General features: G+C 45.9%; 12 protein-coding genes and 1 long non-coding RNA gene across 25 annotated transcripts in view; 9 read left to right on the top strand and 4 right to left on the bottom strand.

The window, feature by feature from the left end:
- The window catches only part of rbm39a (RNA binding motif protein 39a), an 11,972-nt gene extending 7,199 nt beyond the window's left edge, over nt 1-4,773 (top strand). For both annotated transcript variants that reach the window (XM_026166599.2, XM_026166597.2), the window contains 8 exons: nt 634-783; nt 862-927; nt 1,063-1,267; nt 1,350-1,436; nt 3,651-3,762; nt 3,846-3,951; nt 4,168-4,246; nt 4,331-4,773. In XM_026166599.2, coding sequence (XP_026022384.2) covers nt 634-783; nt 862-927; nt 1,063-1,267; nt 1,350-1,436; nt 3,651-3,762; nt 3,846-3,951; nt 4,168-4,246; nt 4,331-4,434 — 909 coding nt within the window. In that variant the 3' untranslated portion in view covers nt 4,435-4,773. The remainder of the gene's footprint in view (nt 1-633; nt 784-861; nt 928-1,062; nt 1,268-1,349; nt 1,437-3,650; nt 3,763-3,845; nt 3,952-4,167; nt 4,247-4,330) is intronic.
- Nucleotides 4,774-6,012: 1,239 nt separating this feature from the next.
- LOC113021833 (pyruvate dehydrogenase [acetyl-transferring]-phosphatase 1, mitochondrial-like) lies at nt 6,013-15,692 on the bottom strand. The gene is made up of 6 exons (XM_080301097.1): nt 14,850-15,692; nt 13,796-14,000; nt 13,313-13,726; nt 13,005-13,105; nt 12,357-12,922; nt 6,013-8,869 (listed from the first exon to the last, which is right to left on the bottom strand). The coding sequence occupies exons 2-6, from the start codon at nt 13,982-13,984 to the stop codon at nt 8,601-8,603; spliced, it is 1,539 nt and encodes a 512-aa protein (XP_080157223.1). The 5' UTR covers nt 13,985-14,000; nt 14,850-15,692; the 3' UTR covers nt 6,013-8,600.
- Nucleotides 15,693-15,897: 205 nt separating this feature from the next.
- Nucleotides 15,898-19,901, top strand: cnbpb (CCHC-type zinc finger, nucleic acid binding protein b). Of its 3 annotated transcripts, none has more exons than XM_026166605.2 (5): nt 15,898-16,050; nt 18,488-18,604; nt 18,791-18,856; nt 18,926-19,124; nt 19,198-19,901. In XM_026166605.2, exons 2-5 carry the CDS (start codon nt 18,502-18,504, stop codon nt 19,313-19,315), a joined length of 486 nt encoding a protein of 161 aa, XP_026022390.1. In that variant the 5' UTR covers nt 15,898-16,050; nt 18,488-18,501; the 3' UTR covers nt 19,316-19,901. The 3 variants fall into 3 exon arrangements, with proteins under 3 accessions (XP_026022390.1, XP_080157224.1, XP_026022393.1); XM_080301098.1 differs by lacking the exon at nt 15,898-16,050 and adding an exon at nt 16,167-16,359; XM_026166608.2 differs by lacking the exon at nt 15,898-16,050 and adding an exon at nt 16,167-16,688.
- Nucleotides 19,902-22,257: 2,356 nt separating this feature from the next.
- Nucleotides 22,258-33,954, top strand: isy1 (ISY1 spliceosome associated protein). The gene is made up of 11 exons (XM_026166611.2): nt 22,258-22,405; nt 26,693-26,715; nt 27,603-27,654; nt 28,120-28,185; nt 28,271-28,313; nt 30,184-30,296; nt 30,579-30,696; nt 30,773-30,895; nt 31,078-31,190; nt 32,060-32,149; nt 33,777-33,954. Exons 1-11 carry the CDS (start codon nt 22,403-22,405, stop codon nt 33,882-33,884), a joined length of 852 nt encoding a protein of 283 aa, XP_026022396.1. The 5' UTR covers nt 22,258-22,402; the 3' UTR covers nt 33,885-33,954.
- Nucleotides 33,955-34,107: 153 nt separating this feature from the next.
- On the top strand, nt 34,108-47,069 carry LOC113021837 (haloacid dehalogenase-like hydrolase domain-containing 5). The gene is made up of 10 exons (XM_026166612.2): nt 34,108-34,986; nt 35,184-35,375; nt 35,531-35,722; nt 36,951-37,063; nt 38,763-38,856; nt 39,082-39,115; nt 39,192-39,366; nt 39,446-39,622; nt 40,824-40,989; nt 46,709-47,069. The coding sequence occupies exons 2-10, from the start codon at nt 35,322-35,324 to the stop codon at nt 46,895-46,897; spliced, it is 1,194 nt and encodes a 397-aa protein (XP_026022397.2). The 5' UTR covers nt 34,108-34,986; nt 35,184-35,321; the 3' UTR covers nt 46,898-47,069.
- A 14,645-nt stretch (nt 47,070-61,714) lies between these two features.
- Nucleotides 61,715-67,965, top strand: pcif1 (phosphorylated CTD interacting factor 1). The gene is made up of 16 exons (XM_026166615.2): nt 61,715-61,854; nt 63,319-63,472; nt 63,552-63,676; nt 63,756-63,881; nt 64,082-64,215; nt 64,282-64,439; nt 64,637-64,784; nt 64,967-65,050; nt 65,141-65,240; nt 65,336-65,495; nt 65,575-65,744; nt 65,967-66,053; nt 66,132-66,316; nt 66,399-66,492; nt 66,571-66,746; nt 66,855-67,965. Exons 2-16 carry the CDS (start codon nt 63,346-63,348, stop codon nt 67,183-67,185), a joined length of 2,205 nt encoding a protein of 734 aa, XP_026022400.1. The 5' UTR covers nt 61,715-61,854; nt 63,319-63,345; the 3' UTR covers nt 67,186-67,965.
- Nucleotides 67,966-76,765: 8,800 nt separating this feature from the next.
- LOC113021839 (deoxynucleotidyltransferase terminal-interacting protein 1) lies at nt 76,766-83,268 on the top strand. Its single transcript, XM_026166616.2, has 13 exons — nt 76,766-77,093; nt 77,519-77,589; nt 78,750-78,846; nt 78,932-79,030; nt 79,149-79,208; nt 79,276-79,332; nt 79,407-79,462; nt 79,542-79,584; nt 79,785-79,843; nt 79,979-80,039; nt 80,182-80,253; nt 80,827-80,882; nt 83,015-83,268. Exons 1-13 carry the CDS (start codon nt 77,010-77,012, stop codon nt 83,121-83,123), a joined length of 924 nt encoding a protein of 307 aa, XP_026022401.1. The 5' UTR covers nt 76,766-77,009; the 3' UTR covers nt 83,124-83,268.
- Nucleotides 83,269-90,960: 7,692 nt separating this feature from the next.
- Nucleotides 90,961-93,093, bottom strand: polr2j (RNA polymerase II subunit J). The gene is made up of 3 exons (XM_026166621.2): nt 92,554-93,093; nt 91,927-92,035; nt 90,961-91,145 (listed from the first exon to the last, which is right to left on the bottom strand). The coding sequence occupies exons 1-3, from the start codon at nt 92,694-92,696 to the stop codon at nt 91,044-91,046; spliced, it is 354 nt and encodes a 117-aa protein (XP_026022406.1). The 5' UTR covers nt 92,697-93,093; the 3' UTR covers nt 90,961-91,043.
- A 1,739-nt stretch (nt 93,094-94,832) lies between these two features.
- On the top strand, nt 94,833-97,093 carry LOC113021841 (ubiquitin-conjugating enzyme E2C). Of its 5 annotated transcripts, none has more exons than XM_026166618.2 (7): nt 94,833-95,016; nt 95,353-95,477; nt 96,247-96,274; nt 96,382-96,468; nt 96,544-96,748; nt 96,822-96,881; nt 96,978-97,093. In XM_026166618.2, the coding sequence occupies exons 2-7, from the start codon at nt 95,371-95,373 to the stop codon at nt 97,013-97,015; spliced, it is 525 nt and encodes a 174-aa protein (XP_026022403.1). In that variant the 5' UTR covers nt 94,833-95,016; nt 95,353-95,370; the 3' UTR covers nt 97,016-97,093. The 5 variants fall into 5 exon arrangements, with proteins under 5 accessions (XP_026022403.1, XP_026022405.1, XP_026022404.1 ...); XM_026166620.2 differs by having other exon boundaries at nt 94,891-95,016; nt 95,350-95,477; XM_026166619.2 differs by having other exon boundaries at nt 94,902-95,153.
- Nucleotides 97,094-98,355: 1,262 nt separating this feature from the next.
- On the bottom strand, nt 98,356-107,631 carry LOC113021844 (regulator of G-protein signaling 9-binding protein). 3 transcript variants are annotated; one of them, XM_080301094.1, is made up of 5 exons: nt 107,499-107,631; nt 107,134-107,344; nt 106,829-107,032; nt 98,803-98,945; nt 98,356-98,651 (listed from the first exon to the last, which is right to left on the bottom strand). In XM_080301094.1, exons 2-5 carry the CDS (start codon nt 107,330-107,332, stop codon nt 98,490-98,492), a joined length of 708 nt encoding a protein of 235 aa, XP_080157220.1. In that variant the 5' UTR covers nt 107,333-107,344; nt 107,499-107,631; the 3' UTR covers nt 98,356-98,489. The 3 variants fall into 3 exon arrangements, with proteins under 3 accessions (XP_080157220.1, XP_026022412.2, XP_026022414.2); XM_026166627.2 differs by having other exon boundaries at nt 107,454-107,589; XM_026166629.2 differs by having other exon boundaries at nt 106,829-106,978; nt 107,454-107,589.
- Nucleotides 107,632-107,715: 84 nt separating this feature from the next.
- On the bottom strand, nt 107,716-110,861 carry LOC113021843 (E3 ubiquitin-protein ligase RNF182). 4 transcript variants are annotated; one of them, XM_026166626.2, is made up of 8 exons: nt 110,720-110,861; nt 110,022-110,095; nt 109,801-109,924; nt 109,500-109,653; nt 109,324-109,391; nt 109,118-109,244; nt 108,556-108,794; nt 107,716-108,466 (listed from the first exon to the last, which is right to left on the bottom strand). In XM_026166626.2, exons 3-8 carry the CDS (start codon nt 109,846-109,848, stop codon nt 108,284-108,286), a joined length of 819 nt encoding a protein of 272 aa, XP_026022411.1. In that variant the 5' UTR covers nt 109,849-109,924; nt 110,022-110,095; nt 110,720-110,861; the 3' UTR covers nt 107,716-108,283. The 4 variants fall into 4 exon arrangements, with proteins under 4 accessions (XP_026022411.1, XP_026022408.1, XP_080157218.1 ...); XM_026166623.2 differs by having other exon boundaries at nt 109,801-109,920; XM_080301092.1 differs by lacking the exon at nt 110,720-110,861 and adding an exon at nt 110,179-110,280 and having other exon boundaries at nt 109,801-109,920.
- LOC145428634 (uncharacterized) lies at nt 109,534-111,155 on the top strand. Its single transcript, XR_013908935.1, has 4 exons — nt 109,534-109,674; nt 109,778-109,885; nt 110,010-110,915; nt 111,013-111,155. It is a non-coding gene; the product is annotated as an uncharacterized LOC145428634 (long non-coding RNA).
- Nucleotides 111,156-114,274: 3,119 nt separating this feature from the next.
- Nucleotides 114,275-120,960, top strand: snrpb (small nuclear ribonucleoprotein polypeptides B and B1). Its single transcript, XM_026166630.2, has 7 exons — nt 114,275-114,558; nt 118,041-118,192; nt 119,452-119,563; nt 119,648-119,800; nt 119,882-120,011; nt 120,611-120,742; nt 120,826-120,960. Exons 1-7 carry the CDS (start codon nt 114,556-114,558, stop codon nt 120,864-120,866), a joined length of 723 nt encoding a protein of 240 aa, XP_026022415.1. The 5' UTR covers nt 114,275-114,555; the 3' UTR covers nt 120,867-120,960.
- Nucleotides 120,961-137,046: the final 16,086 nt, after the last annotated feature.

Raw genomic sequence — 137,046 nt, 5'->3', positions numbered from 1 at the left:
AAAAATGTAATAAAAACTTGAATTCAGTGAGGGTGAGATTCCCCCCATAGAGGTGAGGGAGGATCGGCTCACCTGTTGGAGATAAGACCTTTTTTATTGTTTTGTTACATATTAAGTATTTCAGACTGTTTCCCTACTGGTTGCATTATTAGAAAATGGGGACCAAAAGCTCTGTATTCCCCTTATATTGCTCACATATTAAGACTGTAGGATCAGATGGCTAAGGCTGACACAGCAGGACGCAGGAAGCAAACAAAGGAGGAACATATAAACCACACTGGGACATTGAAGGGAGAGTAAGGGTCCAGTCGGCCGCTAGGACCGTGCACCTAAGCTTAAAACAAGTACAACTAAGCCACAATTCCCTAAACCTAATTGTAACCCTGACACTAAAACCACATTTTGAGCCTCAAAAATGTCTTCAAACTTGTGAGGACCGTGAGTGTGTCCTCACAAGACTGTTGGTTCTCACAAGTATAGTAGAATGCAGATTTTGGTCCTCACAAAGATAGCTAGACAGGAACACACACACAGACAGGCTCAAGTTCAGGTACATCAAAGTATTCTAAATGTTCGAAGTTTAGTGTGTGTGTGTGTGTGTGTGTGTGTGTGTGTGTGTCTGTCTGTCTTCAGGCAGAGAAGAACCGAGCTGCTGCTGCTGCTGCTGCTGCAGCCAACAATCTGCAAAAAGGGACATCTGGACCGATGAGGCTGTACGTCGGCTCGCTGCACTTCAACATCACCGAGGAGATGCTGCGAGGGATCTTTGAGCCATTTGGACGGGTGAGACGAACACACACACACACACACACACTCTCAGCTGTTCTCAGGTGACCCTCTGATGCCGTGTGTGTGTCTCAGATTGAGAGCATCCAGTTGATGATGGACAGCGAGACGGAGCGCTCCAAAGGATACGGCTTCATCACCGTGAGTTTGATTCCAGTGACAGAGACTGTGAGCAGAACCACCAACCTCTGATTGGTGAACCTGTGGGTCACCTGGTCACATTCAGGTGAGCCCGTTATGACGTGTCGGGCGTCACACGATGTGCTCTGATGTCAGTTTGCAGATGCAGAGTGCGCCAAGAACGCTCTGGAGCAGCTGAATGGCTTCGAGTTAGCTGGGAGACCCATGAAAGTGGGTCACGTGACCGAGCGGACCGACATCTCCATGGCGTCGTCCCTCCTTGACAGCGATGAGCTGGAACACACCGGCATCGACCTGGGAACCACCGGGAGGCTGCAGCTCATGGCCCGCCTGGCTGAGGGTGAGCCTGAGGTCACACCTGAAATCACACCTGTAACCCCGACTGTTTGTGTGACCTCTGACTTCTGTGTGTGCGTGTGCAGGTACTGGTCTGCAGATCCCTCCTGCTGCTCAGCAGGCTCTGCAGATGAGTGGGGCTATTGCCATCGGAGCCATGGCTGCAGTGACAGGTAACGACAACGTGGGCTTTAGGAGAGACGGCATCCATCCCACTTTGGAGATGAGCAGCTCTCATTTCCAGAAATCTGGCCAAATTTATTAAACCCCCCAAAATGTGACAGAGTCAGGACAGGAAGCAGAGCTGCAGTCTGACACACCTCTCTCCCAAACCCCCCTGAAACCCCATCTCCATAGAGACTGTCAGCTCCAAAGAGTAAAACAGTGAAATGTGGATTATTAAATATTAGGTCTCTCTCCTCCAAGTCTCTGTTAGTACGCGATAGAGATGGCACAATACCACTTTTTTATGTCCGATACCGACGTCATAAATTTGGATATCTGCCGATACCGATATGAATCCGATATAGTGTGTTTTTTTTGTTTTGTTTTTTAAATCAATAAAACAGTTTTTTTTTTTATATCTTGCTGCATTTTGTATAAGTTCATACTCAAGTTTAAAAAACTAAACTAAAGCTATTCTGTTAAACCTGTATGCAAGAAATACACTGCAGCCAAAATATGTCACAGATCAGCAAAACTGATCAATCTAACAAACGTAAACCTGCAGCATCCTCCCTATTCTGGTGTTTTACTTAGTGGAAATATTAAGCAACCTAACCAACAGGCTTGCACACTCTGAGCAAAAAAAATAAATAGGGAACCACCCCCCACCCCCCACCTCGTGATGCTTAATCGACGTAATCAACCTTAATTTAATGCACATGTTAAAAAAATGCACAGAAATCAATTATTTTTCTACAGTAATTAAATAGATTCAACATCTTCCTTCAGCAGAACTGCAGACTGCACAGACGGTTCCCAAAGGAAAAAGTACTACAGCTTACTGGGGTATATTATATATACAGTAATGGACTTCTATACATTTTACATCAGATTCAAACTGGTTGTAAGATTCAGATAATTATTTGTTAAAAGCTCGACATTTTAAATGAGAATAAGAAAGAAAAGTATGTCTTTGTGCCCCCTTTTCCCTGTTCATGCCCTATCGGCCCCCCTGGCTAAACCCTGCACAGTTACCAGCCGTCAGCTGTAGAAAAAGATCCTCGAGTAGAAAGTAATATTAAATAAATTCTAACAACAGCTTATCAAGCTTAAACGTGCTGCTGTTGTTCAGCCGCTGGTTTCCTCTTTCTGGTGCAAAGTGGGCCAAAAACAAACAAGAGAGACGGACTCGCGACAGAAAAGCCGATCAGCTGATCATTGATCAGTTTCACATTGAAGTAGCAGCAGGAGAGGCAGTCGCTCCATATATCGGTTGTTAAGCTTAAAGCTGGAACGCTTTACAAACATTCAGAGATGAACTTACACACTTGCTTTACTTCTCTGGGATAACTTCCTCGGAGATGAAATGCCGGTTTGGTAGCGAGGCTACAAATACTCAACCAGAGCGCCAACAGGTCTCGCACGCCACAGCCGCTCTATCACGTGAGGCACACTGCTCCGACGTGCTGAGGTTATGAGCTGAGTTACGCCATGTCGCAAGTTTTGTGAGGTGCTTTTGTGATATTTAATGGATCGGATTACATTTTTTGTTTCTTTCCAATATCCAATCCAGTAATTTAGGTCAGTATGGGACTGATACGTAATATGTGATCGGTCATCCCTATTACATGACTTAATAATTGATCGACAAATCGATTTACTCTGCCTCACAGAAACCTGGTTGCAGCAGGATGATTATGTTAGTTTAAATGAATCAACACCCCCGAGTCATTCTAACTACCAGAAACCTCGAAGCACAGGCCGAGGGGGTGGTGTGGCAGCAATCTTTCACACCAGCCTGTTAATTAATGAAAGACCCAGACAGACTTTTAATTCATTTGAAAGCCTGATGCTTCGCCTCGTCCACCCCAGCTGTGAAACTCAGAAACCAGTCTGACTTGTTATCATCTATCGTCCACCTGGGCCTTACACAGTTTGTCTGATTTCTCAGACTTTTATCTGATTTAGTTGATTTCAGATAAAATAATTCTTGTGGGTGATTTTAACATCCACGTAGATGCTAAAAACGTGCCTGGAGTTTCCTTCCTCATAGTAACATGCTCATAGGGTCTCGTATGATTATTGGGGTTTGTCTGTATTATTTACATCTAAAGCTCCTTGAGATGACTGACGTGATTTGGAGCAACACGAGAAACTCGTGTCACACCTGTTGGCTGCTGGTTGGTTCCTGTTCACTGATGTGAAGTGTCGGATTCTTTCAGCGGCCATGAACCCGACTCTCAACATGAACATGAACTCTCCTGCTCTGAACCTCCCGTCTCAGCCGCTGGCGACGCACTGCTTCCAGCTGTCCAACATGTTTAACCCCAGCAGGTAAATACCTCGGCCCACGTGTGTCCACAGGTGAGGAGGAGGACCTGTAGGCCTCACCTGACCTGTGTGTGTGTGTGTTTCAGTGAGGAGGCTCCTGGGTGGGAGCTGGACATCCAGCATGACGTCATAGAGGAGTGTAACAAACATGGCGGCATTGTTCACATTTACGTTGACAAAAACTCCACTGAGGTAAGAACCTGACCTCTTACCTCTGACCTTATCGACTCAGCCGGTAGTCGTGAGCTCCTTGCTGCGGCCGCGGTGGAGAGAGTGAAGTTTGTTGGGGCAAAGCTTTTATTTTCCTGACTCTGACCTTCGTTTGTTCCTAAAGTCTGACTTTTGTTTCTTTCACTTTTGGTTTTGTTTACTTTCACTGCGATGACCTTTGACCTCTGCTGTTTCCAGGGAAACGTCTATGTCAAGTGTCCTTCGATCCCAGCCGCCATGGCTGCCGTCAATGCCCTGCACGGGAGATTCTTTGCTGGTAAGATTCCACGTCACATGACCTGTGTGTCGTTGGTCAGCCAATCAGAGAGCACCTCTGACACACTCTTACCTGTCCTTCCAGGTAAAATGATCACCGCGGCGTACGTGCCCCTGCCCACCTACCACAACCTGTTCCCGGAGTCTGTCACTGCGACGCAGCTGCTGGCCCCACCCCCACGCCGGTGACTCGTTGTCAATGCTGCCCTCTGATTGGACACTGTAATTCAGAGCCCAGCCCTGTCCTGCTGGTCGTCACACATGCTCAGTGTGGTTCCCGAGGTCAGAGGTCGGCAGCCGTTTGTTTGATACAAATATGTTGCCCGGTCTCGATTGGCTGGTTCCCCACGCCACCGTTTCTTCCTGTTGTAGAGTCTCTGTGCGGCCACGCACCCAAGTATCGTCCAGTGATTGAGCTCTGTGAGCTGCGAGGGTGTGGCCTGATGACATGATTGGTTTGCAGTTTAAATGTTTTTGTAAACGAGTTTCATTTTGTAAAAATTGTTGATTAAATTTTATTTTCTGTCACTCTGAGCTGTGGCGTCTGATTCTGACGGGCACACGCCCGATCTGATTGGCTGTGAGCAGAGCAGGTCATTCAGGAGCAGGTCACAGTATTCAGATTACAGTGTGTCAGTGATGATGGTCTGTATTTACCTAGATATCAGAATTTGCAGTGTCACCATAACTAACACGGGTCTCTCATTGGACACTGGACTTTAGGTCCTCTCCTGCTGGTTCAATAAAACATTGATGTCTAAGCTTCTCCACAAAGTCCAGAACATGATCTCCATCAGCCAGGAGGGAGCATCCACACCTGTCCGCTCTGGGTGGAAGGATTATTCCGGACTGCGCGGCAAGCTGGGCAGCTCCACCCCTCCTCTTCCTCAGGGAGTTGCACTGTTTAAATGTAACCCGAGCTTCCTGCTGCGAGCACCTGAAATCAAAAGAGCTGCCATGGAGGGATTTTTATCTTTTCACTCAGTGAGACTGAGGAAGGAAGTAGAAAATTAATGGTTATTTCATGGCTTCTCCACTAATGAAGAAGCTTCTTTTGGCAGATACACTGAGCAAAAATATAAATGCATCACTTTTGTTTTTGCTCCCATTTTTCATGAGCTGAACTCTAAGTTCTGAAACATCTTCTACAAACACAAAAGACTCATTACTCTCATATCGTTCGCTGAGATAACCCATTCCACCGCACACGTGTGCCTTAGACCCCCCACACTAAAAGGCTGACATGTGCAGTTTGGATCTGTACACAATGGAAGCTGCAAACTTCCAAGTTCTTGCACGGCCAGCAGACTCACCGGACACGTCACCCATCGAGCATGGACACTGCTAGCATCATGGACAGGTTTTTTACGGGGCTCCCACACAAACGCAAAGCAGGAGAGGAAGCATCGCCAAATATGTTTCCAAACCAAACTTTTTCTTGTAAAACAAAGGGGGGCCCAGCAAAAAAAGTTTGGGAACCACTGGTTTAATCTCTGGGACAATCTGTGAAGTTTGTCCTGTGAACAACATTTTAGAATAGTTGTGATCAGGGTTACACTCTGGGCATCAATTCATCCCACTCTGAAGGGAAGCCACATGTTTGTGTTCAGCCTGTAGATGGCGCTGGTTAACCCCCCTCCTCTGCTACAGGCAGGTAAGTTCTCGCATCCTGTTTCAATGCTGCTTTATCATTTACAAGCCGGCATTAACACGCTGAAGGATAAGCAGGACGTGAAACTCTGGCGAAAAAAACAGGCCGGACCTACAGGAAGTCAAACAGGAACTTTATTAACGAGTAAAAACAGCAACAGTCTGAGAAGCACAGAGAGAAGCCACCATCACCTCCTCACAGGAAGTCCTGCTGTGTCTCCGATTGGTGATTCTCACACGTACGCGGGTATTTTTGAAAACGGAGATTTTCCATTTTCGTTTTAAAAAATAATCCCGTCCACACATAAACGCAGAAATGAAGGAAAACGCTGCTATGAACATGCCAAAGCAACAGGTGGCGCTATATTCCTAACCGTGTAGAAATGTTGGCCAATCAGAAGTCTAGAAACCTCGGTGGGAAAAAGTAAACAAGGATGGGGCATAGAAGCAGTGTCTTTTTTTTTTTTTTTACTTTACATAGAAGCAGTGTCGCTACCCGATCTGTACCGGAAACCCGATTGGTACCAGCCAGATGAAGTGTTTACTAACAATTGACAGTGATAGCGGACGTCATCATCACTATTCCAACAATCCTCTCCACACAGACAAGCATAAACACACTCGACCAGGGGCAGAGCGGGGGGGTGGCTTACGGGGCTTAAGCCCGGGTTGTTTTGTCAGAAGCCCGGGGTATTTTGGAGTGTAATTTTTTCATAGTTAGATGCCTGGCTGACAACTGTATAAAACAAAAAGTACACACAATATTCGAAGCACATAGTGCACACTGTGGGAATTTACGACTGTGCGTGAATCCCCCCCTGATATTGGTATGATCCAAGCTCAGGCACTAAGCGACTGAGCGAGGGGGCGGGGCAGCTGCTGCCCGTGAGTGCGCTGTTGGAGAAACGGAGCCAGCCATACTAAGGAGAGCTTAAGTTCGACCAGGTACCAAAGCAAATCATTCGTACCGTACAAATAATGTAAATATGACGGTGCATCACGAAAGATATGAAACTGATCACTTGACCAATATTACCTTACTTGCTCTTCAAGTGAATCAACAAATGGCGAAATGAAAAGCCGAACAAATGCTATTTTTTTTAGAGTCTTAGCTTACGTGTGTTTATTTCATATTTTCAGTTCTTACCCTCCCCGACTAAATCGGTTTCAGTTATGTACTGAAATATAAGAATGGACATTTGAGGGTTCTTTCAAAGAAAAACTCAGGTAAATGTTATTTTATATATTATGCTTTGTATGTTGTTCAGTATATTTCTATGCAAAACAAGAGGGATTTCAGTACACAGCAGGATATTCACATTTGTAACCAGACATTTACACTTTAGGGAGAAAACATAAAACATTTTTACTGTACAACATCAATTTAGAGTAAACTTTTGTTTTAGATAAATATTGAAATATCTTTTGAATTAGTTAAATTTCAGAATAAAGAGAGACAGAGCTATTTTTATCACTTTCATCAAATTTAGGAGTACATGTACACTAAATTTATTGTTAATTAATAAGAAAACTCCAGACGATTCCATTCTGAGCTGAAGAAGCTTCTGATAGGTTAGTAGAGTCCATGTGAGTAAACTGGTGGCACAGCTGTGGATGCATATAAGGCAAAACACAGAGTCTGTTTCTGTGACATGGGAACATCAAGAGATGTCAACAAAACACCAGGAAAAGAACTGTGGAGCTCCATAAGTGTGGCTCAAGTTTGAATACAATTTGGTGCCATTTGCAATTAAGAAATACAGACAGTTTCTCTCTTTACTCTTAAAGTTAACAAATATGTTTTTATATTTATCAATCTAAAGAAATAAACATTTAGTCTGATTTGATGTTACAATTAAAAAAGTGTTTTTATCTGAAGAGTTTGTAAATATCTGGTTTCAACTGTATATTTGATGATTGTCAGCACAAAGAGGGAGAGAGAGGAGCAGAGATTGAGATGGAGAATGAGGACAGAACAGATGAACAAGAGCAGGTGAGACACACATGTTAGTCAAATGGTTGTTTACCAGAAGTATCACCGTATCATAGGTACTCATGTATCTCGTACCTAGTGTTTCTTTTTAGGTTTGTTATTTTTCAAATTCTGTATTTATTAAGTTATGCAGGCTTGTTTGCACAACAAGGCTAAATAATTATATAAACTTTTCTCAATCTAAATAGTGGACTTTGGTAGAATTAAAAAAATAAGTGTAGTGCAGGTCTATGATGATTTTTAGTGCTATCATCTAGTTCTGATTCTGGTTCTGTCTTGGTTAAGTCCTCAGTAGTCCTGATTTTGAACTGTTGTAGTCCTGTTTTAATTCTGGATCAGTTCTGGGTCTGGTTGAATTGGGGTTTAGTCCTCATGTCTTGATACAGCCCTGACCTTGTTCTGCCTCGCTGCTTAATTAAAAAACTAGTTTAAGGTGTCCTGCACATGTGATATATATTTTTCCCTATATGAAGTCATTCTTTTTTGAACAGAGCCTATTAATCTTTCAGTCATTTCTACACCCCCCCCCAAAAAAAAAAAAAAAAAATCCCACATGCATACTACTCTTTGGGCTAAGCCCCGGGTGTTTCAAATGTCTGGCTCCGCCTCTGGATACGGTTAAGGAAAAGGATGAAGATCAGCGCTGGAATGAGCACGCCTGCTGCTGATTGGTCAGCGGGGTGACTACCAAGCAGGTAATCACCTGCAGGTGTTAGATCTCATTCAGGTGAATGATGGTGATAGTGATGTCATCACGGTACCTTCGGGCCAGATCCACAGGCAGACTCAGCATCTTGGCGAGACGATTTGGAGCTACCGCTCCATACCCGTCGTCGCCAAGGGTGTGGCGGATCAGGTGGGTGGCGATATTCTGGTCCTCAAGCGCCGACAGGACCCGCCCCCTCCTCTCCAGCAAGAGGCGCTGCAGGTCGCCCAGCGTTGTGCCCTCGCAGGGAATTATAGGTCTCTGCTGCTGGAGGGCTGTGCAACGACAAACCACACACAGAGTCAGGACGATGACAGGAAGTAAAGACAGGTGGACACATCTGAGCACGCTCACACCTCATGTGCACTTTTTGGAGCACTGTGAGTGATTATCTGTGACCTCAGTCTTCAAAAGAATCTCAAACTCCAACACCGAAAACATAAACAGGTGAAGACTGGCATGTGATGAGATGCTGGGACGGCTTAATGTAAAAACAAGGTGACCAAGAGGTGGCAATGGGACAGTTTCAGAATAAGGTCGTGGTTCAGGGTAAAATATGAACTCACCTTCTGGTGTGTAAACATATGGAGCATAGGGCTGTGCGATATGACCAAAATCTCATATCCCGATATAAGACAGCTATCGTCCCGATAACGATATAAATCACAAAAATGTAACATTTTCTGTAAATTCTGTGAATCTCGGGCAGCTCAACTTGACGATGCATGAAACGATACATTTTTAGACATAAGTTGTAACGGCCGCCGTTTCCTTTGTGAGTATTTATTACACGGCGTGCTGCGGGGAAAAGCCTGTTCTAATGTTTGAGTCTAAGGTTTATTTTTTAGCACCTGGCGGCTCTTTTTTACTTCTCATCCGTAAATAATCTGCTCTTTCACGTGATTCAGTTTATTTTGAAAAGTCTCAACAGGATCTTGAGCTTTATTGTGAAAGGTTTATGAGGAACATAAACAAGCGGACACGCGATGGTGTTACCGTCATTGTTGCTAACAACAACTCATAAAAACAGGTGCTTGTCCGTCCATAGTGTTGTTATATTAAATATAAGAGAAAGAGAGAACTTTAAGAAATTCATACAGCCACTACAGTGACCATCAAAACAATGAACAAATATTGCCGTAAACAGTTTATTTTGCGGCACCACGAAACAAACGATAGCGTAAAATGAAACGACAGACGTTTTTATATCGTCATCCGATATATATATCGTTATATCGAACAGCCCTAATGGAGCATGAAAAAAAGTGAGTGGAGAAGAAACACGAGTAGGACTTCCTGATAATAATGAATTACAGTCGTCCAGCCTGGAAGTAATAAATGCATGAACTAGTTTTTCAGTGTATGCTATGTCTTCTAATGATGCTGCCTAAGGGAAGCATGTATAATGTAAACAGAATTGGTCCTAGCACTGAACCCTGTGGAACTCCATAATTAACCTCAGTGTGTGAAGAGGACTCTCCATTTACATGCACAAACTGGAGTCTATTAGATATGATCAGAATACAGTCGCTCCAAGACAACAACAGTAACAGACTGAAGTAAATTAAATAAAACCAAATATTACAAAGTTTGCAAAATGTATGTAATAGCGCTAACATATACAAATAGCTGTCAGACTCCTGAACTCTGCCTCCTGACATCTGACCCACGTTAACACATGGACTGAACATACACACACACACAATCGACAACCGTCAGTGTTGGGGAGTAACAGAATACATGCACCGCCGTTACGTATTTAAAATACAAAATATGAGTAACTGTATTCCGTTACAGTTACCGTTTAAAAAGGTGGTATTCAGAATACAGTTACTTTGTTGAAATAAATGGATTACACTGCGGTACTTTCCTGTTTCATATTGTCGCGGGTCAGGACTGTTTGGGTTTTGTTTGACAGCTACGTTCTGTTGTTCCAGGCGGCAGCGCTACGGTTGCCATGGTTACAGGGTGACCCCCTCTCTCTCTCTCTCTGCGACTGTGTGTTTCCTGGGTGAGAGAGCGCTTTTCGTTGTTGTTGTTGTTGTTGTTGTTGTGCTAAGCTAACAGGCAGAATGCTACAAGCATAGCTCTAAAGAATGTAGCATCATGGGTAGTGTAGTCCGTGCTGCTGGGAGAATGGACTGCCATACACGTTATGGGTCTGTGAGCGAGGAGGGAGAAAAAGGGGAGTGGAAAGGTACGAGTTGTCATCGAGGAAAAACGGGAGCTGGAAGCATGTAAATATAATAATAACCACTGCAGCCAAGAAGAGAGCCTGACGAGCCCAGCTGTAAGTAAGCTATTAAGACTCGACTGTACACCGTGTTCGTGTTTTCCTCCGAAACAATAAGTTCCGTTGGAGCCTTTCAACGCCTCTCTCTGTCTCTCGCAAGAAAAGTTGACCCACACAACAAAGTAAAGCTATTTTTCGGCTACGAGCCGACAGGGACCCCGCCGTATTAGTCAGAGGTCCCTTTACTACAGTTCGGAGTCGCGGACCTTCAGTAATAGTAATAAATCACACAGCAATAGTACATTCACGTTGTTGTAAAAAGCATGATAATATATTAAGTAATCCAAAGTATTCAGAATACGTTACTGTCATTGAGTAACGTAACGGAATACGTTACAGAATACATTTTGGGGCATGTATTCTGTATTCTGTATTCTGTAATGGAATACATTTTAAAAGTAACTTTCCCAACACTGACAACTGTACCCTCAAACACACAATAATAACATGGACTGAACCACCACTCACAACCACTAGCACTTTATATAGCCTCTGTAGGAATTATATCTCACTTATCTTAACTGCACTACTGTATAGCTCTGTGTAAATAATCATTCTGTACATTTGATAATTTTTAACCCTACAACTGTTTACAACTTGCATAGTTCCCATTTCTGTATAACTGTATATCTCAGATTCTGTAAAGTTATTTATTTCATATTCTGTATAGTTTTTCATATTTATATCCTGTTCATATCCTGTACATAGCTTGTACTCACTACAGCCTGTACATACTTATAGTTATAGAATATTCACAACATACTTCATACCGTGTACATTATAACATACCATAATAGACCCATTTCTGTAATATACTCACATATCTATATTATTGCTAATATATATTGTAATATATCTATATCACTAAAGCACTTCTGGATGGATGCAAACTGCATTTCGTTGCCCTGTACCTGTGCATGTGCAATGACAATAAAGTTGAATTCTATTCTAATTCTATTCTAAATAGTTCAGTTATAAATAACCAGAATATTACAGAGGTGAAATATATATATATATTAATAGTTACAAGCTTTACTGTGTCTGTGAAGGTTCTCAGTCATCGTAGTCAGAGGAGCTTGCAAAGAAAAGCGTCTGGACTTCTTTAAGTTGCTTGAAGACGTTTCACCTCTCATCCGAGAAGCTTCTTCAGTTCTAAGGTCAAATGGTGGAGAGTCCCAGATATAAACCTAGTGGGAGTTTTCCCCCACAGAGGGACAAAAGGACCCCCTGATGATCCTCTAATCGCCTGAGCCAAGGTGTGAAACTGGGTCCCTCTTTGGGGGGAAACTCCCACTAGGTTTATATCTGGGACTCTCCACCATTTGACCTTAGAACTGAAGAAGCTTCTCGGATGAGAGGTGAAACGTCTTCAAGCAACTTAAAGAAGTCCAGACGCTTTTCTTTGCAAGCTCCTTTGACAAGCTTTACTGTGTTGCTATTTAAAGGATCAGTAACTGATTGGCACTGACCTGTCAGATGATCCCCCACGAGCTGGATGACCGTCTGTCGATGCATCAGCTCCCAGAGTCCATCAGTAGCGAGGACCAGGAACTTGTCTGCAGGTCCAACACAGTGTCGGGTGATTTCTGGCTCAGTGCTCAGATAGGGTGGGGTCAGGTAGTGCGGCGGCATCGTCCGGACCGCCTCACTGACCGCAGACAGGACGTCCGGTCGAGTTTCATAGACCCGACTCAGCATATCTGCGCTCCATTTGAAGCGGACGTCGCCGAACGCCCGGAAGGGCAGCAACAGGCCCAGTAGGCGGTCGTGGCGGATCACCGTCCTCTGCTCCGCTGGATGCTCTCCCAGAATCCTTTGCAGCTCTTCGGGATTCTGCGCATTGTGGTCATTGGTGAGGTTGATCGCAGACCAGCTTCCGTCTGCCTCCTGGACGCCCAGGACTGCCCGACTGTCCCCCAGGTTGGCCACATGTAGAACGCCGTTGGAGATGTGGACGACACAGGCTGTGCAACCAGAGAGCGCCACCCGGAGGGGGGAGGTCAGAGACAACCCCTCACCAGGGAAAGACACCTGCCTGTGGGCACAAAGAGAGGCTTAACCTGCTGAAACAGACTCACCTGCAGGTTCTGCTGAAGAAAACACAACTTTGTTCTTACCTGGGGGAGGTCAGGGACAGATGCACCTGGGCTTCTACAGACAGGTCGTAGTCAAGGCGATGGAACGCATTGACCAGAGCTGATGTCGTTCTGTTGTCATCCTGCAGCCAATCAGAGAGAACAGATAATGATGTCACCACAGGTGAACTTTCTGCTGAAACCAAAACAGGAAAATCGGTTTCTGAAAAGTCCACCTGCACCTGGTTGAGACCAGGTAAAGGCTTTGACATTCAGGCATGTTTTGGGGTTTTTTTGGACCTGCACTGTCCGTGAATGTGATTCTGTGATGTGTCAGGACACCTGGTTACCTCCTCCTCATCCTCCTCCTCGGTCTCCAGCCTCTCCTGCCAGTAGTTCCGGAGGCTATGGAAGGACGTCACCTCTCCATTGGGGTAGCTCAGGTCTTGGGGGTATTTATGCCATTCCAGCAGTGGTGTTACGGCCCGTTCCTCCTCCACCGCCCGTTCCAGCTCCGCCAGTGTCCTCAGCGGCAGCGCTGCCACGGCAATGTAGTAAAAGAGCCTCTGACTGACAGCGTGGGCGCAGGCCGGCCCTGTGTGACCGTCGAACACGCCAAACAACACGCCTCCACGGCCCGCTAGGCAGGTGGCGCTGCTCTGACGGTCCTCGCAGGGGAGGTTGGATGGCAACATGTTGCTATGAAAACCCAGAACGCCATGGGAGGCGGGGCCTCTGGGGAGGGTAAGGCTGTATTCATTGGCCTGGAAACAAACAGTCATTAAGATGTGTGACATCACCAGTTAACGCTTTCAGAGTCTGATTTTTGTCACCTTTAAGATCCGGTCGACCTGAGCGGAATTTATCTGCCCCGCCTCCTGTCCCGCCCTCAGCTTCCGGCTCCCACTGCTTGCTGAGTAATGGAGTCTGTGCAGCTCAGGTGGATGGGGAGGAGGCAAGGACAGGAAGCAGCACTGCTGCAACCTGCAGCATCCAGTATGGAAGGCGGTTCGCCCCAACATGGCATGAAGGCTGGACCTGCAGAAGGATCAGAGCATTTTGGTTTTCAGGTATCTAAAGTTTGACATCCCTACATGACCACTGGTGAAGGCCATTAGTGACTTCCTGTTCCACAGGAGGCGCCCTTGAGCTCATGCAGAATGAATGGGACTCAGTGGAGCTGTTCATGACTCTGATGGAAAGGCTCGGGACATTAGCTACTGTTCTATTCTTTGATGTTTCTACTGAAGTTTCTACTTTTTGTGCATATCAAGGATGTTAGAGCATCACCAGTCACTTTACTGCATCCTCCATGTTGATTTGGGGCATGAAGCCACCAGTGGCCTCACGATAGCTTCACATTCAACCACCACAACCAGCTGCTTCTTCTGCTGCACTTTGGCTACACTCCTGGCATCTGCCAGAGGTATCGTTTAGAAACAGGCGCCATCGAGGGACACCGACGTCCTGCCCTAACTGACCAATCAGCAGGCAGCAGAACGCTGAACTGATTCAGCTTCACGGAGAAATAAAATAAATACAATTCTAGAAGCAGCTGGAAATCCTCAGCTCAGAGTGCCCCCTGCTGCACCACCAGCTGAACTGCGGCCAGTTTTTTGGAATAGACAGGAAGTAACAGCAGCTCTGTTCAGCAGCTTTTTCAGGTGAATTTTGGTTTTCAGAGAGTGACATCAAAGGATCAGCAGAAGAATCAGAACAGTGACCAACAAACAGATTCATTTATCACACTGAAAATAAATAAATCACTGTCCTGTGACTCTGAGGTTTGGCTCTAACCCAGAAACCAGGTTTAGTTAAACAGGATCAGCTGACGGTCAGCTGTGGTTCCGGTGGAAAGTTTTGACTAAGCACGACGCTGAAACTCACCCTGTCTGCCTGACGTCTCGTCTTCCTGATCACTCCTCCCGCAGCTGCGTCTTTGTTCCTGTGACCTTTGACCCTGCTGGTGACGCGCTCATCGATCAGTTACCTGTAAACCATCCTCTCACTTTCAGCCTGCTCAGTGTGGCACAGGCTTCATTCTTCACCATATTAAACATGCGAGAAAGCAGCCAATGTGTTTAATTACCTGAGGGGGAGGAGGCGGGGTCGCCAGCAGCTCTCAGGTCTGTCTGTGTGCAGGTGTTTTGTGCAGATCAGACACTGTTGTGCGTTTCATTCTTCATAATCGTGTCAGACAGCAGGCTGTTCCCACTGACCGTACACAAAACCTGCTCAGGTTCTCCTGTATCGGCGCACAGGTGAGTTCAGCACAGGTGAGCCAGAACATCAGCTTTAGGCTAAAGGTGAGTAAACAAGGTGTGTGTGTGTGTCTGTGTATCTGTGTGTGTTTATCAGTGTGTTTGTGTGTGTGTGAGATTATCAGTGTGTGTGTGTATCAGTGTGTGTCTGTGTGTGTGTATCAGTGTGTGTCTGTGTGTGTTTATCAGTGTGTGTGTATCAGTGTGTGTGTATCAGTGTGTGTTTATCAGTGTGTGTGTGTCTGTGTGTGTTTATCAGTGTGTGTGTGTGTGTCTGTGTATCAGTGTGTGTTTATCAGTGAGTGTGTGAGATTATCAGTGTGTGTGTGTGTGTGTGTCTGTGTATCAGTGTGTGTTTATCAGTGTGTGTGTGTCTGTGTGTGTTTATCAGTGTGTGTGTGTGTGTCTGTGTATCAGTGTGTGTGTATATCAGTGTGTGTATGTCTGTGTGTGTTTATCAGTGTGTCTGCGTGTGTGTGTGTGTGTCTGTGTATCAGTGTGTGTTTATCAGTGTGTGTGTGTGTGTGTCTGTGTATCAGTGTGTGTTTATCAGTGTGTGTGTGTGTGTGTGTGTGTGTGTCTGTGTATCAGTGTGTGTTTATCAGTGAGTGTGTGAGATTATCAGTGTGTGTGTGTGTGTGTGTCTGTGTATCAGTGTGTGTTTATCAGTGTGTGTGTGTGTCTGTGTATCAGTGTGTGTTTATCAGTGTGTTTGCGTGTGTGTGAGATTATCAGTGTGTGTCTGCGTGTGTGTGTGTCGGACCGTGTGCAGACCGCGTGTGGCGCAGACCAGCATCCAAACAAACCTCCACAGTTTCGGGTCTGAGGTGAGTCGGAGCTCCGGCGGCTTGATCCGCTCTTTTTTGCCTGCAGAGGGCTCACTGCAGCCGGCCGGCGCGCCGCTCCGCCCCGGGGAAGAGGCGCTGCGGAGCGGACAGTGTCGGTGTTTCCTCCGCTGCGGAGCGTATGCTAAGCTGCTAGCAGGCTAGCTGCCATGACGGGCTGTTTACAGGCTTACAGGCCGGAGCGGGGAGCCGGTATAAAGGACCTCATCGGCCGGGGAGCCTTTGGCTGGTGGCCGCACAGAGTGGCCTGTTAACGGCGTCGGGCTGCCATGAGCCGCGGGGGCGGTGCAGGTTAGCACAGTTGGTGGGACGGGAGGACCGGAGAGGATCGATACACGATTGATCTGCTGTTGCTCTGTGAAGAGGCATCTTATTACATGATGAACAAGAGGAAAAAGTCTGATCATGGTGAAGACCTGAGACAATCAGAACCTGTCCTCACCTGTCTTCCTGTGGTCCCCTATGTGTCCACATTAAAATCAGCTCTACAGCTTCCCCAGGTGTCTCACATGAGGGGGTCAGAGTGAATCTGATGGGACCCTGCTGCTCCATTCAATTCAGTTTATGTATATTACACCAAATCACAACAACAGTGGCCCCAAGGCTCTTTGTGTTGTAAGGTAAAGACACTACAATAATAGAACAGAAAAAAAGACCCCAACAATCATTTGACCCCTATGAGCAAGTTTGAAGCCTAATGTTAAAAATAGAAACGGTACTATGAGGTCATTAAGATAAGATGGGGCCTGATTATTTAAGACCTTGTATGTGAGGAGCAGGATTTTGAATTCTGGATTTAACAGGAAGCCAAAACAGGAGAAATCTGCTCTCTTTCTAGTCCCTGTCAGGACTCTTGCTGCAGCATTTTGGATCAGCTGAAGGCTTTTCAGGGAGTTTTTAGGACTTCCTGATAATAATGAATTACAGTCGTCCAGCCTGGAAGTAATAAATGCATGAACTAGTTTTTCAGCGTCACTCTGAGACAGGATGTTTCTAACTTTAGAGATGTTGCACAAATGGAAGAAAGCAGTCTTACATATTTGTTTAATATGTGCATTGAAGGACATGTCCTGGTCAAACATGACTCCAAGGTTCCTCACAGCGTTACTGGAGGCCAAGGTAATGCCATCCAGAGTAAGAGTCTGCTTAGATACCATATTTCTAAGATTTTCAGGGCCGAGTACAATAACCTCAGTTTGATCTGAATTAAGAAGCAGAAAGTTAGCGGCCATCCAGGTCTTTATGTCTTTAAGACATTCCTGCAGTTTAACTCATTGGTGTGTGTTATCTGGCTTCATGGACAGATAGAGCTGGGTGTCATCTGCATAGCAGTGTAAATGTATGCTATGTCTTCTAATGATGCTGCCTAAGGGAAGCATGTATAATGTAAACAGAATTGGTCCTAGCACTGAACCCTGTGGAACTCCATAATTAACCTCAGTGTGTGAAGAGGACTCTCCATTTACATGCACAAACTGGAGTCTATTAGATAGATATGATACAAACCACTGCAGTGCAGTACCTGTAATACCTACAGCATGTTCTAATCGCTCTAATAGGATATTATGGTCGACAGTATCGAACGCTGCACTGAGGTCTAGCAGGACAAGCACAGAGATGAGTCCACTGTCAGAGGCCATAAGAAGATCATTTGTAACCTTCACTAAAGCTGTTTCTGTGCTGTGATGAGCTCTGAAACCTGACTGAAACTCTTCAAATAAACCTCTGCAGATGATCTGTTAGCTGTTTGACAACTACTCTTTCAAGGATGTTTGATATAAAGGAAGGTTGGAGATTGGCCTATAATTAGCTAAGACTGCTGGGTCTAGAGATGCTTTTTGAGTAAAGGTTTAACTACAGCCAGCTTGAAGGCCTGTGGTACATAGCTGATTATTAGAGATAGGTTGATCATATTTAAGATCGAAGAATTAATTAATGGCAGGACTTCTTTGAGCAGTTTTGTAGGAATGGGGTCTAAAAGACACGTTGATGGTTTGGAGGAAGTAATTATTGAAGTTAACTCAGAAAGATCAATTGGAGAAAAAGAGTCTAACTTAACATCAATGGTACTAAGAGTAGCTGCAGATAATATTACATCTGTGGGATGATTATGAGTCTTTTTTTCTCTCTAATGCCTAAAATGTTATTCATGAAGTCATTACTAGTTAACATTAAACAGTCCTGGAATTAAATCCTTAATCTAGTTACAGCACTTTCAGAAAGACACCTGCTGTGTTCAAATTTATTCCTCACTGCTGTGTGATCAATTATTGTAAACTCTACCTGTGTGGGTGGGCCCAGGACTGAGGAGAATCATCTCAGGTGTTCCTGGTGTGTTTTTCCTTTTCCTCCGTGGTTTTTATTCTGCACCTTCATGAAGGTAAAGTTTCACATCTGAATCTCCTGTCTGTGGTTCCAGCCGTGGTCGTGGCGATGAGCAGTAACGAGTGTTTTGGTTGCGGCCGCTCAGGCCACTGGGTGAAGAACTGTCCGAGTGGCGGCCGAGGGCGAGGGAAAGGACGCAGCAGAGGCAAAGGTGACACCCATCATCAAACCTCCATGAGTTTATTTTAAAGTTTATTAAAAAGCCTGTAGTTTTTACAGATGTCGCCATGGAGACGTGGAAACCTGTTTCCATTTCCAGCTTCTGCATTGGTGCTGTTATTGTGAACAGCTGACTATGTGACACACCCGGCGGTTCACCCCTGTCGTGTCGTTGCAGACCTGTTCTGTTACCGATGTGGCGAACTTGGGCACGTGGCCAGAGACTGCGAGCGCACAGAGGACGGTGAGGACACACGCTTACAGATCACAACAGTTTAAAGACAGGTGAGCACAGGTGTGATCTTTCCTGCAGCCTGCTACAACTGCGGCAGAGGAGGTCACATCTCCAGAGACTGCAAGGAGCCCAAGAAGGAGCGCGAGCAGCTGTGCTATAACTGCGGCAAGGCCGGTCACATGGCGCGCGATTGTAACCACGCCCACGAGCAAAAGTGCTACTCCTGCGGCAGCTTCGGACACATCCAGAAGTGCTGTGAGAAGGTCAAGTGCTACAGGTAAACTAATACTAAAGCTGAGCCTACAAACACAGGTGAACGGTCCAGCGTAACCTGTCCGTGTGCTCTGCAGGTGCGGGGAGATCGGCCATGTTGCGGTGCACTGCAGCAAGGCGTCCGAGTTGAACTGCTATAACTGTGGGAAGTCAGGTCACCTGGCGAAAGAGTGCACCATTGAAGCCACCCCCTAGCTGGCCTCTGACCCCTGACCCTACGCTCCCAAACCTCTTCTTTTATTCTCTGTTCGTGCCCTCTGATCCTCCTCTTGTCATTGGTCTAGAGGCCTGTCGGTCAGCCTCGTAACAGCCAGTCAGAGCAGACGGAGGGAGGAGGAGGGGGCGGGCTACAAAACCCATTTGTTCTTCTGTGTTTTAGTTTGGTAGCTGTGTTACGATGTACAGAGCTTTTTTAGACCTGAGAGAGTGATGTATGAAGGCCAAATTAGGCCCCTCCCCTCTGCCCTTTGGGTGGGGCTAACAGAGCCATGGAAGTTTGTATCTTGCCAACTTCATTTTTGTTTTTGGACCATATAAAATGATTGTCCCCACCTCCAGCAATCACCCAATAATATCGCAGGATGAACGAGCCAATCAGGACAGGTCGCAGCAGATGTTTTACAGGTGCGTTTTTGTGCAGGTCGAGGAATCGTACGCCAAGAAAAAAAGCCGCAGGAAGTCTGGACAAAACCCCCAGAAAAATCTTATTTTTGTACATTTTACCTGTGAGCTGTTGTAAAGGTGTATGTTCTACCTGACAATAAAAAGGTAAGAAGGATGAGGGCGGAGCCTGCGGTGGCTGTCTTATTTCTTCAGACAGGCACCACTGACCCACAGGAGACGAACCGACCAATCAGATCAGAGGAAACGAGCTCCAGAGCTCACCTGAAAGCCTCATGGTTTAATTAACATCTGCAGCAGCTGGACAGAGCGATCCCTGACGACCTGCTCAGTTCCTCGCTGTCAGACACCTCCAGAATCTCCTCCTCTCATCATCATAATAATAATGGATTACATTTAAATAGCGCTTTTACAATGCCACTATTCATTCACTCTCACAGTCACACACTGGTGGAGGCAGCTACAGGTGTAGCCACAGCTGCCCTGGGGCAGACTGACAGAAGCGAGGCTGCCGTATCACGCCATCGGCCCCTCTGGCCATCACCAGTAGGCGAAGTGTCCTGCCCAAGGACACAATGACCGAGACTGTCCGAGCCGGGGTTCAAACCAGTACAAGACAAACTGCCAACTCTTGAGCCACGATCGCCCCAGTGTAGTAACAGTCATCATTGTTACTACTCTGATTACATCGAATGAACGACTGACTCAGTTTTATTAAGGACACAGGAAGTTTGATCTGCGTACAGTGAAAGAATAAAGTCGCTGTGGAAATAAAACATAAATAAACACAATGAATCTTTAAAAGTTCAATACAGGTCGTACATGAACATGTCATTCACTGCTGATGTACAACAATACATCCCAGCGTTAACCTCTGACCTCTGTGGTGTTCATGATCAGACTTCTCACTTACCTGGGCCAGGGGTGTCAAACTCGTGGCCACTTGTGGCCCATGTCACCCCTACTTATATAGGCAAGGCAAGGCAAGTTTATTTGTATAGCACAATTCAACAACAAGGTGATTCAAAGTGCTTTACAGAGACATTAGAAACAAGAACAAATAAAAAGCATGATTTAAAATTGATTAAAACAAGCAAACAAACAAACTAATTAACAAACAAACAAAACAGTATATAAAATCAAAACAGATAAAATCAGATATATTATATATTGATATGAGGAAATCTAATGTAATTCTTCTTAGGCAGAATTTGTTTGTTGTTGAGCTAAATGTTAAAATAAGTTCTTTCTGAGCAGAGAGCACAAACATGCTGAGGCTGTGCAGAGTCACACTGCAGTTGTTACATACCAACACACTGATGGCAGCAGTGCTCTGACGTGTGTGCAGACAGAGGACCAGTGTGTTTGTTTGCTCGTTCAGTGAAAGGCTTCAGTTTTGTCTTCTTATACAATGTTTGACATTTAAAACAACAAACAAAACATTTTAGGAAATATTTGTTGGCGTTTGTGGCCGTCCAATCAGATCTCACACAGCTCATATAAGTTTGAGAGTTCAGCGTGCACGTCCGTCATACAGCAGATGAATATTGGTTGTAACAAGTGTCACCTGGCAGTTTGTTGCTCTCTGCCAGGTGATTGGCTGAAGAGCTGTGAAAAGGTAGTGGGTGTGTGGGGTGAAGTCAGCGCTCTTCTGTGGAAAAAACCAGAGGCAATTAATTCACTCAGGTGCGAGTGGGTACACTGTCGGTAAGAGACTTTTGCCATTTTTTGTTTGGATCTTTTGCTATTGCATGTGCCTATTTTTTTAATGTGTCATTGGACTTTTTTAGTGTGACCACGAATTTTAATAGAAGAATTGATCAAGCCCTAGATCGACTGCGCGCAGGGAAACTGATCAATATTGTAGGTATATTGAGTGTTTGTTTTAGTTTCATGATTTTGAATGGTTTTATAAAATTGCTATTTTATTGGGTAATATTTTAATTGATAATGTTGTTTGTTTTTCAGCTGTGCTGTCTCTGCTGTCCTTTTTTTGTTCTTTTGATTGATTTGTAATTTTGTTTTGGTTAGTCCGTCCAGCCGTAGAGGCGGTTATTGATTGAGAGTAAGTTTTGTAAGGGCGGACTAACCTCTCTTTTGTTTTTTATTTTAATTGTTTGTGCCACTTCCCTTTATCTCTCAGATCACAGGCCATACATAGCACTGATTCCCAGCTGCGCTGAGACCCGAATTGTTTGCAGTGTGTGCCACGATTGCAGTGTCGCTAAGCGGGGTGTGACGGGTTGTAGTGTTATTTCGCACAGTTTGTGTGGTAAGTCTCATGTGCAGCTGGGATATCGGCAGGATGTGTTGTAAGTCCTGTCTGGAAACGACTGGGAATTTGTATGTTTAACTTATGTAATAAATAAATGATCAGTTATTTCTTTGCCCCGTTTACTCATCCCTTGTCCTCGGTTACATAATTTTCTACGCTTTCACATTAACTATTTTATTTCCTACATTTGTGTGTACATTTTTATTTTATCTTACATGTCGTTGTAGGCGGGCCGCTCGTCCTGCAGGGGGCAGTAATGCAGAGATAAAACCGGATGCAGTGGGGGAGCCGGTGACGTGTTTCCTGTTAGTGTGCGTGCTGTGTTCGTGTGTGTTCGTATGGTTTCTGCTCGGTTGTTGGATTAACGGCTAAACTCCGCAGCAGACATGGTGAGAATCAGCATTTTAATCTGTTGTGTTCACTGACGTCACAGCCGTGTGCACGTTAATCAATATTCATTATTAATCAGTGATCAGGAAGCGCTCAGCGGCTCTGTGAGGAGCCGCTCCTCCGACTCCAAACCGTGTTAAAACACTCTGAGTTAAAAATAACAGATTTTTGAATGGAGTCTGGTGGAGCAGCTGAAACATGGAGAAGACTGAGCAACCAAAGCAGACCGTGATCACCTGGTGTATCGATCAGGTGGCTGTATTGAACATTAATGCTCACGTCACCTACCGCCTACTGGTGATGGCCAGAGGGGCCGATGGTGCGATATGGCAGCCTCGCTTCTGTCAGTCTGCCCCAGGGCAGCTGTGGCTACGACTGTAGCTGCTCCACCAGTGTGTGAATTCAAATTCAAATTTTATTTGTCACGTACACAGTCATACACAGTACGATATGTAGTGAAATGCTTAGACAACTGCTCGTGACCTAAAGAGAACAAAAAAGGAAAAGGCTATGAATAAGATAGGAAATAAATATGAAAAATTAAAAAGGGTAAATTTAACTAGGAAGGAATAAAATATAAATTAAGATTAAAAATGAAATAACTGTACAACAAAATACACAATATAGAACTATATAAGAATGTATGAAGAAATATAAATAAATATATACACAATAACAGCAGCGTGATTTAAGTAATGAAGTGAAAACAATGTCCAGAAAGTCCAGTGTGTGTGTGTAAGAACTGTATGTGTGGGTCAGGACTGTGTGGTGGTGTGATTGAGAGACCGTATCGCCTGCGGGAAGAAGCTCCTCCTCAGTCTCTTTGTGTTGGTCTTCAGGGAGCGGAATCGCTTTCCTGACCTCAACAGAGAGAACAGTCTGTTGTTGGGATGGCTGAGGTCCTTCACCATCTTCCTGGCCTTGGTCCAGCACCGCCTGCTGTAGATTGAGTGCAGGTCAGGGAGCTCGGAGCGGATGGTGCGCTCAGCTGACCGCACAACCCTCTGTAGAGCTCGTCTGTCCTGCATGGTGCTGTTCCCGAACCAGGTTAAGATGTTTCCCGTCAGGATGCTCTCTATGGTGCACGAGTAAAAGTTCCTGAGCACCTTGGAGGGCAGTTGGAAGTCTCTCAAGCGTCTGAGGTGGTAGAGACGCTGTCGGGCCTTTTTCACCACAGTGTTGATGTGACAGGACCATGACAGGTCCTGCGTGATGTGAACTCCGAGGTATTTGAAGCTGTCCACTCTCTCCACTGGGCACTCGTTGATGACGGGGGTCTGGTAGTTCCTCTCCTGCTTAGTGCTGAAGTCCACTATCAGCTCCTTTGTCTTACTGACGTTTAGAAGGAGGTTGTTCCTCTGGCACCAGTTCTCCAGATTCCTAATCTCCTTCAGGTAGGCCGTCTCGTTGTTATCAGAGATCAGGCCCACCACGTCAGCAAACTTGATGATGGTGGTGGAGCTGGTAGTGGCCACACAGTCATATGTGTACAGAGAGTACAGCAGGGGGCTCAGAACACACCCCTGGGGGGCTCCAGTGCTGAGAGTGGTGGAGGCTGAGACATGTCCGCCCATCCTTACTGCCTGTGGTCTGCCAGTTAGGAAGTTGGAGATCCACTGACACATAGATGAGCTGAGTCCCAGATGCTCCAGCTTGGTGGTGAGTGTGGAGGGAATTATGGTGTTAAATGCAGAGCTGTAGTCTATGAAGAGCATTTTAACATAATTCCCCCTTCTAGTGTCCAAGTGAGTGAGTGATGTGTGGAGGAGATGAGAGATGGCATCGTCTGTGGAACAATTTGGACGGTAAGCGAACTGTAGTGGGTCCAGTGTGTCTGGTAGTGAAGAAATGATGAAGTCTCTGACCAGGCGTTCAAAGCACTTCATCACTACTGAGGTGAGGGCTACAGGGCGATAGTCATTGAGAGAAGCAGGGTGGGGTTTCTTCGGGACAGGAACAATGATGGACTCTTTGAAGCATGTGGGGATCACCGACTGAGATAAAGAGATGTTGAATATCTCAGTGAACACAGGAGCTAGCTGGTATGCGCAGTCTCTGAGGATACGACCTGGGATGCCGTTAACACTAGCATCATTGGAGTCCTTAGCTGCAGCCTCGAAGCGAGCATAGAAAGTGTTCAGCTCGTCTGCCAGAGCCACGGCCGCGTTCGTCATACCGGTTGTTGGTGCTTTATAGTCCGTTATTGTCCTCAGTCCCCGCCACAGGCTCCTAGAGTCACTCTGTTGGAGTTGTGACTCTAGTTTCCTCCCGTAGCGCTGCTTCGCCTCTTTCGCCTCTTTCACCGCCCTCCGCACGTTATATGACGCGGCTTTGTACGGGTCCATGTCCCCCGTCATGAGTCCCGTGTTGTAGGCAGCGGTGCGGGATCTCAGAGCGTCGCGGATGGTTTTATCCACCCACGGCTTCTGGTTGGGAAACGTTGTGATAGTCTTTGTCTCCACGGTATCATCCGCTAGTTTCCCGATGAATCCCACAACCGCTTCCGTAAACTCGTTGACATCATCGGAGCTGTTTCTGAACATGCCCCAGTCTGCGTCATCGAGTGCGTCCTGTAACGCGGCCACCGATTGATCCGTCCAGCGCGCGACCTTCCTCTGAACCGGAACTTCCTGTTTCAGCCTTTGTTTGTATTTTGGGATGAGGAAGATGGCGGCGTGATCAGATTTGCCAAACGGGGGGCGGGATTGTGCCTTGTAGCCGTCCTTGACCGTAGTGTAGCAGTGGTCCAGTGTCCTTTCACCTCTGGTGGGGCAGGTGATGTGTTGATAAAAGTTCGGCGCTGCGCGTTTGAGGTTGGCGCTATTAAAGTCCCCCGTCACAATAAGCGCAGCGTCCCGGTGTTGTGTCTGGTGCTGTGTGAGTGCCTCATGCAGCTCGCATAAGGCGGTGACCGTGTCCGCTTGTGGTGGAATATAAACGGCACTTACAATGACCGATGTAAATTCCCGAGGTAGATAAAAAGGACGACACATGATGGACAGTAGTTCCAGATTTGGTGTGCAGGAGCGTGTGAGAGGAACAACGTTCGCACTGTTGCACCAGTTGTTGTTCACCATTAAACACACGCCGCCTCCCCTTGACTTCCCCGAGTCCCGTGTCCTGTCCATGCGGTGAACCGAGAAGAACTCGGCCGGCTGGATGGCGTGGTCCGGCACCGCTGGGTTCAGCCATGTCTCGGTGAAGCAGAGGAGATTGCAGTCCCGAATGTCTCTCTGGAACTTTATCCTGGCCCTGAGGTCGTCAAGCTTGTTCTCCAGTGACTGGACGTTGGCGAGCAGGATGCTAGGCAGTAGAGGTGGGAATCACCATACATCCCACGATACGATATTATCACAATATTTAAAAATATTTTGCGATATTCAGATTCTGTACATAAAGGTTTATCAATATTCATTTTATCTAATATCAAAGTCTCGCACTCAGTCTTTCTCTTATTTCAGTTTTATTGTTGACAAACTGAACGGTTTGTATTACAGTCTAGTCCAACTGAACTGAATGCAACCATCTGGTACAATTACAGCTATTTATAAAAACTATGCAGCCCATTCAGCAACTGAAGAATTTGAAAGTAAATTAAAACAAAATATAATTTTACATTAAATACAAAAGTTTTAAACTTCATTAAAATAAAACATGTCTTAAATTAAAATAAGTAAACTGCCAAAAAAAAGTTAAACACATTTGGACAGTGTCAGGATTCTTGCTCAGAAAAAGGAACTGATCAACATGCTCTGAAGTCAGAGTTCCAGTCCACAAAAACCTTTTTTGTAACAAAGTATCGATTTCTGCTGTCCCTGTATCGATACATTATTAGCAAACAAAATATCACGATACTACACAGTATCGATTTTTTTCCCCCACCCCTACTAGGCAGAGGTGTGCACGAGCTCTCAGCCTGTTCCTGACGCCGGCTCGCTTCCCTCTAGGCCGCCGCCGCTTCCCTTTGTTCTCCCTCAAGATCTCACTGAATGTGAATGTGAGAGTGAATGAATAGTGGAATTGTAAAGTGCTATATAAATGCAATCCATTATCAGCTTGATTAAACTGCTGATTTTAATGGAGTCTGGCGGCAGTCTGGGTCTCAGCTCTTGCCCAGGTGTCAACTTTACCTGGATAACACCTCCAGGCCCAGCTGCAGGCCAACAAGGAGAGGTTCAGAGGAGGTGCTTGGTGACCTCACGTGCTATTGGTTACCATGAAATTACCTCCTCTTTGAGCTCCACATGTTTCCAGATGTTTCTCACTCCGATCTTCTCTCTGTGCAGGCGAGGAACGCCGAGAAGGCCATGTAAGTACTTCCTGTCAGAGATGTGCTGTATGACACCCCCCCCCCCCCCCCACACACACACACACACCTGTCCTCCTCTTTCTGTGGTCCTCCTCCACCTGTCCACCTCTTCCTGTTGTCCTCCTCTTCCTGTTGTCCTCCTCTTCCTGTTGTCCTCCTCTTCCTGTTGTCCTCCTCTTCCTGTTGTCTTTCTCTTCCTGTTGTCTTTCTCTTCCTGTTGTCTTTCTCTTCCTGTTGTCTTTCTCTTCCTGTTGTCTTTCTCTTCCTGTTGTCCTCCTCTTCCTGTTGTCCTCCTCTTCCTGTTGTCCTCCTCTTCCTGTTGTCCTCCTCTTCCTGTTGTCCTCCTCTTCCTGTTGTCCTCCTCTTCCTGTTGTCCTCCTCTTCCTGCTGTCCTCCTCCTCCTCTTCCTGTTGTCCTCCTCTTCCTGCTGTCCTCCTCCTCCTCTTCCTGCTGTCCTCCTCCTCCACCTGTCCTCCTCCTCCTCTTCCTGCTGTCCTCCTCCTCCACCTGTCCTCCTCCTCCACCTGTCCTCCTCTTCCTGTTGTCCTCCACCTGTCCTCCTCTTCCTGTTGTCCTCCTCTTCCTCTTCCTGTTGTCCTCCTCTTCCTCTTCCTGTTGTCCTCCTCTTCCTCTTCCTGTTGTCCTCCACCTGTCCTTCTCTACCTGCTGTCTTCCTCTTCCTGCTGTCCTCCTCCACCTGACCTCCTCCACCTGACCTCCTCCTCCTGTCCTCCTCTTCCTCTTGTCCTCCTCTTCCTCTTGTCCTCCTCCTCCACCTGTCCTCCTCCTCCACCTGTCCTCCTCCTCCACCTGTCCTCCTCTTCCTGCTGTCCTCCTCCACCTGTCCTCCTCTTTGGGTAAATGTGTCCCTCTGCTTTGTCTGTCAGGACGGCCCTGGCTCGGTTCAGGCAGGCTCAGCTGGAGGAAGGAAAAGTCAAGGTGAGTTTCGAGATCCAAAGCGTTTATCGTCATGTGTACAAAGAAAAGCATTTCTCTGTACAATGAAATTCTTTCTCTGCTGTCCACACACAGATGCCGGTTAATATCTGCAAATAGAACTAGAACAAATAAAATACATGTGCAAAAATTATTATTACTGTTAAAATAGGTCAGCTGTTCAAGAGTCTGATAGCTGTGGGGAAGGAGTTGTTGATGTTCTGGATTTCGCACTTCTAAACCTTGGTCCTAAGCAGAAGTTTGAGGAGTCCGTGTTGGGGGTGTGTGGGGTCTTTGAGGATGGAGGCAGCTCTCTTCTGGACTCTGTGATGGTAGATGCTCTGCAGAGAGGGCAGCGGGGTCCTGATGATCTTCTCCGCAATTGTTATCACTCTGCAGGCGGTTGCGGTCTATAGCAGTAGTGCTGCCGTCAGATAAACACCTGTCTGCCTGATCTCTCATCTGTAGGAAAGAAGACCCTTTCTGGCCTCAGAGTGCAGTGAACTTCCTAAAGCTGAAAAATGGAGACGACAGGTAGTCACACTGCAGCACTAGTATCAGTAGTGGTGATGGTACCTGCAGTCAGGTGTACTGAGTGTGTCCTGTGTGCCTGTTTCAGATTATCAGTGAAATCTCAAAGAAAGTCGCACAGATCCAGAACGGTGAGTCCAAGTCTCTTCCTCACTTGTCCCACTCCCCTTCTCTCACCTGTGTCTCTCTGTGGCTCAACAGTTGGGAGTTCGTCTTGCAATCGGAAGGTTGCCGGTTCGAGCCCCGACTCGGTCGTTGTGTCCTTGGGCGAGACACTTCACCCGTTGCCTACTGGTGGTGGTCAGAGGGCCGGGTGGCGCCAGTGTCCGGCAGCCTCGCCTCTGTCAGTGCGCCCCAGGGCGGCTGTGGCTACAATGTAGCTTGTGTGTAAAGTGCTTTGGGGTCCTTAGGGACTAGTAAAGCGCTATACAAATTAGAGATGGCACGATACCACTTTTTTATGTCCGATACCGATATCATAAATTTGGATATCTGCCGATACCGATATGAATCTGATATAGTGTTTTTTTAATCAACAAAACTGTTTTTTAAATATCTTGCTGCATTTTGTATAAGTTCATACTCAAGTTTAAAACAACAACTACACTAAAGCTATTCTGTTATACCTGTATGCAAAAAAAATATTTCATAGTTCAGCAATACTGATCAATCTAATAAACTTAAACCTACACCATCCTCCCTATTCTGGTATTTTAAAGAGTACTTAGCATAAATATTAAGCAACCTAACTAATAGGGTTCCAACTCCCAGCAACAACAAAAATAAATAAATAAAAAATAGGGAACCACCCCTCACGCTCCACCTCATGATGCTTAATCGACATAATCAACCTTAATTTGATGCAGTGTGGAAAAAAATGCACAGAAATCAATTATTTTTCAAGAAATATTAAATAGATTCAACATCTTTCTTCAACAAAATTGCAGACTGCACAGATGGTACCTTCCCAAAGGAAAAAGTACTATAGCTTACTAGGGTATATATATTAGACTTAATAGTCACTATATACAGTAATGGACTTCTATACATTTTACATCAAATTAAAACTTTGGGTGTCAGATAATTATTTATTAAAAGCTAGACATTTTAAATGAGAATAAGAAAGAAAAGTATGTCTTTGTGCCCCCTTTTCCCTGTTCATGCCCTATCGGCCCCCCTGGCTAAACTTTGCTAGATCCGCCCCTGCACAGTTACCAGCGTCAGCTACGTAGAAAAAGATCCTCGAGTAGAAAGTAATATTAAATACATTCTAACAACAGCTTATCAAGCTTAAACGTGCTGCTGTTGTTCAGCCGCTGGTTTCCTCTTTCTGGTGCAAAGTGGGCCAAAAACAAAGACGGACTCGCGACAGAAAAGCCGATCAGCTGATCATTTAAGCAGTTTCACGATTGAAGTAGCAGCAAGAAGAGGCAGTCGCTCATTAAGCTTAACACAGGAATGCTTTACAAACATTCAGAGATGGACTTACACACTTGCTTTACTTCTCTCGGGATAACTTTGTCGGAGATGAAATGCCGGGTTGCTAGCGAAGCTCCAAATGCTATCCAGACCACCGACAGGTCCCGCATGCCACAGCCGCTCTATCACGTGATGCATACTGCTCCGACGTGCTAACGTTCTGAGGTGAGTTACGGCGTGTTGCAAGTTTTGTGAGGTGCTTTCGTGATATTTAATGGATCGGATTACATTTTTTATTTTTCTCCGATATCCGATCCAGTAATTTAGGTCAGTATCGGACCGATACCGATACGTAATATCGGATCGGTCCATCTCTAATACAAATACAGACCATTTACCTGTGCCTCACCTGTGCCTCACCTGTGCCTCACCTGTGCCTCACCTGTGCCTCACCTGTGCCTCACCTGTGCCTCACCTGTGCCTCACCTGTGCCTCACCTGTGCCTCACCTGTGCCTCACCTGTGCCTCACCTGTGCCTCACCTGTGCCTCACCTGTGCCTCACCTGTGCCTCACCTGTGCAGCTGGTCTGGGTGAGTTCAGGATTCGGGATCTGAACGATGAGATCAACAAGCTGCTGAGAGAGAAAGGTCACTGGGAGGTCCGCATCAAAGAGCTCGGAGGACCCGACTATGCAGTAAGAGACATACACAGGAGTTCACGTTTAATCTGAGCCATCAAAGGGTCAGATTAATAGAACTGTTACCATAGTAACCACTGATTTAAAGCCTGCTGTGATGAGTCACGTGACCCTGAATGTTGTAATCTGTGTAACATCGTGCTGCGAGACTTTCATCAAATCCTGACTTGATATTGATAATCTTGATTTATTATCAGTAATCATGGCAAGTTATTGAAAATTCCAATTTATTTATCAATCGGCGCAATCGAAGCAGCTGACCGCGTGTTTGTGTCGCAGCGCATTGGGCCAAGGATGTTGGACCACGAGGGAAAGGAGGTGCCTGGAAACCGCGGCTATAAATACTTTGGAGCTGCCAGAGACCTGCCGGGAGTCCGGGAGCTGTTCGAGAAGGAGCGTACGTATTTGCATCACTTCCTGTTTGATGTCACACTGTCACACCATCGGTCCTCACCAAGTATGTAATCTCCCAGCTGCCCCAGCGCCGAGGAAGACAAGGGGGGAGCTGATGAAGGATGTGGATGCAGAGTATTACGGCTACAGAGACGAAGACGACGGCGTCCTTCTTCCTCTGGAGGCGCAGTACGAGAAACAAGGTTCATAATCCCCAGATTATAAAATAATCCAGAGAATATGTGAAAATCCTGGATGATGGAATTATTGGATTATAGTTCAGCAGATTTGAAGCGTCTGTTCATGCGTGTGACACTTCAGGTAACCTCACGTGTGTCTGTGTCTGTGTCTGTGTCTGTGTGTGTTTGTGTGTGTGTGTGTGTAGCTGTGCTGGAGGCGGTCCACAGGTGGAAAACAGAGAGAGAGTCTCGAGTGTCTGGAGAGAAACAGCAGGAGGAGGAAGAGGAGGAGAGCATCTACACCGTCTACAACGAAGAGGTGAACTGTCTCTTTACCTGCTCAGCCAATCAGCTTCTGTCAGGTGACCTCGGCACACCTGAGAGCGGTTCACTCGTAGAAACACACCGTCTGGTGTGAACGTGTGACTCTGACATGTAATCCAGATAAAATGATCTGGGTTTTTCTTCCATGGATCATGTAATCCAGATCACTTTTGTCCTGGTCAGTAAGAACTGAATAGGATCACTTTAATCCGGGTACAGGTTTAAGGTTATCAGTACTTGTAGTGTGCTGAGATCGTTACCAAATACGATAAATTTGATGTTAACAGCTGGATTATTGCATTAGCCATGTTTACCTCGTCTGCTTTATCGTGATACGAGGACGAGCTGAAGACACTGAAACATTTTTCAAACGTTGAGGTAGACGTCATCCAGGTGAGGAAGTCCCAGAAGGTCGACCCTGTTCATCGGTTTCAGTGAAACATTTCAGTGTCAGCTGGTCTTCGATCGATAGTTACAACAATTTGCATATCAATGATGATGAAACTGACCTCACAGCCCATTGTTAGTCAGTGCTGCTTGTTCATAGGGTCGGAAACCTGCAGTCAGCTGAGACTGAAGAAGTCACCTGATGACGATGTTTCACTGAAGATGTGCAGCTGAACAGAGTCAGCCTTCTGGGTCTGACAGACGGGGTTCACGTGATTTTTATTTCATTTTATTTAACATTCAATCCAGTGACCCAACGTCAACAACATGTGGGTTATTTACTGAAACATGGTGGACATTTCGAATCATCCTTAAATCATCCAAGTTAAATAAGTTTAGAGAAGAGAAAAATAAAGACTAATTTACTGACACACACAGATGTGCTTGAATATGAACAATCTTTTTTTATTTCTGCAGCCTGATGACCAGGAGGAGCAGGAGGAGCAGGAGGGAGAGGATGGAGGACTCGCCTTCATCGCACACGTACCTGTTCCATCTCAGAAAGAGGTGAGACACACAAACACGCTTGCCTGCAACGTGAGGACCCTCACTGCCAAGGATGACGCCTGATTCTAACCAGAGCCTTGAAAGCAGCTCTGACTGTGTCCGCTTCATTTAGATCTCCAACCTACATAGAGCCAACAACGTGGCCTACCTGAGTGGGCGTCACCTTTGGCACACCTGTGCAGGCGGTGTTATCTTTACATTTCCCAGGAGGTGCAGGTCAGCCTACCGTGCAGGGTTTCAGGAGAGTTTGGTCTGTTCAATTCACTTTTATTTACACAGCGCCAAATCACAACAACAGTCGCCTCAAGGCGCTTTATACTGTAAGGTCGACCCTGCAATAACACATACAGAGAAAAACCCAACAATCATATGACCCCCTATGAGCAGCACTTTGGTGACAGTGGGAAGGAAAAACTCCCTTTTAACAGGAAGAAACCTCCCACAGAACCAGGCTCAGGGAGGGGCGGGGCCATCTGCTGTGAGAGAAGGAGGACATGATAAAGACACAGGTCGTGCCCAAATTCATGGGCTGCATCCTCCTGAGGACGGGTTTGTAGACCGATTACATCACAGCGACGCGCCGAAGGCTGTCCAAATTCGTAGACTCCTCCGAATGCAGCCGACAAATGCGTCCTCCTTTTCACCGAATTTGAAGGATGGGTCGGGTGTGTCCTTCGTGGCCCACCATATCCAAGAATTCAAACCAGCCAAACTCCAGTTTCCAGCAATGGCGGCCGCTGCTAAGTTTTTAAATTACTCTTACTAATCTTTCTGGGTCACAAAATAAACTTTTAACATATTGTCAGGCGAGAAAGCAGCTGTGTAAACATCAAATATCTGCTCGGTTTATCAAGATATCGCATATTTACAAAAGTGCTTCGACGTTTTCAGAGACGTCTGCTCCCCACCAGCTCGACAGCTAGCCGGGAGCTCGAGGGTTACTGATGCGGCCGAGAGCGGCACAACTCCCGGCACATCATTTTCAGATCACCGCGGACTTTCGCTGCTCGGGTTAAACGTAATATATAAGTCACTTAGACAACCTAAAAATGTTATTGTTGGGCTTTTTTCAGTGTTTTGTTTGTTCGTGAGTAAATCAGTTTGGCTGAGATTAAAGTTCTTAGATTAGATTAGATAAAGTAAAACTTTATTAATCCCCCGGGTGGTTTTCACACAGCTGAATAAACGTCAAACAGAAAACTGATTAAACAGACGTGTGAGGCAGTCGAGAATTTCCGCCAGTGTCCTGTTATATTTTAGACAGCAAGGAGCAGACGGCCGAGTTTATTAAACTCCACCGAGACAGCGGTGACGCAGATCTGAAGGCAAGACCGTCCAATTTCACTGCCGTTTACTTCCGGCCTACCCGACCTTCTGAGGACCCGGCCCACGTAGACCGCCAAGGCTGGGTCCTCAGGAGGATGCAGCCCATGAATTTGGACACGACCATGCTGTGGAAGAGAGACAGAGATTAATAACGGATATGATTCAGTAGAGAGGTCTGTTAACACATAGCGAGTGAAGAAGAAACACCCAGTGCATCATGGGAATCCTCCAGAATGGTCTAGTGATGAAGTACCTGTGGTACGTAGTTCAGGAGTAACCTCCCTGTCTGTCTGTCTCTCAGGTGGAGGAGGCTTTGGTCAGGAGGAAGAAGATGGAGTTGCTGCAGCGTTACGCCAGCGAGACTCTTCAGGCTCAGAGTCAGGAGGCCCGAGCTCTACTGGGGCTCTGACCCATCTGTCTGCTGCTGTAAATACAGGCGTGTTTTTTACCTTTTCTTAATAAAAACTTTCTGCTCTTCAGTTTCTTCTCGTCTACTTTTCTTGCTTATAGTGAACCTCAGGTCTGCCCCCTGCTGGACAGTGAAGTGAACAAATTTCATTGAGGGGAAAGAAATGTTGACTTTTAAGAGAATATCGGCACCAAACCACAGCAGCAGTCTCCTCCGGGCGCTTTTAACGTAGAGACTCGACAGCAATTTAGTGCAACTGATCTCAAAACTGGGAAAAAGAATCACAAACGTCATGATTTTTAGGAAAAAGTTCATTGTGACAGACTGGCGTGCATCCTCTCACCTGTGACAGCTAAAATAGGCTCCACCCCCCATGACCGTGACATGGATAAGCAGAAGAAAATGGCTGGAACATGTTTGTGCAGCTAAATTTGTTTTATTCTTTTGTTTTGTTTTGTTTTTACACGTTTTCATTTCCTTTCCAGCTGGATATCACAAAGGTTTTCCATCGCTATGGTAACGATGCTCTGCTTCTTCTTCTGTGTTGGCCCTCATATTCACACTACCTTTAACCTCAGCAGCAGCAGGGGTCAAAGGTTCATCAGCAGTACCTCGCTGTACTGTCAACACTGAGGTTACTGCAGTACTTCAGTCTGTGTCATCATGTGGCTTCAATCTGCCTGTTGATTGGTGGCAGCATTCTGCAGCATGTGGCTGATTAATGACCTGACGCTTCATGTGATGTCATGTGAGGAGGAAACGGCTGTGTGTGTGTGTCTCTCTGTTTGTGTGTGCGTCTGTTTGTCTGTGTGTGTGTCTGTGTGTGTGTGCATCTGTGTGTGTGAGTCTGTCTGTCTCTCTGTGCGTCTGTGTGTATCTCTGTCTGTGTGTGTGTGTGCGTGTGTGTGTGTGTCTGTCTGTCTGTCTGTCTGTCTGTCTCTCTGTGCCTGTGTGTGTGTGTGTGTGTGTGTGTGTGTGTGTGTGCGCGCGCGCGTCTGCTTCAGCGTCCTTATCTCCAGTGAACCAATCGTGACCCTGAACCTCAACTTGAAGCTGAACCTGAGGTGCTGTTGGATCCAGGTGACTCCTCCCACCTGTACAGGTACAGTTTACACTTCATTTATAGATCACATGTCTGAGACTTAAAGCTGAGTGTTTAGCTCAGGTAACAGGATCTATTTTTCAATTCCTGTTATCAGCTTAATATAGGAGCTAATCAACTAATGACCAAACTAACATGACCAGGTTATCTCGAGGCCACGCCTTCTTCTCCTCCACTCATCTCTGTCTGTGTCACAGGAAAATACCGTACCGTCAGCTGAGCAGAAGCTTTTTTTGTGGTGACAACGCAAGTGTGCTGCATCAGGCTCCTCCCACTGGTGACATCGCAGCTGTGTGGATATAAAGAGCGATGAGCGGCAGAGGGACCTGCGCGTCATGTGGTGTCGAGGTTTCCTGCAGCAGACGGTCAGACATTTTTCCAGCAGGCAGGTCAGTGTGTGTGTTATGACATCCTATGAACCCAGACTGATAACTATTGATAATCTATTGATCGTGTCTTACTGTTTGTCGGACAACAGCAGGCTTCTTCACATGATGGAGGAAAAGTGAATAACTTGTCTTTCTCTCTCGTACCTGTCCGTCAGGCGGGCGTCATCTTCGATGTGGATGGCGTCCTGGTGCGTGGGTCCGCCGTGATCCCAGCTGCTCAGCGAGCTTTCAGGAAGCTCCTGGACAGTAACAACAACTTCCTTTTTCCCACTGTCTTCGTCACCAATGCAGGAAGCTGCCAGAGACACCACAAAGCCCAGCAGCTGTCTCACCTGCTGGACGTCCAGGTAGGAGGCTGCAGAACTTCCTGTTTTGATTCCAGCTGTGTAGGCGCCGTTTATCGATCGATTATTTAAGCTTTTTTGGACTCTTACGTATAATTTAACACAGTCAGCCTGTTTCCTCACCTCTCAGTGAGCCTCCTCCCTACCTGTGTGTGTGTCTCAGGTGATTCTGGTAAAGTTAATCTGTGCTCACCGTGTTCTCGCTGTGGAAGCTGTGACACGGCTGCATAAACACACTGAGGGCTTCTCCGTGTTCACGGGACTCTGTTGGGCTTTAATGTCATTAATTTATAACTTTAAGAGGTCCCATGACTCTAAATTCAACTCAGGAGGTGATGAAGAGGAGAGGAGGAAGATAGCCCTAACATCACATGACTGTCACATGGTGCGAGGGGTTGGCTCTGGTTGGTAGAGCTGCTGATACAAGTACCGATACTTTTACTCTTTAAAGGCAGCTGATGCAGGAGAGCAGAATCATCTATCTGCTAATTCTGAACACTTTTTACTGACCATTAAATTACTGTGACTTTGACTTTACACAGTAATGAGTTAACACAATAAAACACACCTTTCAGCTCTTATTTTGAAGAGCTGGATGTAACTGTTCCTGTCTCTGAGCAGCTCAGCTGACCCGTGTCACGACTGATGTGTGTTATTCTTGTTGTGAATGTTATGAATTTAACACCTTTAACCTCCGTTACAAATGAGCCCGTGTGGCTCAACACTGTGTAACATGATGTCAGACAGTGACATTTATTCAAATTAGTTCATTGTTTTGCCATGAACATTTTTAAGGCTGTTAGTGTTCACGTGCTAACATTAATGCGATTAACATTCATGTGGATCGCAGAACGGACAGACTTTGGATAAACTGACAGAGACATTTCAGGGACTTCGAGTCATTCTGCGCTCCAGATGGGTTACTTGTGTTAAAAATTTTAATTGCATTATGTTAACATTGACAGCCCTAAAATGTTTTAATTCATTGTGTTGTTGCTCATATCTGTGCTGTGATTGGACGCCAGGATTCATCCTGAATCCTCCTGACTTGAATGTAGAATCATGGGACCACTTCAAGTCTACAGCGCATCTGAGGGTCCATTTTTAAAGCATGGCTCACACTAAAGAACATCAGCGCGTCACTTTGTCTCGTGGAGGCGCCGTCAGTGGCTGGGTCCATCTTTTATCTACAGCTGTTCTTCGGACCACTCATGTCTCTCTCTGTCTGTAGATCACGCCGGAGCAGGTGGTCCTTTCCCACAGTCCTTTGCAGATGATGAAGAGTTTCCACGATAAATGCGTCCTTGTGTCTGGACAGGGGCCGGTGACACACATCGCCAACACGTATCCTCCTCAAAGTTCATCAGGGTCAGAAAACTGCAGACAGGACCTCATCCTGGTGCTCACAGAAAGATCACGAGGAGTTCCAGGAAGCAGGTTTAGCTGCAGCTCTGATTGCGCTAACCCTGAGATGAAGGAAACTTTTCTGTCCCAGAAATACTGTTAACCTCTACTCTGAGTCAGTTACCATGGTAACAGACTCCAAACTAACCTGCTGGCTGCCATGGTTTCTCTCTGACTCCTCCCCTCTGCTGCACCTGAACCAGCCAACTGACTCATTTCCTCATTCAAGTCAATTCTGTCCAAGCTCAGAGCAAACAATTAATCTGCAGATGTTTTTACAAAAACTATGATAATCAATCACACTGATGGATAAATGGATCTTATTTGAGTGAAGTTCAGGCTGAGATGACTTTAAAACTAAAGCTGAACTAAATGTGTTTAAAGTCACTGCAGACAGTCTGACTGTAATCGTGAAATGTAACCACTGAAAATCACCTGAGTCGGCCTCGGCAGGTCGACCCAGAACCAGATCAGCCAGAACATGGGCTCCGTGACGGATCAGCAAACAGAGTCCACTTGCACAGCAGGACGGATCGAAACAGATTTTTGATCAGGGATTCAGATCGGATTCGTCCCAGATGTTTTTTTTAACTTTTTTTTAGCTTGAAGCTGATATTAGAGCGACATTATCAGCATTTTTATCCAGTTATGACAGAACTCAGGGAATTCTTTATTTTTACTGGAATTTTTGAAATAATGAAATGGTCGTTAACTGTAGCAAACAGTTTTTAATTAAAAACAGACTCGAGTGCAGATCCCTCTTGGACTTCAGATGAATAATTAGATTTAAAATCAGATCTAAAATTAGGATTCATGAGCACGGTGGCACGGTGGTTAGCACTGTTGCCGCACAGCAAGAAGGTCCTGAGTTCAATTCCACCATCAGCCCGGGGTCTTTCTGTGTGGAGTTTGCATGTTCTCCTCGTGTTTGCGTGGATTCTCCCCGGGTACTCCGGCTTCCTCCCACAGTCCACAGACATGCAGTTAGGTTAATTGATCAATCTCCACTATCTAAATTGCCCATAGGTGTGAATGTGAGTGCGAATGGTTGTCTGTCTCTGTGTGTTAGCCCTGCGACAGACTGGCGACCTGTCCAGGGTGTACCCCACCTCTCGCCCTATGACAACTGGGATTGGCTCCAGCGCCCCCACAACACTGAAAAGGATAAGCGAATGGATGGATTCAAGTTGTGATAGCTGACATTATTAAAAATTACATCATTTCTGTCTGCATTGATGAAATCGGTGGTGCAAAGTGATTAAACTGATAAATGTCTTTGCATTCTTCGGTTCCCTGGATTAAAATCAAAGCGCTTTCTTGGCTTTCTTTCTCTACTTGCGCACATGCTTAACTCAGGCTCAACATGCTCAGAGTTGGCTGAACTAACTCTGATCAGCTGATCACCTCAGTTTGTTTTTAAACTCGGAGTTTGATGAACACAGTTCCTGGAATACCCCCCAGGTTAACCTTAATCCTGCTTGTTAATCTGATTTTAACAAATGTTTCCAAATATTTGTCTGGATGATGAGACACTGTGAGGTGTTTTTCACTCAGACAGATTTTTTTGATTGCGGGACTTTAATTGTCGGAACGTCTGAATGAAAAATCTGGGTGTTGCAATCCTGAATGGCTCTTCCAGTTTGGGTTTTCAGAGGGTGATGACCATGGAGCAGCTCTCAGAACACCACCCCCTGCTGGACATGGTGGACCACAGCAGGAATCCCACACTTCCTGTGAGTCCTGCAGACATTAAACTCAGAGCCATTTGTGCAAACAGTTTCTGATTGGTGAGAATGAGACTTCGTTCTACCTGGTAAATAGTGCTGATTTTTTTTTTTTTTTTAAAAGCAAAAATGGCAGTAATCAGTAAGTTAAATTGCACTCCACATGCTCATTAGTGTTTCTTCTTCCAGAGTTATGTTTGTTCATTCCATCATCACTTTGTTTGTTTGTTTCAGTCATCTCCACCACAGAGTCTCCCCCAGATACAAGGTAAGACAGCCAACACACAGGAAGTGGAATGGCTTTTCTTCATCAGCTCCTTTTCTGACTTTCGGTGTTTCCATAGCGATCATCCTGTTTGGGGAGCCAGTCAGATGGGAGACCAATTTGCAGCTGCTGATTGACGTGCTTCTGACCAATGGCAGGCCAGAGTGTGGGTATGACACCCAGCTTTCACCACAGCTGCCAGTCTTAGCCTGCAACACGGACTTGCTGTGGATGGCTGAGGCCCCATCACCACGGTAACAACCACAGACTTACCACAGGTGCTAAAGTGGAGGCGTCCTGCTGATGGCTCTGACTGCTGCTGTGTTGCTGTAGGTTTGGCCATGGGATGTTCTTACTGTGTCTGGAGTCAGTCTACAGGAAGCTGACGGGTCGGGAACTGGAGTACAAGGCACTGCTGGGAAAACCCAGTCTGGTAACCTACCAGTATGCTGAGCAGGTGTTGCAACAGCAGAACTGCAACCGCAGGCTGAACACCATCTATGCCGTGGGGTAACCAATATCATCCATATCGAAATCTGTAACAAATAACAACAACACTGTAACCCCATCTGTAACAACATCACTATCTGTAACAACATCACTATCTGTAACAACATCACTATCTGTAACAACTCCATCTGTAACAACTCCATCTTTAACGACATTGGTAACGACTCCATCTGTAACACCATCTGTAACAACATCACCATCTGTAACAACATCACCATCTGTAACAACATCACCATCTGTAACAACATCACCATCTGTAACAACATCACTATCTGTAACAACATCACTATCTGTAACAACATCACTATCTGTAACAACATCACTATCTGTAACAACATCACTATCTGTAACAACATCACCATCTGTAACAACATCACCATCTGTAACAACATCACCATCTGTAACAACATCACCATCTGTAACAACATCACCATCTGTAACAACATCACCATCTGTAACAACATCACCATCTGTAACAACATCACCATCTGTAACAACATCACCATCTGTAACAACATCTAGAACAACATCTGTATCAACACCATCTGTATCAACACCATCTGTAACAACTCCATCTTTAACGACATTGGTAACGACTCCATCTGTAACACCATCTGCAACAACACCATCTATAACAACACCGTCTCTAGCCACACATCTGTAACTCCATCTATAACAACACCGTCTGTGACATCATCAGTAAAACATCATCTATAACAACATCTGCTGATAGCTCCTCCTCTATTTGATTGTCCTGTTATTGTGGCAGTTTCACTTTTCCAACTGAGAAATAAAGCAGTTCCTAATTGGGAATTGGTCAGATAAATAAAAAATAAAGTATAATTTAATCATGGCTTTGTTTGTAGTTGTGCTGGAAATTTCGTTTGATGTGTCAATCACATATTTTAATCATGTCATATTAGTAATAGTAACATCACTTTCTCACTTTAGTATAGCAAGCTCTTTCCTGACACCAGTTGTATGCATGCATGTAGAATGTTATCACTCACATGGTGGTGCAATTTAATTTAAGATTTTCCACAACAAAGTTTTGAATGCTTTTGAGTTTAATTAATTAATTATAGATTTTACACTGCATCTTGCAGCCCACCAGCAATCACTTGATGGTGTGACCCAGCGTCACACTTTGGGAACCAGTATCTACTTTATTGGCTAATCCAACTGTCTTCTTGTTTCCTAGTGACAACCTAATGACGGACATCTATGGTGCTAACTTGTACAACCGTTACCTGGGTCAGCGGCATGCTGCTGTGACAACCACCACCAGGCTGGTTGCCCGGGGAATGGGAAGTGAGGTGATGGCAGAGGAGGAGCCAATGTCTGCAATTCAGTGCCACTCTATCCTGGTACGTACATCACCTTTGAGGTTTACATCTTTCTTTTTTTGAATGGTGGATGGTCATTAAAAAATGAATTTAAATAATGAGGTTGGAGTGCAAAGGCTGTGATTCTAGCATCTACATGGATGTTAAAAACATCCACAGTAATTATTTTATCTGAGCTGAGCACTAAATCAAATAAAAAGTCTGAGAAATCAGACAGAAACTCTGTGTAAGGTCCAGATGGAGGATAGATGATAATCAATAAGACTGGTTTCTGAGTTTTACAGCTGCGGTGGACAAGGCTAAGCATCAGGCTTTCAAATGAATTAAAAGTCTAAAGTTACACACCGATTCGATATTGATTTTAGGGACCTCAGATTGGCGTAACCGGGTGTCATTACTGCCGACATGAATTACGATTTTACTGAATTTACGTTTACCCTTAGCCAGCAGTTTTAAATTTCCTTCAATGTCGCCTGCTCTGGCCCCTGGAAGACAATTGACTATGGTTGCCGGTGTCTCTAGCTTCACATGTCTGAGAACAGAATCACCAATTACCAGAGTTTGACCCCCCGGCGGGTGTGTCACCGAGTGGGGAAAAACGGTTAGACACATGAACAGGTTGGTGGTGTACCTGGGGCTTCTGTTTAGGACTATGCTTCCTCCTCACCGTGACCCAGCCGCCCTCTTTCCCCAGCTGCTTGGGGTCTGCCGGGGAACAGCTAGCGGGGCCTACGCTATCTTCGGCTGCACCAGCTACAGGGGCCTGGCTAGCTACGGGTGAATGAAGGGTGCGAAGCCGAGTCTCCAATTTAGCAGAGGTGACAAAAGTACAGACATTCTGCTTCCGGTGGCTCGTAGCACCGCATGGCCGCATAGAGAGTGACCTCCGGCACCAACCGTGTGTTTCCCCGGACTCGAGAGCTGTATTAGGGCTACATTGCCATTTTTCGACGCAAGAATGAGTGGGGATAAATCTAAAAAGGGAGGATACGGGCTACGAAACATTCTTGACTGTGAAATGGAGAAGGACGCCGCGGCTAGTGAGGCAAGCCTCTCATCGGGACAAGATGGCGACCGAGGTGAAGGTCTGGTTTGGCTTCGGGATGCTGTGAGTAGCGTACTGGTGGCTGAAATGGCTACATTGCGAACCAAATTGAAAAGTGACTTCAAAGCATTCGGTACGGAATTTCGGGAGGATATAAAGAAGCAAATGGCCGAACTCTCTAAGGAATTGAATCAAAGACTACACGAGATGGCGGATCAGGTAGAGGAGATGACTGGTCGGCTAAAGCACGTCGAGGACAACATGGCTGACTCGGAACGCTGGGACACTGTCAAAGGAGCTTGCAAAGAAAAGCGTCTGGACTTCTTTAAGTTGCTTGAAGACGTTTCACCTCTCATCCGAGAAGCTTCTTCAGTTCTAAGGTCAAATGGTGGAGAGTCCCAGATATAAACCTAGTGGGAGTTTCCCCCCACAGAGGGACAAAAGGACCCACTGATGATCCTCTAATCGCCTGAGCCAAGGTGGGAAACTGGGTGTGGGTCCCAATCAGCCAGAGTTTCGGGTGTGTTCATTGTGAAACCTGGCCCCACCTTATCATGTGATTTCCTGAGGTCAGATGGCCCAGGATGTGAGTGGGCGTTAAGGTGTCTGGGAAGGATCTCAAAACTGGATTATAGATGGCAGAGAGTTGGTGTCGTAAACCCCGCCTCTGTTCAAAGATGGTCGCTCACAGTGGACATAGATGTTTCTTTCACTCCTCTTTCTGTCCTCTCTGTCCAAAATGTGAACATTGGCATCCTCAAAGAGTGTCCTTTATCCTTAAGATGCAGATGGACTGCTGAGTCTTGTCCTGTGGAGGTGGCTCTTCTGTGTTGTGCCATACGCTTGTGAAGTGGCTGTTTGGTCTCTCCGATGTAGAGGTCTGGGCATTCCTCGCTGCACTGTACAGCATACACCACATTGTTAAGTTTGTGTTTTGGAGTTTTGTCTTTCGGGTGAACCAGTTTGTGTCTGAGCGTGTTGCTGGGTCTGAAATACACTGGGATGTCATGCTTGGAGAAAACTCTCCTGAGTTTCTCTGATACACCGGCTACATAGGGGATGACAATGTTGTTGCGTCTGTCCTTCTTATCCTCCCTCGCTGGTGTCTGGTCTTCTTTTCTGTGCCTCTTTGCTGACTTTAAGAACGCCCATTTAGGATAGCCGCACGTTTTGAGTGCTTCCTTTACATGTATGTGTTCCTTCTTTTTTCCTTCAGGCTTAGAGGGAACATGTTCTGCCCGGTGGTGTAGGGTCCTGATTACTCCAAGTTTGTGTTCCAAAGGGTGATGGGAGTCAAAGAGGAGGTACTGGTCCGTGTGTGTGGGCTTCCCGTAAACTTCGATGTTGAGTTTGCCGTTCTCTTCAATGTGCACGGCGCAGTCCAGGAAAGGCAAACAGTCGTCCTTTGTGTCTTCCCTGGTGAACTTGATGTTTTTATCCACAGCGTTGATGTGCGCAGTGAAGGATTCCACTTCTTGTGTCTTGATGTTGACCCAGGTGTCGTCCACATATCTGTACCAGTGGCTGGGTACTCTTCCTTTGAAAGAGCCAAGAGCCTTCCTTTCCACTTCCTCCATGTAAAGGTTGGCTACAATAGGTGACACGGGGGAGCCCATGGCACAGCCATGTTTTTGTCTGTAAAAGCCTTCGTTGTACTTGAAATATGTAGTGGTGAGGCAGAGGTCTAACAGTGTGCAGATCTGATCGGGTGTGAAGTTGGTCCTGTCCTCCAAGGAGCTGTCTTCTTGTAGTCGTTTTCTGACAGTCTCCACGGCCTCTTTGGTGGGTATGCAAGTGAAGAGAGAGACTACATCAAAGGACACCATGGTGTCATCTGGATCCAGGGTAAGTTTCTGGACCTTGTCGGTGAAGTCGGTGGAGTTCTTGATGTGGTGTGGGGTGTTCCCCACGAGAGGAGCAAGGATGGTAGCAAGGTGTTTAGCAATGTTGTAAGTGGCTGAGTTTATGCTACTGACTATGGGTCTGAGTGGGACAGCTTCCTTGTGGATTTTAGGAAGTCCGTAAATGCAGGGTATGGCATCCCCTGGGTAAAGGCGGTGATATGCAAGGCGGTCAGTGATTTTGTCCTTTTCAAGGTCCTGAATGCAAGCTATAACTTTCTTTTTGTAGCTGCTCTGTGGGGGGAAACTCCCACTAGGTTTATATCTGGGACTCTCCACCATTTGACATTAGAACTGAAGAAGCTTCTCGGATGAGAGGTGAAACGTCTTCAAGCAACTTAAAGAAGTCCAGACGCTTTTCTTTGCAAGCTCCTTTGACTACGATGACCTGGATGACTGAGAACCTTCACAGACAACGCTGGGACATTGGTGTTAGGGATACACTTGTGCAGCTGTTGGAAAATCAACAGGCGCTTCAGGAAAAGGTGTCCGATATGGAGGGCCGCGCTAGGCGCAAAAACATCCGGATCTACGGTGTACCGGAAAACTCGGAGGGCTCGTCGGTGACTACCTTTGTTGAAAATCTGATCAAAGAACACCTAGGCGAAGATTTCGGCCCGGACCGTGCTCTCGGCATTGAGCGCGCACACCGCGGTTTGGTACCAAAACCACCCCCGAACGCCCCACCACACTCAATAATAGTGCGCTTCCTCCGGTTCTCCGTTAAAGAAGAGATTCTCCGCACGGCATGGAACAAAGGGGTACATATCCAAAACAAACGGGTGTATTTCGATCATGACTACTCTCTGGAAGTGCAGAAAAGGAGACTGGTATATATCCCAGTTAAGAAGGCTTTGAAGGACAACGGGATCCGTTTCCAGACACCACTAAGTAAGATGCGAGTGTTTTATGCGTCAGGCAATGTCCTATATAATACCGCGACCCAAGCTGCCGAGGATTTAAGAAAGCGGGGAATAGCCGTGGGTAAGATCACTTTGGGGAACCAAACCAACAGGATGACAGAGGACACTTCCTACTTCCTTGGGAAACGCAGACAGCACACTGCGGGGGCGGCTTCCAGCAGCACGTGCGGGAAAAACTCCAAGCATTCCGGAGGGAGCAAGAAAAAGTGCCAGCAGACGAGTGAACAGCTGATGGCGGGACAACGGTGAGATAGCTGGCGGTAGAGTTTTGATAATCTAACCGCAGGAACACTGACTTTCGTATCCTTCAGAATTCATATTTCTTTAGGTTGGTGCCTACGGACATGGTTAGAGAACCACCACGTTATGTCTAGTAGCGATAAGAGACTGTTTTTGCTTATTCTTTGCCCTTTTTTGGCTTTTTTGTCGGTCACTCCCCTCTTGTCGGATGAGGAGCCCCACCCTGTGGCCAGTCCCCTCAATGTCAAAGGATACTCTTATATCCTTTGTATTGGAAGCTCTTGTTAATGTTTGGTGTGTTTGCTGTTCAGTGAGTTCTGGTTGTGATGTTCTGAGGTCTGGGTTGATTATGTTGTATTCCACATCTCCACTTGATGGCTTATAATTTCTATAAAATGCTGTCACTAAATGTAAATGGCATGAATAGCCCTATTAAAAGAAGCAAATTAATTTGCCAAATTGAAAAAGGAGACAGACTTGGCATATTGGCAAGAAACTCATCTAGACAATGCAGAACATGAGAAATTAAAAAAGATGGGTTTCAGACATACATTCTATTCATCGTATAGGGCCGGGAAAAAACGAGGAGTAGCTATCCTTATCTCAAATAAAATAAAATTTGAACATATATCTACTATAAGTGATAAGGAAGGTCGGTTTGTTTTAGTAAAAGGTAGAATAGAGAATAAGGCGGTCACACTATTAAATGTCTATGCAACCCCCGGGAAGCAACGCAAGCTTCTTTAAGAAGATATTTGATTTGATCTCTAAGGAAACGGTGGGAACTCTTATTTGTGCAGGAGATTTTAATTTACTGTTAAATCCCAGATTAGACTCAAATAATAGGGACAGGAAAAGCACGTCTGGAGGGAAACGGGTTAAAGGAATGTTAATGGAATTAGGACTTATTGATGTGTGGCGATCTATCCATGGGTCAGCGTCAGGATTCACTTTTTACTCTGCTCGACACTCAGTGTATTCGAGGATAGATTACTGTTTTATGTTTAATAGGGATTTACACAGGATAAAAGATTGCAGAATAGGTCCAAGAGATGTCTCTGACCACAGTGGACTTTATATAACGTTACTTCCCACCTCCCCAATTCAGTAATCCTGGCCTCCAGAGCTTTAAACAGGCTACATTTATGACATGTATTGTTATTAGTAAAGGAGGCCAAGGAGTGATTAAATGTCTGACACAAGGAGCAGGAAAGTGCAGGATGAACAGGTGAAGAGGCCCTGCTGCTAGCGACTCGGCTGCAAGCTAAGCGTAGCTAAGCTAAGTTAGTGAATCCCTAAAGACAGTGAGTGAATACTGTGACTGTAATTAGTGGGTGAATCAACACAGAGTGCTCTTTGGATAAAGCATGTGACGATCACACCATAAGATAAGTCATTATCTAAAACTAAACAGGCTAAACAAAAACATCTGTGAACTGTAACAGGAACAGGAAGTGATACTGTATTGCAGAGAGAGCCAACACCAAGTCAGTAAATCAGGGCTATTAAGCCTAATTTTGATTTTGAGCATCAGCGATTTAGTCCTTCAAAATAAAAGCACATCTGAGGACATCTGAGTTCAAAATAATAAGAGTGCAAAAATGCTTATCTTCCCATGTACCTGTCCTCAGGTGTGCACAGGTGTCTACAATCCTCGTTTCCCACTGCCTAGTGACCAGAATAGCAGCATCATGGAGACGGCGTTTCACGGTCACAGAGACCTGGTACCGGAGCCTGACCTGATGGAGCCGAGTTACATGGTGGAGGACGTGGAGGCTGCTGTGGACCTGCTGCTGCAGCAGGAGGGCTCTGACCTCTGACCTTCACAACGGGAAACCTGCACCTGGTTCTCATCAACATACTCCTCTGCCTTTAATCAGAGCTGGTGCTAAATTAGATTGCCTGGAGGGACACACTCTCTCCTACTCTGATTGGTTGTTTCGTTGGAAAAAGTCCTGATCATCAGTGTGTTGAATAAAGTTTAGAAATCTCTGAATTGTGTTTTTATTTGGATATTTTTTGGCAGATATCATCACGTATCCTGAGGGGAGAATGACAGAAAGAGAGCAGCTTTATCTACATTTGTATCCGAGTACAGACACAGACAGGCTTCTGCTCTCACTGGCAGCCTGTCACGGTCAGCCACCAAAAGCTGCGAGGAGCAGATCACAGACACATGCTTCATCCACAAACATTCCAGACATACATAAGTACTAATAACTTTCTACATTCATGGGTCAGAATAAAGCTTTTATAATAACGTGAGATGTCTATTAGTCTTTGAATCTGTAAATGTAGAGCTGTGGAGCTTAGAGACGTGTTTGTTTCATTTAAACTCAGTCTTATCGAGTTTGAATGTTGTTGATAATCTCTCTGTGCTCCGTAGGAAAGACAAGATGATCTTGTAAATATGAAGATTCGTGTTCTGCAGTTTGGTGTGAAGGCCAACAAACTGTGTGGTTCCACTGTAACCTTGGTTCTCTGAGTGACAGTCAGTCTCTCCACTCCGTTACATATTGCACCTGTACAGATAGCTTTTGTGCCTTTTGGCAGCAAAGCAGGGTTGGAGCTCACTAAGCACACATATGCACTACCAAGTGGACATCAATCGCTGGTTTCACTTCTGCACAGAGGTTTTATATGCAAGCTGTGGGGCATGGCCGGGCTACCCATAGCGTGTTAAAGAAGTATCCACACGTGTGTGTCAATACTGCAAATTTTGTTATTGGTCGGATACCAAGTAAATACAGGACCAGTGTTACCTATAGAAACGCTTTTAATCCTTCAGGAAGCCTGTCGGAGAGAACAGTGTGTCCTGGCTGTAAATAAAACAGGCACCACAGAAAGGTTCAGACATGTTTCACAGCATGTTTGACAGATATTTGTTCTTTAAAAAAAGATTTCACACAGTTCAGAGGGCGCTGATTAACAATAACGTGAAATTACAATCTGATATTGTAGCAGAAAGACTGAAGTCGTGTTTGGATACCATTAGAGATGACCGTCAGTCTTTATGCAAGGAACACATGTAAGTACCAAAGTCAGGTTGATTCTGGATGTGACGGATCAGAACTGAAAACAGGTTTATGTTCTTTATTGATATATTTGAAGCCTTTGATTCTGTAAACCACAAATTCTTAATCAATGTTTTGGACTACATTTTGGTCAGTACTTCAAAAAAGCATTAAAACATTTTATAATAATGGTAATATTTGGGTTAAACTTTGGTGGAAACCACTCGGAGAGTTCCCATTTCTCAGGCGTTAAACACGGAGGTCCTGCTGAACGTACGGTTACGGTGTAACCTTGGTTCTCTTAACCCTCTGGGGTCCAGGGTCAGGCACGTGCAGAGGGGGGGGGGAAGGGGCTTGAGCACCCGCCCCTTTAAACGTCTCTGCACGGCCCTGTCCAGGGTATACAGTGGGGCAAAAAAGTATTTAGTCAGCCACCGATTGTGCAAGTTCCCCCACTTAAAATGATGACAGAGGTCAGTAATTTGCACCAGAGGTACACTTCAACTGTGAGAGACAGAATGTGAAAAAAAAATCCATGAATCCACATGGTAGGATTTGTAAAGAATTTATTCGTAAATCAGGGTGGAAAATAAGTATTTGGTCACCTCAAACATGGAAAATCTCTGGCTCTCACAGACCTGTAACGTCTTCTGTAAGAAGCTTTTCTGTCCCCCACTCGTTACCTGTATGAATGGCACCTGTTTGAACTCATCATCTGTATAAAAGACACCTGTCCACAGCCTCAAACAGTCAGACTCCAAACGCCGCCATGGCCAAGACCAAAGAGCTTTCGAAGGACACCAGGAAAAGTATTGTAGACCTGCACCAGACTGGGAAGAGTGAATCTACAATAGGCAAGCAGCTTGGTGTGAAAAAATCAACTGTGGGAGCAATCATCAGAAAATGGAAGACATACAAGACCACTGATAATCTCCCTCGATCTGGGGCTCCACGCAAGATCTCATCCCGTGGGGTCAAAATGATCATGAGAACGGTGAGCAAAGATCCCAGAACCACACGGGGGGACCTGGTGAATGACCTGCAGAGAGCTGGGACCAAAGTAACAAAGGTCACCATCAGTAACACACTACAACGGCAGGGAATCAAATCCCGCAGTGCCAGACGTGTTCCGCTGCTGAAGCCAGTGCATGTCCAGGCCCGTCTGAAGTTTGCCAGAGAGCACATGGATGATACAGCAGAGGATTGGGAGAATGTCATGTGGTCAGATGAAACCAAAGTAGAACTTTTTGGTATAAACTCAACTCGTCGTGTTTGGAGGAAGAAGAATACTGAGTTGCATCCCAAGAACACCATACCTACTGTGAAGCATGGGGGTGGAAACATCATGCTATGGGGCTGTTTTTCTGCCAAGGGGACAGGACGACTGATCCGTGTTAAGGACAGAATGAATGGGGCCATGTATCGTGAGATTTTGAGCCAAAACCTCCTTCCATCAGTGAGAACTTTGAAGATGAAACGAGGCTGGGTCTTCCAACATGACAATGATCCAAAACACACCGCCCGGGCAACAAAGGAGTGGCTCCGTAAGAAGCATTTGAAAGTCCTGGAGTGGCCTAGCCAGTCTCCAGACCTCAACCCCATAGAAAATCTGTGGCGGGAGTTGAAAGTCCGTGTTGCTCGGCGACAGCCCCAAAACATCACTGCTCTCGAGAAGATCTGCATGGAGGAATGGGCCAAAATACCAGCTACTGTGTGTGCAAACCTGGTAAAGACCTATAGTAAACGTTTGACCTCTGTTATTGCCAACAAAGGTTATGTTACAAAGTACTGAGTTGTATTTTTGTTATTGACCAAATACTTATTTTCCACCCTGATTTACGAATAAATTCTTTACAAATCCTACCATGTGGATTCATGGATTTTTTTTTCACATTCTGTCTCTCACAGTTGAAGTGTACCTCTGGTGCAAATTACTGACCTCTGTCATCATTTTAGGTGGGGGAACTTGCACAATCGCTGGCTGACTAAATACTTTTTTGCCCCACTGTATGTGGAGTCGGAGCCGCCGGCTGGGGAAGCCAAGTAGGCAGTGAGACAGTGCCAGGGAGAGAGACCCTTTTGCAGCAGCTCGGCCACTCAGTGGATGGCCGAGGTAGGACGAGACCCAGGGCCTGTCCCAGGAGCTGAGCAGCCGACCTGCACCATCCACGACAGGGGAGGGGCTGGTGGCTCAGGCCACTGAGGGCCCAAGTGAGGAGTGACCCAAGAATTGTCACCAGGGCATAGCAGCCACTCTGCGCCGTCAGGCGGCCAGCAAGAGTAGGCCTGATGAGACACTGGCGGACAGTCGGGAAGTTTCAGCTCACTGCGCGGGCACTTGCAAGCCATGTGACCCGTGACACAGGGGCAACGCACTAGACAGAGAGCCAGCGCTGCATGCTGGAGAACACTCACTCCCTGGCTGACCTATCAGACACACCGAGGTCGGACTGGCGTGTGAGCCAGCGAACCGCGGGCTATACGCCAGGGGAACACAGGCCGCAGCAGCAGTACAGCTGCAAAGACGAAGGGCCAAGGCAGGGATGCGACCTGAAGGGTCCATCCACACAGCCACGGAGCCACCCAGCCGTCCACAGACGGTCTAGCCCGTCAGACGCAGCGAGGTCCGACTGGCGTATAAAACCGACGAAGTGCGGGCAATATGCCAGGGGAAGCAGCAGTGCTGGCCACTAGGCCCAACTCAAAGGATGTCAGGAGAGAGGAGGGCGGTTGGAGGACAGCTGAGCCTAGACTCCGAGTCCTCCCCGCCTTCACTGGCCCAGGCCTCACAGAGGCGGGGCCATGTGAGGGAACGCTGCAGCCATCATCCCCTCCCCATTTTAGCCTGAGAGACACAGGATGGTGGAGGGCTCACCATGTCCCCACCCCGCCTGCAGCTGTCGTGTCAAGCTCCATCCCTATAGAGGGAGCGACAAAATGGCCGCCAGCAGGGCAGCAGTTATCCTCATGCCCCCGTTAGGGCATGCCGCCCTCCCTCATCCGGATGGGCCAGGGGCGCGGCTTTCAGGGGAGGGGCCAAAGGCTACTACTCCCACCATGAATGGCAGCAACCAAGTGCGGGCAGGGGACCATAAATGCTGGGAGGCAGGACACTCAACTGCTTACAACCAGACCAATCAGGCAGCAGCGGCACCTTAGACAGGAGGCGCTGTGGCTGCGTGAGAGCATCAACCTTGAGGTCCGCTCTAGTAGACAGGACCTCAGGAGGGGCTAATTCCCACACTCGGCATGCTCCAATCAAGAGCTGAAGGGACACATCTCGCCCAACACTGGGCCTGGAGACCAACTGGGGGCAGCGCAGGGACAGGTGGGCAACACCGGAGGAGAGGATGGAAGCTTCTTCAACATCCGCCACCTGATGTCTACCTCCACCGGCCCAGGCCTCACATAGGCGGAGCCATGGGAGGCCTGCTGTGGGAGGGGAGGGAGCCCATGGCCTGCCTAACTGGTGTCACAGCAGCGGCAGCCATGTTCCCCATAGTAGCCTGCTCTCTCATTTTTGGAGGCAGGAGAAGGGGGAGGGACGGCCATTTAATGCTTTCAAAAAACCAAGCACGGTCTGCCTAGTTCGTGCTGGCAACAAAGCAGTGCATGCAAGCGTCAGCTTCTTTAGCCAGCACAGCATGCTCTAGCTGCTTTGATGTAGTTGTTTATTTTCCCTTTTTCGCCCAGGCACAGCCACACTGCTCGTGCCTATCGTCAAAAGGCAAAAATGAGGAAATGAAAGGTAAGTGACGGAAGTGACGGACAAGGTAAGCCACTCATGTTGTAACTGACGTCAGACGCCGGAGATTTTGGCGTAAAATGAAAGCGAATAGTAGTTTAGATTTGAACAAATTCATTTAAGCTTCAGTATTACCAAATACACTTATCAATTGTCTTATAACTAACAACATTTGTCTAAATCATCTCCAACACCCTGGAGAACAATGGGGAGAGTTTAGAGGCTCTCAAAGATTACATTGATCAGTGCTTCCAGGATCTCGTGATGAAGAAGGCCCAGAGCGCAGCTTCCCCGGCCAAATCTGAAACGCCGTCGTCGAAAAGACAACGCCCGGCAGATTCCCCCGGCACAACATCGCCAGCCGGCAAAGATATTGTCGACATACTGGAGTCAATCGACCAACGATTGTCCAGTTTCGACGCAAGGCTGTCCTTGGTGGAGATTCTTCACCGGGAATTTAAATGCTTGCGAGAATCCCTGGAGTTCAGCCAGCAGCAGGTGGAAACGCTCGCTGCTGAAAATGCCACGCTGAGGGAGTCGGTGAGTTGTGAGTTGAAGTATTGATGTAATAAAGGTGTGTTAAAGGTCAAAGGTCTCTGCTCCTCTCTCTCTGTTCCTCTCTCTCTCTCTCTCTCTCTCTCTCTCTCTCTCTCTCTCTCTCTCTCTCCCTCTCCCTTCCTCCCTCTCTCTCTCCCTTCCTACCTCTCTCTCCCTCTCTGTTCCTCTCTCTCTCCCTCTCTGTTCCTCTCTCCCTCTCTCTCTCTCCCTCTCTCTCTCTCCCTCTCTGTTCTTCCCTCTCTCCCTCTCTCTCTCTCTGTTCCTCTCTCCCCCCCTCTCTCTCCCTCTCTCTCTCTCTGTTCCTCTCTCCCCCTCTCTCTCTCCCTCTCTGTTCCTCTCTCTCCCTCTCTGTTCCTCCCTCTCTCCCTCTCTGTTCCTCTCTCTCTCTCCCTCTCCCTCTGTTCCTCCCTCTCTCTCTCCCTCTCTGCTCCCCTCTCCCTCTCTCTCTCTCCCTCTCCCTCTGTTCCTCTCTCTCTCCCTCTCTCTCTCTCCCTCTCTCTCTCTCTGTTCCTCTCTCCCCCTCTCTCTCTCCCTCTCTGTTCCTCTCTCTCCCTCTCTGTTCCTCCCTCTCTCCCTCTCTGTTCTTCTCTCTCTCTCCCTCTCTCTCTGTTCCTCTCTCTCTCTCTCTCTCTCCCTCTCCCTTCCTCCCTCTCTCTCTCCCTTCCTACCTCTCTCTCCCTCTCTGTTCCTCTCTCTCTCCCTCTCTGTTCCTCTCTCTCTCCCTCTCTGTTCCTCTCTCCCTCTCTCTCTCTCCCTCTCTCTCTCTCCCTCTCTGTTCCTCCCTCTCTCCCTCTCTCTCTCTGTTCCTCTCTCCCCCTCTGTTCCTCCCTCTCTCCCTCTCTCTCTCTCTGTTCCTCTCTCCCCCTCTCTCTCTCCCTCTCTGTTCCTCTCTGCCTCTCTACCTGTCTGTTCCTCCCTCTCTCTCTCCCTCTTTGTTCCTCTCTGTTCCTCTCTCTCTCTCTCCCTCTCTGTTCCTCTCTCCCTCTCTCTCTCTCCCTCTCTGTTCCTCACTCTCTCCCTCTCTCTCCCTCTCTCTCTCTCTCTGTTCCTCTCTCCCCCTCTCTCTCTCCCTCTCTGTTCCTCTCTCCCTCTCCCTCTCTCCCTGTCTGTTCCTCCCTCTCTCTCTCCCTCTTTGTTCCTCTCTGTTCCTCTCTCCCTCTCTGTTCCTCTCTCTCTGTTCCTCTCTCCCTCTCTCTCTCTCCCTCTCCCTCTCTGTTCCTCTCTCTCTCCCTCTCTCCCTCTCTGTTCCTCTCTCCCTCTCTCTCTCTCTGTTCCCCTCTCCCTCTCTGTTCCTCTCTCCCTCTCTCTCTCTCCCTCTCCCTCTGTTCCTCCCTCTCTCTCTCTCTCTCCCTCTCTGTTCCCCTCTCCCTCTCTCTCTCTCCCTCTCCCTCTGTTCCTCCCTCTCTCTCTCTCTCTCTCCCTCTCTGCTCCCCTCTCCCTCTCTCTCTCTCCCTCTCCCTCTGTTCCTCCCTCTCTCTCTCTCTCTCCCTCTCTGTTCCTCTCTCCCTCTCTCTCTCTCTGTTCCTCTCTCCCTCTCTGTTCCTCTCTCCCTCTCTCTCTCTCCCTCTCTGTTCCTCCCTCTCTCCCTTTCTCTCCCTCTCTCTCTCTCTCTGTTCCTCTCTCCCCCTCTCTCTCTCCCTCTCTGTTCCTCTCTCCCTCTCCCTCCCTCCCTCTCTCTCTCCCTCTTTGTTCCTCTCTCTCTGTTCCTCTCTCCCTCTCTCTCTCTCTCTCCCTCTCCCTCTCTGTTCCTCTCTCTCTCTCCCTCTCTGTTCCCCTCTCCCTCTCTCTCTCTCCCTCTCCCTCTGTTCCTCCCTCTCTCTCTCTCTCTCCCTCTCTGTTCCTCTCTCTCTCTCTCCCTCTCTGTTCCTCTCTCCCTCTCTCCCTCTCTGTTCCTCTCTCTCCCTCTCTGTTCCTCTCTCTCTCCCCCTCTCTGTTCCTCCCTCTCTCTCTCTCTGTTCCTCTCCCTCTCCCTTCCTCCCTCTTTCTCTCTCTCTCTCTCTCTCTCTGTTCCTCTCCCCCCCTCTCTCTCTCTCTCTCTCTCTCTGTTCCTCTCTCCCTCTCTCTCTGTTCCTCTCTCTCTCTCTCTCTGTTCCTCTCTCCCCCTCTCTCTCTCCCTCTCTGTTCCTCTCTCCCTCTCCCTCTGTTCCTCTCTCTCTCTCTCTCTGTTCCTCTCTCTCTCTGTTCCTCTCTCTCTCTCTGTTCCTCTCTCCCCCTCTCTGTTCCTCTCTCCCCCTCTCTGTTCCTCTCTCTCTCTCTGTTCCTCTCTCTCTCTCTGTTCCTCTCTCTCTCTCTGTTCCTCTCTCCCCCTCTCTGTTCCTCTCTCTCTCTCTCTCTCTGTTCCTCTCTCCCCCTCTCTCTCTCTCTGTTCCTCTCTCTCTCCCTCTCGCTGTTCCTCTCTCTCTCCCTCTCTGTTCCTCTCTCTCTCTCTGTTCCTCTCTCTCTGTTCCTCTCTCTCTCCCTCTCTCTGTTCCTCTCTCTCCCCCTCTCCGTTCCTCTCTCTCTCTCTGTTCCTCTCTCTCTGTCTGTTCCTCTCTCCCCCTCTCTGTTCCTCTCTCTCCCCCTCTCTGTTCCTCTCTCTCTCTTTGTTCCTCTCTCTCTCTCTCTGTTCCTCTCTCCCCCTCTCTGTTCCTCTCTCTCTCTCTTTCTCTCTCCCCCTCTCTGTTCCTCTCTCTCTCTCTGTTCCTCTCTCTCTCTCTCTGTTCCTCTCCCCCTCTCTGTTCCTCTCTCTCTCTGTTCCTCTCTCTCCCTCTCTGTTCCTCTCTATGTCTCTCTCTGTTCCTCTCTCTGTCTCTCTCTGTTCCTCTCTCCCCCTCTCTGTTCCTCTCTCTCTCTCTGTTCCTCTCTCTCTGTCTGTTCCTCTCTCCCCCTCTCTGTTCCTCTCTCTCCCCCTCTCTCTTCCTCTCTCTCTCTCTCTGTTCCTCTCTCTCTCTCTGTTCCTCTCTCTCCCTCTCTGTTCCTCTCTATGTCTCTCTCTGTTCCTCTCTCTGTCTCTCTCTGTTCCTCTCTCCCCCTCTCTGTTCCTCTCTCTCTCTCTGTTCCTCTCTCTCTGTCTGTTCCTCTCTCCCCCTCTCTGTTCCTCTCTCTCCCCCTCTCTCTTCCTCTCTCCCCCTCTCTGTTCCTCTCTCTCCCCCTCTCTGTTCCTCTCTCTCTCTCTGTTCCTCTCCCTCTCTGTTCCTCTCCCTCTCTCTGTTCCTCTCTCTCCCTCTCTGTTCCTCTCTCTGTCTCTCTCTGTTCCTCTCTCCCTCTCTGTTCCTCTCTCTCTCTGTTCCTCTCTCTGTCTCTCTCTGTTCCTCTCCCTCTCTGTTCCTCTCCCTCTCTCTGTTCCTCTCTCTCCCTCTCTGTTCCTCTCTCTGTCTCTCTCTGTTCCTCTCTCTGTCTCTCTCTGTTCCTCTCTCTCTCTGTTCCTCTCTCCCTCTCTGTTCCTCTCTCTCCCTCTCTGTTCCTCTCTCTCTCCCTCTCTGTTCCTCTCTCTGTCTCTCTCTGTTCCTCTCTCTGTCTCTCTCTGTTCCTCTCTCTCTCTCTGTTCCTCTCTCTCTCTGTTCCTCTCTCCCTCTCTGTTCCTCTCCCTCTCTGTTCCTCTCCCTCTCTCTGTTCCTCTCTCTCTCTTTCTGTTCCTCTCTCTCTCTGTTCCTCTCCCTCTCTGTTCCTCTCTCTCTCTCTGTTCCTCTCTCCCTCTCTGTTCCTCTCTCTCTCTCTCTCTGTTCCTCTCTCCCCCTCTCTGTTCCTCTCTCTCTCTCTCTCTCTGTTCCTCTCTCTCTCTCTGTTCCTCTCTCTCTCTCTCTGTTCCTCTCTCTCTCTCTCTGTTCCTCTCTCTCTCTGTTCCTCTCTCCCTCTCTGTTCCTCTCTCCCTCTCTGTTCCTCTCCCTCTCTGTTCCTCTCCCTCTCTGTTCCTCTCTCTCTCTCTGTTCCTCTCTCTCTCTGTTCCTCTCTCTCTCTCTGTTCCTCTCTCTCTCTGTTCCTCTCTCCCTCTCTGTTCCTCTCCCTCTCTGTTCCTCTCCCTCTCTCTGTTCCTCTCTCTCTCTTTCTGTTCCTCTCTCTCTCTGTTCCTCTCCCTCTCTGTTCCTCTCTCTCTCTCTGTTCCTCTCTCCCTCTCTGTTCCTCTCTCTCTCTCTCTCTGTTCCTCTCTCCCCCTCTCTGTTCCTCTCTCTCTCTCTCTCTCTGTTCCTCTCTCTCTCTCTGTTCCTCTCTCTCTCTCTCTGTTCCTCTCTCTCTCTCTCTGTTCCTCTCTCTCTCTGTTCCTCTCTCCCTCTCTGTTCCTCTCTCCCTCTCTGTTCCTCTCCCTCTCTGTTCCTCTCCCTCTCTGTTCCTCTCTCTCTCTCTGTTCCTCTCTCTCTCTGTTCCTCTCTCCCCCTCTCTGTTCCTCTCCCTCTCTGTTCCTCTCTCTGTCTCTCTCTGTTCCTCTCTCTCTCTCTCTGTTCCTCTCTCCCTCTCTGTTCCTCTCTCTCTGTTCCTCTCTCTCTCTGTTCCTCTCTCCCTCTCTGTTCCTCTCCCTCTCTGTTCCTCTCTCTCTCTTTCTGTTCCTCTCTCTCTCTGTTCCTCTCTCTCTCTGTTCCTCTCTCCCCCTCTCTGTTCCTCTCTCTCTCTGTTCCTCTCTCCCCCTCTCTGTTCCTCTCTCTCTCTGTTCCTCTCTCTGTCTCTCTCTGTTCCTCTCTCTCTCTCTCTGTTCCTCTCTCTCTCTGTTCCTCTCTCCCCCTCTCTGTTCCTCTCTCTCTCTGTTCCTCTCTCTGTCTCTCTCTGTTCCTCTCTCTGTCTCTCTCTGTTCCTCTCTCTCTCTGTTCCTCTCTCCCCCTCTCTGTTCCTCTCCCTCTCTGTTCCTCTCTCTGTCTCTCTCTGTTCCTCTCTCTCTCTCTCTGTTCCTCTCTCTCTCTGTTCCTCTCTCCCTCTCTGTTCCTCTCCCTCTCTGTTCCTCTCCCTCTCTGTTCCTCTCCCTCTCTCTCTGTTCCTCTCCCCCTCTCTGTTCCTCTCCCTCTCTCTCTGTTCCTCTCTCCCTCTCTGTTCCTCTCCCTCTCTGTTCCTCTCTCTCTCTTTCTGTTCCTCTCTCTCTCTTTCTGTTCCTCTCTCTCTCTTTCTGTTCCTCTCTCTTTCTGTTCCTCTCTCTCTCTCTCTGTTCCTCTCCCTCTCTCTGTTCCTCTCCCCCTCTCTGTTCCTCTCTCCCCCTCTCTGTTCCTCTCCCCCTCTCTGTTCCTCTCTCTCTCTGTTCCTCTCTCTCTCTTTCTGTTCCTCTCTCTCTCTGTTCCTCTCTCCCCCTCTCTGTTCCTCTCCCTCTCTTTTCCTCTCTCCCCCTCTCTGTTCCTCTCTCTCTCTGTTCCTCTCTCTCTCTGTTCCTCTCTCCCCCTCTCTGTTCCTCTCTCTCCCTCTCTGCTCTGACAATCATCAGATATACAGTTGAAACCAGATATTTACCCTTCAGATAAAAACACTTTTTTAATTGTAACATCAAATCAGACTAAATGTTTATTTTTTAGATAAATATAAAAACACATTTGTTAACTTTAAGAGTAAAGAGAGAAACTGTCTGTGTTTCTTAATTGCAAATGGCACCAAATTGTATTCAAACTGAGCCACACTTATGGAGCTCCACAGCTCTGTTCCTGGTGTTTTGTTGACATCTCTTGATGTTCCCATGTCACAGAAACAGGCTCTGTGTTTTGCTCTCCTGCATTTGATGAAAGTGATAAAAATAGAAGCTCTGTCTCTCTTTATTCTGACATTTAGCTAATTCAAAAGATTTTAAATATTTATTTATCCAAAACAAAACAAGTTTACTCTAAAATGATGTTGTACAGTAAAAAATGTTCTTGTGTTTTCCATAAAGTGTAAATATCTGGTTTCAACTGTGAATATACTGCTGTGTATAGAAGTTCCTCTTGTTTTGCATAGAAATATACTGAACAACATACAAAGCATAATATATAAAATAACATCTACCAGAGTTTTTCCTTTGAAAGAAGCTCCTTATGTCCATTCTTGTATATCAGTGCATTACTGAAACAGATTTATTTAGCCGTGGAGGGAAACAACTGAAAATATAAAATAAACACACATGTAAGCTGAGACTCTCAGAAACAGCATTGTTGTTGTTCGGCTTTTCATTTCACCATTTGCTGATTCACTTGAAGAACGAGTAACGTAAACGTATCAGTTTGATATCAGTCTTTTGTGATACACCGTCATATTTACATTATTTGTACAGCTTTGGTACCTGGTCGAACTTCAGTTCTCTGCCTGGCTGCGCTTCTCTAACAGCGCACTCGCAGGCAGCAGCTGCCCCGCCCCTCACTCAGTGTCTGAGCTCAGATCATACCAATATTAGGGGGGATTTACGCACAGTCGTAAATTCCCACAGTGTGCGCTATGTGCTTCGAATATTGTGTGTAGTTTTTGTTTTATACAGTTATCAGCCAGGCATGTAACTATGAAAAAATTACACTCCAAAAGACCCCGGGCTTAAGCCCAGTAAGCCACCCCCCGCCCCGCCACTGGTTATTATAAGAGATAAGTCATGAGATTTAAAGGCTTGACAAATGAAGTGGCCAGCTGGATCACACTTGCTGAGCATAAGTGACCATCTTCCAATTTTTACAATCTATGATAGGAATTACAAGATCAATAAAATGGACAGTAAAAAAGAGTACAGACGAGTAAGAACAGAAGAAAGAATGAATGCATTTAAAAAAGATTTATTGAAGGAAAACTGGGGTGAAGTATATCAGGAACAGGACGTTAATAGTGCTTATAATAAATTCCTTAGAATATTTACATTACTGTACAATACCAACTGTCCAATAAAGCAATATAGTAGGAAACAGAAATATATGGACTGTCCATGGATAACAAAAGGTCTGCAAAATGCATGTATAAAGAAAAATGCTCTATACAGAGAGTTCTTAAGAACGAGAACTAAAGATGCTGAAATCAGATACAAAAGATATAAAAATAGGTTAACTAATATACTTAGATTTAGTAAAAAGGAATACTATAAGAAGCAATTAGATATAAATAGAAATAATAATAAAAGATTATGGGAAATCCTGAACAGTGTTATAAAATGTGGGACTGGACAAAAGAACTACAAGTATTTCATTTGTAATGACCATGAAGAATACAATATGGATGTTGTGGCAAATAGTCTCAATGAATTCTTTGTAACTGCTGGACCAAATTTAGCAAGAACAATCACTCATCCTGGGAAAGCACAGGAAAAACCGGAGACACTGATTGACAGAAATCCATATTCTATGTTTCTCACAGCCGTTGATGAAAATGAAGTTCTTGAAATTGTCAAAAAATGTAAAAATCACAAATCTTTGGATTGTAATGATATTGATATGATAGTGGTTAAAAGAGTCATTGAGGCTATTATAAAACCATTTACATACATCTGTAATTTATCATTTCAAACTGGTCGATTTCCAGACAGAATGAAAATAGCAAAAGTTATACCTCTATACAAATCTGGAAACAAACACCATTTCACAAACTACAGGCCTGTCTCTTTACTACCTCAATTCTCAAAAGTTCTTGAAAAACTGTTTAAAAACAGACTGGAAAAATTTATAGATAAACATAAACTACTCACTGAGAGTCAGTACGGATTCAGATCAAGCAGATCAACATCATCGGCACTATTAGATTCAATAGAATGCATCACAAATTCCATAGACAAAAAGCAATATGTGGCTGGGTTATTCATAGACTTGACAAAGGCATTTGACACTATAGATCCTGATATATTAATAAGAAAACTGGAACGTTATGGTGTCAGAGGGGTAGTTTTAGATTGGGTCCGGAGTTATTTAAGTGACAGAAAGCAGTTTGTGAAAATAAATGGTGGTTGCTCCTTATGTATGGACATTGCTTGTGGTGTACCCCAAGGGTCAGTTTTGGGTCCAAAATTCTTCAACTTGTACATTAACGACATCTGTAAAGTGTCCAAAGTATTAAAAATGGTTCTCTTTGCTGACGATACAAACATTTTTGCTCTGGTGATGATCTGCAGAATTTATTGGAGGATATGACTAATGAAATAAGTAAAGTGAAGTTCTGGCTTGATAAAAACAAATTATCATTAAATTTGAATAAATCTAAACTTATGTTATTTGGAAATAGTAGTTTAAATACAAATGCAAAGATTCAAATAAATGGTGTTGATATTGAAAGAGTCAGTGAAAATAAATTTCTGGGGGTAATAATAGATGAAAAACTTAACTGGAGAGCTCACGTAAGATATATTCATTCCAAAGTATCACGAAGCATTGCAGTACTAAACAAGGCAAAGCAGGTATTCGACAGAACATTACTTCATATTCTCTACTGTTCACTGGTTTCACCATACTTAAGCTATTGTGCAGAGGTCTGGGGCAATAACTATAAAACCACATTACATTCACTTTTTACTCTTCAAAAAAAAGCAATTCGAATCATCCACAATGCAGGTTATAGGGAACATACAAACTCACTATTTTTGCAGTCTGAAATATTGAAAATTGACGATATAGTGAAATTCCAAACAGCACAAATTCTATTCAAAGCAAAAAATAAAGAACTGCCAGGTAATATTCAGAGTATGTTTTTTTTGAAAGAAGGATGTTATAATTTAAGGGGTTTTTGTAACTTCAAAACAATGAAGGTACGTACTACAAGAAAAGGCTTTTGTGTTTCTGTTCAAGGAGTGAAACTATGGAACAAACTGAATATGGAATTAAAGCAATGTCCAAACATAAAACTGTTCAAAAAGAGTTATAAAAATATGATCTTCTCGATCTATAAAGAAAAGGAAAATATTTAAATTAAGTGAATGTCTCTATTTAAAAACAAACAAACAAAAAATTCATGATGTGATATTATAGTATATAGTATATCAGAAATCTGTTCACTATTTTTATTACAAATTATATCAGTAAGGAAGCTGACTAAATATTCACTGATAATTTATGGGACAGGGGTGGGATTAAATAAGTGTATACTTCTTCCCACTCCCTTTCAACATGTAAATTAATCAGAATGTTTTTTTGTATGTAATTTGTATAGTATATTTTTTTTCTCTCATTTCTTTTCTAAATGTACTTGTATATTGTTCACATGTTGAAATAAATTACCAATCAATAAATTACCAATCAAATGCTCAAATCTATGTTTTAAGTTTTGAGTTCTGTGCATTATTAAAGAAATTAGAGCTGAAATGTGCCTTTAAGGGCAACACCCTCACGTTCATTGATGTGTGTGTGTTAAAACTCTTTGATGTTTTTGGTCACATCTCTCAGCTTTCAGCCTCTTTGACCTCTTCAACATGGCGCCCGCAGTGGAACACCTCGGGACAGGAAGGAGGTCGGGCGCTGCGCCTGCGCAGTTGCTCTGTCCGGGTCCCTGTAAAGATGTCTGAGCAGGCGGGGAGGGAGCGGAGCGGAGGACCCGAAACAACGCGCAGAACCCGCAACTGTCCGCGACTTAACCGGCCAAGGTAAGCGCCGACGGTCCCGCGGGCCGGCTCCGGGCGCACCGACACGCGGCGGAAGGTGTCAGCTCCCGGTGGGGGCTGGACAGTGGCGCGCGGGGCGGCCCAGCTCGGAGCACAGAACAGAAATGTTAGTGAGGGCGCGCGACGCTGTGGCAGGGGCGTGTCCGCCATCTTGTGAGTGAAGTGGCGCCTGAACAGCCGCAGGTCTCTGAGCCTAATGGCGGCTAACTGCCGATGTGACCGCGCGAAGGTTCCGAACCCGACCTTTACTGAGCGTGCTGCCCAGCCTGACCCCACCGCAGAGCCGGACCGGCCGTCACCGTGTGTCCGTGTCGGTCCCGGGCTCCCGAGCAGCCGCCGCAGCCTTTTGTTGTCCTCCTCCCCCTCTCTCCCTCCTCCCTGTTTGTTTGGGAAACCTGCACCGCGCATGCGTGTAACCATGGCGCTAGTTTCTGCGTGTAAGAAAACACGATCAAACGTGTCGACAGCGCGCTAAAATCTGTCTGAGCCCATCGATCATTGTGATCAATTTAATCACTGATCGGCTGTTTGCCGCCGTCTGACGTCAGCGCGCCACATTAACCCGCGGGATCGGAGCAAGCACCGAGACCGCCACAACACACACGCACATAGACGCCTGGATGCACGCACGCGCCAACACACCTGAACGAGCACCTGTAACGCTGATCAAACTACTGATGAGTTTGTCTGATCTGTATGGCCCTCTGAGCAGGGCTGGGTGTGCTCACCGGTTCTCACTCAGTTATTCTAATTCTGATCATTTATCAGTACATGGGCATATTTTTACATCTGTGTATAAAACAAAGCTGACACTGAGACAGGTGTGAGCATCACAGCAGAGGCCTTTGTGTCAGAGTAACTGAGGATAAAACAAAAAGCCAGCAGCAGCAGATTTTCCTGGAATAACTTTTTATAGCAGATAATGTTAAAAATATTCTACAGTAGATCAAAAACTGAAGAAAACCACAAATCAACACGTGAACATTACCTGATGCTGCTTAAGGGAAGCAGAGCACACTGAGAGAGAGCTGTGCAGGAAGTGTTTTTTTTATCCTGGTGGATTCAAAAAAGCCAAAGTCAGAGAAAACTCGTGACCACGTGTATCAAACGTGAAACGTAGTTTGGATCTTCTGTTGCTGCTGGTTCAGTGAATTTTGGTCTGAGAGTGACGAAGACATGTCGGCTTTCAGCCCCGACAGCGTGCACGTGTCATGGGGTGAACCATCCTTGCTCTGTTTATATATTTTTACCTGCTCGTTAATCGTTGCTGTTTGGCGAGTGTTGAAATGAGCTTCTGGTATTTCTGTCAAAATACATTGTTGTTATTATTATTATTATTATACATTATTATGTCAAATCGATACCATTATTTGTAAAACCCACCCCTACCTCTGATTGCAGCTGCACACCTGTCTGACTCATTCTCACCTGTGTTTTGTTTTGAAGGCACGTGATGTCATTCTAACTGCCAAGATGTCCAATGACAGCCAGGGATTGGTGAAGGGGGAGGCGGCCATGATGCTGGCTCCCTCTGGCTCCGCCTCATCTCAGGGACCACCCCTTTCTCCGTCCACTGCCTCTAAAGCACCTGAGCTCCCAGGTACGCTCGTTTGCCTCTTACCTGTCCCACTCACCGTACTCCAACCCTGATTACCCTCTCTCTCTTTCTCCCCCCCCAGATGAGTTGGTTCAGGCTGGATGGTCCAAGTGTTGGTCTCGGCGGGAGAATCGGCCATATTACTTCAACAGATTCACCAATCAGAGCCTGTGGGAGGTGCCAGTGCTCGGCCAGCATGATGTTATTGTGAGTATTGCCTGTGCTTATCATTTACATTTATTGATTGATATGCAGTTATTGATCAGGTACCGATCTGTGTCTGCAGTCTGATCCTTTAGGTCTAAATGCGGCTCCTGCAGAGGGCGGGGACAGTAACCTTGGTAATGGTCAGAGGAAGAGGAGGAGCTCTGAGGAGCAGGGGGGAGGACCTAACAGCTTCAAACGTGCTAAGGTAAAACGGAGTCCTAGGTTGGATGAGCCAGAAAGATGCTCTGCTGTGATTGGCTGACATACTGACCTTCATGCCTGCTGTTACATTTCCTATGACACGATTAGTAACCTGACAACCAATCACAGCAGAGTGTGAATAGACTGACGTATGATGCTCCGAGTGCAGGTGAGCGAACCCTGACCAGGTCTGTCTGTTACCAGGTGGAGCCGACCACGCCCATCTCTCCCAGCACTCCTGGGGTCAAACCCTGGAGCTCCGCCCCTGAGGACAAACAGGCCCAGTCCGCCACACCCACCACACCGAGCCCCGCCCCCGCGCCGTACAGACCAGCTGTGTGAGTACTGCATGTTGTTTTGTTTTGTTTTGTTGAAGGACCTTTTTGATTGGTCGGTGTTTTCAGGATTTACTGGGACCTGGACGTGCAGACCAACGCCGTGATCCGAGAGCAGGCCCCCGCCAGCCACCACCTGCCCCCCCACCCCGAGATCGAGCTCCAGCGAGCGCAGCTGGTCACCAAGCTGAGGCAGCACTACCACGAGCTGTGCCACCAGAGGGAAGGTATGCCACACGTGCAGGTTGTGTACTGGTAGCTCCTCCCCCACAGGTGAGAGGTGGAGGGAGAACACATCTTCAGATAGGGTGAAGGTCAAAGGTCATCAGAGACTTTGGAGCCGTCCAAGCCCGAGTGTTCATTAATGGGTATGACGGGCATGTGTGAATGTGAGCTCTGACCAGGTGTTGGTTCTCTGCCTCAGGTATCGATCCGCCCCGGGAGTCCTTCAACCGCTGGCTGCTAGAGAGGAAAGTAATTGACAAAGGTCACGACCCCTTACTGCCGAGTGACTGTGACCCTGTTATCTCCCCATCGATGTTCCGAGAGGTCATGAACGACATCCCTATCAGGTGACTTTAAAATCGAGTGGCGTTCGCGTCTCGTGCTCATGGCGTTCGTTTGCTGTGAGGAGAACATGAGATTTGCTTTTAATTGAGTGATAAATGTCTGACACTAGAAATAGTCTGAATTTATTGATCAGAGATCATGTGCAGATTAATATATTGATCAGTGATTGGTTTGTGTGTGGCAGGTTGTCTCGCATTAAGTACAAAGAGGAGGCTCGGAAGCTGCTCTTTAAATACGCTGAAGCTGCCAAGAAGATGATCGACTCCAGGTAGGACCCAGCTGACCAACTGCTGAGCTCAATCCTGCTGAGATTATCAAGTGGGCCCGCGCTCTGACCTCTGACCTGTCACCCATGCAGGAATGCGAGCCCGGAGAGCAGGAAGGTGGTGAAATGGAACGCCGAGGACACGATGAACTGGCTGCGCCGAGATCACTCTGCCAGCAAGGAGGACTATATGGTAACCTGTGACTTTCGCTTCATCTGTACTCGTTACACGATTGCTTGTAGATCACCTGTACAAGTCGTCTGTGACTGTCACTGGTGTATCTGCAGGACCGTCTGGAGCACCTGAGGCAGCAGTGCGGTCCTCACGTCGCCGCCGTCGCCAAAGATTCTGTCGAGGGAATCTGCTCCAAGATCTACCAGCTGTCTGCGGAGTACAGCCGCCGCCTGCGCCAGACACACCTGAGCCTGCTGCAGGACCCGCCCACTGGTACACTTCAGTCCTGTGTATTATTCACCTGTGTACCTGGCTGTCTGAGCCCATAGTGTTCTGTCTCTGCATGTTTCAGAGGCGTGTGCGTCCCCGCCGCAGTCCCGCCTTGTCTACTGTTACCCGGTGCGTCTGGCGATCCCGTCGCCGCCGCTGCCTCGTGTGGAGCTTCACTTTGAGAATGACATGGCGTGTTTACGCTTTAGAGGAGAGATGGTCAAAGTTAACAGAGGACACTTCAGCAAACTGGTCAGTAACCCTGTGGTAATCTGATTACCTTAAAAATTGTAATCCGAGTACATAACAGCAACCTAGTCAGTACCTCCGGTGTAATCTGTTTACTTTTTACATAGTAATACAAGGACTCAAAAGAGTAATCAAAGTACTCATCAAAAAGCTGGTCAGTAACGCATTGTAATCAGATTACTGTGTCCAATCTGTCCCGTTTGTCTCTCACCTGTCTCGCTGCAGGAGCTGTTGTACAGGTACAGCTGTATAGACGACCCTCGCTTCGACAAGTTCCTGTCCAGAGTCTGGTGCCTCCTGAAGAGATACCAGGTCAGCTGACGGCGTGCTCGCTCGGTTCACCTGCTTCATTAGCTGCTCAAAGCTAACCAGGTGTGTGTGTGCGTGCAGGTGATGTTCGGCAGTGGTGCTAACGAGGGGAGTGGCCTGCAGGGGGCGCTGCCGGTGTTGGTGTTTCAGACGCTGAACCGTCAGTTTGGTGTTTCTTTCGAGTGCTTTGCCTCGCCACTCAACTGCTACTTCAAACAGTTTTGCTCCGCCTTCCCTGATACCGACGGTTTCTTCGGGTCCAGAGGGTGAGGTGACACAACTGGACAATCCGCTGCACAGTCTGTCCACTCTCCCTGTCCCAGCGTGACAATCTGGCATGTGTTTCAGGCCCTTCCTGTCCTTCTGTCCGGTCAGCGGCTCGTTTGAAGCCAACCCGCCGTTCTGCGAGGAGCTGATGGATGCAATGGTGACGCACTTTGAGGTCAGTACTAGTCTCTGATCTGGCCTCTGAAACGGACTGTGATCCAGGGTTTCTGATCCGGTCTCCTGTCTTTCTCAGGACCTGTTGGACCAGTCCTCGGAGCCTCTGTCGTTCATCGTGTTCGTGCCTGAGTGGCGTGACCCCGTGACTCCAGCTCTGACTCGCATGGAAGGAAGTAGATTCCTGCGTCATCAACTCAGCATTCCCGCCTACGAGCATGAGTACCGATCAGGGAGTCAGCACATCTGCAAAAGGTACTCGTACTACAGTGCTGTAGTATTACTGTAATACTAATATTGTGTACACTGAATTACTGATTGATTGTAGTAGCCTAATACTCTGATTACTTTATATATTATCAGGGATGAGATGTACTACCGGGCTGTACACGGTACTGCAGTTCTCTTCCTGCAGAACGACGCCGGCTTTGCGAAGTGGGCGCCTACTCCAGAGCGTCTGGCCGAGCTGACAGCAGCGTACCGCGCCTCTTCCACCCGCATTTCCTCCTTGTCGTCCCCTGGCCCTGCCCACATCTCTCCTGGAGATAGAGACTCCGCCCCCAAAACATCTGATAGGACACAGAGTAACGTATTGTCACCCGGTGGCCACGACGACAACAACAACAACGACAACAACAGCAGCGGTGATAGTGGCAGCAGCAGCAGTCCTCGAGACAAAGTGTCCACCGTGTAGGCGGGGCTTGTGGAGGCCACGCCCTTTCGCCTGTTGGACAGTTGTTTCAAGTTTTGTTTTCTGACTTGTCTCGTTCAGATTGTCTTTCACCAGCACCTGTAGCAAATGTTTATCCATAATGCCACATGCCACCAGGGGGTGGGCGAAGCCTGAATTAGCCCCACCCTCTGCTGGCTTTAACCCCGCTCTGTTGTGATTGGTCAAAGCTCTGGAGCTTTTTTTATTTTTAAATTTTTTTTTTAAAACTTGCAGCTGATTCTTGTTCAGCTGTGGCTTCTGTTGTTCAGCAACAAACATCACAGCCAATCAGTGAGCAGCGACTTCGAGCTCCAGCAATAACCCCCCCCACCTGTAATGTCACTTGTGACCACGGAGGACTCTGATCCCCGCACCCATAGGGCTTTCTGATTGGTCAATAAGGCAGCTACTGTTTCTATTGGACAGATCTTTGTTTTTCTGGGGTTTGATTTTGTTTTGTTTTTTTCAGTCCTGCTTCTGGTCCCACCTACTTATAATGGCCCGGCCAGTCAGTGTGGGGAAATGGACTACTCATGAGGTGGAGGATTAACAGTTAGGTGGGAGGAGGTGGAGTCAGATTCAGACTGTTGCTCGGAGACAGACGCCTTAGAGTGCGGGGTCACTGATGCTGAGGGGGCGGGGTCTCATGTAATCAAACTGACAGACATTTGTGTGAACACGACAGTTTTTTGTCATTAACGTCTTTTTTTTCGGGTTCATCAAACGTTTGTCAGAAAAATTAAAGTTTTTTTTTTATTTAAACTTTTGGGAGTTTGCTTTGTGTTTTGTTTATTTTATTTTTAAGTGTTTCAAACATTTTTTTCCCTCTTTTCTGCTCTCTGGCTCCTCCCACTCAGTAACCTGACACTACAACAAATGTTTGTTCTGGGATTGGCTGGCTGTGGCCCAATGAGGCGTCTGTTTCCAGGGCTGGCAGCAGTGTATATAGTGTATAGCCTGTTGATGTTTTAATTTAAAGCGACGGTGTGAAACCAAAGCGACAAAGCTGCGATAGACAGACTCCTCCTCCTCACATCGTCTTCATCATCCTCCGGTGTGCGTGAACTATTTCGAAGATGTTCCTGACCCTCAGAGCGTGCGCCGCCATTCTTACGTTCCTCTTCCCGTTCAGCACGAGGTCATGTGTTCAGGTGTTTCGTGCCGCTGCAGCTTCACTTGTTTGGTCACGTTAAGAACGTTCGTCACGGCTTCGACATGTGACAGTAATGTAAAGCATCGCAGGACGCCACTCTGGATGTGTTATTGGCATCAAACCCTGACATGAACTGTCTTAGTCACCGTTGTGTGATGGCGTGCATTTAAATGCTGCCCTCGCCATCACACAAAGGTCACTATGAAACTTTTTGCAGTTTTCTTGGCGAGCCGAAGCGCTCACAGAGATGCCATCATAATCTGTCTGCACGGGAACAAATGCACCAGGAGAAACGTGACGCAGGACGCGATGGAACAGCGGATTTTTACACGTGAACGTAATTGTCGTTGTGACACTCGCTCACATGTAAGGATTAACGCGCGTGTGGTGGATTAACTCCGAACCAGGAGTGTGCACGTGAGCCGAGCACTGGTTCTTTGATGTCACAGTGAATACTGAGCTGTGATTGGCTGCTCTGGCAGCAGCAGTGAAACGTGCACATGATGCTCCGGTGATGCAATCAGAGGCTCATCCACTGGGCCCGCCTCCATAGGTGTGTGTCCTGGTCATAGCTGCGTCCATGTGCCCAGTTACTTGTGCACAAACTCCAGGTGTTTGTCAGAGGGCGGAGCTAGAAGTGCTGATAGCTTAGCATAGCACAAAGTCGCTAATGTTGCAGCTGCAGACGTCTCACTTCATCTGACTCACCTGCTGGGTTCACTCCTCTTTGACTGTCTGTGATGTAGACACCTTACTGGAGGCGGCGGCTCGCCAAAGCCTGGCTGTAAACAGGAAGTGGTCCATCTTGTTTGTTGGCCCCTCTGCAGATTGTAAATAGTGTCTGTACTCCAGTAAAATCTGAAACCAGTAAAACCAGTGCTGTTCCTCTTTCTGCTACAGTCACATGACCTCACACAGTCACACCAGTGTAAATGTTTGTCATCTACAGTAAGACTATCTGCAAGTATCATTTGTCGTTTCTGTGTGATGACAGTTTAAACAAACTTCACGTTAGTCAGTTTTCAGTGTTACACTCTCACCTGTGACGTCACCCTGGAGTCTGCCTGCCGGGGTCCATCCCCATGAACAGAACAGAATAAAATAGCGGGTTTTCTCTGAGAACACGGTTGGTGCACACAGTAATGACATTCTGATGCATTTATTCTTCGTCAGACTGCACAGCAAAACAAACTGCAGTAATCGTCTGAGTCACAGCTGAGATGCTTTCCTATCCTAGCCTCCTATCTTCCTATACCTGCTGACAGCACACCTGTCCACGTTTATGATTTGTCCTAAGCTCCGCCTCCTTTGAGTGAATGCGCTGAATGACCAGAAATCCTGAAATTCATAGCGCAAGGCCCAGGACCCGAGGAACAGGTGAGGATAAGCTGATGACCCACCTTCTCTAGAGAAGCTTCTGACTGAAAACGCTGCTGAGGCTGCTCGGCATCAATCCCGCGGACCTGACATCACGTGTAGCACCTGTTCTGTACCGGTTCACAGCCGTTACACACTTTTACAGCTCATGCACTTGCATTAAAGCGGTGTTCAGTGATATGACGACATCTAATTTTAGAATTTGTATAATTTTTAACATTTCGTATAATTTTAGTATTTATGTTTTATAGTAGTTTTACATAATATGTTTGGTGCCTGTCAGTATTTATCTCCTTTTTACATTGTGCTCAGTATGAAGTTAGTGAGTCACGTGCTGACAGCGATCAGGTTTGTACCTTTCATTGTGTGCCTTACGGCATTCACACTATTGTGTTCCTGTTTCTCTTTAAACTTTATTATTCTACCTTATTCTAGTTGCTCCGTTTCTTTGCTGCGTAACTACTCCCTCAGTTTTCATCCGGTTTTCACCATTCAAAATTTAAACTGTTCTGCTGATTCTGCTAATGCCAGATATATCTTTTGGTGCTCATAGCTTTTATACCTTTTGAAATATTAAGCTTTTTATGCCATTTTTTGGCCCATTTTGATCAATGGGACCTCTCAGCTCTTCAGCAAAAATGTCAGCTCCTTCACTTTCAGCAGAGAGTTCAGCTTTTTCCACCTCTTTTCAATACAAGCCTCTTCTGCTCCGGTTTGGCTCAGTGAGATGAGTAGCCGCCTTAAGACCAGGGGGCGCAGGTTCGAATCCTACCTGTGTCTGATGCCCCACATCTCCTCTTGCACTTACTCTGCCCTTTTAAATAAAGCAGGTTTAAGCAAAGAAATAAGCTTCTACACCGCTTTTCAGCAGATAGTTCTGCTTCTGCTTTTTTCAGAGTCCACTACACGGCATTCACACTGCATTTTCGCAGGAAATGCAACTTTTTCTATTTTTTTTTTTTAAACAGGCACACCTGTTCAGGGCTGAATGTCGCCACTGATTTCTATAACTGATTCGATTCAGTCAGTCACAAGTATTCTAATTCTGATCATTTATCAGTACATATTTTTATATCTGTGTATAAAACAAAGCTCACACTGTGCTTCAACAGAGGTGTGAGCGTCACAGCAGAGGCCTTTGTGTCAAAGTAATTGAGGATAAAACAAAAAGCAGGAAGCAGAAACCTGGCCTGACTTCTTATAGATAACCTTACAAATACAAATAACCTTTTTTTTTTTATAATTGAAGTCTTTATTTGTTTTTAACATTTCACAACACAAAAACAAACAAAACAAACAACAACAGAAAAAAAATATATATATATATAAAAAATATAATAATAATAATAAAAAACAAACAAAAAAAACAAATCAGTTAACTCAAATCTTTAAGTCATTCCCTTACTGAGTGCCTACACATACAAACAGTGCAGCAAGCGTACAACATGACTAAAGATAATTGCCCTGACCAAATAAGTTCCAACCATCTCAGCCAAAAACACGTCCCCACGATTTGTCAAAACCCTCCCTATCATCATTAATCCTAGCCAAGAGTTTTTCATACGACACCATTTTCAGCATAGTTTCTATTCTGGAGGAGATGGTTCCTTCCATACACTGAGAATAACTCGAGCCGCTGCGATCACCCCCACCTTTATAACCACAAAGTCATATTTTGAAACCCCAGGTAATACTGACCGATCCCCTAATAAGCACAGTCTTGGTGACAGGGGTATCATCAAACCAATCCACCTTCCTATTTTGTCCAATACTTTTTGCCAAAAGGGATAAACTTTCCCACATTCCCAAATAGCATGCATAAATGTCCCTGGATCTGAACTACATTTCCAGCATACATTACTGGGACTAATTCCCATTCTATAAAGTTTGGATGGAGTGAAGTACCACCTGTGTATTAATTTATACTGAGTAAATTTACCCCTGGCCTCTCTTATATATTTATCAGAGAATGACAAAATTCTGCGCCAGTCTTCTTTAGAAATTGCACAACCCAGATCCCTCTGCCATATAATCCTCAAGTTTTCACATATCTCTTTTTTTGGATTGTTAAACAGTTTGTAGAAAACCGCTGCCCTATGTGCTGTACTGGACAATTCTAAAAACTCCACCACCATATTCGAGCTTTGAGCAAATTTTCCTTTGGTAACACAATCCCTTATTTGTAAATATTTCCAAAAATTATTTTCTCTTATCAAACCGTATTTTCGGGTTATTTCAGCAAATGACATAAACACTCCCCCTGAGTAAAGATCACTTATCCTGCGTATGCCTTTGACAAGCCATTCCTTCCAGAACACAGTTTTCCGCCCAATCCTTACAGCAATATTGTTCCATAGCGAGGCATAAGGTTGTCTTAGATGAGATGCTCCACACAACTTGTGCACCTCCACCCAGACAGCTTTGGAATACCCGAGCACTGGGTTATCATGAGAGTCTTGTCCATTAGTTGCCGCGCCCTGCGAGAGAACATCCAAAGGTGTGAAGGGGCTCGCTAGTTCCTGTTCGATCTTCATCCAGCTCAGCTCAGAGCCCGATCCTGTCCAGTATTTGGCCAGTCTTGACAATTCAAAAGCTAAATTATACAACTTCACATTTGGGAAGGCCATTCCCCCAATGTCTTTAGAGGCCCACATTTTCTTTATATTCACTCTCGGCTTCTTGTTATTCCACAAAAAATCTTTGATTAACTTCTCAATTTGACCAAATATGTGCAAAGGAATTCGTACAGGTAACATCATGGAAACATAATTGAACTGTGGGACCACCATCATTTTAATCACATTAACTTTACCCCATAGTGTAAGATTCAATTCACCCCATTTATCCAGATTTGTTTTTATCTTTAGGAGGAGAGGTTCCACATTTGAAAGCATAATATCCTCCAAGTCGGGTTTTAATAATATTCCTAAATACTTCATACCTGAAGGTGAGTACTTAAAATTGAATGGAGTAACGCATCCAGAATGACATGATGCTGACAATGGCATGCCCTCTGACTTGTCCTAGTTTATCTTATAACCTGACAACCCTGAAAATGACTCAACACACGTGAGTAGCGCTGGTAGAGACTGCATGGGATCCGTCAATACTGCTAAGATGTCATCAGCATATAGAAACAACTTGTGTTCCATACCCCCTGCATGAACACCTCTGACACCCCTGTTTGCTCGAATAGCCAAGGCCAGCGGTTCCAGAAATATTGTAAAAAGCAACGGGGACAAAGGGCACCCCTGTCGGGTCCCGCGAGTAAGATGAAAAAACCCTGACACCAATCCATTTGTCAAAACCGCTGCCCTTGGACTTGCATATACAGTTTTGACCCAATTACAAAACCCAGGCCCAAACCCGAACCTTGCGAGGGTCGTCATAAGGAAGCCCCATTCCACCCGATCAAAGGCCTTCTCAGCATCTAGCGAGAAGGCCGCAACCGGGGTTAGGTTAGATTCGCTTCTGTGCATGAGATGAAGAAGTCTTCTAATGTTATCACCTGAGGACCTATTTTTAATAAAGCCAACCTGGTCACCATTAATGATATCTGGTAATATTTGATCCACGCGGGAGGCCAAAACCTTTGTCAAAATTTTGCAATTAACGCCCAAAAGGCTTACAGGCTGGTAATTTGCTGGGTCCGACAGATCCCTATCCTTTTTAGGAATAAGGGAGATCAGTGCTTCATTAAACGTACTCGGCAAGGAACCTATCTCCAATGCCTCAAGGTAAACTTTATGCAGGACTGGGGCTAAAATATCGATATATTTCTTATAATACTCAATCGGGAAGCCATCCAAGCCTGGCGATTTCCCATTCTTCATTAATAAGATCGCAGCCCTGACCTCTTCTTCCGTTATAGGCTCATCCAGTCTCGTTTTCTGTTCCCCAGAGAGAGTAGGTAATTGTAGACCTGAAAAAAATGTCTCCACCTCCTCTTCATCAAGCGCACCAGCAGACGTATACAAATCTTGATAAAATGATTGGAAAACTGAGTTTATTTCCTTCGATGAGGTTATCACTTGGCCGTCCTTCTTAATCATAGATATATTATTCAAATTATCTTGCTGCTTCAGTTGTCTTGCCAATAGTCTTCCACTCTTTTCGCCACCTTCATAAAATTTTGTTTTGAGCCTAAATAAGGCATATTCCGCCTTTTTGTTATAAATGTCATTCAACTGGTATTTTAATTTACATATAGTCTGATATTTATAATTTGAATATTGACTCGCTAAGTCCTTCTCCAACTCCCGTATTTCTTTATCCAAGGTTTCTACCCGTTCTAGATCACTTTTCTTAACTTTTGATGCGTATGCAATCAGCTTTCCTCTTACATATGCTTTAGATGCTTCCCAAACTGTAGCTACTTTGTCTGTGGAACCCATATTGATTTCGAAAAATTTTTTGAGATCCTTTGTTAACTCCTCACTAAAACTCTTGTTCTGCAACAACATCGTGTTAAGCCTCCAGCGGCCCCTCTTCGTTCTATCCGTGTTCAAGTCAATTTGCAACTCTACTGTGGCATGATCACTAATAGCAATGGCACCAATCTCACAGTCTACGACTGACTCGACCAGAGACTTTGATATTAAGGCGAAATCTATCCTCGAATATGTTTTATGACAGTTGGAGTAAAACGTGTATTCCCTTGAACTGGGATTAACTAACCTCCAAATGTCCGTTAAGCAAAGATCCTCTGTCAGTAAATGAACAGCCTCTCTGTCCCTGGGTGTAGACGTACCCCTGGGATTACTCTTATCAATTATCCCATCCATCACCTGGTTGAAATCCCCAGCCAATATCACCTGCCCCACATGATCCCCTATTATCTTATTAATTTTGTGAAAAAAAACTGGCTCTTCCTTATTAGGTGCATAAAAATTGCACAAAACTGTTCGAACCCCATTAATTAAGGCCTCCAAGCATATAATGCGTCCTTCGTCATCATTATACTTCTTCAGCAACACGAAGCTTAATTTCTTATTAACAAGGATCAATACACCATTTCGTTTACTCGAATATGAACTATGAAAAACGGAGCCCACCCAGTCTCGTTTAAATTTTTTCGCCTCTTCTTCCCCCGCAATGTGGGATTCCTGAATAAACGCTATATCTGCATTTTTAGATTTTAAGTATGTTAGAACCTTCCTCCTCTTGATTGGGTCCCCACATCCGTTTATGTTCCACGATATTATTTTAGTATACCTGTTCATCGCTTTCTAACAGAAATGGGGTAAGGCACACCTTGTGCGCTTTACAACACAACACAAATACATGCATAGGCACTCAATATTACAAAACCCATCTGGTCTTATCAAACTAGCCGTCATTAAAAAACTAACAAAAAAACAAACAAACCTGAACAAAACCAACACCCTTCTTTGCATAGCAACTCTGAACAACGTTGCTAAGCGCCCCCTCCCTCCCCTCCTACCCAAGCCTAACTAACTTTAGCTTGAGACCCCAAACTGCTCGTGGTCCGTGAGACACGCTAATCATCCGACAGCAGCACCACCGCCGCAGCCCCATTGTGCCCATTGTTTGTTTGTTACCTTATTTTAAAATCCACATACACTACTCCGATCTGTTACATCATGTCCCGCATTCCTCTAAGTCGACTCCTGCAGAAATTTCTCGGCCTCTTTTCCGTCTTTGAATGCTTTCTTTTGTCCGTTCCACGTGAAAACGAGCGTTGCAGGATACATCAGCCTATGCTTCACTTGTAGCTCCCGAAGACGCCTCTTCACCGGATTGAATGCCTTCCTCTTCTCCGCCAGCTCCTTTGTAACATCTTCAAAAAAGGAAAGCTTGGAGCCTTGCCAATCGACTCCACGCCTCTCTCTGGCCACCCGAAGCACTTTCTCCCTAGCAGATGAACGTAGAAAGCGGACATGTATCACCCTGGGAGGCTCGTTAGGTTCCGGCATTGGTACCGGGGAACGGTGGGCACGTTCAATTTCAAATTCACTTCCAGAAAGCTCAAATGCTTTGGCCAGTATTTCCATCACATATTTGTCCACGTTCCCGGGTGTCTCCACACCTTCTTTGAGTCCAATGATCCGTACATTATTCCTCCTGCTACGGTTTTCAGAATCAGAATCAGAATCAGAATACTTTATTGATCCCTGGGGGAAATTATTTATCCCTGGGGGAAATTATTTATTTCAAGGTCCTCCACTCGCGACCACAACGCGTCCATCCTCTTCTGGAATTTGTCCACTTTTGCCTCGGTAAGCACGCTGGCATCTTCCATGTCTGATATACGTTGTTCCGCCTCCCCTAACCTCACTTTTATATCTTCCACCGAATCTTTCAATTCTTTAGTGGCCTCTTTAATAGTGGTGACATCTTTTGCTACGACCTGAAGAGTAGCGTTCATCTTCTTAATTTCTTCAAAAATGTCTTTTTTGCTCTCGCTCCCTATACCGTCCTCAACTACTGGACAGGCGGCCTCAGATGCAGATGCACTTTCGGGTGGTTCCGGAGCGAGGCTAATGCTAGCTTGCTTCTTCCTCGTGGTAGCTCCCTTAAAAAAGTTTGCTTTGTTGTTACCTGCCATTTTCCAAAGACGGTAATCCTTGAAAAGCTTCAAAGTCCACAAAGGGCGTCCAATTTACGACTACAGCTGGAGTGTATGTTTCCAGATTCAGAACATTAATCAACAGGCTTTAGGAGCGCCTCTAGTGTGCGGCCATCTTCTTTGGCGGTCCCACGTGACTCCCAAATACAAATAACCTTAAAAATATTCTGCCATAGATCAAAAACTGAAGAAAACCATGAATCAACATGTGAACATTACCTGATGCTGCTGAAGGGAAGCAGAGCACACTGAGAGACAGAGCTGTGCAGGAAGTTTGATTTTGTCTTGGAGGAAAGTCAGAGAAAACGTGTGACGATGTTTATCCGATATGACATTAGTCAAACTCAAATCGATTTGAATGGGGAAATCGATTTTTTAAACCCACCTCTACACCTGTCTGCACAGGTGACCTCCTTACGATCACAAATCCTCCGGAAGTCAGTGCTTTTATTGTGAAGCGGTGACAGGAAGTGCGGTTGTATTCGGTTTTGCCGGAAGTGGAAGAAGCAGCAGCGAAGTTTCCGCGAAACAGACAATAAACAGGCAAAGTGGTAGCCACGTATCGATTATTGTTTGCTGAGTATCAGTTGATCGTCGGTCAGCTCGGGGCAGTAACCGTAAACACCTTTACGGCCGCTGATTGCCGTTAGCGCGGTCTTTGGCCCGGTTGGACCCGGATCGGAACAGATGGGGGCGCACCGCAGTGACGGAGGCCGGGACTGGCTGCAGCAGGACGGGCCGGAGCAGCCGGACCACCCGGAGCAGAGCCCGGTGAGGCCGCGAGCCACCGCACAAACATCTGTTACACGACACCGTGAATATTTTTTTCATGAAAGCTGGTGACGTCACAGTCACGGAATAAACCTAAACACGGTGGTCCGGGTAACTCCAGGAAATAGACGGAGCCCCGGTCCCCGCTTTTTGGTGTGTTTTTGTCAGAGTTGGCTCTCAGGTGGTTTGAGTCACGTGTCTGTTGTCAGGATAAGCCAAACACCTGCTCAGTTGAAAGTAATCCATTACTCTATAGGCAGCAATCTTTTACTATGTGTTAATGTTTGTCGGGAAACACAGGTGCGCTTCACCTGAACACCTGTACACTCTGTTTTCTAAATAACGTTGGGTTGAAAATGTCCTGGTGTGCTCTTACCTGTTCACACGTCATACAGTTACACTCATCTGTGTGTGTGTGTGTGTAGAAGCCGTGGAACTTGATGATCAAACACAGACAGATCCAAAGACGAGGACGGCGCTCTCACATGATGGTCAGGTAAGTGGACCGTTGGATCTGATTGGCTCGTACTTTCTGTGATGGTTGTGGCTCTGTACTATGACGAGAGTGCAGCATCCAGGATATGTTTCTGTTGGCTGGATCCACGTACCCTGAGTTTGGCGATCAGGATTGGAGGTCACACGAAGCTGGTTATCACCGCCCTAAGTTCACAGAGGGTTTCTCCTGCACGTTCACATGAAAGAGGCGGGTTTTTTGTGATTGTGACCAATCGCAAACTGGCATTTCATGTCTCACATCACTGTTCCTCCACAGAAAACGATCCCCATGAGCGCCATATCAGTAAAATGCAAATGAGACAGTTGTTCAGTCTTTTGTCGCACACAGTAAAAATCTTGCTTCTAGTTAATAGTTTTGTCACTGAGCGCGCTCACACTGCTGTCTGTTTGTAAGGTGGCGGCTGCACATTAAAGCTTCCTGTCCCACAGCCCGATGGAGGAAACAATGCAACGCAGGGTTTGTGCTTCATTCGGTTGGTTTATTAAAGTACGGCCTCTCGTGAATAACAGAACGAGTGGAAACGTCCCGCGCTCCTGACAGCGGTAGTTTTTGCTGCTGTGTATGGCGTAATACAAATCTGACCTGGGGTCAGCTGGTGCAGTACAGGTGTGCTGTTTCAGGATCACATATTAATGCTCGAAGACCAAAACTGTTAACTGCCAACAGAAAACAATCAAGAACTGAAGCTGAGGTGATTTATTATTGGTTACTGATGGTCGTCAGGGAAACACAAAGACATTGTTGTTAAAATCCTTAGACCCCTCCCACTGTCACCGCAGCCGTCCGAGGCATCTTCCAAAGGATGCTGACACTATTTTCTGGAGCGCTCGTTGATCAGTAGGAAGTGATGTCGTACTTGTTGATCTCTGATCCGGATCTTAACCTGCTCTGGAGCAGGTGAGGTTCACAGTGTTAGTTACCATGGTGATGAAAACCAGGGGTAACCACCTGGATAAGCCAGGCTTCGTAGCGCAGACCTCTGAGCTCACAGGACGGGAAACGTAAACGCGGCCATTCAGTTTGTTTTTAAAAAACTTTATCAACAACACTCAGACGACAGGAGTCCAGGTGTGTCAGGGTTTCACCTTGAGCAGGACGTAGAGACAGACCTGCTCATCTGTCCTCACCTGTCTGTGCAGCTACACGGACCCTCAGGTGTCCATGGACCTGCTGCGTGCCGTGCTCCAGCCCAGCTTCAACCAAGACATCATGGCCGTGTTCAGTAAATATCAGAAGGTTAGCAGTCGCACTAAAAGGGGAGGGGGTGGAGTTATTTGGTTTGACCTGTGCAGGGGTTCGAGCAAGTGTGTTTGTGTTGCAGTTCTTCGAGAAGGCAGCAGAGAATGTGAAGGAGAACGTTGGAGACGACATTCAGACCGATCACCTGATCAAGGAGGCGTGCAGGAACGTCCTCGAACACGTGAGGCATTCTGATGCTCATGAGACCACCTGAACTCACCTGACAGGTGTACCTGTGAAGCCGGATTAGCTGTGTTGAGTGTAAAGCCTGATCTGTTTCCCTATGATTTCATCTCCAGGCCAAGCAGCTGTTTCCGGAGGCTGAGGTGAAGAGGGCGGTACCAGAGGCAATGATGAAGGTAGGTGTAGGAGCAGGCAGCTTACCTGGGAAGGTAGTCCCGTGCCTCACCTGTTTGTTTCCCGCAGAGGCAACGAGTTGCTGATGACGACTGCAGCCAGAGAGGAAGCCCGCTGCACAAGAAGGTAACCACCCCCCCCAACACACACACACTCACACACGAGTGCGATCACTGACTCTGATCACTTCCTGTCCTTAGAGAAAGATGCGTCCAGGTCCCGTGGCCTCATCTGATCGACCTCTGACCTTCTCTGTGTGAGTATCTAATAGGTGACATCATCGTCAGTGCACAGGTAGATGAACACACCTGACCGATGTCCATCTGTGTCCTCAGGGTGAAGCCCAAGTCTGAGCCCATCAAGAAGGAGGGGCCCAAGGTGAGTGGTTACTTGAACTGACAGGTGAACTCAACTGAAATAAATGTCTTCATCATCATCATCATCATCAGACCCAATAACACGGTGGCAGTGACCCAGTGTGACCCGATGGGGGCGCTGTGCTCTACAGCGTTGCCTTCATGTCGGGGGTGTAAAGTCGCCGCTGTGATGATGTCACAGTGACGCTGTCTGTGTTTCAGTGGGATCCGTCCAGACTCAGCGAGAGCAGCACGTTCGTGCTCGGGTCAAGAGCCAACAAGTGAGTCCGCAGCAGCAACGCCAACAGGAAACGGCGTTCACACAACACTTAAACGTTTAAATCACACGTAAACCTCCACATAACAGCGATACGACGTTAAAATAACAAACATCTTATGTTGTGATGTCACTGCAGGGCGCTCGGAATGGGTGGGACCAGAGGACGAATCTACATCAAACACGCCGACCTGTTCAAGGTAAAATGCTGCATGACGTAACAGGAATCTGACATCTGCATCCATCTTTGGTATACAGTCTGTGGTCTGAAGGCCATGCTGAGTCTGCCTCACCTGTGTGTGTGTGTGTGTGTGTGTGTGTGTGTGTGTGTGTGTGTGTCAGTACGCAGCTGATGCCAAGGATAAACAGTGGCTGGCAGAGAGACACCACATGAGGGCGACAGGAGGAAAGATGGTGAGAAACTATGAAACGCGTCGACTGTGGGTCGCAAATCTCTAAAGTTAGAAATATCCTGTCTCAGAGTGACGCTGAAAAACTAGTTCATGCATTTATTACTTCCAGGCTGGACGACTGTAATTCATTATTATCAGGAAGTCCTAAAAACTCCCTGAAAAGCCTTCAGTTAATCCAAAATGCTGCAGCAAGAGTCCTGACAGGGACTAGAAAGAGAGCAGATTTCTCCTGTTTTGGCTTCCTGTTAAATCCAGAATTCAAAATCCTGCTCCTCACATACAAGGTCTTAAATAATCAGGCCCATCTTATCTTAATGACCTTGTAGTACCATATCACCCTATTAGAGCACTTCGCTCTCGCTCTGCAGGCCTACTTGTTGTTCCTAGAGTATTTAAAAGTAGAATGGGAGGCAGAGCCTTCAGTTTTCAGGCCCCTCTTCTGTGGAACCAGCTTCCAGTTTGGATTCAGGAGACAGACACTATCTCTACTTTCAAGATTAGGCTTCAAACTTTCCTTTTTGCTAAAGCATATAGTTAGGGTTATATGCTAACCCACTTCCTGTGTCTTGCTCAGGCCTACCTGCTGATAGAGGAGGACATCCAGGATCTGTCCCGCAGCGATGAGTACCGGTAAGTGCGTCGCCTCCTGCTCTCAAGAACTTTGCTCAATGGTGAAGTAAAGATGTGAAGGAGACCTGATGACGACTTTCAGCCCTTTCCGGCTTGTTCTGTCACGGCCCCGTTTTGGGGTTTTCTATTAGGTGGTAGTAGTTGGTACCAGGGGCTTTTTTTTTTCTTATTTTAAGTACGTGTGATGAGAAAATGTGACATCAACAGACTGCATGTCACTGATTGGCTAGTTGGTGCCATCACTTGAAGAGTCAGGGGGGCATGTCCTTCACACAAATCAAAAACACCGTATTTAAAACCCGGCAACGAGGGAAACGTTGCACAAACCAACACGAGACTCCTGATTTCTGCAGGTCAGGGACAGGTGTGTCAGGGTCTGGTTGCCTTGGTAAGTCTTTAATTGGTAGATGCTTTAGTTGCTCACTTGAAAGTTCAGTTAGGGCTGGATCAGGTGACCCTGAATCCTCCCTTAGTTATGCTGCGATAGTGTTTCTTCTTCACTCACTATGTGTTAACAGACCTCTCTGCACTGAATCATACTTGTTATTAATCTTCCACATAGCGCAGGGCGATATGGCCAAAAATATTTATCACGATATACGTTTGAAAATTTGCGATAACGATATAACTGACGATATAACTGACGCGAGACAAAATACTTTACAACTCCTCAACTTTATTAGTGCAAAACAACATCAATGTATTTCCACTTCAACAAGCAGCTGTTTTTTATCTGCATTAAAGTTATATAAACATTTAACAGTGCAAATGCAAATTCCTCGCTGACAGTTTAACCAAAAGGCATTTCAGTGGAAACTGGCCGACACATGGCCTGTAAATGGTAAATGGCCTGTATTTATATAGCGCTTTACACATCCAGTCATCCACCCATTCATGATGGCAGCTACATTGTAGCCACAGCCGCCCTGGGGCGCACTGACAGAGGCGAGGCTGCCGGACACTGGCGCCACCGGGCCCTCTGACCACCACCAGTAGGCAACGGGTGAAGTGTCAGACTGTCAGAGCCGGGGCTCGAACCGGCAACCTTCCGATTACAAGGCGAACTCCCAACTCTTGAGCCACGATCGCCCATCGCACATCCTCAGCATAACCATGTATAACATCCACAACACTTAAAAAGAGGTTATACACACACAGTACGGTAACATTATGCTGAAGCACAGCACGTATCACTCCGCGAGGCTCCGCCTACGATAGCCGTAACGCTCCGACAATCCATCAAGCGGTGCGGCTTCGTAGCTCAGCAAAGTCGTACTGAAACATCTGACAGATTTTCGAGCGCCGTGCACATAAAATCGTCTCGAGGTCAGTAAACACAACCAGAGTTCATACATAAGGCACACGGGATTATAAGGGGCTCTGTCGACTTTCAGAAAAATCAAAGGATTGATTTTAAGTGCGCCGTATTTTCCAAACAATACGGTAATAACGACGGCCCGCTAGCATGCGCTACCAAAAATAGTGCTTTGTTGTGTATCTGACGGACGAAAGCTAAACCAGTTCCACACCAGTGAAGCTGCAGCATTTTTACAAACCAGTCCAGGTTCATTGTTTCATTCAATGATCCACTTTCGCCCTTCTTATTCTCCGTCGCCGCCATGATTTTTTCCACCATGTGCGTATGAAAACAAAGGCACTGCGCATGCGCGTTTTACCCATATTCTATCGCCATGTTTCATTTTCTTATCGTTGCCCAACATTACACTGTGAACGGTATGATATGGCCCCGCCCTACTGCCACAGCGTGTCTTTATCCTGTCTTCCTTCTCTCACCCCAACCAATCACAGCAGATGGCCCCGCCCCTCCCTTAGCCTGGTTCTGCCGGAGGTTTCTTCCTGTTAAAAGGGAGTTTTTCCTTCCCTCTGTCACCAAAACACTCGCTCATTGGGGGGTCAACTGATTATTGGGGCTATCTCTGTGTTATTGTAGGGTCTACCTTATGATATAAAACAGCTTAATGGCGACTGTTGTTGTTATTTGGCACTCACACCACTCTGACTGATATCAGCTGATACATATTGATCAGAGGCGCCACGCTGATTTCAAACAGACACGATCATTCAGTAACAAATCTGACCTGTGTGTGTGTGTGTCTGCGTGGTGCATTCAGGGACTGTCCGGACGTCAGGATGGACGAGCTGAAGCCGTTCTCGGTTCCTCAGTGGATGGTGGAGAAGATGCAGAGAGCCATGGAAGCTCAGAGAGATGCTGACCCCTGACCCTCATGCCCCTGGCACCCCCGTACATCTGTAGTAACCACAGATTAAATAAGAGATGGCCGTATCAGAGTGCAGGACGGCGATCATGTGACCAGTTGTTTTTATTTGTACTGTTTTTAAAAATTAAAAAATGTTTGTGAGTCTTTGAGGTGATCCGTCTGTTTAAGCGGTTTAAAAACAGTTTCAAGTAACAGGAAGTTCATCAGGTCTGAGCTCAGCCTGTGTGGCCTCATGCTGTACGGCATTCACACGACACACAGAAACATTTTCACCTTCTACAACAGGAATTTCACAGGTTCAGTCAAGAAAAAAAGCTGGACAGTCAACGAGCTCCTTGCAGTTTAAAGAGTCGTGCTGACAGATGTTTCTCTGTCACAGCAGCTTTTCTTCATCACGTAGAATAACAGTTAAATATTTGGCAGTTTCACTGGTTAAGATCAAATGGTATGAAGATATGAAAGAGTTGCTTTCCATATATTAATAATAATATAATAGTAATGATAAATTACCCCAGGACGCTTTATAGAGTCAGAAAGAACAACAACAGGAAAAAGGTGCAGGTTGAAGAGGTAGTTTTGAAGGACTCCAGTGATGGGCGGTGTGATGCTCGTATGGGAAAGACTTCCAGAGGGTGGGGTTCTGTCCTCAGAGGTGTAGCGGCTGGTGTGAGGGACAGAACGCACACCTGGCTGAGGCCGCAACATCTGAGACAGGTCCTGAGGGCGGGGCACTGAAAGAAGGGAGGCGTGACTTAACCAGGACCCAACGGAGATTTGTGAGGGTGGGGGTGATGTTTTTTTTCTAGGAACAAGTCCAGAAACTTGTGGCAGAGGTCAGGGGCAGGTAAAGTGAGAGAGGTGATGTTTAGGAGAGGTGAGAAGTAACTAAGTACAAATACTTTGTTACTGTTCCCGCCACCTGGATTACTGCAGTGAGTCCTGTTTGGGATTTACACCGAAGCCCTGGAGAGGCTCCAGTACGTCCAGAACTGCAACATGCACAAAGTACAAATACTTTGTTACTGCAGAGAAAAGACAAAGAGCTACGTTCACTCAGACATGGAGGAAGATAAGAAAGAAGGACAGGAGAGGAAGAAGAGAGCTTAGATTTAAAAGTAGGATGCTCATTTAAAGCTCACATGGAAGTCATGTAAATGGAGAGTCCTCTTCACACACTGAGGTTAATTATGGAGTTCCACAGGGTTCAGTGCTAGGACCAATTCTGTTTACATTATACATGCTTCCCTTAGGCAGCATCATTAGAAGACATAGCATACATTTACACTGCTATGCAGATGACACCCAGCTCTATCTGTCCATGAAGCCAGATAACACACACCAATGAGTTAAACTGCAGGAATGTCTTAAAGACATAAAGACCTGGATGGCCACTAACTTTCTGCTTCTTAATTCAGATAAAACTGAGGTTATTGTACTTGGCCCTGAAAAGCTTAGAAATATGGTATCTAACCAGATTCTTACTCTGGATGGCATTACCTTGGCCTCCAGTAACGCTGTGAGGAACCTTGGAGTCATTTTGACCAGGACATGTCCTTCAACGCACATATTAAACAAATATGTAAGACTGCTTTCTTCCATTTGTGCAACATCTCTAAAATTAGAAATATCCTGTCTCAGAGTGACGCTGAAAAACTAGTTCATGCATTTATTACTTCCAGGCTGGACGAGAAAGAGAGAGCAGATTTCTCCTGTTTTGGCTTCCTGTTAAATCCAGAATTCAAAATCCTGCTCCTCACATACAAGGTCTTAAATAATCATGCCCCATCTTATCTCAATGACCTTGTAGTACCATATCACCCTATTAGAGCACTTCGCTCTCGCTCTGCAGGCCTACTTGTTGTTCCTAGAGTATTTAAAAGTAGAATGGGAGGCAGAGCCTTCAGTTTTCAGGCCCCTCTTCTGTGGAACCAGCTTCCAGTTTGGATTCAGGAGACAGACACTATCTCTAATTTCAAGATTAGGCTTCAAACTTTCCTTTTTGCTAAAGCATATAGTTAGGGCTGGACCAGGTGACCCTGAATCCTCCCTTAGTTATGCTGCAATAGGCGTAGGCTGCCGGGGATTCCCATGATGCATTGAGTTTTTCCTTTCCAGTCACCTTTCTCACTCACTATGTGTTAACAGACCTCTCTGCACTGAATCATATCTGTTATTAATCTCTGTCTCTCTTCCACAGCATGTCTTTATCCTGTCTTCCTTCTCTCACCCCAACCAATCACAGCAGATGGCCCCGCCCCTCCCTGAGCCTGGTTCTGCTGGAGGTTTCTTCCTGTTAAAAGGGAGTTTTTCCTTCCCACTGTTGCCAAAGTGCTTGCTCATAGGGGGTCATATGATTGTTGGGTTTTTCTCTGTACCTATGAAGCACCTTGAGGTGACTTTTGTTGTGATTTGGCGCTATATAAATAAAATTGAATTGAATTGAGTGTCCGGCAGCCTCGCCTCTGTCAGTGCGCCCCAGGGTGGCTATGGCTACAATGTAGCTGCCAGCAGTGTGTGAATGACTGGGTGTGTAAAGCGCTTTGGGGTCCTTAGGGACGAGTAAAGCACTATACAAATATAGGCCATTTACCATATTTAATATTAAATACAATTTTGATTATGTTCAGTTTACAATATGAAGTAAATGGAACAAAATTTTGGATTAACTGACCGTCTATATTTCATTTACACTGACCAAGCATGTCAGTGTTATTTACTAAATTTTTTCATGTTTGTGTAAAACTACAATTATTCATTTCAACTTAATATGTTTAAGCTTTAGCTATTCAATTGATCAAGTATATTGACCAGATTTGACTGGTTTCCAATCTACTCAATATTTTTAAGTGTAAAAGTGTTGCCTCAAAAATTTTAAGTAAATGTCAGTTTTAGTTTTTCGAGTGCAGGTGGTGGGGGAGGAAACTGGATAGACGCAGCTAAACGTATGGTGAGGGTGTGCTGGGAACACCTGGCAGAGGCCTCGGTCTGCGAGATCTTCAGCTCACACCTCCATCAGACCTTTGACAGCATTCTGAGGGACACTGAGGACATTGAGTCCTAATGAACCTGCTGAAGCTGCTGCAAGGAGCTGCGAGGTACTTGGTACCTGTTGTGGTGGTGACTCCCGAACCAGACAGTGGACACCGGAGGTGAAGGGACCTAAGTATTACCTAAGTAGACGTATGAAGCATTGACTATTGTCTCTGGATAATACAAGATACAACATTAAGGACCCAGATACTGCATAAAGAAGAGGAATCACAAAAGGCATTTGTAATAGATGCACGACAGACCCGACCACGTTTCCACGCTTTTCAGCATCTACGCACAAACGGCTGCAGCTTTGCAGCTCGCAGCCACACACACTAACAACACTACAGGACCCAGTTCAGCCGGCGAGCCAGGATTGTCGATGCCGCTCAGGTGCGCCCCCCTGCAGCGCCTGACTTCCCTGCTCCAGCTGAACAACATAACATTTTGATAGCTGAGATCACAGAGAGAGAACTAAATGGCGCCATCTCCAGGCTGAAAGCTAGAAAGACACCTGGAGGCTTTCCTTCAGAACGGTGCAGAGTATTCTGGAATGAATTATTACCATGCCCACTAAAGGCCTGTAGTGCAAATCAAAAATGCCACCTTCGTGGAATGAAATGGTCCTTTCAATCATCGCTAAAGACAGAAAAGGCGAGCTATTGTGGATCATATGGGCCGATTTCTGTGTCGAACGTTGATCACAAATTGTTTCTTCCCAAGCGAAACAAATGCTCCCACATCTTATACACAATATACACTTTGTTTTGCAGAGACAAGCTCATGACAACATTAAATGCTCGTCACATATCTTACATTATATTCAACAAACCAAACTAGAGGCTTTACTGGTGAGTGTGGATACAGTCAGCTGGGCTTTCTTATAGAAAGTTCTGGAACAAATTGGGACACCTCATAATTGTATTCAGCTGATTCGTACTCTATAATATCCATCTTCCAGGATTAAAATGACTGGACATCTGTCTATCCATCACACTGCAGCGCGGTTCGAAGCAAGGCTGCCCCCCATCGCTGCTCTGCTTCTCTATATACAGAGAAAGTATTAAAGGTATTCATATAAATGGAGAAGAACACAAAGTGGCTTTGAGTGCGGATGATGTCTTAGTACATAAAAATATACATGTGAGCCTAATAAAACATTTTCCTCTGGTTACAAAGTGCATAAGATACAACTTAACATTGAACTACAAACCTCTGAAACAACTTAATGGATCAGCATTCAGTGAAATGTTTGGGTATTTATTTGCCAAAAGACATCTCTCGATTGGCAGAAGCTAAATGTGCTCCCTTACTCAATAAGATTAAAGAAGATAAAAGAAGGTGGAGTTCAGTTTCCTTCCTCAGTTTGAGCCACATTGTGTGAACATGAACTTGCTTCTGTGGTATCTCTATCTGTTCCAGGCGCTCCCAGTGGAAACCACCCAGAAGGATTTTCAGCAATTGATAAAATCATTTCCAGATTTATTTGGCAAAGTAGAAGACCTGGGGCTCAATTCAATTCAATTCAGTTTTATTTATATAGCGCCAAATCACAACAAAAGTCGCCTCAAGGCGCTTCATAGATATAAACCATTACAACTTTATAAAGAAAAGAGAGGTAAGCGTAACCAAGGTGACCTCCGACCCCACTTCCAGCCATCATTGCGGTGGGAGTGAACTTTGCATAAGCTGTCGCTGTGATTGGTGCGCTCCCTGACTTACCAAACCTTAAAGCGTATTTTTATGCGGCTCAAATCAAGCCTCTTGTTTATACGTGTTGTCCTGCCAGATGGAACGACACTCAACACTGAAAGACCCACCAACCCAAGCAGTTGTGGCTCGTACATATTTGGCTATGCATGTAAACATGATCCAAAACCCCCGGGTCAAAACTCAGTTGAAAATATGCGACAAAGCAAAAGAGGAAAGTTAGATGGTAAAATTCAGATACTTCAATGGTGCACATTTGACCCTGGGTTTAGGCCTGACCTCCTAGATGGCACATTTAAACACAGTGTGAAGACCTTTTCTTCACTCACACAAAACAAAAGAGTAAAAGACGTTGTCATCTTGTCAAGACTGATCCTTTAAGGGGACTTTATCATCATTATCAGCTTAAAACTTCAGACTAGTTTAGATAGCTGCAATTAAGGAACTACTTGCAGCAGAACATTGTCACCAAAACTGATCTAGATGATCGAATACTGATCGTTATCTGAAGGCTAATGGGAACAACTTAGTTATGGGTACATTTCACAAAGAGTTGTTGACCAGGAAGCCTCACTCTACGCGCTATGTTAAAGAAATGAGGGAAACATTCCAATATGAAGACTGGTTGGATGTAAGCCCTCGTGGAAATGTACAAATTCCAATATATGGGAGGACTTTAGCTGGAAATGTCTGATGCAGTTTTTCATAACACCACAGCAAATGGTCCACCTGGACACAGGTACGCTCAGCTGTCAGAGGTTATGTGGAGCATTGGCAAAGATTTGGGGACTGCCTGAAGATTAAACCCTTTTGGCTTGAGTTCCACAAATCTTTAATCACTATATTTTAAGTAAATAACATATCTTTCCAATTTTCCACCATATTATTATGAACTTCTGATAATTTGCAGGGCCTAGCAAATAAATATCTTTTTACATTTCTGAGAGAAGCAGCCAAAAAGGCTGGCTCCCTCCTGGGCCTCCCACAATATCACAGTGGAAAAATATAGTGAATGAAATGTGATGGGCTCTATGACATTTTCAATGCGGCTTAAAAACAGAACTTTTGTCAAATTGTGGAGCAACAGGGTCAGTTTTATTACAGCCAGACTTTGTTGAAATTGTTCCTGTTTTGGATTTTGGAGTAAAATGTTGTCCCTGTGATTTTTTTCATCAGGCAATAATGTGCGTCCTGTGTGGGTTTGTAAAGAAGATTTAGAATAATTTCACTAGAAATTATGCCATACTTTTTTTAAAATCTCTTGGAAAAGGTGGAGCCACAAACAAATGATCAATACTTTGAGATCATCAAGAACATCTTAAAATGGAAAAACTAACACTAAACTAGAACTCTGGGATGCACAACTGGGAAAAATGCTAGCAACAATTAAAAACACAAAAAATATATAGAGACTGGAGAAAGAAGTGACCCAGACACACTGTTCTGTAAAGACTCGGTTTAGTCACACAGACATACGAGTGTACTGTAGCAGATCTGAACTGACCAGAAGGAACAGGAAGTGGAAAACTGATCATCCGCAGAGAAACGGTTTATTTTTTGCTAAAGTAGTTATGTCTGGATCAGGTGACCCTGAATCCTCCCTTAATTATGCTGCAATAGGTGTAGACTGCTGGGGGATTCCCATGGTGCACTGGGTGTTTCTTCTTCACTCACTATGTGTTAATAGACCTGAATCACACTTGTTATTCGTGAAATTTGTGTCTGCAGGTTGATCCCTCCTCTCAATCAGTTGGACTTACTAAGGAACCTCAAGAACAAATCCGGACTCTCATTCAGGTCTGAAAGTTTCCACACAACGACTGCACAATAACTGCACCAGTGAGCCAAAAACCCTCCTCGAACTAACCTGAGAACACCTGAGAACATTTCAGGAGCTAAAATGCTAACAGACACTTTGCATTAAATAGTAATTATTAATCTCTGTCTCTCTTCCACAGCATGTCTCTATTCTGTCTTCCTTCTCTCGCAGCAGATGGCCCCGCCCCTCCCTGAGCCTGGTTCTGCTGGAGGTTTCTTCCTGTTAAAAGGGAGTTTTTCCTTCCCACTGTCGCCAAACTGCTGCTCGTAGGGGGTCATATGATTGTAGGGTTTTTCTCTGCAGGGTCTCTACAATATCGCCTTGAGGCGACTGTTGTGATTTGGTGCTACATAAACAAAACTGAATCTTCTAAATTTGTGACACGCCATTTCCTCTCCAGCTTACGAGTCATCTGCTTTAGGCTACGTGTTTGAGAATTATACCACGGAGTCAGGTACTTCTGATTTGAGACCTTAGTTTTCACAGGAGCGACAGTATCCAGAGTCGTACGTAGTGAGGAGGTAAAGTTATTAACAAGATGATCGACCTTTGTTGGAGCAGCGTTCAGGTAGCTGCTCTGTGTTGGTACAGGGCATTGAAGATGATAACAGTGGGTGGATTATATTCTTCACCCTCTGCGTCGCATGAATAACTGCCCGTCTTTGACTGCTTTGATTTCACCTTGACTGTTTTTCCTTGCCTTGCTATCATTCTTTTCAGCACAACCTCATGTTTCACTTTATAGTTATTTTTTTCACTTTGACATAAAGTATAAACACAATTGACCTAAAAAGTAAATAAATAAAACCCGAGTGGGAAGAGTTGGACTTCTTCTATGAAAACATATTTAATTAATCATTTTCATAACTCGAACGCAAATATAAATTATAAACTGGTAAACTCAGTATGAACCGGAGCTTTTTTTTGCAAATATTTTCATTGAAAAAAGAAAACAACACAGTACTTGCACTTACCGAAATACAATTAACCTGTCTTCATTTTCCTAAGTAAATATACTTATATATGAAAAAAACTGAACTGGAGCTTTGAGCTAATCAGGTCACTGCACAGCAGGTTTGTGCTGTAGATGAAGGAAAAGCTGTTTTTGGAAGGGTGACAATGATCAGAGTATTTCTTCTTTCTGTTATTGTTTGCAAACAGTTCTGTCTAATGATCTGTTAAAGCAAACACAGGAAAATGTTGACCAGCACTTTAAACTTCAATCAGCTGCAAGCAGCCACCGCCTGAGCTACAGGTATGTCACACACACTCATCAGGATATGGCATCACAGGCTTTATTTAAAAGAAACAGAAGACAAACAGAGGACAGGTAACTGGAAGTGACATCATGATGGGGCGGGGTCACTCTATGCCTTCCTGTTTGTCTTTGATGGCGACTCTGAAGCGTTCCTCCAGCAGTGACAGCTCGCTGATCAGGTCAGTGATAGCGTTCGTGAACGCTTCCTGTCAGGAACGACATCATTTCCTGTCATTTAATTTCACTTCCTGTAACTAAGAGCTGTAATCAGAAGTGTGTTCCAAGAAGCAAGTTTAGTTTATGAGGGAAACTCGGGTTTGCTGTTCCAGAAAGGCAGTTACCATGGTAACACTTATTATAATCAATCACTCTGATGGATAAATGGATCTTATTCGAGTGAAGTTCAGGCTGAGATGGCTTTAAAACTAAAGCTGAACTAAATGTGTTTAAAGTCACTGCAGACAGTCTGATTGTAATCTGATTACATTTCACATTGAAATGTAATCAGATTGAGGTTCGGTCATTTAAAGTCAAAATGAGCCTCGGCAGATTTTCCACTGAAAATCACCTGAGTCAGCCTCGGCAGGTCGACCCAGAACCAGATCAGCCAGAACATGGGCTCTGTGACGGATCAGCAAACCAAGTCCATTTGCACAGCAGGACGGATCCAAACAGATTTTTGATCAGGGATTCAGATCGGATAAATCCCAGATCCAGGTCTGCTTGGTCATGTCCCAGCTGATCCCATCTGGATCCGCTCACAGCTCTGCTCTGATCTGCATTCCTGATTTAAAATGTGTCATTCTTTCAAAACTATCCTGATACATCCTGATCCTGTAGAAGCTGAGACGTCTGTAATAGTATGCACATAACCCAGTGGGAACACGCTCAGAGCTGAATGAACTAACCAATCACCCTTCTGGAACAGGAAACTCAGAGTCTGATGAACATACTTCCTGGAATATCCCACAGGTGTGTGCGTGTTACCTGTGGGCTGTAGTCAGGTGTGGTCTGCACTCTGATGACGATCTTGTGCTCCAGAGGATGAGGAACTTTATAACCAGCAAACAGAACCTGAGGGTCCTTCAGCAGCTGACTGACCACACACACACACACACACACACACACACACAGAAAGTCATTTGATTGGTGGACAGACTGTAAGGATGAGCAGATTAGTGTGAATGATGTGTGTGCAGCTCACAGGAAGAATATTTGAGGATCAGTTCATTAACTTTGCTGACTTTATGATCAGGCACTGGGACAGCCGCCTATGGTGGCTTACACTAAGACCTGTTTCCCATCAGCAGCATGTCATGGTTTATTAAAAAACAAAAAGCAAGCAGAGATCAAATATTACAAGACTATGTTCTGGTTTTCTGAAAAAACCTCCTAGCTACCTGTAAGACGGAACCACCTGCAGGCTGCGTGCTAGCATCTGTCTCTGAGCCGCTGCTTAGCGTTTGTCTGGCTGTTAGCCTCAACTTAGCCAGCTGTGAAGCCGGGTCTGGGACCCTTACGCTCGGATGACTTTAGCGGGCTGTTGTTAGTTAGCCTGTTGTTAGCCTGGATGTAGCGGTGTGATGCCTTTGCGGCCGTGTCTCAGGGCCTTACGCTCGGATGATGTTGCCCAGCGTGTGGTCCTCCTTGTTCAGGGTGAACAGGCAGGCGTTCGGGACTTTGGTGTCCTTGCTGATGCTGATCTTTTTCTCCCCTTCGAACAGCAGGAACGACTCGAAAGCGGGAGGCGCGTTCATCTTACCTGTTCGCTGCTGCTGCTGCTGCTTCCTCTAAATTTTATTGTCGGTTGGCAAACAACTGAATGGTGCATTACCGCCTCCAACTGGTGTGGAGTGGGGACTGGAGCGTCGCTCAAAAAAACCCAAACCCCTATTCGCTGACGTTTTGGGTCAGTTGTCTTCTCTCCACCTGATATTTCTGACACCCGAATATAACATGTTCTATCGTTTCCTCTTCTCCACTGTCGTCACATTTCCCTGTATTATGTTTCCCTATCATGAATAGTGTAGTGTTCAAACCAGTATGTTCTAATCTTATTCTCGATATGGCCACCTCCTCTCTCCTACTCCTTTCTGAGCTCCTCATTTCTCCTTCCCTCCTTTGGATTTCATCCAATCACGTCCCCTCTTTTCCTCCTCCCACTGTTTTGCCATCTTTTCTTCATTTCTTGCCTTACCATACTCTTTATCTCTGTCTAGCTAATACCCAGGTCGACTATCCCGTGTTTTGTGGCTTCCTTTGCAGCTCTATCTACCATTTCATTTGCTCTGGCCCCACAGTGAGCTGGAATCCATAAAAACACGCCTGTAAGTCCCGTCATGTGTATTCTGTGAAGTGTTGCTGAACCTCTGCTAGGACATCTGCTCTGCTTTCTGAGCGGCTACTCTGTAAACTGATCAATGACGAGCCTGAGATCTGGGACTCGCCACCATTTGACCCAAGATCTAAAGAAGCTTCTCGGATGAGAGGTGAAACGCCTTCAAGCAACATAAAGAAGTCCAGACGCTTTTCTTTCCAAGCTCCTTAGACTACAATGACCTGGATGACTGAGAACCTCCACAGACAATGAAAATAAAAAGAAAACATTAAATGTAGTGTATGTGTTAAAAAATGAAATACATCATTCAAAAAGATGTGGAATTGTTTCACTGACTGTTTGACAGTTTTACAGTACAAGATTCATCCAGATCATTTCTATAGTTTTAATAAATTGGTTTGTTATTTGACCTTGTTGGTGATTAAATACTTCTTATTGTAAGTCCATATCAATGGCTCATTAATATTCATAAAGTTACTGTTCCAGTAAAACTGACAGTGAGGGGTTACAGGACAATGAATCATATATGTTTTATCCAGTATATTAATGGCATCTCTGAGAACATCTTTATTCAGTGCTGTCTGTATATTTGGTCCATTTGTGTCATCATGAAACACTGTACTGTGTTCTCTTACAGATACGGGAACATCACAGGTCCTCACAAACACAGGATATGGAAGAAAATGACCTTTTTACCTTCACTAGCTGGGACACATCATTAATATTATTTTGGATCCTTATATAATATTGATTTATTTCTGTTTTCCCACGCAAAGTAATAAAGTGCAGCATCGACTGTTCTACGAATGATTTAGGAACATTTTTACTTTTGCAGGATACACTGAGTGTGAATATCCCTGTTTAAGATAAAAGGATCAGTGATCGATCGCTCATGAGCCACAGATCAAATCTGTTTTTCATTTTTGGATTTAAATGCTGGAAATTAGAAATGACCCTCTCAGACTGATCTCGACAGATGTTAGTTCCCAAATAAGTCATCTGTTCTTTGACAGGAAAACCTTCTGTAAGGACACAAGCCTCTCCGACAGGAACGGGACACATTTTCATGTTTAAAGTCAGACCTGATACTCCAGAGAAAGCATTAATGCAGTTTATCATCTTTGTTTTGAACTCATCTTTAATGAAGACAGCTGTACCACCTGCGAGCTAACAGCATTTCATTTTCTGATGGAAACTCTCCGAGTGGTTCCCACCAAAGTTTAACTGAGCTATTACATCATTCTCACTGTGGATCTGTGCTGTCAGAGCCTCCGCGTGACATCATCTGGTGGTCACCTTTCACTAAGCTAGGCTTGAAGAGACAGCAGTCTGATATTTAATTTAAGTTATCCTGAAACAGAGCTGTAATCATAAACAGAAGGTAAAACATTTATTTACAGGCATATTTATTATGACAGGTAAGTGAATACACAAATGTATATTTATGTAATTTTGTTTGTTTACTAAAACCGATTTCTGACTTGTTGGGCTCTGTTATGACGTCAGCATTAAAAGACGTTTGGATCATTTCGTCGTTCACGCTGCCTAATCACAACGCACCTCCCTTTACTTGGCAGGCCTGCCATTGGCCAGCCAAAGCTGGCTTGTTTTTAAAGGTCGGGCGCTGATTGGCCGACTGTGTAAGAAACAGTCGGTTTAAATCGGGGGCGGGAGCGTGTTCCGTTTGAATCCAACAGACAGTAGCTGTACTCTGGCCGACAAACCCCGACCGACAACCGGTGAGTCCGTACCGGGAAGAGTTTTTGTTTGTTTATAGTCTCCTCTGGGTAATAAACAGGCTAGCCGCAGAGCCAACGCTTAGCCGACCGGTGGAGCTAACAGCTAGCACCTTTAGCACGACGTCGTCACAGTGAAGGTGAGCCTCGTCTGTTAACGGGGTAAGGTCTGAGTAAAATACCCGAACGGTGGCCTGAGAGGCGGATACAACTGGAGACGAGTCCTCGGAGCTGGATCCGGTGCCAGCGTTTAGCTGCTGTTAGCTTAGAGGGAGAAACACGGGAGGTGAGCCGCAGAGGAACCCGGGCCTTCTAACCTCACTTTGTCTGATTCAGCAGAACAGGACGGTAACGCTCATGGCCTCCCAGAACATGGACCCCGCAGCGGCTGCAGCTTCCAGCACCGCCGCTCTGAAAGGCAGCGACAGCGGCGGCAGCGCGGCCAGAGGCTCTGTGTCCAAACGGTGTGTGTTTGTGTGAGAGAGAGACTTTTCCTATTGTGTGTTTTCATATTGGGTGTTTGTGTCAGCTCTGTGCCAATTTCTGACTCTACCTGTCGGACAGGTGTTAGCAGGTACACTTCCTGTTCACGGTTGATTAAACTTTATTAGTACAGCTGTTGGTAAACAATGATGCGCTTGGTTTCCGTGTGCTGTGCCGCCATTCGATTACACCAGTGGCCCTGTCCCACTAGTACCGGCTAGGTTTTTAGGGGTTTTGTTTGTTTGTTTTTTAATAGTACGTGCTATCCTAAAATGTGACATCAACTGACTGGGTGCCACCCATTGGCTAGTCAGTAGCGTCGATCGATGGGGCCTGAAGGCGTGTCCTTCACGAAAATCAAAGCCGCCATATTTAAAACCCGGCAACTGGGGAAACCAACAACCCCAGAAACGGAAAACTACTAGAGTCGTGCTGAGTAGGTACTTGTGTGAAAGGGCTAAAAGTGACGCTGTTCAGCAGGTGATGGGTGGGGGCAGCTCCTACAGGTGTGGAGTGACAGGCAAACTTAGTATCACAGTTGCCTCAGTCTGAGTCATACAGATGGGCAAGTTTACCTGATCCTCTCTGCACAGCACCTGTCTGAGCTGCAGTTTCATGAAGGGCTGAGTTGAGTTCAGGAGGAAACACCAGAACAACAAAGGAGGCAGGCTCCTCCTTAATCTGAGCCAAAAGTGAAACACTGAACTGAGCATGTGCAGCAGATTCTGAGCTTCCTGTTTGTGTCTGCAGGCTGCAGCAGGAGCTGATGACGCTCATGGTGAGTCCAGTCTTCATCAGTGTTCTGTTCTAACCTGTAACACCTGAGGTCATGTGACACTCTCCATGTGTCCTGAAGTCATGTGACAGTCTCTCTCTCTGGTGCAGATGTCAGGTGATAAGGGGATCTCTGCGTTCCCAGAGTCAGATAATCTGTTTAAGTGGGTTGGAACCATCGATGGCGCTCAGGGGACGGTATGTACACACGGATCATTTGGGTTACTCTGCTCTCAGCAGAAAGTTAAATTCTGCTCTGTCTTACCTGTTCAGGTGTACGAGGGCCTCAGGTACCGCCTCTCTCTGGAGTTTCCTGCCGGTTACCCGTACCAGGCCCCACGCGTAAAGTTTGTCACACCATGTTTCCACCCCAACGTAGACGAGCACGGCTTCATCTGCCTCGACATCCTGAAGGACAAATGGTCAGCGCTCTACGACGTTCGCTCCATCCTGCTGTCCATCCAGAGCCTGCTGGGAGGTAAATGCGTCATCACCCCAGCACTGTCCAAGCTCTGCCCTCTGACCTCACTGTCACTCTGCTTCCTCCTCAGAGCCGAACAACGACAGTCCTCTTAATGGTGTGGCGGCCGAACTGTGGGACAACCAGGAAGGTGAGACCACGTAAACACCCCGCTGTGCGCAAACACGTTAACAGCTGCGTGAAGCAGGACTGATGGTTGTTTTTTTTTTTTTTTTTTTTCTTTCAGCTTTCAGAACTCATCTACGCTCGACCTTCCAAAATTGAAGCTCCGCCTCCTCATGTTCGTCTGTCTTCCGTGTTTGTATCATATTTTTATGTTTGTCAATAAAGTTCTTAATTCAACACAGTGTGTTATTGATCTGAGCAGCTGAAATATGCTGTCCTCCCCTGACACACCGCATGCAGGCTGGGCTTCTCTTTTCAAAATTAAGCTGGTTTTACTTTGAAAGACTAGGAGGAAAAGGAGGAGCCTTGGGTGGGGTCTTTTCTTCTTTTTTTTTTTTTTCTTCTTTGCTGCTGCATCATGACATCAATACTCAAGTACACTTTATAGTTCACCTGAGTGCAAGTGAATTCATCCTTTGATTGGAAAGGCAGTACTTGATGACATCACAGCTCAGTCTCAGTGTGTTTTTGACACTGCCCTTAATTTCATTGAATAATATTGACAATGGAAATTAAACTGCGGGAATGTCTTAAAGACAAAGACCTGGACGGCCGCTCATTTTCTGCTTAATTCAGATCAAACTGAGGTTATTGTACTCGGCCCTGAAAAGCTTAGAAATATGGTATCTAAGCAGATTCTTACTCTGGATGGCATTACCTTGGCCTCCAGTAACACCGTGAGGAACCTTGGAGTCATTTTTGACCAGGACATGTCCTTCAACGCACATATTAAACAAATATGTAAGACTGCTTTCTTCCATTTGTGCAACATCTCTAAAGTTAGAAATATCCTGTCTCAGAGTGACGCTGAAAAACTAGTTCATGCATTTATTACTTCCAGGCTGGACGACTGTAATTCATTATTATCAGGAAGTCCTAAAAACTCCCTGAAAAGCCTTCAGCTGATCCAAAATGCTGCAGCAAGAGTCCTGACAGGGACTAGAAAGAGAGAGCAGATTTCTCCTGTTTTGGCTTCCTGTTAAATCCAGAATTCAAAATCCTGCTCCTCACATACAAGGTCTTAAATAATCAGGCCCCATCTTATCTTAATGACCTTGTAGTACCATATCACCCTATTAGAGCACTTCGCTCTCGCTCTGCAGGCCTACTTGTTGTTCCTAGAGTATTTAAAAGTAGAATGGGAGGCAGAGCCTTCAGTTTTCAGGCCCCTCTTCTGTGGAACCAGCTTCCAGTTTGGATTCAGGAGACAGACACTATCTCTACTTTCAAGATTAGGCTTCAAACTTTCCTTTTTGCTAAAGCATATAGTTAGGGCTGGACCAGGTGACCCTGAATCCTCCTGTAGTTATGCTGCAGGTGAATCCATGCATTGTGTATTTTATCTCAGTATGTACCTGTCTATCACCTCCTAAAGGATAGTTCAACCATCCAGTGGCATTTTTCTTCTGTGACATGTTAATAATTAATCACTGCAGATATTGATCTGCCAGCTTTATTTAGACTTATTTAATATTGATTGTTTAAACATCACAATGACAAATGAACCCAGGTTTTCTTCTGTTTCCTCTAAAACACGATTCTCCCATCTTAATGGAAACACTTAAATCTACATCTACCCGACGCAGCCCAGCCCACAGCATGCCGTCTTCTTGGAACCGGCAATGACCTCAACCTCCATCAGGTCCTCCAGGCTCTCCACCAGGTCATCTGGCTCACCGCGGGCTTCAGCCCACGCCGGCTGGGTCGCCTCCACCGACCAGAACGCCACGGGAACCTGCAGAGCAACGGTGAGACACTCAGAACAAAAAACAAAGCAGCGGCACAGAATTCAGCCGTTTATAAAGCAACCTAAAGAGCAGACAGGTGACTCTGCAACAGTTAAACCTCACAGTCCAACAGGAAGTGTTCCATATGCTTCCCCTCACCCTCTGTTGCATCTCGCTCATCATAGTTTCCAGTCCTGTGATGTGATTGGTCAGATCTGGGCTTGGTTCCACCTCCGAGGTGAGCCATGGCAACTGGACTGAGGCCACCCGAGCTGCCACGCCCACCACGCCATCAACACATCCTATAAATTCAGAAGGACAGGTGAGAAACAGATGGTCAGGTGGATGAGAAAAACACTTCCTCAGGTAAGTTCAGCTTCTTGGTGACTGAGGTCCTGGAATTTATGAAGGCAAGGCAAGTTTATTTGTACAGCACAATTCAACAACAAGGTGGTTCAAAGTGCTTCACAGAGACATTAGAAACAAAAACAAATAAAAAGCATGATTTAAAATTGATTAAAACAAACAAACAAACAAACTAATTAACAAACAAACAAAACAGTATATAAAATCAAAACAGATAAAATCAGATAAAATCAGAACAGTAGATAAAATCAGTAGTTAAATGTAAGTTTTGAAATTTAAGCTTAAAAGTGTGGATTTTGGTGCTTTATTCAAATGCAGCTGAGAACAGGTGAGTCTTCAACCTGGATTTAAATAAACTGAGTGTTTCAGCTGATCTGAGGCTTTCTGGGAGTTTGTTCCAGATATAAGGAGCATAAAAGCTGAATGCAGCTTCTCTGTGTCTGGTTCTGACTCTGCGAACTGATAAAAGACCGGATCCAGATGACCTGAGGGATCTGGAAGGTTCATACTGGGTCAGGAGGTCATTGATGTATTTTGGTCCTAAACCATTCAGAGCTTTATAGACCAGCATCAGAACTTTAAAGTCTATCCTCTGACGGACAGGCAGCCAGTGTAAGGACCTCAGAGCTGGACTGATGGGGTCCACTTTTTTGGTCTTAGTGAGGACTCGAGCAGCAGAGTTCTGAATGAGCTGTAGTTGTCTGACTGATTTTTTAGGTAGACCTGTAAAGATGCTGTTACAGTAATCAAGCCTACTAAAGATGAATGCATGGACTAGTTTTTCCAGGTCCTGTTGAGACATCAGATCTTTTATCCTTGATGTATTCTTGAGGTGATAGTAAGCTGACTTTGTTATTGTCTTAATGTGTTTTTCTAAGTTTAGGTCTGCATCCATCACTACACCCAAATTTCTTGCCTGGTTTGTGGTTTTTAGATGTATAGATTGAAGTTCTCTGGTGACCTGTAATCGTTTTTCTTTGGCGCCAAAGACTATTACCTCAGTTTTGTTTTTGTTTAGCTGGAGAAAATTGTGGCACAACCAGTCATTGATTTCCTCAATGCATTTACCAAGAGCCTGTACAGGGCCTCGGTCTCCTGGTGACATTGTGATATATATTTGTGTGTCATCTGCATAGCTGTGGTAGTTTATTTTGTTGTTGTTTATAATCTGTGCCAGTGGGAGCATGTAGATGTTAAACAGAAGGGGTCCCAAGATGGAACCTTGGGGAACTCCACATGTGATACTTGTCTGCTCAGATGTGAAGTTACCTATTGATACAAAGTATTTCCTGTTTTCTACGTATGTTTTGAACCAGTTTAGTACAGTTCCTGAAAGACCTGTCCAGTTCTCCAGTCGTTTGAGTAATATGTTGTGGTCAACTGTATCAAATGCTGCACTGAGATCCAGTAAAACTAAGACTGACATTTTTCCACTGTCTGTGTTCAGACATATGTCATTAAACACTTTGGTCAGAGCGGTTTCAGTGCTGTGGTTCTGTCTAAAACCTGACTGGAAGGCATCGTAGCAATTATTCTGTTTTAAGAAGTAATTGAGCTGTTGAGAAACTGCTTTTTCAATGATCTTACTTAAAAACGGGAGATTTGAGATCGGCCTGTAGTTGTTCATTTGTGTCTTGTCAAGATTGTCCTTTTTCAGTATAGGTTTTATTACAGCAGTTTTTAGTGGTTCTGGAAACACGCCTGATATTAATTAAAAATGTTTTCCCAGCTAAAGATCTAACGTTTAATAAAGCCAACTTAAGTGTTTTAGAGGTATTACTTGTCCCCTCGTGTTTGGGAGCAGTCTGTGGCACACAAGGTATGTTTACTATGTTCAAAGATCTTTTAGAGTGCATTTCTCTGTGTTTTGACCAGGCCACATGTCTCCTGTCACCTAAAAGTACAGAGATTTTAAAACCTTCTAGTAAACAGGGTCCCAGCTTCTCCTGGGAAAAGTCACCACTGCCATAATCCTCGCAGCCCGGACCCTCCACACATCACGCATCAGACTGTGGAGACAAAGCATGAAGGTGGTAAGGAGGAACTAAGGGGGGTGAGGCTGAGCAATGTGACTTCGATCGCTCTGTTGAGGGTGGGGCTCGATGGCGAACCTTTGGCCGCTCTGGTGGGGGGTTTATGGGGGACAAAAAGGGATTGGGCCGGGGGGTAGATCTGAGCCCAGCATTGACCTGCTCCATCATCTCCTCAGTGAATTTCAGGTGTGGGGAGGAGGGAGAAAGGGAGGGGGAGGAGGGTGATGGCCTGTCAGGGGTTTGGGGGACTGGGGAAGGTCGTGGTCCCTGGTCCTGGTCGTTGGTGTTGTTGAGGGAGTTGGAGGCAAATAGGGACCCCTCTTCTTGCCTCAGATGTCTCTCCTTTCTGAGGCTCTTCCCGGGTGGGGGCAGATGGAGCTCCTCCTCAAGGTTTCTGCTGGGCTTTGTCTGTTCTTGGAGTACTGTTTGTTCCTCTTTATGAGATAACTCCTCGTTTATCTCAGCCTTGGCACCAAGCACGGATGGATGACGTATGGAATAAAACAAGTTGGAGGTGAACAGTTTCACCCCTGACTTGTTAAAATTAAATCCATTTGCTTTAAACAGATGCCTGCGTTCCCAAAAAATATTAAAGTTGTTGATAAAATGCACTGAGTGGTCAGCACATGCTGATATAAGCCATTTATTCAGTGTAAACAACCTGCTGAATCTCTCTTCTCCTCCTCTGACCGGCGGTACAGGTCCACTGATGAATACAGCTGCATTCAGAGAGTTTACAGTGTTTAATAATCCAGTAAAGTCCCGTTTCAGAACCTCCGACTGTTGTTTGGACACATCGTTTGACCCTGTATGCAGAACAATGTTTGTCACAGTTGGATGTTCATCTGCAATTTGAAGAATTCTCTCCTTCAGGTTGTTGACCATATCGTTAGGAAAGCAGAGGACTTTAGTGTTCTTACCGCACATCCTTTGTACATCCTTTACGGCAGAGTCACCCACAATCAGAGTTTCAGGCCTAGCCTTTAGCTTTCCCTGTGGCCTTTCACTTTTCAACAGATTTTCAGACCTTACTTCGCTGCTTTTAGATGGATGGTTGTCCGATATCGATCCAGGGTCCTTTGATAGTGGAGCAAATCTGTTCTGCAGTTTCACATTCAGTTGTTTTGGAGGTTTGTTGTTAACCTTCCTATTCACGGTTGTCCAGTCCTGTTTCCTCTCGTATACAGGGGTAGAAGAGCTTCTCTGTCTCGTAGGAAGTGAAGGCCAGTCGGTTTCAGAGATTTCAGCTCGCTGTGCTCTGCCCGTGATACGTCCTCCCCCTTCCAGGAGACATGATTTATGTCTTGGTTTTGCACCAAGACAGTCCAAGAGGGGATCATCACTTGAGGATTTATAATAATGCACAGAGTCTACTTTCTTGGTCATGTTATCTGTGCTCCTTAGCTATGTGCTAGCTTGCTCATCGCCATTGTTTTGAATCAAAGGCAAGGTTGTTTCATTTCCACACAGTCCATTTACCTCCACGTTTACTTCTAAGCGATGAATTTTTGTCTCCAGTACTGCAATCTTCTGCAGGAGGCTGTGGTAGTCATCTGTGGAGAGGGAAGGCATCTTGTTGCTAGTTAGCCTAGCGGTTAGCACCTTTCCAGGCTATTGAGGCTGTTCGGTGCCCAGACGCTGTAATCAGGCTTCAGCTGTGTCTAGGCCACAGACACACGGAGCGCTGAGGATAAGGTCACTATAAAAATGTTGCTGTTTCTGTTAAGAACACTTTAGTCCTAATGATCTATAAGTGTCCAGAAGCTATCGCAGGTAAGCTCATACGGAAAAAAGGGAAAAAATCAGCATAAAAATCAATAAAAGAAGCAAAGCATTTAAGAGCAAAGAGATGAAGCGTCCACACTCACAAAAGGGGAGGAGCAACATAAAGTAGATCAGTAAGAGGTCGATAACGGGTCAGTAACGGATCGATAAGAGCACAATCTGATGTCCCCGTGCTCGTGTTGTTCCTGGACAATCAAAACTAATGCTTGTCATGGTTCAACACTGCCAGTCACTGTGCGTCGGCTTATAACACAAAATCTCCCTCTCTGTCTTTCACTCACACACCACCATCAACTTTGCTAAATTGCTAATGAAAAACATTGATCAGGCAGCTGTGATTGAGCAGCGATCTCCATCCAACTCTTTTCATGGTTGGTGTGGTCGCGATAGATCGAAAAGGCTCAGATGAGCCAAAGTTCTACAAGTTGTGCCTCCATCGCTTGTGTCCAGATCACACGCTGCACTGTTGTTCCGCGCGTGCGCAGAGGCTGCAGTGACGCCCTCACGAGGGGCGACAGGATTTCAAACAGGTTTGATTTTCTTGCAACCATATGATTGATGATTGTGTGTTAATCGCTTCTCGTTACCTTATGTATACTACACGACGCACGACACACGATTAAGGCGACACTCTGGCCAAAATGGGACAAAAATCGCAGTGTATGCCCAGCATTAGGTAAGCTTTCGGTTATAGCAGAAAAAGAACCTCTGTGACACGCGTTAGCCTATAAAAAAACCCTGAGATCTCCATGGTAACGTTCCTACATTGGACAAGAAAGCGCAGGTTACACATACACTACAAGCTAGAGCTGGGCGATATAAGATTTTTTCATATCACGATATGTTTTTTTCATTTCAGGCGATAACGATATCACGATATAAGCCAAATAACTATATTTGTAAGATTTAAATGTGCCGTTGCTCACAAGTAAAATGTGAAATAATCAGCAGCTTGTTTTGATTTAAATATTTATTTCCCATAATAAGTTCAACAGGGTAGATGTACTTAAGGAACATGAGACTTTTTCAGGTAAATAAAGGCAAATATTGCAAACTACACAAAAGGCAGCCGCTAAAGCGTTTAAGTTTCAAAATAGAACAAACGAAACAGACTAAATTGTCAATTCCACTTAGAAACAAAATATTAATTCTAAAAATAAATCTTAGTTTGTTTTACAGAAGAACAGACAAAACTGACTAACTTTTGTCAATATCAAATAAACTGAGAACTAAAAGGAAATTCTCAATCTCTCCTTGTTGTATAGCTGAGCTTTTCAAACAGTTTTAACAGTTACTTTAGTCTGACAAAAGCCGAATGACGAATTAGCGCTTCCAGTCAGAGACTGAGGCTACGTCCACACGTACACGGGTATTTTTGAAAACTGAGATTTTCTGTTTTTGTTTTAAAAAATAATCCCGTCCACACATAAAGGCAGAAATGAAGGAAAACGCTGCTATGAACATGCCAAAGCAGCAGGTGGCGCTAGATTCCTAACCGTGCAGAAATGTTGGCCAATCAGAAGTCTAGAAGCCTCGGTGGGAAAAAAGTAAACAAAGCTGCGGCATAGAAGCAGAACCGAGTCGTAAGTGTGGAGGGACAGTAACTGTGTGTATATACACACAGTTACTAAGCATTTAAACACTGCAGAGAGTAGAATTAACAGTAACAGTATTGTAGAAATTCATTTCACCGAAACAATAACGTGGCGCACAGTGTGACGTCAAAAAATGCGCACACCTTTGACGCTGCGTTTTCTCCGTTTTTCTAGTCCACACTAAATGCAAAAACTGAGTTTTTAAAAATCTTCGCTTTCAGTGACCAAAAACGCCGTTTACGTTTGGACGAAAGGTGCAAACACATAGAAAAATCTGCGTTTTCAAAAATACCCGGGTACGTGTGGACGTAGCGCATGCACCAGTTTATTGTATTTCCAGACTTGCTTTCGGCACAATTTACAGTGCACGCTACTCTGTTATTTGTCAGACTTGAAATAGCCGAAATACCTTCACACTACGGAACTTCTATGGCTCTTCCGTTCGACAATCTCTCCGGCGTTGGAACCATCATCTGTTTTCTCTTCGGTAACCTTCGGTCACGCTCGGTTGATTTTTCTAGTCGGCACACTCATTTCCTCCATTACCCGGGCGGTACGGTGGCTGGCTGCTTCCCAAACAAATACACATGTGCGGCTTGGCACTTGTGCTGTACGTAACAAGTCACGCGACGTGACGCTGCGGCTGTGATTGGTTCAGCTCTGCGCTACGTAATTTGGATTGGCTGTTCTTTTTTTTTTTTTTTTAAGAGGACAAGAGCGGCGAGGTCTATCGCGATAGTTGAATTTTTCTATCGAGAAAAAGTTATATCGCGATACATATCGTTATCGTTCTATCGCCCAGCTCTACTACAAGCTAAAAGTTTCTCCAGTTTTTCTGATGTCTCATTGCACTCTGAAGTGAAAGCGCAGCACAAATAAGCAATTAGAGTAAAAAGTAAATGAATAAATAATGGAATCAGTTTATAGACCAAAGTGTATTGTAAACTTTGACTCGTCAGTAGCCTCCTTTGGCAATGGAATACAATAGAAATCAAATATTCTCCCATATCTGTAGCAGAAGTTCCCATAAATGTGGACGTTGTAGGCTGCTTTGCTTTCGCTCTTCTGTCCAGTTCAAACCAGCTCGATGGGGTTTAAGTCTGCAGACTGTGCTGCACACTCCATGTTTCCAAGCTCACCATCTTGTTCTTTGTTCCTGAGGTAGTTCTGGCACTTTTGCTATGGGTCATTATCTTGCTGTAGGATGAACCCCTGACCAACTAGGTGCATGCCAGAGGGTCCTGCATGGTGCTGCACAATGCTGTGGCAGCTGTTCTGGTTCAGGGAGCCTCTCACTCTGTACGAGTCACCGACTCTGGATCAGCAAACAGCCCCAGACCATCACACGTCCTCCTCCATGTGTGACAGTTGATGCCACACACTGTGGACCCATCCTTTACCTACTCGGCAGCGTACAAAGATCCTGCGTGATGACTCATCAGTCCATAAAACCTTCTTCCAGTCTGCAGTATTACAATGGCGGTGTTTCATGGCACAGCCAAACCTCTGTCTTGTTCTGACATCTTAGTGATGTCCTGTCAAACCTGCAGCTCGAAGTCTTCTCTTCATTGTCATCTCTGCGATATACAGTACATAGAGAGACGAGACAACGAGGCTCCAGTTCCATTCAGTGCAAAAGAAAAACAATAAATATAGGAAGAGTAAGAAATAAATATACAGTGTGAGACTGAGGTGAGGGAAAACTGAGACTTGCTCACTACGACCACTATTACTCTGTGCTTGAAGCTGTTGTCCTGTGAGCCGCCTATCAAGCTGTTAACTCTCAGAAACTTCTGGTTCAGTTGTGTTTTTGGGTCTGCAGACCTCTTCCTGTCACAGTTTGGAAAGACAAACATTTATAAGTGTTATGATGCTCCGTCTCTCTTCCATTGTTAATCACCTTTTTCTCCCCGTTTTTGTACCAACACACTACTGTTCAGCTGATGGTCACGAGGGTACATCATTGTGCTCCAACACTGCTTTTATGCAGAGGGGGAAGTAATCCAGGAAAGTGGGAACACCTGTAGGAATTAGTAGCACCAGCTTTCAAGGCTTGACCAGCCTCCATTGCTGCAGAACAGCTTTAAAATTTTAACACGTTGTGTGTTTCCTTGAAAAAGGCCTTTATGTATAATTCTGAAATGTGCATTATTTTTTCAGTTTTATCTAACCTTACCTTTAACCTCTGGCAGTTCACCGCTTACCTTTGTACCTTTTCAAGCTATTCATTGGACTGAACAACTTGAATTGCAATAAAAACTTGTTCTTAAACCTACTCGAGTACTCCTCGATTTAGACATTCAAGCAAAAACACTTGCAGGTGATTTACCGGTTCACGACTCGGCCACAACAGACATCTTTTACACAAAGTTAGCCAATCTCACATCAGAACTAAAATCAGCTGACCTGTGTTGACCAGCGAGCGCCTGTTGCTGTGCTCAGTCAGGGGGAACTGCCCAATTAGGTCACAGGCCTTACGCAGGTCATACAGGAAGTGCTCCAATGCTGACAGGAAGAGAACCCACAGACGCTCCAAAACCTGCCTGTCCTGCACACCTGAGGGGGCAAAGTCAGAGTTTGAAAGCGAGCGCAGCAGCCGGCAGGACAGCCCTGAAGACACATAAGGGAGATGGAGCAATGAGAGTCAGGTGAACACGTGAGACAGCGAGAAACACACAGGTGAGGACAGGTGAACCACAGACAGGTGTTACCACTGCAGATCCGGTGAGCCACAGCTCTCGTCTCATCCAACTCATCTCGCAGGAAGCTGCCGTCGGCTGAGCTACCGACCAACGCAACCAGCTGCTGGAAACATGAAGTGACCCGACTGAGTGCATCCTGAGCGCGCTCACATTCATGCTGTCGCCGCCGTGCCGCCAGCTCGTCCACTGAACGACGCCAACGACTCATTATGTCGACCGCCTGGAGGGAGGAGAGAGGTAGGACAGGTGCTGTTCAAACATCTAAAACTTAATATCTAAATCTGGGTGATGCTTAGACAAGTAAATGTAAAATCACCTGTATGACCCACCTGTGGATGTGCCTTTATAGAACACCTGTATGAAAGAAGTTGTACCTGCTGCAGCTTCTTCCTCTGTGGTGGAGAGCAGCTCTTGCCAGGTTTCTATAAACACTCTTGCTCTTCTCTCTGAGGATAGCGTGTTTTTAATTAACACGCAGCGACAAGCTGATGCCCAAATGCTCCTGGGACTCCACCCACAGGTCCCAAAGGTGTCACTCATGTGACAACCTTTCACCTGAGAGGAACTCGCAGCAGGAAATGATTCAAACACTTCATGTCACTTATGTTTATTTATTTCATCACAAAACTAAACAGTTGATTCTCCAAAGGCTCCGCCCACTACACGGACAGGAAGTGACACTCATCATCATCACAGGGTTCATGAATCATTTTACAGACAGGACATCGGGACTGTTAGCATAGCTTAGAATAAGCACAGCTTCAAAGCTAAATACACATGCTAAGCTAGGCTAGCACTTTCCCTCTGTGATTAGTGTAAGTGTTAAGCTAGGCTAACAGCCTGTCAGGTCATGTGACTGTGGGATAAACAGGTGATACAGGTACAGGTGTGTTCTGTAATCAGCAGGTAAAACAGTTTTATGATCATGCCCAGGACAGTAACATGTCTCTGATTAGTCAGCAGATGTCTTCTGACTGGAGAGGACTGTCTCCACTTCCTATATGTGATGATGTCATCACGTAGTTCAACACTGATTGGCCGTATTTCCACCAAGGGGATGTGTGAGGGGGACTTGCTGGTATTCACAAAGGGCAGGGTCAGAGTGATGTCAGAGTGTGATGGCTCAGTCTACAGGCTTTTCTATGGCTACATTTTGTTGTCACGGTAGCGAGTGCGTGCGGGCAGCAAGCGCCTCCATTAGCTCGTGGCAGAGACACTGACAGAAGCCGTAAAGGACGAGCAGCAGCAGCGTGGACGGGACGAGACTGACGAGGACCACGCCCAGCCATAGCTGACCAATCATCAGCAGGTAGATCCCCAATGGCAGCGAGCTAAAGTACACCTGCACACACAGGGGGAGTAGCCGCACACACCAGTTACACTGGTTCTGATTTAGATAGTTATGTTCAAACTGGTTAAACTGGTACTTACCAGGCAGAGTGCCCCCAGCAGGCAGCGTGGGAAGCTGCGGGATGTCCAGGCACGGCATTTCTGACCTGGGAGGTTGCAGGGCAGCGAGTCCAGACTGGGAGCATGGTACAGACCCACTACATTGAGCATGCTCAGTGAATCTGAGGATGGCGACTCCTCTGGGAGCTCCATGATGGTGATGACGAGACAGTCCGAGGAGCGGTGGGATGCTTCCTCGCCGCTGCCTGCAGCTCCGCCCCCTGGGAACAGACGCAGAGCTTTACCAAGAGAAATTCCAGACACTGTTATTTTCCTTTTTAAGGAAGGCTGGAGAGCAAAGTACTGTTTTTACCCTCCAGGTGGGCGTGTCTCCCGAGCGCTGACATCATGTGAAAACTATGGATACACCAACCAGTAATCAATATCTAAGGTGTCCAATAAAGGATACCGCTGACCAATGACGGCGAAGAATACCGCTCAATCACCTCAAACAGGTCACTTTATCGCGGAGATTCCTGATTGGATAAATCTACCGGCTGGCTGTGATTGGCTGACTATCTCATTCTAACTCTCAGGTTTTTACCTGTCAGACTGCTGGGACTTAGCACTACCTCCCCACCGCTGCCACTTCCTGCTCCACCTCCTCGCCGAGCACGATCCTGACACGACAGGACCGCCAGGATGTGCCGGTCGTCCTCCATCAGCCACACCTGAGGAAGAGGGGGAGGAGACAGTGTGAGTTCAGGTTGTCAGACTCTGACCGTCGAAGAGGAGGAAATGAGGCCACACCTCTTCGTCGGGGACATACGTCTCGTGGCGGCAGAATGGGCAGCTGATTATGGACGGCGAAGACTCTCCTGGAATCACATGATACAACAGGTGATGTGACCAGGTAACGGTCATGCTGGCATCTGCGTGATCCAGCAGCTGACTGTGCTGTGTGTCTACCTGCCAGGTGAACTCACCCATGTCGACCATCTTCTTCAGACACTTGGCGCAGACTCGGTGCAGACAGCCCAGCAGTTTGGGCTTCCGGCTGCGCGTGTCGTAGCGATTATAGCAGATTTTACACTCGAGTTCCTCCAGCGTGTACACCAGAGACTGAGCCCAGGTCTGCACCTGAATGCAGCACAGCAACAGGTAAGTCTCCCCGAACACATCGCGGTCTCTGTTCGATCTCTCCAAACTTTATTCGAAATGTCTTCACTAAATAAATCTTTTCTCTCTCTCTGCGACACCGCAGGGATGCATGATGGGTAGACTCACCTTTCCCTCCATTTCCTGTCCTGGCTCCACCTCCTTCAACAGGCTCATCTCGCTGACTGTTGTCTTCACCTGACGTGAGGGGGAGGTGGGTGCTGGGTGGGGCTTAACTGAGGCTGTTACCTGACTGAGACAAACAATGAAAGAGATTACTAAACAAGTCGAGTACTGTAACTATGACCGAGCTACAGTTCTGCGTTCCTCATCTGCAGGTAGAAACACACCTGAGTCCAGGTCATCTGATCAGCGAGACAGTCTGAAAGGACGTCCATCCGTCCAGTCAGAAGCAGACGTCCTCCTGGAGAGAAACAACCGTTTACTTTTAAAATAAGAGCACGAGGACTGTCACTCTCATTGATCAGTTATTGATTAGTTATTTACCGATCAAAGTGAAAAAATAAAGTATGAACAGAATAAAAGCTGGACCGGAGCTTCTGTTGTTTCTATCTGTGCTGAACGCTGCTCAGGTGTGTTTGTTTGTACCAATAACAAAGCAGTATTCACAGCAGGTGAAGTGTTCTGCTCAAGCTCCGCCTCCTCACAGACAGGTAAGTTTTTTTTTTTTTTGTTTTTTTTTTATCCTTCCCTCACCTGGATGGCCAGATGATGTCACCACCTGATGATTCCTGTCCTGCCTGACTGATATTAACCATGTGACTCACCTATAGTTTAAGCTGAGGTTTATTGATTCTCTTTGATCTTCTGATGGATCGATGTTTAAGGATGAGCTCTGCAAACACACTTACTACAGGTACATGCTACCTGTTACCATGACTACAGGTAGGCACCAGCTGCAGCTTTAAAAATCAGTCATCAGGATCTGTAATAGTTTTCAAACATCTGCCCGAACAACTGTGCTCACTGATTTCTGATCAGATTATTGATTATCAGACGCCCCCCCCCCCACTCGCATGTTGCTCACCTGCTGTTGGCAGTTGCTGTAGTGGTAGGCTGCGTTGCTGTGAGTGAAATCGTAGCTCTGTCACTGGTTGCTCTTCATGAAGTTGCTGTCTGTCTCCCAAGCTGAAGCAACGTGTTGATGCTCACATGTCAACTGGATAAACTCCAGGTTGCCGGAGTTGCTGCTGCTGCAGATGTTGTAGGTTTTAGTTGCTGCAGTCCCTGCTGAAGACAGAAGGTTTAAGCAACATGTTGGCGTAGGATCAGTTGCTGTTTGCTGCAGAAACAAATCAGGACGTGTTTAATTCTGCACAGTTGCCGTCAGTTTGTTGCTGCTGTCTCCGGTTGCTCTCGTGTAGTTGCTCTGCAGTCAGACTGTAGGGCGATGTTGCCGCTGCCCTGCAGTAGGCGATGCTGTTGCTGCTGTCTGTTGCTGTGATGTCACTGCGGTAGTTGCCGTCATCAGCCTCATTGACAGTCCGTAGCCGTTTCGCGCCTCCGGCTCACGCGGCAGCGGGATGCTAACATGCTAACGTGCTAACCCGTCCCGGTGTGTCGGTTGCTGTTGTCGCTTCGTCGGTTACCGGAGCTGTTTTCTGTCGGTGACTCACCGTCTCGCCTCCGTATCGCGGCGGCGCGCGTCCGGCGGCGCGGTCACGGTTACCATGGAAACCGTTCAGCAGCGGAATGACGGGAAACTGGACGAGACGAACAGGATCGATCTACTGATCGATAATCTGATCGCAGGTTCATTTACCTGTCACACATTTCAGCCTTCACAGGCTCAGCGTGGATTGGACGGATGACACCCCGGTGATTTTAAATATTAAACACCAAAATAAACCAATCAGAGAGCAGAAACTTCAGGATTGCCCAATCAAAAGTAAATACAGACCAATCCAATACAACTTTATTTATAAAGCACCCAGCACAGGACCAAAATGCTGAACAGTAAATTAGTTAAGAACAATAGAATTAAACAAAACAGAAAAAAACACACATAATACATAAAATTAAAATTAATAAAAACTAATATAAATAAACTAAACAAAACATTTCACAAGGTGTCAAAGGCCAGGGTGACGAGATGGGTTTTCAGAAGTGACTTAAAGACAGAGAGAAGAAGCCTGTCTAATCTGTAAAGGCAGTAGAGCCGCTACAGTAAGTACCAGGCCAGTATGTTTAAGGCAGCTGATGTGGTGGAGAGCAGTGAGGCATGAGATCCATGCTATCCGGACAGGACTCATACTGTGTTTCTGTCCTGTAAGTTCATGTATGCACTGAACATAAAACATATCTAATAAACAAACTGACACTTTAACTGAAGAGGATAAATTGAACCTTGCTAAATTACAAGATAAATTAGATCGTTTATACTCAGACAAAGCAAAAGGAGCCTTTATCAGATCAAGCTCTAAATGGCTTGAAGAAGGTGAGCGTAATTCCCATTATTTCTTCAGTTTAGAAAAGAAACACTCAAGCATAAACAATATTAGCAAAATAATGATAAATGGGGTTAAGGGGCGATCGTGGCTCAAGAGTTGGAAGTTCGCCTTGTAATCGGAAGGTTGCCGGTTCGAGCCCCAGCTCGGACAGTCTCGGTCGTTGTGTCCTTGGGCAAGACACTTCACCTGTTACCTACTGGTGGTGGTCAGAGGGCCTGGTGGCGCCAGTGTCCGGCAGCCTCGCCTCTGTCAGTGCGCCCCAGGGTGGCTGTGCCTACAATGTAGCTGCCATCACCAGTGTGTGAATGTGTGGATGACTGGATATGTAAAGCGCTTTGGGGTCCTTAGGGACTAGAAAAGCGCTATATAAATACAGGCCATTTACCATTTATAACAGAGGATTACAGATTAATCTCTCAACACTCTAAAAACTTAGTTGGTTTAGGAATAACATTATTTTAGTCAACCAATTATTTGATTCAAATGGTACGCTTTTCTCCTATGAAGAATTTTGTTTAGTTTAGCTATAAATCGTCATGATTATACAAAAGTATTTGGCTTAATACCATCAGGGGTTTGTATGCTGTTTAAGAATCAACCTAATATCACTTCATTCCACAGGCCGTTGAGATCTCCCATACAAACTTTTGTTGGCAAGATTTGCTTTTCTAAGCAAACTAAAGACAACAATAAATCTATCAGATCTTTATTTCAGAGTAGCATAACCACGCTACCATATGTCATTTTTTTCTGGAACTGGCTGTCAGATGGTATTATGTGGAACAAAGTTTGGAGACTCCCTAATCAGTTTTTAATTACCAACAAAATTAAAGATATTTCTTATAAATTAATACACAGAATTTATCCTTCTAAAGATTGTCTTCAAAGCAAATTCAAATTAGACATTGATACAAGCTGTAGCTTTTGTAAAACTTCCAAGGAATATACGATACATCTTTTTTGGTTTTGTAACCGTGTGCAAGATTTTTGGCAGAATTTGTGTTTTTATATCAGAAAATATATTTAAAGGATTTGTACTGTTTTGGAAATATGTTTTATTTGGTCTACACAAAAACCAAAGACAATTCAACTTTGATAACAGATATATGATTAACTTGTTAATTTTAATGGCTAAATTTCATATTCACAAGTCCACGTGTTTAGGAAGACATCCCTCTTTTTATGTATCTCCTTTGAACTTGAACAGTATCTTAATTCAATTAAGAACTCCACTAACCCAAAAGCTATAAAAACTATTGGTGTTTGTGAAAAAATCAAGATCTTTCAATCACTTTATTCTTTGGCTTGATCAGTTACTTTCCCCCTAACATATTTATATTGTAGGTTCTGAAATTGTTCTTTTATTTGTTTGTCTATGGTATGCAATTCTTTTGTAAGTACAACACCATTAATATGGTACTGTTTAATTCTATTTTGTATTGCACTGAGGTTTAAATCATCAGTTATTTATTTATTTATTTATATAGCACTTTAAAAACACACCTGGTAGACCAAAGTGCTGTACAATACTAATACGCACATAGTAATAAAACCAGACATAGCAATAAAATAAAAATAAAAAAGGTTTAAATAAAGGTTTGAATGGAAAAAAAGAACATAAAACATGTCTATGGGCACTGATTTATTTACATCATTTAGCACATTTGTATTTTTACTCAGTTGTATATAGTATTTGTATTTGTATTCTATTTTTATCTTATTGTATATTTATTTTATTTTATTCTACTGTATATAGTATTTTATTTTATTCTATTCTGTACAGTTGTGTACTGTATTTATTCTTATTGTATTCTAATTTTTGCCTCATAACTTTTGCACTGTCCACTTCCTGCTGTGACAAAACAAATTTCCCACGTGTGGGACTAATAAAGGTTATCTTATCTTATCTTATCTTATTTAAAACTACAGCAGCCGAGCTGAGTGCCTTAGATCTCATAAATCAGGACGCACTGCTCTCCTTACATCAGTGCTGGCCCTGGGTTCACCTGGTATCAGACGGGTACCAAAATTTGCAGCAGTAAAATCATTTAGCTGATCTCAGACCAGCAGCCAGCTGTTTGGTGATTCAGTATCAAAGTGAAGCTGCTTCGCTGACTGCAGAAGATTTCTTTATTTTAATGACGTCAGAAAGCATGTACATGCAAACGATCCGTGAGCGGTGAACGTGAAACTTTATTTGAACTTGTTAACGTTAATTAACGTGATTAACAATTTCAGTCTTCGCGCAGGAACTTTTTGTTCCTCGCACAGGGGGAATCTTTTCGGCGTTGCCACAGTTTCCGGTCGGCTGTGCGTCATTTCCTGTAGTTCCTGTTAAAGGCGGCCTGGCGGGATCTCCGCGGGTCAGAATTTTTTTAATCCGGTGTGAATCAGAGCCATCGGAATCGCAAACATGGTGAGTACCGTTTCCGGCGATGGTTCGGGTCCCTGTCGCTGCGGACAGCGCGGTATCGTTTCAGTTACCGCTCATTTAACGGTTTACATCGGGGAGAGGGAACGTCGCACAGACGTCAGGGAGGCGGGGGGTGTTATTGATCAGACCCGGCTCTATCATCAATGCCGAGTTCGAGTCCACCTCGGGGCGTAACCGATACCTGGGGTTCCGGGGGCAGAGTCCGGATTTTACCGGGACACTCTTCTGGTCTCCGTGCCGGTAGGCCTCATCTTCCCGAGCTGCTGGAGTGGCGCACACGATGAGCGAACTCGGTGGCAAACAGAGAGGCTAACGGCTAACAGGGTCGAGCTAACTTTATTGAAATAACTATATTTAACTTGTGCTACAGACAGGTCATAGGTCAGAGTGGTGCACTTTTATTGGGAAAGGGGCTTGCAGCATTGGGTGGCTGTAGCTTAAATAAAATGGTAAATGGCCTGTATTTATATAGCGCTTTACTAGTCCCTAAGGACCCCAAAGCGCTTTACATATCCAGTCATCCACCCATTCACACACACATTCACACACTGGTGATGGCAGCTACATTGTAGGCACAGCCACCCTGGGGCGCACTGACAGGAACAAAGCAGGGCATGGGAAGGTTGCTGGTTCGATCCCTGCTGCTCCAGTCCAGCTCCATGAATAAAGACCATCTCTGAATCGAGGAGGAGGCCTAAGGTTACATCTTTCGCCATCTTACAATGCTGTGATTGCAGCCATTCCCCAAGTCTCTGTAAATGGTACTCATGGCCATTGATCAGTGGGTTTTGGTTAGTGGTTGTTGATCAATGGTTATGAGAATTTGCATAATTATGATTAAGGAACTGAGCACTCAGCCCATTGTTCTCTCAGTGGGCTGGTTTCAGTCATGCAAACGTACTGTTTATAAGATTGAAACCTGCAGTCAGCTGAGACTGAAGAAGTCACTTGGATGAGTGATGAAACGTTTCTCCCACAAAACGCTACGTCCAGATGAACAGAATCAACTTTTGGAGACTCCATGAATAAAGTATTATCAATCAGCCTGCAGGTTAGATGGAAGACACTATCTAGAGTTCTACTGTTTTATTGATATGTGCTGACCCTTTATTATGAAAGCACCTGTGTGCTCTAACACCTTATCGACCCGTGCTGACACAGGTTACAGGTGAATTATTCTCCAGTTATGCATTGTAACTTAAGCCATAACCTGATGTGCACCTCCTGAGAAATGTAACTACACATTGGGTTGGCATAAACTTGGCGTGGAAGGTTGCGGTGTAGGAATAAAAGGAGTGTACAGTAACATCAGTTAGAATGTAGCATTCCCACAGAAGTTGAGCTTCAGTTTACTGTAGTCTCTGTTAGTTCAGCAGGGTTTATTCTGAACCGGTGGGACAGTGACCACTTTCCTTCCTGTCCCGGTCACAGTTTGAGCTTTGTTTCTGTCATTGTCTAAGAAGCTTAGAAAGAAAAGCGCCTGGACTTCTTTAAGTTGCTTGAAGACGTTTCACCTCTCATCCGAGAAGCTTCTTCAGTTCTAGAGTCAAATGGTGGAGAGTCCCAGATTTAAACCCCGTGGGAGTTTCCCCCCCAAAGAGGGACTAATAATAAAAATAATGTACACTTTTTATTGATCCCCGTGGGGAAATTCTTCTCTGCATTTAACCCATTCACTCAGTGAAGCAGTGGGCAGCCACCAGTGCAGCGCCCGGGGAGCAGCGTGTGGGGATGGTACCTTGCTCAAGGGTACCTCAGGGTAGCCGTTCAGGGGATTCGAACCCCTGACCTTCCGATCATGGGGCAACCGCTTATAGGGAAGCGCTGTATAAGGTTCCCGTTATTGATGTTTGGGTGGTTGACCGGAACGGATTTTCTCCTGTCACTTTCTCGTCATCCCTGACGTGCTCTCCGTTGCAGTGTTGCCAACTCCTCAGTAAGGAAAATCGCTATTGGTTGTCCTAGAAGTCGCTAAATGACGTCATCGCCTAATTTGCATAATTGGTCATGCTAATCTAATTGTAACCTATGTTGTTGGAGAGAGAAATAACATCGTGGAAGAGACATAAAGTGAGTAAAAAACGTCCTAAATGCATTTAGAGTTTATTTAGAACTACAAATTAAATTTCTTTTAGCAATTATTGGTTTTTTTAATGTCACAATTCCAACCCTGCTCCTTTACCCGGGCTTGGACCGGCAAAAGTGACCCGAAATAGGCGCTCTGGTGGAATTACTTTGTGTGTGTGTGTGTTTGAGTAGTTTTAAACCTTGTGATCCACAAAACAGCATAAGAGTAAAAGAAGAACTGACTGCGTTACAGCACCCGCTGCTTGTTGAAAGTAAAAGCGATAAGCGTTTTCACGTCTTTTTTAGCAACTTTTTTTCTAAAAAAAAAAAAACTCACTAAAGGGTCTGAAAACTCTCTAAATATAGCGACAAAGTCGCTAAGTTGGCAACACTGCTCCGTTGTTTTTTCCCTGCTAATTTTAGCATCACACGGCACAGCTTCTGTATCACGTGGTATAAGGCTCCGCCCTTGTCATTTGTTGAGCAGGAAGAGTGAGCGCTTGTTTTCATGCAGAGTACGTCCCGGATCAAAATGCGGTACAGTCGTCGTCTTTTTTCTTTTTTTCTTTTTTTTTTTTTAAATGGTTGTCATTTGGAAATGAGATCGCACATAAGTATGAATCGAGATTGCAATTTTCTAACGATTAATCGTGCAGCCCTACTGTTTGGTCTCTCCAATGTAGAGGTCTGGGCATTCCTCGCTGCACTGTACAGCATACACCACATTGTTAAGTTTGTGTTTTGGAGTTTTGTCTTTGGGACAAACCACTTTGTGTCTGAGTGTGTTTCTGGGTCTGAAATACACCGGGATGTCGTGCTTGGAGAAAACTCCTGAGTTTCTCTGATACACTGCCTCTTTCGCTTTTCTTTCCAAGCTCCTTAGACTACGATGACCTGAATGGCTGAGAACCTTCACAGACATATTTCTGTCATCAAAGGAAGTTGTTCTGTTAGGTCTGTCTTGTGGAGGTCCCCTCAGCTGCAGTTGCCTTGTAATGCCTTGTGCCTTGCTCTCATTGGCTGGTTTGGTTGCTCACCTCAAAGCTGTGAAGTTCAACTTGGGACCGCCCACTTTGTTTTTGTTTTTGTTTCTGGCTGAATGCCATTGGGCGTCTCATCACTGAAGCACGTTGCCCTTGAGGTGAAGACACGTAACCTCTGATATGCTGATGGGGAGCCCCTGGTTTCTGACCCCTTACCTGTCTTAGCTCTGAGAACTGGAGACTTTCCTGAGGAGTCTAAAAGAAGATGTTGATGATGGAACTGGCGTGTCTCTTTGATTGGTCAGATGCTGATAATATTGATGTTTTTGATGAGGGTATTGATAATGTAATGTGGTGGCTCCAATGGTCAGTCATGATGATGATGTAACACAGCCCCTCTTTCTGATTGGTCAGACGGTGGGGAAGAGCTCAAAGATGCTGCAGCACATCGACTTCAGGATGAGGTGCATCCTGCAGGATGGGCGGATCTTCATCGGCACCTTCAAGGCCTTTGACAAACACATGAACCTCATCCTGTGTGACTGCGACGAGTTCAGGAAGATCAAGTAAGTGATCTGGCTCCACCTATACACTGGATTAAGGGGTGGAGCTACAGGTGTTAAAAGTCACACAGAGAAAACCAATCGAACCAGAGGCTGCATGTCACTAGCCAGGGTTAACTCTGGGTTTTATAAGGTGTCTTCCACAGACAGCGATCCCTGTGAGTGTAATCTGATACAGTCACATAAGTGTCTGAGCGGGAAAATAAACATTTCAATTACAGAGAATGATTTGTCTGAGCGTGCTCAGTGCTGTTCTTTGTTTCTAAGGTGATGGTTGCACATCAGACCGGGGTAGCTTTAAACTGTATCCATGGAAACATTAAAGCTTCCTGTCCACATCTTGATAGAGACAGAGTGCACACACCTGAACACCTTTTCAACCAATCACATTCATTCACCCTGATCTGATTTCATCTTTGCAACTGAACGACACAAGGGGTGTCCAAATTCATGGGCTGCATCCTCCTGAGGACGTCACAGCGACGCGACGTTTTTTGAAGGATGGGTCGGGTGTGTCCTTTGTGGCCCACCATATCCCAGAATTCATAGCGTGGCCCAGCCAATTGCAGTTTCCAACAATGGCGACCGCTACTAAGTTTTAATTTTACTCTTATTACTCTTTCTGGGTCACAAAATAAACTTTGAAGATATTTTCAGGCGAGAAAGTAGCTGTGTAAAATCAAATATCTGCTCGGTTTATCAAGACATCACATATTTGCAAAACTGCTCCAACGTTTTCGGAGACGTCTGCTACCCACCAGCTCGATGTGCCAGGCAAACTCCCGGCACATGGTTTTCAGATCACAGCCGTCTTTCGCTACTCAGGTCAAACATGATATATAAGTCACTTGGATAACTTGTTTTATTTGTTCCTGAGTAAATCAGTTTGGCTGAGATCAAAGTTATTAGATTTTAAATAAAACTTTAATAATCCCCCCGGTGGGTTCCTCCGGGGTTTTCACACAGCTGAATAAACATCAAACAGAAAACTGATTAAACAGACGTGTGAGACGGTTGAGAGTTTACTCCAGTGTCCTGTTATATTTCAGAAAGCAAGGAGCAGACGGCGAGGTTATTAAACGCCTGTGAGTCAGCAGTGACGCTAATGTGAAGGCTAGACCGCTCCATTTCACAGCCTCGCACTTCCGGCGTACCCGACCTTCTGAGGACCCGGCCCACGTAGACCGCGAAGGCCGGGTCCTCAGGAGGATGCAGCCCATGAATTTGTAACCACACGTGACTAATTTCTGGGTGTTTTTCAGGCCAAAGAACTCGAAGCAGCCGGAGCGTGAGGAGAAACGTGTTCTGGGTCTGGTGCTGCTGAGGGGGGAGAACCTGGTCTCCATGACAGTGGAGGGCCCGCCCCCTAAGGACGTGAGTGGCCCCTGCGGGAGGAGCTTCGTGAAACTGTGTTTGTTTGTGTTGAATTAATTCTGACCTCTGACCCCTCTCCTACAGACGGGGATCGCTCGTGTCCCATTGGCAGGCGTGGCAGGAGGGCCAGGCGTGGGGCGGGCAGCAGGTCGCGGCGTTCCCGCTGGTGCTCCGATGCCTCAGGCACCAGCTGGCCTTGCGGGGCCGGTCAGAGGTGTGGGCGGACCATCGCAGCAGGTAAATATGGTGATGCCAGCTGGTCTCAGTGTGTGTGTGTCTGAGCACGCTCAGTGATGACAGTTTCCTGTGTTTGGGCAGGTGATGACGCCGCAGGGTCGAGGGACGGTTGCCGCCGCCGCAGCAGGCGCCAGCATCGCTGGGGCGCCGACCCAGTACCCACCTGGGCGAGGAGCCCCGCCCCCCATGGGCAGAGGAGCCCCACCTCCAGGTCAGTGATGTCACTGTAAGACAACTTGGCAACAAGACCAAGTTTGATGTGATGTTTCTTTAAAAACAAATAAAATCCCAAGAAGCTACAGGTGAGGCACCAGGTGCGTTCAGATTCCTCAGTCATGTGACCTGCATTCTCCTCATGGTGCTGCAGTGGTTCCTTTGTCACCTGTAGAGAAGGAGACCCTGGACCTGTAGTTTGTAGCGCTGACCATCAGAATATGACCTGCATAAACAAAATCACAGCAGAAGGAGAAATCAGTGGGAGGAGTCAGATGTGGGTTCGTTAGTCCGTACTCTAGGTTTCGTAGTTTAAACATGGCGGGCATGCAGCGTCAAGCTGAGGAGTCTGTTGGTGCGGTCGTTGCTCCTCTCCTTTTCTTCACCTGGAGACTGAGTGATCACCTGCCCAGGTGTGAGGCTTCTGCTCTGTGGCCCTCTGTGAGCACAAGGGGAGGAGCCTCTTAAACAAAGCGCTGCTCAGTGATCATGTGATCAGTGATCATCCTCTTCATTATCAAGAATCAGTTTACTCTCTTACAGGGTCAGCTGTTCCCTGATGATTGGTCCATTTTAATCTCTCCCCCCTCTTTGCAGGTATGATGGGACCGCCCCCTGGCATGCGACCACCGATGGGTCCTCCAATGGGCATGCCACCTGGTCCGGGTCGCGGCGCTCCAATGGGTATGCCCCCCCCAGGCATGAGGCCTCCTCCGCCGGGCATGAGAGGTAAGATTTCACTCTGGAAACACCCAATCGGATCACATCGTGGTATTTATCAGACCAATGTGACTTGTGCTCTGCTCTTTCAGGACCACCTCCTCCTGGGATGAGACCTCCCCCACGGCCCTGAAGAGGCTCCACCCCTTCACACACACCTGTTGTATAGATTTTTTTTTTTTTCAACTTCTGGTTTGTGTTTTTTTAAATAAAGTTTTTCAGTGTGATTCCACTTAGTTTGTGTAGTTTGTATGGTTATCACTTCAAGAAGCCAATCAGAGCCTAGGGGGTGTCAGCAGAAGGCGGAGCCTGTGGCGTCTGAGTGCATTGCAATCATCCCTTTTGCTCAGGAAGGGTTCTCACTGAGAGACGTGCTCCAAAGTATCTGCATGGCAGCGATAATCAGCTGTTCCAAACACTAAGGAAAGGAGCTTCAGTGCTTCCTTTAGATCAGCGGTGGGCAACTCCAGGCCCCGAGGGCCGGTGTCCCTGCAGGTTTTAGATGTGTCCTTGAACCAACACAGCTGATTTAAATGGCTAAATTAGCTCCTCAACATGTCCTGAAGTTCTCCAGAGGCCTGGTAATGAACTAATCATGGGATTCAGGTGTGTTGACCCAGGGTGAGATCTAAAACCTGCAGGACACCGGCCCTCGGGGCCTGGAATTGCCCACCCCTGCTTTAGATGAAAGTATTAATTCGGTCTCCAAAGTCAGTCCATGGCTGTGTCCCAATCCAGCGACCGCACACTTCGAGTACGCATTTTGAGACCTATTACGTCACAGCGACGACGGCTATTTGTACTCCAAATGCGCCGTCCATTTCCCCAAATTTGAAGTGTGGTCCAGTGTATACTTCCTGGTCCCATATATCCCACGATTCATAGCTGGGTGTGGATAATTTAGCCGAAAAATACGGCAGAAGCGGAGCGGCCGAAGAGTGAACTTTCAAAAGTAAGTACCAAACGGACTTTAACGTGTGTTTGAACGAGCTGACGGTTCACTCGTTAAGCTGAAAGAAAGATGCTTTAATCACAGCAGTCACACATGTGTCCACTGTACCATCTGGAACTCCTCTTGTTTAGCACTCGTAATGACACAAACACTAAATCCTGCTTCTCTGTGCTGTTGTGTAGCAGTGTGTACACCTGAGACTGTCACCTGTCTGTCTGTCCTGCACTCTCTCTCTGTTTCTTTCTCTCTGATTGTGGAATAAAAGTATGAACATGTGTTTATAAGTTACACTTGTGTCTGAATCCTGCAGCTTATCACACATTTGATTTCCATGTGTGACAACTGCAAGTGTCCAGAGTGAGGACAGACTGAGGGAGCCACTGCTGCACATCATCTGTGAGGCTTTGCACCCCTGATGATCCACCAGGACAAACTCAGCAGTGTGTGAGGAAGAGGAGGAGGAAGAGCCAGCAGCAGCTGACAGATGGAGAGAATAGACAGACTGTTCCCTGTTTGTGAAGGACTGCTAGGAAAGTTTAACATAACTGTCTGTGCTGAATCAGTCTTATTAGGTAATGTTCAAATAATGTGATCATCCCAGTGTTTCCAGTGTGGGAGAAAGTACTCAGAGTACTCAGGGCCTTCAAGTTACACACTATGAAAGGCAGCAACAAGTTTAATGTTCAGAAACCTAAAGTCTGTATCAGCAGCAGAATGGAGCTAAAATAAATGTTGGTTCCAGTTCTATGAAGCTTTGAGTATTTTGGATCAGTAGCTGCTGTGTGTGTTGCATCATATTGCTGTAATTGTTTATATGCTTTATATATTCTGAGCTAAGTTGATCTATAGTGTTACATCATATTCTATAAGGATGTTATGTGTTTGTAGACTTTCTGCCCAGTTTGACCCATTTAGCAGAAGTCAGCCTGTTTAAGGCTCTGATATCTATTCTGTGTGACTTACAGCAGTTATGACATGGTCTGATTTTCTCACCCAATAAAGGAATATTTCATATATCAGTCTACTCTTCATTCTATCAGACACAGTTATCACAGCTCCTACATTTGATTTTTACACATGTATGTAAACATTGAGACAAATTTAGTGATGCCAACATATTAAACGAACAATATTTGACTCATATATAACACATCTATATACACACTGTCACAGATACTCGTCTTTGAGTGAAGATTTAAGGTGATAGGAAATATAAATAACTGCAACTTGAATCTTTGACCCAGAGTTCAAGCTCTGCTGTAATAACTAATAATCTGACAATATTATAATATTGGCCATATTATATTTACATTACCACAGTGAGATGACTTTAGTCTCATGAACAACATCAGCTCATTGTTATTTACTAGCTAATCTTAAACGACTGTTCAGCACAGGAATGAAGCCCAACAACCATGTTTTTACTGTGGCCTCAGCCTCAGATACTCAGCTAATCAAAGTGAGGTCATAAAAATGAATGAACAACAAAACACTTTTCTCCTTCATTTCTTTTTTTGACACTTTTTATTTGTTTAGGAACATTTTTATGCAACAAGATAAAAGAAAAAAGAAAAAACAGAAACAGTATGAGGTCATGGGAAGATAACATACACCTGTACATACATCTGCACATCCACACATACATACGTCAACAAGTCTGCATTGCTAATTCTATGCATCAAAGGGTGCTGCCACAAGCTGTAAAGTCCAGCCATTTTCTCCATCGTCTCCTTCCCAAATCTCCCTGCAGTCGCAGAGTGAAAGTCATACATTCCATCAATTTGACGTCTTCCACTATAGAGGTAAAAAGTGTTACAGTGGGAGGGTCTCTACAGAGCCAGCGTTTTGTTATGGCCTTCTTCGCAGAAGCCAAGAGAACTTTCAGAAGGTAAACATCATCTGCAACTAAATCGTCTGTAAAATATCACAGATACAATGAGGTAAATGTACAAGACATGTGGAATCCCAACACCTCTGTAATTATCTTTATAACTTCCATCCAGAAGGGTCGTATGAGTGGGCAGGACCAGAATACATGACCGTAATCAGCCACGACTTCCCCACAATTCCTCCAGCAAAACGCAGGTGTAGCACTGAATTTAGACTTCTGTTTAGGCGTTATGAAATAGCGTATAATGTTCTTCCAGCAGAAGTCCCGCCACATGTTGGAGTTAGTCGTGGTAAACTGTGTCTCCCAGATCCGTGCCCACCCATCTTCTGTAATCACAATGTCCATTTCTTTTTCCCATTTCTGCTTTATGTAAATCGTTGAGTGCCCTTTGAGCTTAGTCAGACATTTATACAGTTTACTTATCAAGGCTCTGTTACTCCCAGAGTCATAAGAATCAATGAAAATATTAACAATCGAGAAGTCTCCACGGACACAGCTCTTCAGTCTTTTGCCAATATAATCACGGAGTTGCAAGTATCGAAAAAAGTCTTGTTTCTCGAGATCGTAAGTCTTGCATAGGGTATCAAAAGCCATAAATTTAGATTTTACAATAACCAAACACCCAGCAGTGATTCCATGCCACACCCATTGTTTAAATCTACTATCGTGGGAAGCAGGTAAAAAATCAGGGTCATACGCTGGCCACCTCAGAAGTTTTATCTCTTCCTGGAGTTGCGCCTGCTTGACCACTCCCCTCCATATTTTTAATGTAAAAGTGACCCAGTGGCTGGGCGTCAAGGTATCGTCCAAATCAGAAGCTGCGTGACCAAGTCTAGACTGGATTGGCGTGTCTGAGAGAGACATCTCAATCGTCTTCCACCTCGCACAAAAAGATGGATTACACCAACACACCAAGGACCTCAGCTGAGCAGATAAGTAGTAATTCCTTAATGAAGGTAGAGCCAAGCCCCCTTTGTCTTTCGGCACCTGCAAAGTAGAGAACTTCACCCGTGGTCTTTTGTTAAGCCAAATGAATCTCGAAATCTGCTTATTCCATTCCCTGAATTGCTTCTCTGGAATTTGAATAGGTAAAGCAAGAAAAAGAGTAGTTTGGGGAGAATATTCATTTTAATTATCTGTATCCTGTTGCCAAGGTCGAGAGGGAGCAAGGCCCAAATGTTGAGATCGCTATATATTTCTCTATTAATATGACTGTAATTAATATCGTACAGTTGTGTCAGATCTCTAGGCAGAAACACTCCCAAATATTTGATAGCAGTTGCCTCCCAATTAAACTTGAATTTTGCCAGTAGTGTCTGGTCCGGAGAAAAATTAAATGACAGAACTTGAGTTTTTTTGACATTAAGGACATACCCTGAATACAGGCCATATGTTTCCAACATCCCCATTAACACTGGTATACCTGAGCTGGGATCCGTGATTGTCACCAAGACATCGTCTGCATATAAACACACCTTGTACTCGTCCCCTCCTATTACAATCCCTTTCAACGATGCTTCCTGACGTACAGCCTGGGCTAGAGGTTCGATAAACAAGTTGAAGAGGTAGGGGCTTGCTGGACACCCCTGTCTACATCCTCGTTCTAAAAAAATAGTATCGGAGAGGCTACCGTTAATTTTTATTCTGGCAGTAGGGAGAGAATAAAGAGCTTGGAAACATCTTATAAACTCGCTACAGAAACCAAATCTTTTCATCACTAGGAAGAGGAAGTCCCAATTCACTGAATCATATGCTTTTTCAGCATCTAAACTAAGAATAACTGAGCTTCTTTTCTTATTATTAATGTGTTCGATGATGTGTAAAGCTCGTCTAATATTATCGTGGGTTTGTCTATTTTTCAAGAAACCCGTTTGGTCTTCATCAATCAAAGAAGGCATTACAGCATCCATTCTTCGCACCAAAATAGTTGTGTATAGTTTATAGTCTGAGTTCAGGACACTTATCGGCCTATAAGATTTGCAGTTTAGTCTATCCTGTCCCCCCTTTGGCAAAACAGATATGAAGGCCTCCTTCCAAGAGGGAGGTACCAGACCTCCTTTCAAAATATAGTTAAAACTAGTTTCCAACAGGGGAAGAAGGCTTTCCCTCATGGTTTTGTACCATTCGGCAGGGAGCCCGTCGGTACCTGGTGATTTATTGGATTTAAGGCTGGAGATAGCTTTAATTATTTCTTCCCGAGATATTAAGGACGTTAACTTATTATTTGCCTCTCGACCAATCGTAGGCAGGTCTAAGGAATTCAAAAAGTCAGTCATCTTATTTACATCACCCTGAGTAGATTGACTATATAAGGATTTGTAATACATTTCAAACGCTTTTTGAATTTTATCCAGGTCAGTTACAACATTGTTACCAACCGGGTCTCTAATCTTATAAATATTATTTTCAGCTTGCTGTTTTCCAATCCGCCACGCCAACTGCTTCGCCGCCTTAGGCCCCGCCTCATAATACCTCTGTTTCATAAATCTTATGTTTTTCTCTACTTCTTCGCTCAATATCTTATCTATCTCCTGCTTAATCGGTCTGATCTGGTGGGTTACTGTAGTATTTTTATCCTTTAGACCTGACTGTTCCAAGGCCATTAATCTATTCTGCAGTTGTAACAATTCTTGTGACTTTTTCTTTTTAATCACGGTCGACCACGCAATTATTTTTCCTCTGAGGACAGCTTTGGCTGCATCCCATACAATACTGTGATTTGTCTCTCCATTATTGTCCTGCAGGTACAAGTTAAGATCGGCTGTCATTTGTTTCACAAAAGCGGGGTCATTTAACATACCGGTATTTAGTCTCCACAAAGTTGTCTTCCGTGTCCCGTCCAAATGTAACGTTATATAAAGTCCACTGTGGTCAGAGACATCTCTTGGACCTATTCTGCAATCTTTTATCCTGTGTAAATCCCTATTAAACATAAAACAGTAATCTATCCTCGAATACACTGAGTGTCGAGCAGAGTAAAAAGTGAATCCTGACGCTGACCCATGGATAGATCGCCACACATCAATAAGTCCTAATTCCGTTAACATTCCTTTAACCCGTTTCCCTCCAGACGTGCTTTTCCTGTCCCTATTATTTGAGTCTAATCTGGGATTTAACAGTAAATTAAAATCTCCTGCACAAATAAGAGTTCCCACCGTTTCCTTAGAGATCAAATCAAATATCTTCTTAAAGAAGCTTGCGTTGCTTCCCGGGGGTTGCATAGACATTTAATAGTGTGACCGCCTTATTCTCTATTCTACCTTTTACTAAAACAAACCGACCTTCCTTATCACTTATAGTAGATATATGTTCAAATTTTATTTTATTTGAGATAAGGATAGCTACTCCTCGTTTTTTCCCGGCCCTATACGATGAATAGAATGTATGTCTGAAACCCATCTTTTTTAATTTCTCATGTTCTGCATTGTCTAGATGAGTTTCTTGCCAATATGCCAAGTCTACTGTCTCCTTTTTCAATTTGGCAAATTAATTTGCTTCTTTTAATAGGGCTATTCATGCCATTTACATTTAGTGACAGCATTTTATAGAAATTATAAGCCATCAAGTGGATATGTGGAATACAACATAATCAACCCAGACCTCAGAACATCACAACCAGAACTCACTGAACAGCAAACACACCAAACATTAACAAGAGCTTCCAATACAAAGGATATAACAGTATCCTTTGACATTGAGGGGACTGGCCACAGGGTGGGGCCCCTCATCCGACAAGAGGGGAGTGACCGACAAAAAAGCCAAAAAAGGGCAAAAAATAAACGAAACAGTCTCTTATCGCTACTAGACATAACGTGGTGGTTCTCTAACCATGTCCGTAGGCACCAACCTAAAGAAATATGAATTCTGAAGGATACGAAAGTCAGTGTTCCTGCGGTTAGATTATCAAAACTCTACCGCCAGCTATCTCACCGTTGTCCCGCCATCAGCTGTTCACTCGTCTGCTGGCACTTTTTCTTGCTCCCTCCGGAATGCTTGGAGTTTTTCCCGCACGTGCTGCTGGAAGCCGCCCCCGCAGTGTGCTGTCTGCGTTTCCCAAGGAAGTAGCTGCTTTATCGTGTCCTCTGTCATCCTGTTGGTTTGGTTCCCCAAGGTGATCTTACCCACGGCTATTCCCCGCTTTCTTAAATCCTCGGCAGCTTGGGTCGCGGTATTATATAGGACATTGCCTGACGCATAAAACACTCGCATCTTACTTAGTGTCTGGAAACGGATCCCGTTGTCCTTCAAAGCCTTCTTAACTGGGATATATTCCCGTCTCCTTTTCTGCACTTCCAGAGAGTAGTCATGATCGAAATACACCCGTTTGTTTTGGATATGTACCCCTTTGTTCCACGCCGTGCGGAGAATCTCTTCTTTAACGGAGAACCGGAGGAAGCGCACTATTATTGAGTGTGGTGGGGCGTTCGGGGGTGGTTTCGGTCCCAACGCGCGGTGTGCGCGCTCAATGCCGAGAGCACGGTCCGGGCCGAAATCTTCGCCTAGGTGTTCTTTGATCAGATTTTCAACAAAGGTAGTCACCGACGAGCCCTCCGAGTTTTCCGGTACACCGTAGATCCGGATGTTCTTGCGTCTAGCGCGGCCCTCCATATCGGACACCTTTTCCTGAAGCGCCCGTTGATTTTCCAACAGCTGCACAAGTGTATCCCTAACACCAATGTCCCAGCGTTCCGAGTCAGCCATGTTGTCCTCGACGTGCTTTAGCCGACCAGTCATCTCCTCCACCTGATCCGCCATCTCGTGTAATCTTTGATTCAATTCCTTAGAGAGTTCGGCCATTTGCTTCTTTACATCCTCCCGAAATTCCGTACCGAATGCTTTGAAGTCACTCTTCAATTCAGTTCGCAATGTAGCCATTTCGGCCACCAGTACGCTACTCACAGCATCCCGAAGCCAACCCAGACCTTCACCTCGGTCGCCATCTTGTCCCGATGCGAGGCTTGCCTCACTAGCCGCGGCGTCCTTCTCCATTTCACAGTCAAGAATGTTTCGTAGCCCGTATCCTCCCTTTTTAGATTTATCCCCACTCATTCTTGAGTTGAAAAATGGCAATGTAGCCCTAATACAGCTCTCGAGTCCGGGGAAACACACGGTTGGTGGCGGAGGTCACTCTCTATGCGGCCATGCGGTGCTACGAGCCACCGGAAGTCCACTTCTCCTTCATTTCTGTCACACAAAGCTGTATGAAACGTTTCTCGCGGTTAGTATCATAGTTGCTAGTCAACCTGAGCAGCGCGACGAAGGCCTGTTTCACAAGCCTCTCACTTCCGCACTTCTGGTACTTCCTAGCACGCGCCATACGTAGTGCACGAACTGCGCGTACTCCACAGCGTGCGGTCGCTGGATTGGGACACAGCCTGTGTGACTGACTGTTGGAGGCTGAATAATCTGCATCTCATTATACTTGGTTCAACTGAACAATGGTCAATGTTCAAGGACTGATTACTGTTAGATCTTATAAGATCTAACAGTTTGATGAACGACATCTCCAGGTGTGAAGTTTCAGCCTCTTACTGACCACTGTTTGATTTCCTTGTCCATCTCATTAACTGAAGAGAGACATCGATCTCTTACTTGGAAATTTTATAACAGCCTTCTGCATAATGACAACTTCTGTATTGAAGTGAAAAATCTAATGGTGGAAATAGACCAACTGGATTTGTCACAAGTGAGCAAATAGGATTGGTTCAGAGTCCAAGTGAAACAGACGGCAGTTCAAATGAGCAAATGTGCCAATAAACAGAAAAGACAGAAGCAACAAACCATTATTGAGGGCATTAACAAGCTGTGCTGGAAACAGGATTCATCACTGGATGAACAATTACAACTAAATAATTTTCAATCCCAATGTGACAAACTGTTGTTAGAGAAAACCAACGGCGCCTATGTTCGTTCAAGAGCTGGATGGATGGAGGAGGGAGAGAAAAACTTTTCCTACGTCTTTAATTTAGAGAAACACTGAAAAGAAGAGTCAATCACTGGATATTGAGGAGATTTGACTGAGGACCAAGACAAAGTAAATGAAGAAACATTACAATTCTGCAGCAACCTTTATAAGTCCAACTATTCAGCAGCGAATGGTACTGTGTTTCCTGAGAGTCTTAGAGGCTTTATTGGAACATTGGACGAAAGTGTGAAGGATCATATGAAGGGTAAACTTGCAACAGAAGCGCTGGACAAGGCAGTCGAACAAATACCCAAATCAGCAGGAACTGATGGGCTAATGGTGGAATTTTACTCCTTTTTCTGGGATCACATTAGATCATTGCTCTACAGTGCTTATTTACAATGTACCTCATCAACTAATCTGTCACCCACATGCTGACTCCATGTGGTGTCGTATTCTCAGATCTTCATTCAAGGAATTACGAGGGATTGATTTTTTATTAGGATGTGACTGAGATCAGTACAATTCCTGTTAAACTACCTAGTTTCCATAAACAGATTCTTTACGCCTGGAAAATGATTTTTGCACAACTTCTCTCCCCACATGTTGAGAATGTGGAACAATAGACTTAAACCACTAACAGAAAGTTATTATTGATCAGAAACTGGTTTGAGCGGCATCTTGTTTGTAACTGACTTGTTGGACTCTAATGGTGCTTTATTGGATTTTGTATCTTTTCTGAAGAGAAACAATTTAGACTGCCCACTAAAACATTACAGAAAGGCTTGTCACGCTATCCCATTAGCTCTGAAGCAGCTAATATGCAACACATTGTTATATTCTGACGTCAAACCAGCGCTGCCAAGTTTAAAAATGGGAAACTGTAATTTAAATGATAGCAAATGTAACAATAAGTTTATTAGTGTGAACTTCAAATCAATTCCTTTCCATGAGTTTGACTTGGGTAGACGTCTGCAGGCCTTCACGGGCATCAGTCACTCATGGAAAAAGCGTTTTCGGAATTTGTTAAGTGGCCTGTTCCCCCAAAAGTTAAACAAACCCATTTTAAGGTAATTAATAATATATACCCAGTATCTGAGGAGGTTTACATTTGAGGTGGACCTGTGCTCTTTTTCTGATCCTGTATCAGCTGTTTTTTGGTCAGCTGGAGAGAGTTTAGATGGAAAATTATCACCAGATTCTACAGAACAGCAGAACCGCTCAGATGGGCCCAACACATGTTCATGCTGGAGCAACTGTGGGACACACTCTGCCAACCATACCCATATATTTGGGCTCTGCCCTAAACTGGAGGCAGTTTTCAAAGTAAATATTCCATGACGTCCTAGTGTTGGGAAGGAGTCCAGAACTTACTGACTGCAAAGCCAAAACTCAGCAGCCAAATAAAGTACTCACTGCAGCCCTAAAAACCAGAACTATCAGGTGGTTAAAACCAGAACCTCCCACATGTAACATCTGGATCCAGAAAGTGTGTGGTGCCTATCTGATGGAACACATTACATACTCAGACTACAGAGACCTGTTTTTGAGAAACGGGGGACCCATGCTGCCTTTGTTAATACAGTGAAGAGCGCCACCTAGTGTTGGGAGCTCTCTTTCTCGGCACACACACACATTTATTTATGGATGGCACAGGGAACGGGGAGACCGGAGGACTGCCTCATATAGGGTTGCCAACCGTCCCTTAAAAAACGGAATCGTCCCGTATTTAGAAACAAAAGTACACGTTCCGTATTGAGCTAATAAGGGACGCACTTTGTCCCGTAATACAGTGAGAATCAAAAGTAGTTTATAACTTTTAATGGAATTAACACTTTGTTTGAAAACATAATTCCCAGCCCCTCTCCTGCTTTGTGACCAATGAGCTGACAGCACACTTATGACAATTCGAGTATGACAAGTCAGATTACCGCTTATCTCATTGGTCGAGGAAAGGTCGCTTACGAAGAAAATACCGGAAGACAACAGATGACCACAACAAGAAGCATGGCCAACAGGGAAACAAACGCCGACACTGCGGTGCAAGTCTCGGACGGCACACTGTGCCTCCATAAAATGAAGGTTATAACAGAAAATCTGTCGCTCTCTCTCTCTGTCTTTCACTCACACAGACACACCGCCACCATCAACTTTGCTAAATTGCTAATGAAAAACATTAATCAGGCAGCTGTGATTGAGCAACAGTGTAAATCCAACTATTTTCACGGTTGTTGTGGTCGTGATAATTTTGTGATGCCACATCGAAAAGGCTCGGATGAGCTTTCCAAAGTTCGCATGTGTTTGCGCATGAGCAATGTGAGCGCCTGTGGTGACACCCTTACGAGCGATTGATGATCGGCAGTGTTGGGAAGGTTACTTTTAAAATGTATTCCATTACAGAATACAGAATACATGCCCCAAAATGTATTCTGTAATTCTGAATACTTTGGATTACTTAATATATTATCATGCTTTTTACAACAACGTGAATGTACTATTGCTGTGTGATTTATTACTATTACTGAAGGTCCGCGACTCCGAACTGTAGTAAAGGGACCTCTGACTGATACTGCGGGGTCCCTGTCGGCTCGTAGCCGAAAAATAGCTTTACTTTGTTGTGTGGGTCAACTTTTCTGGCGAGAGACAGAGAGAGACGTTGAAAGGCTGCTCCAACGGAACTTATTGTTTTCGGAGGAAAACACGAACACGGTGTACAGTCGAGTTCTTAATCCGGTTGTTCAGTCTGACGTCACTAGCCGTGTCTGGGTCTAAACTCCGCTGCAGGTCCATATATCAAACGATCACTATGGGATTACTGAGAGTTGAAAAACTGTCTAAAGTCTTTCATCTTTAATAAAATGATCAGCGTTCTGCTCTACCAGGTGTAACAATTGAGTTTAACATCCAGGCATCCATGAAAACGGAATTTATGAGATTTAACGGAGTTAGAAGTTAGCAGGAAGTTAGCTCGCTAGCTTCTATCTAAATACAATATAGCATGTCCTGACTGTGGGGTTTTGGAAACAAATTAAAACGTACAGCTCTGCTATCACTTCCAGCATAAATGAAGACAGAAAACTAAACAGCAGTGACGTTTGTAGGGTTACTGAAGTTTGGCTAGCTGGTATATAATGATGTGCTACGTGACCGCTAGCGACACAGCTATGTTAGCATAATATTGTAACGATGGTTAAGTGTTACTGGACAGTGACATGTTGGTTTTCTCTGCACACTGTTGTTGTTCCTTTAAGATTCATGTTTGGTTGGGCTGCAGGAAGTAGTGAGGGTGGTGTACAGGAAGGGGTGGGGGGACCTGGTTGTTCTGTGTGTGTGCCAGGCTGAAGAGAGGTGTAGTTCGAGAGTGCTTCCCCCTGAGTTAACAACCCGCTGGCTTATGTGCCGAATAAACGGACAAACTGAGACCCCAACCGTCTGGTTCTTGTGAACGTTACATTGGTGTCAGAAGTGAAGAAAGAAAAAAGAACCCCATAACGCCCGAGACCCTGTTGCCGGCGACGCTTGCCGTTACGAGACGAGGATGTTGCCGGGCAGGATTAAGAAGGAGACGGAGGAGAGGGAGGTTCGTCCGCGCTCGCCCGCCCATGGAGTGAGGGAAACGGCGTTGCGGCTGTCTGCCGAGGCTGGATTTTCTCCAGGTTTGACTAGGCTCGGGAACTGTTCGCACAGCGGCCGCGATTCCGGCGGGAAGGAGTCGACCTCGCTTGGCGCGCCGTCACGTGATGTAAACAAACATGGCGGCGCCCAGCAAGCTGCAGCGAATATAAAAACGCCTAAGTTCAGCGGCAAGATGCCATGGGAAGTGTTTATCGCACAGTTCGAGCTGTTAGCTGTTGCAGCTGGCTGGTCTGAGGAACATAAAGCTCTCCAATTGGCTTTGTGCCTGTGTGAGGATGCAGCTGCATGCCTGCTGCTGCTGACCGAGGAGCAGAGGGGAGATTATAATGCTCTGGTCGGAGCACTTCAGAGGCGCTTCGGGCAGTATAACCAACCAGTGCTGCTGAGGTCGGAGTTCCACAACAGACGCAGATTGCCAGGTGAGCCCCTCCGCATTTTGGCCCATGAAGTCGAGTGCCTTTGCCGGAGGGCGTATGACAGCATGCCACCATCAGTGCAGGCGGAGTTAGCTCGGGACCAGTTCCTGCAGGCCCTGAGCCCTAAAGAGCTCCGCATGCAAACTCAGCTTGCTCGGCCGGCCACACTCAGTGCAGCCCTGGAGCTAGCGTTGGAGAGGGAGATGCTTGCAGGATCCTCTGGGGGCGCTGACGACGCACACGTGGTGAGGGCTGTGTCAGCACCTGTGGAACAGATGGAGACGCCAGCGGGCCTGTGCAGTTTGGTGCAGACAGCTTCGCTGCAGTCGCCTTCCCCTCGGGCTGGCCCACACCGCCGACCTCAGAGCTGCTGGGGATGTGGACAAGTCGGACACCTCATCAGGCAGTGCCCCAAGCTTGCAGCGGTTCAGGGAAACGCCCACGGGCCCGTGTAGGCGGGAGTACATGGGCCTGGGAGAACGACATCCCCACACCACCGCCACCTCCACCCGGTGCGGCCATCACTGTGGGCTGGACCCAGGTTGGCGGCTTTTGCCATGTTCCAGTGACGATTGCGGGGGTGTCCTGTACGGCCCTGCTGGACACGGGATCCAATGCAACGCTGGTCCGACCCAATATTGTCCCAACCGGAGCTGCTGTACAACCGACTAACGTGCAACTTAAGACTGTGACCGGTGATCTGGCCCCAATGAGAGGGAAGGGAGTGTTCCAGTTCAAGGTGGGGGACCTCGGTGTGTCTTATGCTGCCTGGGTGGCTGACGTGCAGGACGCCTGCATCCTTGGGCTGGATTTTTTACGAGCCATTGGTGGTGTACTGGACTTAGGCAAAGGCCTCCTCGTACTCCCTGATGGGAAGAAGGTGCCGCTTATTCCTCCCCCGGTCTGCACAGCATCTGCCGCGGCGTCCACCTCCACCGCAGAGACCCCTGCAGACCCGCCAGCAGAACAGCGAGCGGAGGAGGAGGAGGAGGAGAGGCTCTCAGCAGTGAGGAGTATCTGGTCAAAGAACTGTGAGGGGCTGACTCCACAGCAGCAAGAGAGTCTATGGCAGGTACTAAAAGAGTTTAGTGACATTTTTGCCCTGAAAGAAAGTGATGTTGGCTTGACACACTTGGTAGAGCACGTCATTGAGACCGGGGATGCCCAGCCTATTAAAGTGCGCCCCCGCCGCCTGCCCCTGGCTCATCAGGAGGCTGCAGACAGGGAAATGATGAAGGCGGGCATCATAGAACTTTCTGATAGCCCGTGGGCCTCCGCGGTGGTGATGGTGCCTAAGAAAAAAAGTCCTAGGATGCGTTTCTGTGTGGACCACAGACCACTCAACAAAGTGACGAAGAAAGACTCTTACCCCCTTCCCAGGATTGATGAGTCCCTCGACTTAGTAGCCGGGTCCTCCTGGTTTTCCACCCTGGACCTGCGGAGTGGCTACTGGCAGGTGCCACTGTCCCCGGAATCCAGACCGAAGACAGCCTTCTGCACTAACAGGGGACTATGGCAGTTCAAAGTCCTGAGTTTTGGCCTTTGCAACGCTCCTGCGACCTTCGAGAGGCTCATGGACAGTGTGCTGGCTGGCGTCCCACGGCAACGGTGTCTGGTTTACCTGGATGATCTTCTAGTGCACGGGAGCTCCTTTGATGCTGCCCTGGATGCCCTGAGACAAGTGTTGGAGAGGGTGGCGGCTGCAGGCCTGAAGCTGCATCCCGACAAGTGCCACTTCATGAGGAGGGAGGTGGAGTTTCTGGGCCACAAGCTGGGTCGTGAGGGCATCAGCACTTTGGAGGAAAAAATTCACACCATTACCGAGTGGCCCACACCAGCAGACCAGAAACAGCTCAAAAGCTTCCTAGGACTGGCGTCTTATTACAGGAGGTTTGTGAAGGGCTTTTCCTCCATAGCCGCACCACTCTTCCACCTGCTGCAGAAGGACCGTGACTTCATCTGGACCCAGGACTGTCAGCAGGCGTTCGACACCCTCCGCAGATCGCTGACAGAGTCCCCAGTCCTTGCCCCCCCTGACCCCGCCCTGCCTTTTGTCCTGGACACTGACGCAAGTAATGTGGGGCTGGGAGCGGTGTTGTCGCAGGTTGGACCGGAAGGGGAGAAGGTGGTGGCGTACTTCAGCCGGGTCCTGAACAGGAGCGAGCGGCGCTACTGTGTCACACGACGAGAGCTGTTGGCTGTGGTGGCGGGGGTGAGACACTTTAAATACTACCTGTGCGGCACAGCATTTGTTGTCAGAACTGATCATGCTGCCCTTCAGTGGCTGATGTCTTTCAGGGAGCCAGAGGGACAGGTGGCTCGCTGGCTGGAGGAGCTCCAAGCCTTCAATTTCACCGTGGAGCACAGAGCAGGGACGCACCATTCTAATGCAGACGCCCTCTCTCGCCGCCCATGTGCTGCAGCTGGCTGCCGTTACTGTGAGAAGCGAGAGGAAATAGAGCGGGAACTCACGACAATAGACGGAGCAGCACAGCTCGCCTGCAGGGTTCTTCTGGTGGTGGATGCAGCGGAGTGGAGGGCACGGCAGGAACAAGACACAGACCTGCTGCCGGTCCTGCAGTGGCTGGAGAAGGGGGAGCAACCCCTTTGGGATGAGGTCACTGGGTTTTCCATCTGTACCAGGGGGCTGTGGGCCAAGTTTGCAGCTCTCAGGCTGAAGGAGGGGGTGTTGGAGCGTGCCTGGAAGGATCCTGCCACGGGGGAGGAGAGGTGGCAGGTTGTGGTGCCAAGGTCGCTGAGGTCAGCTGTGCTGGGAGCCTGCCATGGGAGCACTGGCTCTGGCCACTTTGGGGTCTCCAAGACTCTTCGCCGCCTCCGCCAGGGCTATTACTGGGGTCAACAGCAGAGGGCGGAGGGATGTGGAGGACTTTTGCCGCAGCTGTGATGCATGTTCCTCACACAAAGGGCCACAAGACCAGTCCCGGGCTCAGCTTCAGCAGCAACCAGCAGGAGCCCCAATGGAGCGAGTAGCTGTGGACGTCATGGGCCCATTTCCTCGCACAGACAGAGGAAACCGCTATGTTCTTGTGGCCATGGACTATTTTACCAAGTGGCCGGAAGCATACGTCATCCCAGATCAGGAGGCTGAGACGGTCACTGATGTATTAGTGGAGGGGATGTTCAGCCGCTTTGGAACAGCAGAGACCCTCCACAGTGACCAGGGGCGTAACTTTGAGTCCAAGGTATTTGCTGCCATGTGTGAACGCCTTGGGACTAAGAAAACCCGCACCACCCCACTTCACCCCCAAAGCGATGGGCTGGTGGAAAGGTTTAACAGGACGCTGGCCCAGCAGCTAGCCATCCTTACCTCAGAACACCAACGGGACTGGGATTACCATCTTCCCCTTACCCTCATGGCCTACAGGTCGGCAGTGCAGGACTCCACCCAATGTACGCCTGCCCTGCTCATGTTAGGGAGAGAGCTGAGAACTCCTGCAGAGTTGGCTTTTGGGAAACCCCCGGACGCGCCAGAGGCACCACCGGGCCGGGACT

This window comes from Astatotilapia calliptera, chromosome 5 (assembly GCF_964374335.1).
Source record: "Astatotilapia calliptera chromosome 5, fAstCal68.1, whole genome shotgun sequence".
NCBI lineage: Eukaryota > Metazoa > Chordata > Actinopteri > Cichliformes > Cichlidae > Astatotilapia > Astatotilapia calliptera.
The sequence above is the reverse complement of the archived record's forward strand: the minus strand, read 5'-3'. Positions and strand labels throughout refer to the sequence as shown.

Coding starts and splice junctions, on each gene's coding strand:
- LOC113021844 (XM_080301094.1), bottom strand. CDS start 107,332: ATGAGTCGTTGGCGTCGTTCAGTGGACGAGCTGGCGGCACGGCGGCGA. Junction 107,033..107,133: donor GGCTCACCGGATCTGCAGTG/GTAACACCTGTC, acceptor ATGTGTCTTCAG/GGCTGTCCTGCCGGCTGCTG. Junction 98,652..98,802: donor TGAGCGAGATGCAACAGAGG/GTGAGGGGAAGC, acceptor GTTGCTCTGCAG/GTTCCCGTGGCGTTCTGGTC.
- LOC113021839 (XM_026166616.2), top strand. CDS start 77,010: ATGGGGGCGCACCGCAGTGACGGAGGCCGGGACTGGCTGCAGCAGGAC. Junction 78,847..78,931: donor TGTTCAGTAAATATCAGAAG/GTTAGCAGTCGC, acceptor TTTGTGTTGCAG/TTCTTCGAGAAGGCAGCAGA. Junction 79,463..79,541: donor CGACCTCTGACCTTCTCTGT/GTGAGTATCTAA, acceptor CTGTGTCCTCAG/GGTGAAGCCCAAGTCTGAGC.
- cnbpb (XM_080301098.1), top strand. CDS start 16,338: ATGAGCCGCGGGGGCGGTGCAG. Junction 16,360..18,487: donor GAGCCGCGGGGGCGGTGCAG/GTTAGCACAGTT, acceptor CTGTGGTTCCAG/CCGTGGTCGTGGCGATGAGC. Junction 18,605..18,790: donor AGGACGCAGCAGAGGCAAAG/GTGACACCCATC, acceptor GTGTCGTTGCAG/ACCTGTTCTGTTACCGATGT.
- isy1 (XM_026166611.2), top strand. Junction 27,655..28,119: donor TGGAGGAAGGAAAAGTCAAG/GTGAGTTTCGAG, acceptor TCTCATCTGTAG/GAAAGAAGACCCTTTCTGGC. Junction 32,150..33,776: donor CTGTTCCATCTCAGAAAGAG/GTGAGACACACA, acceptor TCTGTCTCTCAG/GTGGAGGAGGCTTTGGTCAG.
- snrpb (XM_026166630.2), top strand. Junction 119,801..119,881: donor TGGGCGGACCATCGCAGCAG/GTAAATATGGTG, acceptor GTGTTTGGGCAG/GTGATGACGCCGCAGGGTCG. Junction 120,743..120,825: donor TCCTCCGCCGGGCATGAGAG/GTAAGATTTCAC, acceptor CTGCTCTTTCAG/GACCACCTCCTCCTGGGATG.
- polr2j (XM_026166621.2), bottom strand. CDS start 92,696: ATGAACGCGCCTCCCGCTTTCGAGTCGTTCCTGCTGTTCGAAGGGGAG. Junction 92,036..92,553: donor CTGGGCAACATCATCCGAGC/GTAAGGCCCTGA, acceptor GTGTGTGGTCAG/TCAGCTGCTGAAGGACCCTC. Junction 91,146..91,926: donor CACCTGACTACAGCCCACAG/GTAACACGCACA, acceptor CGTTCCTGACAG/GAAGCGTTCACGAACGCTAT.
- LOC113021843 (XM_026166623.2), bottom strand. CDS start 110,069: ATGGACGTCCTTTCAGACTGTCTCGCTGATCAGATGACCTGGACTCAG. Junction 109,921..110,021: donor ATCAGATGACCTGGACTCAG/GTGTGTTTCTAC, acceptor TGTCTCAGTCAG/GTAACAGCCTCAGTTAAGCC. Junction 108,467..108,555: donor TGCTGGGGGCACTCTGCCTG/GTAAGTACCAGT, acceptor CTGTGTGTGCAG/GTGTACTTTAGCTCGCTGCC.
- pcif1 (XM_026166615.2), top strand. CDS start 63,346: ATGTCCAATGACAGCCAGGGATTGGTGAAGGGGGAGGCGGCCATGATG. Junction 63,473..63,551: donor TAAAGCACCTGAGCTCCCAG/GTACGCTCGTTT, acceptor CTCCCCCCCCAG/ATGAGTTGGTTCAGGCTGGA. Junction 66,493..66,570: donor CAATGGTGACGCACTTTGAG/GTCAGTACTAGT, acceptor TGTCTTTCTCAG/GACCTGTTGGACCAGTCCTC.
- LOC113021833 (XM_080301097.1), bottom strand. CDS start 13,984: ATGTTGGGGCGAACCGCCTTCCATACTGGATGCTGCAGGTTGCAGCAG. Junction 13,106..13,312: donor AGGAGGAGGATGAGGAGGAG/GTAACCAGGTGT, acceptor GATTGGCTGCAG/GATGACAACAGAACGACATC. Junction 12,923..13,004: donor CTGTCCCTGACCTCCCCCAG/GTAAGAACAAAG, acceptor TTGTGCCCACAG/GCAGGTGTCTTTCCCTGGTG.
- LOC113021837 (XM_026166612.2), top strand. CDS start 35,322: ATGTGGTGTCGAGGTTTCCTGCAGCAGACGGTCAGACATTTTTCCAGC. Junction 39,367..39,445: donor GCTGAGGCCCCATCACCACG/GTAACAACCACA, acceptor GTGTTGCTGTAG/GTTTGGCCATGGGATGTTCT. Junction 39,623..40,823: donor AACACCATCTATGCCGTGGG/GTAACCAATATC, acceptor CTTGTTTCCTAG/TGACAACCTAATGACGGACA.
- LOC113021841 (XM_026166618.2), top strand. CDS start 95,371: ATGGCCTCCCAGAACATGGACCCCGCAGCGGCTGCAGCTTCCAGCACC. Junction 95,478..96,246: donor AGAGGCTCTGTGTCCAAACG/GTGTGTGTTTGT, acceptor TTGTGTCTGCAG/GCTGCAGCAGGAGCTGATGA. Junction 96,469..96,543: donor TCGATGGCGCTCAGGGGACG/GTATGTACACAC, acceptor TTACCTGTTCAG/GTGTACGAGGGCCTCAGGTA.